The following is a 126,789-nucleotide window of genomic DNA, read 5'->3' as shown; positions in this document are numbered from 1 at the left end:
TGCCATTGGTCCTTATGATATTCCAAAATATCAAAGAAACAGTGATTATTTCTAACAACATATATAATGCTAACACCACACTGATACCCAAAGCAGACAAACATTTCTAAAAAAGAAAACTTGAGACCAGTTTCTTTTATAAATATAGATGAAAATATCCTCAACAAAAATCTTAGCAAACTGAGTCAACAGCATGTAAAATATTTATACATCATTATTAAGTGAAATTTATACGAGGTATGCAATGATGGTTCACAAATATACAGAAATAAATTGAGGCAATAAAATATGACCAGTCAAACAAAAAATAAAAATCATTTGATACTATCAATCAATGCACAGAAAACTTCTGACAAGATGACTCTTTATGATAAAAAGCCTGAAAAAATAGTAGTGGAAGGAACCTTCCTCAAGATAGTAAAAAGCAAGCAGAAGTGCAACATTATTCACAATAGCCAGAATCTGGAAATAACCTGAGTTACCTGAGAATAGATGAATGGTTAAAGAAACTATGGTACATCTATACAATGGAATATTATGCAGCTATTAGGAAAATAAAGTTCTGAAATTTGCTTATATGGGATGGACACAGAGAGAGTATCATACTGAATGAAATGAGTCAGAAGGAGAGGGGTAGACATAGAATGATTAGACTCTTTTGTGGGATATGAAAATACGTACTATGAGACTAATACCCAACGACAGTAGGAAGAGGTTCAAGAGATCGGTCTAAGGTTGGAAGCCTACTTCAAGTGCTGGGAGAGAAGGCAGTTGGGAGAGAGATGGGACCACTATGACAAAGATATTAGGAAATGATCACTCTGGATAAGAATTGTATACTGAAATTAGATAAAGAAACAAACATGATAAACTTTCAGTACCTGTTATTGAAAACCATAATACCCAAAAGGAGAGACAGTGAGAGAAAGAGAGAAGAGAGAAAGGGGAGAGAGAGAGAGAAAGAGAGAGAGAGAGAGAGAGAGAGAGAGAGAGAGAGAGAGAGAGCCTGCTGTAGAGACAGATTGAGGATCGGTGGTGGGAGGGAAGCTAAAAACATTTGTGATTAGAAATGTAGACTGGTGGAGGGATGGGTGTTGGAACACCTTATGACTGAAACTTGAAACTTGACCATTAACAGCTTTTTAACTCTGTATCTCATGGTGATTCAATTGAAAAAAATTGTAAGGGCAATCTATAACAAGTCCACAGCAAATAATATTCTTTCTTAATGGTGAATAACTGAAAGCATTTCCTCTGAGATTTGGTACAAGGCAAGGATGTCCATTGTATCCCGTCTTATTCAACATTGTGTTAGAAGTCCTTGCAATAGAAATCAGGCAAGAAAAAGAAACCAAAGGAGTCAAAATTTAAAGTGGGGATGTCTAAATTACCCTTGTCACCAGAGTATAGGGAAGAGAAGAAAGAAGAGATGAGAAGTAACAGGGGGTAGGGGCCAAGGGGTTTCAAGAGTCAAGTCCTTAAAACACTGGTGGTTTTAAGGAGAGATAAATATTCAAACCACAGACTCAGCAAGACTTAAATTTCGAGACTCACACTTTAATAACCAAATTTAAAAGGCGCCAACCAAGCAAGTTGGGACAGGGTGGGTGGAGGGTAAAAATGGGAATCTCGAAACACTGCTGAAGAAGGTTGACTCTGGTAGGAGATTGGTGATGGGATATTTTTTTCAAAAACCCAACTATAAAGAATTTTGTGGTTCATGGTGCTTTAATAAAATAAAATTTTGGGACAAAAGGAAAAGTTTTATGCTTACATAGATTCATTGAAGTGCTTAATATAATAGCTAGAATATGGAAGCAAATAAAATATCCAATGACAGATGAGTGGTAGTGAAGTTACACACAATGAAATACTCACTGCTATAAGAAGATATGTTCTAATTCACTGCATCTTCAATGAAACTAAAAACATTTTCTGTGACTAAAAGATTATCATTCCCGAGTTTAAGATGTTCCATTTTTATTATCTAACACAGTGTATTTTTTGAGAATGAAAAATATTCCACTGTTTATGATCGTAAAAGCCAAAGTACTTAAAAAATTTAAAAAATATAACTCCAGACTCTAAGAAAAATTAGTGATTAAAAGAAAAGAAGGGGGAAATGAAGCGGGTATGTTTACAAGAAGAGAACAAATGCATGGTGAAGATTGAAATCAGACTATCAGTGGTGAAGTTAGTTAATGTAATAAATACAACTGTTTATTCCTTGTGATATACACCTATATCTTAGATAATTTTAAAATGTAAAGGTAAGGTAAGGTAAAGGCCCTCCCGTTGATCGTCGATTTGCTCGAGCGGGCCCAGTAACGTCTCCATTGGAGACTTTGTTGTTACTGTGTCTGGCATATCAAATACTCTCGGTAGCTTGCCGGGCTCTCCGAGAGGGGCGGAGGAATCGAACTCGGGTTGGCCATGTTGGCCGCTTGTAAGGCGAACGCCCTACCCGCTGTGCTATCGCTCCAGCCCATTTTAAAATGTAGTTACTTTAAAATAATAAAAATAAAATTGTGAGGTTTTTGCTGTCTGTGAATTTCTTTATTGTACTTCAGTCAAATTTTATCATTATTCAAAAATAAAGATATTAGTTTTTCTTCATCTGTGGAAATTATAATTTGGAGAATGTTAAATTATTTTAATTTTTATTAATTCCAAAAGAAATACTGTATATATATACACTTTGTACTACAGATGTGTTTGTATGTGTGTGTATGTCTATAGCCCTGAAATTGACAATTTTTTCTTTCTTTCTTTTTATTTTAGCATATATTTTACCAAAAACATGAAATTAAATTGCTCTGGATATGAGGCACTCTTAATCATTATTTATAAATATAACTAAATATAACTAAATCCAAGCAATACATACTCATTTATTGTGGTAAATACAATGTATTATTTTAATAATTAATTTGATATTAATTATTAAAATAATTACATTTAATTACCATATAAATTTATTATAGCTTTAAATTATTTTATTTAAATAATTTTACAAAGTTATTTGAGTTTTAGACATGCAATCTTCCAGTGCTAATCCCTTCACCAGTGTCCCTTCCCTCCACAGTGTTCCCAGGTTCCCTTGCACCACCACTCCAGTTTGCCACCTTGGTACATTTTTAAGCTTGGTTCTTGATGCTAGAATTTCGTTTTTCATTGTTGTTGACCGTGGTTTGTACATTTATCTATACCACTTCTCTACACCAACAGATGTACCCAAATCCCCTTGACCCTGCCCTTCATTGCTTTCTAGAATTTTTAATCTCCTACCCCTCGATTTTTTTCCTTCTTTGTCCTTTTCTCCACAGTATAGACCCAAGGGTGATCACTTGATCACTTGACTTCCAGTTAATCATCGATTTGCTGGAGTGGGCACCAGTAACGTCTCCATTCATCCCTGTCATGTGCTAGTGTAGCCCAATGGCATCTGTTCATTCTAGGAACACAAGGAGCCTCAAATCGATAGTTCAGGGTCTTGACGAAGTCTGATCATCTTCTACGTGGGCGGCCACGCAGTCTTTTGACATCCCGTGGAATCTAGTCAGTAACGGCTCTAGTCCGGCGGTTTTCGACAAATTTCATTATGTGTTCAGTCCATCTGATTTTCAATGCCTTGGCAAACAAGACAGCATCCCTGATTCTTGAGCCTTGACGGAGGTCAAAACTCCGGATTCTTTCTTTCATTTGAGTGAAACGTGATACTCCAAGCATAGCTCTTTCAATTCCTCTTTGGGAGACCCGAATAGTTCTCATCTTGTTTTCATAGCGCCCAGGTCTCTGAGACATATGTAAATCCAGGAAGAACAGTGGAATCGAAGAGATGTGCCGGAAGCCAGAGGTTCTTTGTCCTCTTAGCTATTTCTTCAATGCTCTTGAAGGCATTCCAAGCAGCTCTCTTCCTCCTGTGCAACTCAGGTGCCAGGTCATTTGTCATGTTGACTTCTTGACTTACATACACATAACTGCTGCATTCGGAGATGGTCGTTCCATTGAGAGTGAATGGAACATCAGAAACAATACTGTTTCTCATAAACATTGTCTTCGTGAGATTCATCTGGAGTCCGACCTTTCCACACTCACGGTCGAAGTCGACCAGCATTTGTGCCGCTTGGCTTATGTTTGGTGTTATTAGAACAATGTCATCAGCAAAACGGAGGTGGTATAGTTGCCAACCGTCTATCTTCACTCTCGTTCCTTCCCATTCCAGTCATTGCATGACATTCTCTATGGTGGCACTGAAGAGTTTTGATGAAATGGTATCACCCTGCCAAACCCCTCTCTTGACATGGATAATCACTTCTTTGTAGAATGGTAAGATCCTGGTAGTGAATTCATAATACAGCTCACAGAGGATCCTGATGTATTGAGTTTTAACTATCTGATCGACTAGGGCTTCACTGACCTCTTCCATCTCAACAGAAGCAAAGGCCTTCTTTAAATCAATGAACATTAGACAGAGGGGCATCTTGAACTCCTGAGAAACCTCAATGAGCTTTGTTATTGGGTGGATATGGTCAATCGTGCTGAATCCTTTTTGAAACCTAACTTGCTCGCATGGTTGTCCTTCATCTAGTATTCTGCCAATTCTATTGAGGATGACTTGAGTGAACACCTTATAGATGACAGACAATAGGCAGATCAGGTGATAGTTGTCAATGTCATGGATGTCTCACCAGTAGTACAGTCCTGCTGGTTTTACATTGGGATGGAACCTTGCATTCAGACAGGTAATGTGTGAAGAGCCAAGTCAGTGAATTGATGAGTACTGACGGCAGGTTCTTCAGGTGTTAGGATCTGACCTTGTCTGGGCCGGGTGCTGTTCATTTCTTTACCGATGAGATGGCGTGTTGGATTTCGGAAGGGAGAATGTTGGGAACAACATATCCATCCTGCATAATTTGGTATGTGGGCAGGTGGATGTGCCTACCAGAGAACTGAGTAGAAGTCATGGATAATAATCTCCATTGCCCTTCCGGAAGATGTGATAGATTCATCAGGACATCAGAAGGCAGTCATCTTGGTCTTGTAGTTGGCTAAGGGCAGGCAGGAGTTATGAATGCTTTTCCAAGCTTCTGCCACATCTACCAGCACTTCTGCTCTTCTCTCTTTGAGGTCTTGCTTTATCACATCTCTGCATTGCTTTGCAAGCTCAGATGTTCACTGTGGTTGCCTGAGGCATGTTCTAAACCACATTGGCAAATAAGCTTGAGTTTTTGAAGACAGGCATTTGTGTGTGTGTGTGTGTGTGTGTGTGTGTGTGTGTGTGTGTGTGTGGCTATCTCTCTCTTGGCGTCCTAGCACAATCATGGAGGTGCTGAACCAGTCAATGTTGTCAGTGACGGCATCTTCCCATGTTGATGCAATAATGCCAAAGAGCTCCCAGTTGGTGGTCGTTCTTGGAGTTCTCTTTTTAAACTTTGCAGCCCTTTCTATCCTCTCTGTGAAGTAGAAGTTTGCATGAAGGAGACGGTGGTCCGATCCCGTTTGGAATTTTGGAACAATAGCGACATGGGTCAGGCAAAACCTTCAATTGAATATGATGTGGTCAATTTTGTTGAGAACCGTCCACCGGGAGACTCCCATGTCCACCGTTTAGATTCTGACTTCTGGAACTGTGAGTTACCATGGATGGTCTTGGTTGACATGATGAACTCAGGCAGTCTGTCACCCTGTTCATTCCATTCTAGGCCTTGGGTCCCAATGTGGAGTTCTTTGGCTGATCTCAGTCCTATCTTGGCATCTACCTACCTCCACTACCCAGCCGCCGCCATACTCCAGGATGCTTTCCAGACCCTTGGACTGAGACTCACCCACGACTGAAGCCCCAGAGAACAAGATAAATGGAACTCTGAGACCTTGGACTTCAGGCTCAATGGACCCGGGGACAGAGATCCTCTGCCTGCTCCCACCAACCACAGGTGATGAAGGGGTTAAAACCAGGAGCCCCACCGTACCCTGCTCTGTCTGCTTCCACCAACTGCCTGCGACCCAGGGATTGGATTAAGCACAGAAGACCCACCCTACCCCTACCAGTACCAGATAAATACCTCACAGGCAGACCTCCACTACCCAGCCCCACCACGCTCCAGGACACTTTCCAGACCACGCAACATATTATACCACACTTAATACCCATCTTCCAGGATTGAAGCACCATATTTGATAGGGTTCAAATATGGTTTGAACTGTGGGAACACCTACAAGGGCGATTAGGGGCCACCCCTAAAGCCTCTATCACTCTTGGAGAGCCTGGCAAGCTACCAAGAGTATCTTGCCTGCACGGCAGAGCCTGGCAAGCTATCCGTTGTGTATTCTATATGCCAAAACCAGTAATTACAATGGGTCTCATTCCCCTGACACTGAAGGAGTCACCAATATGGTAGTGTTGAGAAGGATGAGGAAGGAGAGGCTGAGCCAAACTATGCTGCCAAAACGAAGAAAGACAAAAATTATTGTCTGTACTTTCAATGCACGTACACTGGCATCAGATGCATCCATCGAGGACCTGATAGTACAAGCACAAAAGATCAAGTAAGACATCATTGGTCTGACCAAGACGAGAAGGATCAATCACATCACGCTGTTTTCAACACCGGAGAACTGTTCCTCGGAACATGCGATAAAAGAGGCGTCGGAGGTGTTGATGTCCTTGTCAACGCAAACTTGCCCATGAGCATTGATTCATTCGAATGCCTAACAACCCGAACAGATGGTTACACTTGAATATATGTGGCTCACTGCCAGCAGTTTCTATCTTCGTTGTCTATACACTAACATCCAATTATGATGAAGGAGAAATTGAGAAGTTCTACATGGGGAGAAGTTCTATAAAGAAGACCACACCTTCTACAAGATCATTGTTGGTTTTTTAATGTCAAGACCCAAGGGTGATATAGGTACAATCCCCCAACTCTGCTTTAACACATTGTATTCCATCATCGATTTATTGTGAATACCAAGTTTCCAACATTGACCAATTCTCCTGGCCCCTATTTGACCTGGTTTTGAATATTAATCTTATACTATATATTTTTTATATCCCACAAATGAATGTAGTCATTCTATAGCTGAGTGTTGAAAGTAGGAAAAGGATATACCTGATAACCTTTCAGTTTATCTGTATTGCAAACCATAAGGCCCAAAAGGGGGTGGAGAGAAATAGGGGAAGAGAAAGAGAGAGAGACAGAGACAGACAGACAGAGAGAAACAAAGAGACAGAGACTGAGACAGAGACAGAGAAAATGCTTCCTGTAGTTGTGGGTGGGGTAAGGAATGGGAGAGAAACTGGGGAGCTTGGTGCTGGGTAATGTACACTTGGTGAGGGGTTGGGTGTTGAACATTATATGACTGAAACCCACTGTGATTCAATAAAAAAATCAATAAATTAAAAAATTATAAAAGCAACATCTAACTATATACCCAACTCTGTCTCCTTATCCATACAATTTTTTCAGCCTACATGGCCTCCTTCACATTTTTATAAGATTATGAAGTGTAACTTGGGTCGGCCATGTTGGCTGCGTGTAAGGCAAACACCCTACCGGAGGATAGCACAGTGGTAAGGCGTTTGCCTTGCACGCAGCCAACATGGCTGACCCGAGTTTGATTCCTCCGCCCCTCTCGGAGAGCCTGGCAAGCTACTGAGAGTATTCGATATGCCAGACACAGTAACAACAAAGTCTCCAATGGAGACGTTACTGGGCCCGCTCGAGCAATGAAGTGTAACAGTCACCAATTTATCATCATTTTGATTACACTGAAGCTGCTGATTTTTAATTTCCCTCTCTTGGTAATTGTGAACTTTTATGAAGTGATACAAATATACAGATTCTAATTCTTGAGTAGGATAAAAGTGTATTAAACATTTTCATAAACATTTGAAACAAGCACTAGAATAAATTAGCAAAAATATAAAATATGTTATATGTGTTAACAAAAATATGATTATATATTAAAAAATAAAATTATGGTCATCACCAACCACTGTTAGAATGAAATAAACAAAGTCTTAAAATAAAATAAATAAAATAAGTAAAGTCTTTCTAATTTACTTATAACCTTTCAATGTGTGAGTTCAACATGAATTGGGAGAATTATCTATTTAGCTTTTTGTTAAGTCACCAAAAGCCAGAATTTCCTAAATATCAACTATTCTATACTAGATAAATTTCAACCATTTTGCAGATTTGTTGTTTGATTTTTTTCTTACACTTAAATTCTACATCAATAGAAAAACATATGTTCATGACAAAGATTCAGTTTTTTAAGAAAAACAAAACATTTAATATTTTGTTTTTAGGTCTTTGTGTGCATATGTGCATGAATTTTGATCAGATAAATTACAAGTCTGGTAGTACGTAACCTTAAATTAATTTTTTGTATTTTGCTAAACATGTTGTGAATTTCTTGTTTTCTCTCTTTTTCCCTCACCATAGTAATTCAGCTATTGTACCAGAAAGTAAAATGTGGGTTATATTATTGTCAAGATCGCCACCAGTGATTGGCCATGTATTCAGAAAGAATAACCCTTGTTACCCTGAATGCATTTACAATGTCAAATGTTTGGAAAATAAAGTCCTTGAGAATTGGAAAGTCTACATGTGCCATCAGTATGTCGTGAGTTCTTTGTGGAAATCTCTGCCCTATGTCTCTCTGTCTCTCTCATTCTCATTCTCTCTCTCTCTCTCTCTCTCTCTCTCTCTCTCTCTCTCTTTCCTTCTCTCTGTTTCAAGCTAATTACTATGTTCCATAAAAGGTTTTTCTACCACATTTCACTCAGAAGTAACATGTTCAATCCTATTTGTTACCAAACTCCAGGCCATAATGGAGAGAGAGCCCATGCGGTTTCAAGGCCTGCTTTCCTTCAGTCTTGCTGAAATCGCTGTCTCTCAGACACCTTAAAGCAGGATTGGAAAAATGTGCCAAAGAACAGGCACTTGGTGAAGAGTGTTCTTGGTAGCTCAGTTATGAGCTTACTGAGAGCTCTTCATACTGGTTTCCACAGGGATTGGACAAGATAGTATTCATTTTTTTCACCACATTCCCACCATAAAGTCAACAACTGAGATCATAAGACCTAAACTTTACTCAATGAACTCATAAAGGTGTTTGGCAAGAGGGAGGTTGGCTGGAATGGGGTGGGGGTTGGGTGTGAGGAATATGGGAGGCAACCTGGGAACATTGATGAAAAGAAGTTCACATTGGTGGTGGGATCCATGTTACACTACTGTATGTTTAAAACTCAACAATATAAAAATTGGTAAATCACAAAGTTTTAACACAATTAAAATTATAAGACAAAAATTAAAAAAAATAAATGGTGCATGTTAAAAAAATGTGTCCTTCCTGGCAGAAGGAAAAAGGAGTAGAGAGACAAAAACTTCTTAATCTACTGAGATTTGAGGCTGATTCAACATGTCTTTGGATAGTAGAGCAATGTTGGGCTGGAGCGATAGCAAGTGGGTAGGGCATTTGCCTTGCAAGTGGTCAACATGGCTGACCCGAGTTCGATTTCTCTGCCCCTCTTGGAGAGCCCAGCAAGCTACCGAGAGTATCTCATCCACACGCAAAGCGTGGCAAGCTACCTGTGACATTTTCGATATGCCAAACGCAGTAACAATTGTCACAATGGAGACATTACTGGGCCTGCTCGAACAAATCAATGAACAATGGGAGGACAGTGACAGTGACAGAGCAATGTTACTTACACATCTTGAAATACATATATCCCTGATTTGTATATGTTAACTTATGATGTCTTTTATTACATCATTTAACCAACATTCTGGTATATTTTTGCAATGATTTTCATGTGTGTTCATGAGAGATAAAGGTTTTTCATGTTTGCTCATCAATCTATGGTTTTCTTTTTTTTTTTAATTTTTATTAGTGAGACACCATGAGGTACAGTTGTAGACTTACAAATTTTGTTCTTGGGTTTCAATTATACAATGATCAAATACCCATCCCTCCACCAGTGCCCATTTCCCACCACCACGGATCCCAGTATCCCTCCCACAACCCATCCCCCCAATCCCACCCTGCCTCTGTGGCAGGGCATTCCCTTTTGTTCTCTCTCTCCTTTTGGGTGTTGTGATTTGCATAAGAGGCATTGAGTGGCAATCATGTTTGATCTATAGTCTACTTTCAGCATACTTCTCCCATCCTGGGAGGATCCTCCCAACACCCTTTATTTGGTGCTCCCTTTTCTATCTGAGCTGCCTTTTCCCCTAGCATGTGTGGCTGGCCTCCAAACCAAGGAGCAAAGTTCCTGGTACTAATCTCGGCCATTCTTGGCTGTTAGTCTCCTATTTTGTTACTTTATGTTCCCCAGATGAATGTAATCTTTCCATGTCTATCCCTCTCTTTTGGAGTCATTTCGCTTAACATGATACTTTCCATGTAGTACCACTTGTATGTAAATTTCATGACTTCATGTTTTCTAACAGCTACATAGTACTCCATTGTGTAAATGTATCAAAGTTTCTTTAACCAGTCATCTGTTCTTGGGCACTCAGTTTTTTTCCAGATTCTGGCTATTGTAAAGAGTGCTGCAATGAACAAACAAGTGCAGATGTCACTTCGACTATACTTTTTTCTTCTCTGGGATATATTCCCAGGAGTGGTATTGCTGGGTCAAATGGGAGCTCTATTTCTAATTTTTTGAGAATCGTCAATCTATGATTTTCTTGAATGTGTGTGTACTGCTCTTGTTTTAGAATGAGAATTCTAAAAAATAATGAGAATTCTAAAATAATGAGAATTCTTAGAATGTGTTTAAAGTGTTCTCCATTCTAAATATTATATTTTGGAATATTTTGTAGATAGGTATTAAATTGAAATTCTTTCGCCACTTATTAGTGAATCTATCTGATCCTGACTTTTTAATTATTGTTCTAATTTAATTAGTTTTAGTTTTTTTGACTTTCATATATCTTCATGACTGAATTTTTGAAAGATGCTTGATTCTAAGAGTTTGTAATTTCTTTTCAATTTGTCCAATTTATTTGGTATAAATTGGCTGGAGCGATAGCACAGTGGGTAGGGCATTTGCCTTGGACGCGGCTGACCCCGGTTCGATTCCTCTGTTCCTCTGAGAGCACAGCAAACTACAGAAAGTATCCTGCCCACATGGCAAATCCTGGCAAGCTCCCTGTGGAGTATTCGATATGCCAAAAACGGTAACAACAAGTCTCACAATGGAGATGTTACTGGTGCCTGCTCGAGCAAAATCTACGAACAACGTGAGGACAGTGCTACAGTGCTCCGTTTGGCATAAACATATCTGTAGTAATTCCTCAATGCTTTCTGTTTTTGTGAAAGCTGTTTTAATTTCTTCTTTTTGATTCTGATCTTATTGGAATTTTATAACAGTGATACTCACACAGAGATTACCTATTTTGTAAAAAAAAAAAATAACTGACATTGTGTAGTATTTTTACCTTTCATTGATTTCTAATTAATTTGGGGGCTGGGCGGTAGGGGATTTGGGCCACACCTGACCTTACTCAGAGCTTTTACTCCCGACTCTATGCTCAGGGATCACTCCTGGCAGGGCTTGATTAATGCAGGAGTGCTGGGGATCCAAACCGGCTTCGTCCGCCAATACTATCACTTTGAATTTTTAATTATAAACTTCCTTATGACTTTGGCTTTGTTTGCTTTTTTATTTTTTATTTCAGTAATTGCAATGTTAGATAATTATGTGAGATTATTTTTCTTGTTTCTTGATCTGGGCCTATCTTGTTATAAACTTCTAGCTAAGTACCATGTTTATTAAACAACCTGAGTTCTTTGTTTAGAGCGTGGCATGGACATGAGCTGTCCAGGACTACTTGGCAGAACACAGTATTCCCCAAGGAATGGAAACTGCATAAGCCCTAGCTTCAATGTCCAGATAGCCTTGAGATCTTGCCTGCTGTTTGCAATCCACTGGTTGCTCCCTAGACCCTCTCCTTGAAGCTAGTTTTAAACTAGTATTAGGAATATGCCTTTTTTACATATACTTTATCAATTTGGCATGTACTCGCTTTTTGTTCTTTCTCAATAAAAATTCATCTTTTGGGACAGCAGGGGGCTCATTCAATGTTGCTACCCAACAGGTTTGATGAAATTAATGTAGGCTGTGTCTGATTGATCCATGGTGAATTATGATAGCTAATATATTCATTTCTATTTGTCTCCAGATTTTTTCAATTTTTACTAGGCATACAGATTAATATCATTATTAACAAAAGTGTCTCAGGCATTCTACTCCAATGTCAACATTACTCCACCAATGTCCTAAGGTTACCTGCCATCCCACACTCTGGAGTGCTTATTGGAATTTTTTTCATGATTTAAAATCAACAAATACTTCTTGAATGAGAGAGTGAAGCTATAAGTTTCTGGTCCTTCCATTCACAAAATCAGATCTGTGTTTTTGACCATTGTTTCTGGTAAACACTTCTGCCTTAGGGATAAAGAGGAACTCTGAGTGTAACTAGTAGCAAAACTGCAGACTAAGATCAGGAATTGACTTAGTCTACAACAAAAATGGAATGTTCAACAGTGTGTGTGTGTTGGGGGGGAGGGAGGTACTGAGGGTGGAGGCGAACAAGGAGTAAAGCAGAAGCTCTGAGGCAAAGGAAAATGATGTTTCAGAGGGGATCCTAGTCCAAAGAGGGCCTGGAAGATCCAAGAAGTCTGGCTGGTTACAGTTGGGTAGACCAATAAGTAAGTGGAAGTAGAGCAAACCTGTTGAAGTGGAGGCATGAGTGCCATGGGTGTAACCTGGGAGGAAGTCTGCCAAATAGAGTTTTAAAATTGACTTTTTGTTTCCTATCAAGCCATGAATCATTTGCTAACAAATTATTTAGCTTAAAAATCTTCGATTCTTTTGAAATTTTATTTTTTCAGTCTATATTTAGTTTGATAGCATTGTGCTTGGAAAGGTTGTATAACAAAATTATTGAATCTCAACATAGACTCAGACCTTGAGAATGGTCCATGAGCTCATCACTTATTACAGTTTTCAATTAATGAATCTTTGATAGCGTCTTATTACTTCCATCTCTTTTTTCCAGTTTATTTTATTGCTTAGCTCAGTAAATTGCTTTTCTTAATTTTTTGTGTTCTTTTCAGTCATCCGTGTTATCTGAATTTATCATCTATTTGACCATAAATTTCTATATAGCTAAATTTATAGATAAACTATAAGTTTCTATATAGTTAAGGCATTTGAAGCTTCTTACATAATATAGGAAAACAAAACAAATAGAAAACCTTCAGTGGGAGAAAATCTTTAGATACTGAATAATAAAATTGAGGTTATCTAAGGGTGGAAGGTTGTTGAATGTTGTGGTAACATTACATAAACTTTTAAACATTTGTGCATTTATTTATTGTTACTTCAATAAAAATAATTTAAATATAATGTTAAATATATTACATGTTACATTTATGAACAAAAGTTTTATTTTTACCAGATGTCATTGATCTGTATAAAAAAATCCCAAACCAAACCTCAACAGAATTTAATTTTTGTAAATGATTTCTTAATTAAATTTTATTTTAAAGGGCTAAGAACCCTCCCTCCAAAAAAAAAAACTGAGAACAAGCAAAACTTAATATTTGAATTTTAATGACATTTATTTATTAAGAACTATTATAGAGCTATAACATGATATAATTTATTAACCTTTTTGTGAAGCCACATCTGGTGATGCTCAGGGGGCCATATAGGATGCTGGGGATCAAACCTGGGTCAGTCACATACATATATAATCTTTAATAAGTAGATTCTATGGGATGACTAAGTAAAAGACTGACATTTTAATGGATAAAAATTAGTACAAGCAAAGAAAGAAGTATAAATAAGCTAATTACTAATAAAATTCACTTGATTACTTGACATCCTATTACTCATCAATTTGCTCGAGTGGGCACCAGCAATGTCTGCTTTCGTCCCTGTCTCATGCTAGTGTAGCACAGTGGCATCTGCTCATTCTAGGAACACAAAGAGCCTCAAACCGATCATTAAGGGTCTTGACGAAGAAGTCTGACCATCTCATAGGTGGGCGGCCACACAATCTTTTGACGTCCCGTGGAATCCAGTCAGTAATGGCTCTAGTCCAATGGTTGTCTCCAAATCTCGTTATGTGTCCACCCCATCTGATTTTCGACACCTTCGAAAAAGTGACAGCATCCCTGATTCTTGATCGTTGATGGAGGTCAGAACTCCAGATTCTTTCTCTCACTTGAATGAAGCCTGATACTCCAAGCATAGCTCTTTCGATTCCTCTCTGGGAGACCCAAATAGTGTTCTCATCCTGTTTTCATAGGGCCCAGGTCTCTGAGGTGTATTTAATGCAGGAAGAACAGTGGAATCGAAGAGATGTGCCCAGAGCCGGAGGTTCTTCATCCTCTTAGCTATTTCGCTGATGCCCTTGAAGGTGTTCCAGGCAGCTCTCTTTCTCCTGCGCAACTCAGGTGCCAGGTCATTCGTCATGTTGACTTCTCGACCTAGGTACATATTACTGTTGCATTTGGAGTTGTTCAGTGCGTTGAGAGTGAATGGAAAATCAGCAACGAGACCATTTCTCATAAACATTGTTTTCATGAGATTCAGCTGTAGTCCAACCTTTCCACACTCAAGGTCAAAGTCAGCCAGCATTTGTGCCACTTTGCTAATGTTTGGTGTTATTAGAATGATGTCATCAGCAAAGCGGACATGGTGTAGTTGCCAACCTTCTATCTTCACTCCCATTCCTTCCCATTCCAGTGGTCGCATGACATTCTCGAGGGTGGCACTGAAGAGTTTCGGTGAAATAGTTTCACCCTGCCATACCTCTCTCTTAACGTCAATACTCACTTCCTTGTAGAATGGTGAGATCCTGGTAGTAAATCAGTAATACAGCTTATGGAGGATCCTGATACATTGAGTTTGAATGCGCTGTTTGGTTTGGGCTTTGATGACTGCTTCAGTCTTGACAGAATCAAAGATCTTCTTTAAATCAATGAACATTAGACAGAGTGGCATCTTGAACTCCTGAGAAACCTCAATGAGCTTGGTTATCATGTGTATATGGTCCATCGTGCTGAATCCTTTTGGGAACCCAGCTTGCTTGCATGGTTGTCCTTCATCTAGTATTCTGCCAATCCTATTCAGTGAACAACTTGTGGACAACAGACAACAGGAAGATCAGGCTATAGTTGACAATGTCATGGATATCTCCCTTCTTGTACAGTAGTACAGTCCTGCTCGTTTTTCACTGGGATGGAACCATGCATTCAGACAGGTAACGTGTGAAGAGCCGAGCCAGTGTATTGATGAGTACTGACAGCAGGTTCTTCAGGTGTTCAGACCTTGTCTGGGCCGGTTGCTGTTTGCTTCTTTACCGATGAAATGGCACATCAGATTTCAGAGGGGAGAACGTTGGGAATGACATGTCCATCCTCTGGAATTTTGTATGTGTGAAGGTGGACATGGCTCTCGAAGAGATCCGAGTAAAAGTCATGGATAATCTTCTCCATTGCCCTTCTGGAAGATGTGATAGATCCATCAGGATGTCGGAGGGCAGTTATTTTGGTCTTGCAGTTAGTGAAGAACAACAGGGCATTGCAAATGCTTTTCCCGACTTCTGCCGCCTCTGCCAGCACTGCTGCTCTTCTGTCTTTGAGGTCTTCTTTTATCACTTCTCTGCACTGCTTTGCGAGCTCAGATGTTTGCTTGCGGTTGCCTGAGGCTTGTGCCAAGCCACGTTGGCGAATGAGCTCAAGAGTTTTCAAAGAAAGTCGTCTTTCTCTCTCTCTCTCTCTCTCTCTCTCTCTCTCTCTCTCTCTCTCTCTCTCTCAGTGTTCCTCCTGATGTGGAGTTCTTCTGCTTATCTTCTTGGTTCTATCTTGGCATTAAAATCACTGACAATAATCTTGTAGAAGCTGTGGTCTTCTTCATATAACTTCTCCAGCACCATGTAGAACTTATCAATTTCTTCTTCATCATAATTGGATGTTGGTGTGTAGACAATGAAGATAGAAACTGCCAGCAGCCTCATCTATTCAAGTGTAATCATCTAATTCAGGTTATTAGGCATTTGAATGAATCAATGTTCATGACCACGTTTGTGTTGACAAGGACACTGACACCATCGATGCCTCTTTTGTTGCATGTTCTGAGAAACAGTTCTTCTCCAGTGCCGAAAACTGCATGATGTGATTGATGCCTTCTCGGCTCAGTCAGACCAATGATGTCACACTTGATTTTCATGCATTAGGTCCTCGATGGATGCATCTGATGTCAGCATATGTGCATTGAAAGTACAGACAGTCATTTTTGTCCTTCGTTGCTGCATCCAGCGCTGCGGGGCCAAGCCAGGGGAGGGCCGTCAGGGTGAAATCAGCACTCAAGTCACACAGGGTTCCGTCATTCAGGAGATGGCATGAATGTGTGCGTGCGTTTATTCAGAGCATAGGTACAGACTTAAGTATGTTTCCACAGCCCACCCAAAAGAAAGGAAAGTGGATGGGACGTGGGAAAGTGGATGGGACAATGAACAGAGCCATGCACCGTTGGTCAGCCACCTGGTGACCCTTTTGACCCAGTGCTACCGGTCGGAGCGGCCTGCTTTGTCACAGTTTTGACATATCCATAGAGACTGTGTTGTTCCTCATACATCATTTACAAATCATTTACGAGGGTGCATTTTCCCCAAACTGAAACCTCCTGTACTGTGAAGTTGCCCAGCTTTGAGCAGGACAAAGGGGGAATGAAAAATCAAGCATTCTTTTACTTGGTCAGTAGGCAACATTTCGTTTTGGCAGCCTTGTTCAGCTTTGAGATTTTTTAGCTTTTCCTTCCTCATCCTACTTAACGCTGCTCTTTCAGGGTCAGGGGAATGAGACCCATTGTATTTTCTGGTTTTGGCATGTCGGATATTCCACGGATAGCTTGCCAGGCTCTGCCGTGCAGATGGGATATTCTTGGTAGCTTGTGAGGTTCTCCGAGAGGGATAGAGGATTTTAGGGTGGCCTCTAATCACCCTTGCAGGTGTCCCATGGTTCAAACCATATTTGAACCCTATTAAATATGGTGTGGTAATCTTAAAAGATGGGTATTAAGTGTCTTATGATGTGTCCAGAAAGCGTCCTGAAGCCTGGTGGTGGCTGGGTAATGGAAGTAGTGGAGGTAGTGGAGTTCTGCTGATGAGGTATTTATATAGTACCAGTAGGGTGGGTCTTCTGTGTGTAATTCCTGGGACAATGGAGGAGGTCAGAGGTCGGTGGAATCAGACAGGACAGGGTAGGGTGGGGCTTCTGGGTTTAATCCCTGGGTCGCGGAAGATTGGTGGGAGCAGGCAGAGGCTCTCTGTTCCCGGGTCCCATTGAGCTTGAAGTCCAAGGTCACAGAGTTCCACTTACCTGGTTCTGTGGGGCTTCACTTGTGTGTGAGTCTCGGCCCAAGCATCTGGTAAGCGTCCTGGAGCATGGTGGTGGCTGAGTAGTGGAGGTAGTGGAGCTTACTAACTAATAAAATTAAATTAAAGTAAAGTAAAGTAAAGGCCCTCCCGTTGATCGTCGATTTGCTCAAGCGGGCCCAGTAACGTCTCCATTGGAGATTTTGTTGTTACTGTGTCTGGCATATCGAATACTCTCCGTAGCTTGCCGGGCTCTCCGAGAGGGGCGGAGGTCTAATAAAATTAATATAACTAATAAAATTAAAATAATAAAATCATGGTCACAAAATCTGGAAGTCTAGACAGAACTCATAGGAAAACATCAATAGAGGACTTCCCAGGTACCTGAATATGTCTTTTCATCATTTTAAGTGCAGACTACACCTAGCATTACTGGGGTAATGGTTGGAACCTCTTTTAGTGACACCCACCAAGTGAGTGCAAGACTATTTGTTGCACAAGTACATCAGTGTTCAAAGCTAGAGGAGCTCTGGGGCCTTCAATGAAGCAGCAAGAGGGTTCTAGATAACCTGCAGCATTTGGGAGCCCATGCTGAGGACTGAAATAAAGGGCTTCCACATACTAGGTATGTGTCCAATACTTCAATAATATATCCAGCTCTAATTTTTCACTGGACAAGCATTGCCTTATTAGAATGTAATATGTATATATATATATATATTCTGAGTTAAATTTTACCATACCATACTCACTACCAAAATACTAATGTTCCTCCACTATAAGTCTACTAAACCCGCTTTCTTCCCCATTATAGATTAGGTAATATGCATTTTATTTATTTATTTAAAAATTTTATTGAATCTTCGTGAGCTACACTTACAAAGCTTTCATGTTTGAGTTTTAGTCATACAATAGGTCACACATATACCCATTTTTCCTCCAGTGCACATTTTCCAGCACCAGTGTCTTCAATATTCCTTCCCTTCCTGTCTTACTCCTCACTTTGCCTCTATGGCAGACAGTTTCCCTCTTATATACCCTCTTTCTTCTTATGGGCATTATTTACTTATGTATTTTTATGCATTTTTAAAGTGCTTTTATCTATATCTTTATTTTCCAAGAAGTGGAAATATAATATAATTAAATATTTATAATTATAAATATAATTAATAAAATACTTTTAACTAGGAAAAGGTGAGACAAAGGTAATATATTGACAAGATGAGAGAAGAGTCATCCATATTCATGTACCCAACAAGGGGCCACCCAGATATAGAAAAATATTATTGACACTCCTAAAGGGATACATTGTCAGAAGCACAATAATCATAGGAAATGTCAAGACATTATTTGCTTTGGGGCTGGAGTACAGGGGTTGGGGTTTGCAAATGGCCAACCCAGATTTGATCCCTAACATTCCATATGGTCTCTGGTGCCTTCCAGGTATAATTTCTGAGTTCAGAGTCAGGAGTAACCCCAGAGCACCACAAGTTGCGACCAAAAGATCTGAAAAACAAAAGTATATGTGTTTGAAAAATTTGAAATGTGCCCTTCTCAAAATAAAATAACATGGAATCAATTTTGTATCCAATTATATTCATTCAAATAATTAATCTATATTTAAATAACCCCTGTGCATATCTGGGTGTGACCCAAAAAGCAAAAAAAAAGGGGGGGGGGAAGAACCCAGATGTCTTACCTGTTGCCATACACCAAAAGGCATTATTCTGATATTAGTCAACTGGACATCACTTTGTTTGAGATTCCGAAATACAGGTCTTTCAGTATTTCCAACAAAAATGGGAATATCTGGTCTTACCTCAGCAAGCTTCTTCAGTGTGGGGTAACTAGGATTAGAAAGATGAAAAGGTTGAAAGGTAAAAAAAAAACACAAGAGGGGCTTGAGCAATAGCACAGCAGGTAGGGTGTTTGCCTTGCACACGTCCAACCTGGGTTCGATTCCCAGCATCTCATATGGTCCCCTGAGCACCACCAGGGGAAATTCCTGAGTGCAGAGCCAGGAGTAACCCCTGAGCATTGCTAGGTGTGACACCAAAAGAAAAAAAAAACATAAGAGACTGTTCTATGTTGACCAAGATGCAAGGAACTGAAAAACCTGACTAATCAGAGTTCAAAAGAAGCTTTATGCTGACTGTAAAGATGAAGGGCATTTCTTACAAGTTTCCCCCATTTTTAGGACAAAGAAAATCCTGGGTTTTGAATTAATTCTGTGCAAATTCTACTTTCTGTATTGACGCTGCTTTGAGTAAGTTTCTGATAGATAAAGATATCCAAGATCTTCAATTTTTTTCTCCCATTTCATATGTAGTAGCTCCCTCTAAGAAAAGCTGAGCCATAAGTAAGGGTTCTGCACCATTGGAAGCAGTTTTTCAACCTTTTGTAAGTGACAGCCACACTTTGATATTTACCAGTCAAGCAAGATATTGGAATTTAATGTAGAGGGAAACTACATTCAACACCTGTAGTAATCCTGATTCAGTGTGCAATGACTCAGGTATTTTTGAATACTTCCATTCATTAAGTCAACTTTCATTTATTGAACTTTCACCACACAGAAAAATTGTATAGCACTGTGGATTGTATTAGAAGAGGAATATATTAGATTTTAAACATGATAGGTAGTCTGAAAAACATGATGCTTTTACTATATTAAATTATTATTATTATCACCCTCCCCTTTCTGAGTACTTTTTAAATGAGGAAATATATTTAGAAATACACAACTAATACATAATAAATTAATATTCAGATTCAGGTTTTATTCCAGAGCTTCAAATATTAGAAAATAATACCAACTTTGATGAATGTACTATCTAATACAAAAAAAAAAAACTTGTAGGCCAGCAATGTAGCTCACTGATAGAGCACTTGCCTTGCATATGTGAGGCCTTGGGTTCAATCCCTGGCACTGCAAAAAGAAAAAAAGAAAGGAAAGAAGAAAAGTAATCAGATTTCTGCAGAGTATAACATTAGTGAAACAAACTATTGAATCATAAGAAAATTATAAAAACAAAATCTGCATATAACGGTTATTAACAATGCATTAAAAGTTGTCCAAATAAGTATGTTTTAGAGATATAAATTATTAAATGTTCTTTTCTATATGACTTCATCATCTGGGTCCAGCACATTTCAACTTTAAAGGACTTCAGGAGTTACAATGAATGGCTATTTGTGATTTTAAATTTTTTGTTTTGGGGTCACATCCAGTGGTGTTCAGGATTTATTCCTGACTCTCTGCTCAGGGATCACTTCTGGTGAGGCTTGGGGGACCATATGGTACCCTGGATGGAACCCAGCTCAGTCATATTCAAGGCAAGCACATTGACTGCTGTAAATTTAGTCTCTGTGATTTTTTTGAATGACTGACGATACTTACTGACCTCCATTAATAAAATATCTTAGACTATAGTTTCAGGGATCATTTTTATAGTTTGTTACTAGAGACATTTCTCTGGTTATGCAGAACACCCAGAACCATGAGGAGGGCCAGAGCATCCTCTCCTGAGCATGAAGCTGGTTCTAGATGTTGCTTTTGCAACTGTCTTCCCATTGGTAGTTGTTCTCTCTTTCCTTGGAAGAGTGAAAGGGAGATGATACTGTCTAAGTCCTTCCAGGGATAAAAATTCTTAGACTCACTATGTATAACTTCTCGGACTAAAAACTCTTTACAGTACACCGGCCCATCCCCCTCATGAATTAAGAAGGTTTTATTTGGTAAATAAAGGCCTGTCACAAGAGGAGTGGGGGGCAATGGAATTATATACAATAGCTGACTAAGTGACAGTCAATAAATAAGGACTTAACCTTTTAAAATTAAAAAAGAAGGGTTTGTTGAGGAAATATATCCCAAAAGCTATACACTATAGAAACTTTTAGTAATAAGCTTCACTATATACCACATGACCAATGTGGTAGGAAAACCATAATTAAGAAATAGGTATTTTAACACCTGACAACTTTATCCACACAACATGAAGCTCATTTTCCATATAGTGGTTGGAAACCAGATTAAGTGACAATGTGCATAATGCTAATTTTAGTTATCCCAGTAAGACTTGTAACTATATCTTTATAAATCACAATTGTGTGGCACTCCTCTCTTTTTACAACTAAAGATAACTACTACACATGTTACTGTTGTTTCACAATGTATGATTACAGGCTATCCTAATTCTAAAGCCATGCAAATTAGTTCCAGGACCTTGTGTTGGAAAAGAAATCTTGTGATTTGCGGAATGCATGGCCACAAAACAACACATTATATGACATTTTCCATAATTACCACACCATGTTTGGTGGGGTTCAGATAGTAGGCAACAAATCTAGTGAGAGCCCAGCAGGCTACTGAGAGTGTCCCGCCTGCACAGACAGAGCCTGGCAAGCTCCCCATGGCATGTTTAATGTGCCAAAAGCAATAACTCTAACAGGTCTCATTCCCCTAACCCTGAAAGAGCCTCCAATCGTTGGGAAAGATGAGTAAGGAGAGGCTGCTAAAATCTTAGGGCTGGGATGAATAGAGATGTTACTGGCCCCTGCTCAAGTAAATCGAGAAACAACGGGATTTCAGTGATACAGTGATCACTCTCAGGCAGAGCCTCCTGCCCCCGTGCCTGGCTGCCCTCACCAGGGCTCCTTGTATGGGGGCGGGTTGAGTTTCCTTCCCTGCCCCGAGCAGAGCCCTGGCAGCTGAAGACCTCTGGTAACCAGCCACAGCCATGCTTAAGATCACTATCCACACGCTCGGATGAGCCTCATGCATGTAGGAATTGGCAGAGGAACCCAGGTGTTCGGGACTTGGGTCTGAGATCACCAAGCCTGCTTGGATCGGGACTGGGTCTCCTCCACTCAGATCCCCCATCCCCATCTTTCATTAGGCAGACAGTTACACCCACGAACTATCCCCAGCCGCCATGTAATCCCATCAATTGCCAAGATCCTGAGACTATAACACCAAGCTCCTGGAAGCTTGTCTAATTCAAGCTTTTGTCTAGTTCTCACTCTCAGAGAACCCGGCAGGCTACTGCAAATATCCTGCCCACATGGCAGTCTGGCAAGTTCCTCATGGTGTATTCGATATGCTAAAACCCAGTAACAATGATGGTTCTCCACTGTGGCACTTGCTAAAATCTCAGGGCTAAAACAAATGGAGACGTTACTGGTGCCTGCCCGAGAAAATCGATGAACAGTGATATAGTGATTTAAATAATTATATTTGGAGCGATAGCACAGAGGTAGGGCGTTCGCCTTACAAGCGGCCAACATGGCCGACCCGAGTTCGATTCCTCCACCCCTCTCGGAGAGCCCGGCAAGCTACCGAGAGTATTCAATATGCCAGACACAGTAACAACAAAGTCTCCAATGGAGACGTTACTGGGCCCGCTCGAGCAAATCGACGATCAACGGGAGGGCCTTTAACTTTACCTTTACCTATACTATATACTTATCCCTGAAAATAAGTACAAAATTCAAGAGACCAGGAGTTTATCTAATTTCACATCTTCCAACACAGAATTTTTGATTGGAAAATGAGTGTTTTATAATTTGCTATAAATCTCTCCACAAATTTATCTCTTCTTTGTCATACGTATATATCTTTTGTTATACATATATATGTTTATATGGTATAGGCATATACACATACCTTTGTTTTATATATATATGTATACATGGTATGTGCATATGTGTGTATGTAGCTAATTTTTGCAATATTCCTATATTTAGGTGAGAATTTTGGCAGTTTACTATCTTTTGGTAAATACTTCTCATCAACATTATTCTGGGTTTCTTCAACTGAGGTTTTTTTTTTTTCGGTGGGGGGCGGGGGAAGAGGCACATCTGGCAATTCTCAGGAGTTACTTCTGGCTCTGCACTCCGAAATTATACCTGGTGGTGCTGGGAATCAAACCCAGGTGCGGTGCATAAAAGGCAATTGTGCTACCCTCTGTACTGTCTCTGCAGTCCCTACTTATTAGTTTCTATTCCAAGATCATTCAGTCCATCTTCCTCGGCACTTGAACTTCCGCTGGAACTCCTGAGTTTCATATTTTTAAACTGTAACTATTTACACCACTGAATGTTTATGACATTTACACTCACACTAAATTATATGTTGGCTTTCTTGGTTCTTCAATTTAGAATCTGCAAATCAGGTTCTTTTCCCACAAAACCATGTGAGTCAATTTCTATAATAAATCTCATTTTTTTCCTGTCATCTATCTGATTATATGTCCTCTATGTCCTCTATACCCACTATTGGTTTTGTTTGTTGAATAACATCAATAATGTTATTCATGATAGTTTTATACATATAATATTCCAACACCACACTTGCCCCCAGAGTGTCTCCCAACCAATGCCTAGGTCCACCCACATCTACCCCAATCACCTTCACTTGGTAAACTAAGTTCTGTTGTATCACCCCCAGGCAAATCATTATTTTGTATAAAAATTTTGTAGCAAGTAAATTATTTTGTACAAAAACTTTGTAGCAAGAATTTAACCATAATTAACCATAATTATGTCTTTTGTAAGCAGGACATAGTTTTATTTTATCTAAATACTAGGATTGCTGTCATCTGATTAATCTTAAAATATTTATTATCATTTTGAATAAATATAATGATTTTTCTATCCTGTATTTTGAATCTTAATATAAACTGTTCCTTTTGTGAGCTGAGTAAAGTTGAAATTTTTTCCCCTATAATCCTTGTAATCATGGTCTCCTGATAAAATATAGACCTAAATAACAAGATACTACTGCAATAGTGTCAGTGGAGAGGAGCAGGCAAGACAGTGCAGGGATAAGGGTGCATGCTTTCAGGTTCCTGGGCTGGTGTGGACTCAGAATCACATAGAACTGAGCTTATTTGTACCTCAAAAGAAATAGTGACCAAGAAACAAAGACAGGCCAGGGAATTGCAAGAACTATTTACCCAGTATCCATCTGATAAGGGGTTTATGTCAAAGATATAAAAGGCACTGGTAGAACTATACAAGAAAAAAACACCTAATCCCATAAAAAAAAATGGGGAGAAGAAGTGAACAGAAACTTCCTCAAAAAAAAAATTCGAATGACCAAAAGGTGCATGAAAAAATGCTCTTCATCACTAATCATTAGGGAGATGCAAATCAAAACAGCAATGAGATATCATCTCACACCACAGAGACTGGCACACATACAAATGAACAAGAGCAACCAGCACTAGTGCTGATACAGAGAGAAAGAGACCCTCATTCATTGTCGATGGGAATGCCAACTAGAACAACCTTTTTGGAAAACAACATGAAAAAACTAGAAAGTGAGCTGGTCAATGAAATTTGACCCAGCAATACCACTTCTGCGAATATACCCTGGGAGGTCCAAAGACACAACAGAAATACCCTCTGCACTTCTATGAAAGAGTGCCCAAGAACAGATAAATGGATAAAGACACTATGGTACATCTACACAACAGAATGCTACACAGCTGTTAGGAAAAATGAAATCATGAAATTTTCCTATAAATTGATAGACTTGAAGTGTATCATGCTGAGTGAAATGAGTCAGCAGGAGAGGGACAGATATAGAATGACTGGATTTATTTGTGGGATATTAAAAAAGAAACAGTGTGACACTAATACCCAATGTCGGGGAAAACAGAACAAGAGGATTTGGTCAATGGTTGGTCAGTGGTGTGGGATATGAATGGTAGTTAAGGTAGAGGAGGATCACTATGACAATACTAGTTGGAAATGATTTGATCTCCCATTTGACCCAGCAATACCACTCCTGGGAATATATCCCAGAGAGGCAAAAAAGTATAGTCAAAGTGACATCTGCACTTGTTTGTTCATTGCAGCACTCTTTACAATAGCCAGAAACTGGAAAAAACCTGAGTGCCCGAGAACAGATGACTGGTTAAAGAAACTTTGGTACATCTACACAATGGAGTACTACGTAGCTGTTAGAAAAGATGAAGTCATGAAATTTACATACAAGTGGTACTACATGGAAAGTATCATGCTAAGCGAAATGACTCAGAAAGAAAGGGATAGACATAGAAAGATTGCATTCATCTGGGGAACATAAAGTAACCGAATAGGAGACTAACACCCAAGAGTGACCGAGATTAGTACCAGGAATTTTGCTCCATGACTTGGAGGCCAGCCACACATGCTAGGGGAAAAGGAAGCTCAGACAGAAAAGAGAGCACCAAATAAAGGGTGTTGTGAGGATCCTCCCAGGGTGGGAGAAGCATGCTGAAAGTAGACTATAGACTGAACATGATTGCCACTCGATGCCTCTCTTGCAAACCACAGGACCCAAAAGGAGAGAGAGAGAGAGAACAGAGGAAAATGCCCTGCCAGAGGCAGGGTGGGATGGGTGGGATGGGGGGTGGGAGGTATGCTGGGACCCGTGGTGGTGGAGGATGGGCGCTGGTGGAGGGATGGGTACTTGATCATTGTATAACTGAAACCCAAGCACAAAAATTTATAAGTCTATAACTGTACCTCACGGTGTTTCACTAATAAAAAAAATAAAAATTAAAAAATTAAAAAAAGAACTAAGTCTTGAAAGCAGGTAACAAAATATATATGATAAACTTTCAACATCTGTATTGCGAACCATAATACCTAAAATGAGAGAAAGAAAGGGAAAAAGAGGAGAGAGGTGCCTGCCAGAGAGTGGTGCCTGCCAAATATTGAAGGGGTAGGAAGGAACCTGGGGTCACTGGTGCTGGGAATTTACACTGGTGGAGGGATGGGTACTGGAACATTGACTGAAACGTAATCATGAGCAGTTTTGCAATGCTCCATCTCATGGTAATTCAATATAAAATTAAAAAGAACTGAGAATAGTGAGATATGTCCTTGAAAACTCCCAAAGTGTGGCATTGGAAGTTCCACAATATCACCTGGGCTTCCCTTTGGTACTGCAAATCCCCAGTGGTAGCATAGGCCTGAGCAGACACAGCATCCCTGCCACCTAGAATTCACCATCTGCCATAGTTGTCCAAGAATCCTCACTAATGGCTTCCAGATATCATGAACATCACTTGGGAGGCATAAATAAAATCTACAATATAACAATGTTTTGAAATTATAACATTTATTGTATAATACATTTTTCACCAAGTATGCCGATTTACTAACTAGAATTATAGCCTGCTAACAGAAGTATTTGAGGTGGCTTTAAAAATAAATGTTTAATACAAAACTCCAACATATACTCTTTACAATCTGTGAGATTTCATGTTATTTTATATAAATTATGTTAGATTGTGCCTTGTAATATGATTGACAAAGACTTCTTTCTTTCATTGTTAGATCAAAAAATCATTAAATGTAAGTTTTGAATCCAAGGCTGTCAGCAATGCATGTACTTTTTATTTTGCATTTTTCCAGTCCACTGGGTACAGCACATCTAAAAGAAGAAAAGGTGAAAAATTCAACTTTATAACAAATCAAGTATAAAATGATGTTATTCAACAAATAACATCATGGTATCCTTACTATGAAGATATCGACATGCATTGTCTATCTAACATATTTAATATACAAATGATTAACTAAAAGAAAACAAATTTGTAAGACTAAAATAAGTTAACTGCAAATTTATTGTCATTTATAGTTAATCATGACAATGTGTTTTTATCAAAACAATATTTAAGTTAATACTTATTAATTAAAATTGTATATGTATATTGTAATTTTTTGTCTTTCTCAGTGTCAAAATACGTCATTACTTACTCTTGCAATTCAAAAAATCTTGAATTTTTGGGCTATTCTTTGGATTCATTCTCACTTTCTACTTCCCTATATATTTAAAAATAAGAATATCAATTCATTATATGTGCTTCAACATTGTTCTACAAAACTCTGTAATATCTTGTCATTATTGTACAAACTTTGAATCGCTATTTGAGATGTGGGAGAAGTTATATTTGAGAACATCTGACAATGTGACACCACTCAAATGGGAAGCCAAACTAGCGTGAGAAAAGTATAGGACTATAAGAGACCTGAAAATAATCTCAGAACATGATTGTATTCATGCATTTTTAATTAAATAGCTAAATAGACCACAAATGGTCCCATGAACCCTGGCAGGAGTGATTCCTGAGCACAGAGTAAGGAATAAGCCCTGGGCACTACTTTTAAAAATTTAGGTTTCTGGGGCATGGCAGGCAGAGCTGAAGGCTTAGTTCAGACTCTGGGCTCAATGATTATTCCTGAAGTGCAGGGTGTTATTCCAAGACAAAAGAAATGAAACACAAAATAAAACTGTAGGAGTTAGGACAGTGAGTAAGACTCTTGTTTTGTACACAGCCAACCAGGTGAGGTCCTTAGAATAGAATCCTGAGCACCATGATTCCTGAGTGTAGAGTCAGAAGTAACTAACCTCTGAGCATCATCAGGTGTGGCCCTAAAATAAAACGAAATGTCCGCTTTTGAGACTGGAGAGAGTAAAGCATTTGGGCACTTGTTCTGCATGTAGCCTACATGGGTTCAATCTCTGGCATTCTATGTGGGCCCCCAAACACTGATAGGTGCAAGTCCTGAGCAGTGTCAGGAGTAGCCCTTGAGCATCACCAGGCATGACCCAAAGACAAAAAAAACTGTAGAAAATTAAAATTGTAAAAAATAAAAGACATGGAACATGACAGCTATTGAGTCAATATATAAATGAATGACAATTATTTAATGCCTTTGCTCAAACAACTGGAAGCAAAGATAAACTGGGTTACATCAAATTTAGAAGCTTATGTACCACAAAATTAAGGAGGATTGGAATAGAAAGAGCTTTGAAAGCTAGGAGTAAACATTTGCCCATCACTCATCTAACAAAGGGTTAACACCCAAGATATATAAAACTCTTTTAAATATTAGGTAAAAAGAAATAAGCCCCATCCAAAAAAATTCAGGATAACAATGAAACAGAAGCCTCAAAGAGACACACAGATAAGCCAATAGAAAGGTGACAAATGTTTTGCATGCCTGATCATCAAGGGAATGCAAATAAAAACAACCATGAGATGTTCCCTCCCACCCTGCTGAGACATGCACACATCAAAAAACAGTCAGTGTTTGCAGGGACATAGGAAGAAAAGGAAGCCTCGTTCATTCCTGGTGGGATGCTCACTGGTTCGACTTTTTGGAAAAACAACATAGATGCTTCCATATGACCTAATAATTCTAATTCTTAGCATACACTCAAGGGCCCCAATTCTCTATTTCATTAGAGTACTCATATGTTCACTACTTATGATAGCTAAAATCTGGGAACCCAGTGTTCAAGAAAAGAAGACTGAATAAAGAATCTATGGCATATACACACTATTAACTACTACTCAGCTATAAGAAATGGGAAAAAAAAAAGTCAAGACAAAAAAAAACCTGATGAAACCAATAGCTTGTTATTCAAAAATGCAAAGAATATTGACAATAAAAAAGATAAAACTTGTCAAATAGGATTATAAAAAGTTAAAATAGACAAAAATCAGATGATGACACTTACATGTGGGATATAACAAAACAAAAAAGGGAATGAGAAAATTCATTTCTATTAAAGTTAAGAAACTGCTGGACATGGCAATTATTAGATTCATCTAGCCTCATGCAAAGAGAGAATCAACTGGAAACTCTTTACCTAAACTAACCAATTATAAGAAAGAAAGTTTAAATGTATAATCAAATATCAAGACAAATATAAAAGCTTGGGAAAATATCTTCACTGGTGAGTTATACCAAATCTTCAAAGATAACCTTGTATTTTTTTCCTCTCAAGTTCTCCCAAATACACTATATAACATCAGAGTTACTCTGATACCAAAGTATTCAGAGACACTACCAAAAACACACATACAAAACAAAATAAAAAGCAAGACAAAAATCACACACAATTTACCATAATATTGAAGCTGTCATACTTGATTATGAAGTGGTATTTATTCCAAGTATGGTTCAACATACACAAATATGTTAAAGTAATGCAAAATACATCAGCAAAACTGTCACTGTCACTGTCCTCCCATTGTTCATCCATTTGCTCAAGTGGGCCCAGTGATGTCTCCATCGTGACAACTGTTACTGTGTTTGGCATATTGAATACGTCATGGGTAGCTTGCCAGGCTTTGTGTGCTAGCGAGACACTCTCAGTAGCTTGCCAGGCTCTACAAGAGGGGCAGAGGAATCGAACTTGGGTCGGCCATATTGGCCGCTTGCAAGGCAAACGCCCTACCCACTGTGCTATCACTTCAGCCCATCAGCAAAACAGAATATTAAAATGACTTTAAAAATTAAGTACAGTCATAATCATTGGAATACAATTTCAATATTTCATATATGGATACACTTCAAGTATCTAGTAACAGATTGGTAAAAAAGAAAAGGGGACATGTACATACGTTATTTTTTTTTCAGCAACATTGGTTACTGATGATAAGGCTCATCCAGACAATATAAATGAAAATAGACAAAAATCAGATGTGGGATATAACAAAACAAAAAAGGGAATGAGAAAATTCAAAGAAAAACTCTTTGATACTAGAACTTAGTATATATATATTTGGAGATAAATATCATCTTTACTGCAGACATGGTAAGGTAAATAAATTTTAAATAGATATGCCTTTGCACTACTTAATTCGTCTTAATTTAAAATGAAGTAGATATACAATGCCTGGAAGTATTTTCTACTCAACATAGCCAACTTAAAGCATTAACTTATCAAAATTATTGAATTATGATTATTTTCAACAGGATTTGGGCCACGCCTACCACTACTCAGGACTTACACCTGCATCTGTGCTCAGAGTTCATTAATGACAGTGCTCAAGAACAGTTTCGTTTTAGAAACAAACTGAACTTGGTTACATTTGAGGAAAACATCTCAGCCCTTGTACTAGCTCTCCAGCTAAATATTATCAAATATTTTTTTTGGGTTCATTTTGTTTTGTTTTGCTTTGGGGCCACACCCAGAGGTACTCAAGGACTTATTCCTGGCTTTGCAGTTGGGGATCACTTCTGGCAGGCTCAACAGACCATACGGGGTACCAGGGCAGGGATTGAATCCTCTTTGACTGTGTGCAAGGCAAATGCAATCCCTCTGTACTATCTCTGCACCCCTGTAATTATTTATTAGCAATTAGTTTACTAAATGCTGAATTAACACGTGGGAAAAGTTGAGTATGAATCACATGAGCAATGATTAAATGTTATTTAATAAGTTACTGTGTATTCTAAACATTTAACGATAATGAATATTCAAATCAAAATCAACATACTCAGTGCTTGTATATTCCTCAATTTTCCGTTTCTTTCTTTGGTCATGAACTTTTACCACACTAGCAATTAACACAATGAGAAGAATAAGAAAAGGAATGAGTAAGAATAAAGGCCATTTTAAAACCTTTTGTGTGGAATGATAAATATTTTTCATCGTGCCTTCTCCTAGAAAAGAAAGACATGACAATGCGTTGAAAGCAACTAAAATCATAAAGCAAAAAATTCAATATATTATAATACTTATACCGACATATAAATATTTAATAAATTAACAATAAGCATGTTTTATAAATTAGAAAAGTTTGCCACATGTGTGCAAGTCTATTTTTTTTTTTTGCTTTTTGGGTCACACCTGGTAATTCACAGGGGTTACTCCTGGCTCTGCACTCAGGAGTTACTCCTGGCGGTGCTCAGGGGACCATATAGGATGCTGGGAATCGAACCCGGGTCAGCCGTGTGCAAGGCAATCACCCTACCCACTGTGATATCTCTCCAGCCTCTGTGCAAGTCTTTTTTTAAAGTAAACTTTTTATTATTTAGGCAAAGTAATTTACAATTGTGTTCATTAGAGATTTTAGGCACAGTGTGTTCCAAAATCAATCCCATAATTATTGTCAACTTAAGCTCCATCATGTCCCTCGATTTCCTCCCACCCTATGGTCTACTTTCTTACATTCTTTTTCCCCCCCAAAAATTATTGTAGTTTGCACCTGTGCTCCAGTTTTGATGTCCCTGTGATTTACATATATACATATATCTATCACACCAGTGTTTGTACCACCAATATTTCCAAGAACCCTGAGCTTTGCCCTACTACAACCCTTCTGACTCTTCTTTCTTCCCCTATCCACTTCTCTCCTTTCCTGGATTTTTCATTTCTATAAGATAGGACCAAAGGTTCCCACAAGGGGTTTTCATGTTATTCTACGTATTCTATGTACCACACATAAGTATAATTATCTAATATTTGACCTTCTACTGACATTTCACTTATGAGATCCTCCAGTTCCATCCAAGTTGCAACAAATTGAATGATTTCATCATTATTTGCAGCCTAAAGTATTCTAGTGTGTCTCGATTACCGTGTTTCATTCTACACTCATCTATCTTTGGATGTTTAGTTGATTCCATCTTCTCTCACTTGTACTAAGTCTGCAAAGAGCAACAGTTGTGCAAATGTTCTTTCAGATGAATGATTTTGTATCTTGGGTATAGATAAAGAGAAGAGGAATTGCTAGATCATATAGCATACCAATTCTTGATTTTCTGAAGGCTCTCCATATGTTTTCCATCGGACTCTAACAAGAGAGTGCTCCCATCAGCAGTGGATGAAAATTCCTTTTCATCCACACACCCAACAACAGGTTTTAGGTCTTTTTGTTTTGTGCCTTTCTCACCAGTGTTAGATGATATCATCTTAATTTGGAATTTCATGATAATAAGTTATGAACAATTTTTCATATACTTATAGACAAGTTCGTCTTTTTCAGTCAAGTGTCTGTTAATTTCCTCAACCAATTTTAAAAAATTTAAATTCTACTTTCATAAAGTTGTACACAATAATTGACTGTCACTGTCACTGTCACTGTCCTCCCATTGTTCATCCATTTGCTTGAGTGGGCCCAGTAACGTCTCCATTGGAGACTTTGTTGTTACTGTGTTTGGCATATCGAATACATCACGGGTAGCTTGCCAGGCTCTGCTGTGCGGGCAAGATACTCTCAGTAGCTTGCAGGGCTCTCCGAGAGGGGCGGAGGAATCGAACTCGGGTCGGCCATGTTGACTGTGTGCAAGGCAAACACCCTACCGCTGTGCTATCTCTCCAGCCCACAATAATTGACTACAGTCAATAAATATTTCAACTCCAGTCCCCGCACTATTACACCTTCCCACCACCATCATTTCAAATTTTTCCACCGCCACCCAAGCCTTATCCACAAACAGATGCTAAATAATTTATTTTGTATTGCTTTTTATGAATAATTGACTAAAAAAGATCCAAAAAGATTTCCTTAGAGAAAAGTATGTGAACGTTGTTTTATATCATCTTGCAGTCATTAAGTCCCTGTATAAGAGTTCATTGAGATACTTTTAAAGTTTGAGCTTTGTGTGCTAATATAAATATATATTATGTTATATATTACATAAAGTATATATATTTTTTGATCAAGATATATATATATATATATATAGATAGATAGATAGTTAGATAGATAGGCTGGAGCGATAGCACAGCGGTAGGGCATTTGCCTTGCACGCAGCCAACATGGCTGACCCGAGTTCGATTCCTCTGCCCCTCTCGGAGAGCCCGGCAAGCTACCGAGAGTATCTCGCCCGCACGGCAGAGCCTGGCAAGCTCCCCGTGATGTATTCGATATGCCAAACACAGTAACAACAAAGTCTCCAATGGAGACGTTACTGGGCCCGCTCGAGCAAATCGATGATCAACGGGAGGGCCTTTACTTTACATATATATATATATATATATATATATATATATATATATATATACCTTGATCAAAATCAGTTGTGTTCTACCTTATACCCCATCAAATGTAGTGTGCTACTCAGTGGCATACAGTATGAGATGTTGTTTCTGGAATTCTAAAATTTTAAATAGGATGCTAGAGCTGGAGTTAAATTTTTTAACTGGATGGTGATTTGGGGATTTGGAGACATCTCTGTGGCATGTTGCTCTTTTCTGATATTCATTTGTGAGTCTCTGGATCGTGGCCATTAATGCACTTAAAGGGTGCCCAGAGGCAGTTCATGGGCATGACTGCCAGGAAACTGGAAACAAAGGGAGATGGGAGGAGGGGCCCAATCCTGAATCAGTGAAAGCCTGGAGATTTCAGTCACAATACTGCATAACTGGGTTCTTCAGTGGATTCATTCTCATGGGGGCAGTGGGGGTGGGAATCCGGAGGATTCTGAGAAGATCAGCCATGAGCATGGTGGAGATTGGGTCCTGGACTTTGTGGCTGCTGGGGTTCTTTTGGCACAGGTGTAAGGGACAAACCTTTCCCCCTCCAAGGTTCCCGGGTGAAATCAGCCTGGCTTAGAGCCTCAACCCATTTTTGTACAGGATTTTGGGTTTTTTGTTGTTGATATTTGCTTGTTGGGTGTTTGTCTTACACGTGGCCCAGGTTCGATTTCTCCGCCCCTCTTGGAGAGCCTCACAAGCTATCGAGAGTATCTTGCCTTCATGGTAAAGCCTGGGAAGCTACCCGTGATGTATTCGATATGCCAAAAACAGTAACAACAATTTGTTGTGAGACGTTACTGGTGCCCACTCAATGAACAACGGGAGGACAGTGCTACACTGCAGATATTTGTGAGTGCTTTGTATATTTTGGTTACTAATCCTGTATTTGAAGTGTTAAGTACAAATATTTCTCCTCATTTATCAATGTGCCTCTTAGCTTTTACCATGTTCTTTTACTTCTTTTTAAAATTTGATATAGTACCACTTGTTTGTTTTTATTTCTGATCTTTTCTAATGGGATTACTGCATTATTGGGAGAATATTATTGGGATTCAAGTCTTGGAAAATTCTGCGCATATTTTCCTTGATGTGCTTTTAGGATTCTGCTTTAATCTGTGGAGATTTCATTAACCTACTTTGAATTGTCTTCTGTGCAAAGTGAGAGACAAGGATCCATTGTTATGGAATTTTTTTGCATGTGGTCGACCATTTTTCCCGACACTAGCTCTTATGTAATATATTTTTCCTTTTTTTGTTTGTTTTGTTGTTGTTCTGTGTTTTTTTTTTCTTTTTTGGGCCACAACTGATGGTGCTCAGTGGCTTCATGTTCAGGGATCACTTCTTGTGGTTCCAAAGATTGAATCAGGGTCAGTCTAATGCAAAGTCAAGTATCCTAATTCCTATACTATCAATATGTAATGAAAACCTTTTATTCTTCTCCATATACATTCATAATTATTATGATAATATAAATGAAAAGAATTAGCATGATATCTGTAAAAATTCTTTTTTTTTTCATTTTTTGTAAGATGTATTGTATTGGGGTTGTGAATATGATTCAAGTATTGAGCTCATGTGTGTGTAAGGCCCTGTTTTCAATTCTTGGCATAACAGAACTACTTGGTGTATTCCTGTGGTGTCCAAAGCACCAATGGATGTAATATTTCTATATAGAAATAATATCTTATCTATAATAGAATATTAATAAATTTCAAGTTATATTTTTCACATTGACATGAATTTTCATTTCTTGTGTAGGAACTTATTGCTTATATTACAGTTATGTAGAAATTTTCATACATGAATATATATACATATATATACCCTTCAGTAATGTTTGTAGCTTTTAGCTTCTACAGTTTGATTAATGACCTATTTCTAGCTGCAATTATTAAGAAAATTTAGATATGGGGGTATATTTAATCAGAAATGAATATCCAGCTGTTAATATATGTGTAATTTCTGTACTTAATTTGTATTTTTATTGAAAAATATTTACCATTTAGCAATGGATATGCGTCAAAACTCCCAAATCTATTCTATTCATTTGAATAAATGTAGTTCTAATAGGTATGTAAATGTATAAACAGATGCGCTACGCATATAAACAGGCACATTGTATATATTCTTTGTGGAACACTTTTGATCAGTGTAGGTACATACTAAATCTGCATCATACTAAATCCAATATGTCATAGTAAAAGTTGCCCTACTTTTCTAATTTTGTTTCGCTTATTTGTATATTATAAACATTAACTTTTGATTTTAGAATAACAATAATGTTTTCTAAACATTATCTGTGTTTATGTTTGGTTCACAAGTGGTAGTACGCAGGGATTATTCCTGGGTTTTTATGGGAGTGACTATGTTGGTGTGGGGTGAACCACATATGGTTGTGCAGTGTAGAGAATTCGAAACCAAACCAGCCATGGGCCATGCAAATGCCTTACCTCCTGTACTATCTATTTGGACCCCAAAGTTAATTTTTTATACTTATGATTTTGATGTATAGATTAAATTTTATGAGAATGGACATTTCTAACATTAAATTGAATAGTATATATAGTATATTAAAGTCATTACAGAAATCAACAAATCCAAGAGTTGGCTGTTCTAAATGATAAACAAGTTTGAGAAATCTTAAACTCTGATTACTAAAAAAAACTAAAAAAAAGAGAGAGAGAGAAAAAGCCTTAAAAATCAGTGAGAACTGTAGGTGAAAAATTTCGAGGAAAGCCTTAGGAAAACAAAACTATCACAACATACTGTGAATAAATTTATGTAGGAGAACCTGGAAGAAATAAGCAAATTCTTTCATCTAAAAACTGAATCGTGAAGAAATGGTAAAGCTGTCCACGTCAATTATGAGCAACGAAATGTGCAAATGCGCAAAGAAAATATCACGAATCACGACCATCCTGTTATTTGTCGATTGCCTCGAGCAGGTCCCAGTAAGGTCTCCTTCAGCCTAGCCCTGAGATTTTTAAGAAAGTGCCATATTCAAGGCTCTTTAGGAGAGTGAGACCCATCATTGTTACTAGTATTTGGCATATTTGGTACGCCACGGGGAGTTTGCCAGACTCTGCCCTGTGGGCAGGCTACATTCGGTAGCCTGCCAGTTTGTCCAAAGGAGGAATGAGATAATAAGATGTCATAATAAGATATTGGGCGGCCGCAAATTTGGTTGGCCGCAAATGCGGCCGCGCGGTTCAGGGAGCTGGGTTTTTTTAGTCTCTGAGTCTTGAGAAAGAAAATATAGTTTCATGAAAATCCAAAGAACAGGACCAGATAATCTTGTATGAAGATTCTATGAGATCTTTAATTTAATTTAAATTAATTTTGGGTTTTGGGTCACAGCAAGGCTGTTCAGAAGATATTTCTGACACTGTGCTTAGGAGAGAGACTTGATGGTGCCTAGAGCACCATCTGCAGTAATAGGGATTTGAACCAGGGTTGGAGTATCTCTCTAGACCCTCTACCAAACCTTTAATGATGATTTATTTTTTATCACTCAAAATTTCCTCCCAAAAATTAAAAGAAAGAACTTTTGTCCACATAAAATTATGGGGAAATTGCCCTGATACATAAGAGGAGGAATTCTTTTAAATAACAAACACTGTAGCACTATCCTCCTGTTGCTCATCGATTTGTTCAAGCAGGCACCACTGTGAGACTTGTTACTGTTTTGGGCATATCGAATACATCACGGGTAGCTTGCCAGCCTTTGCTGTGCAGGTGAGACACTCTCGGTAGCTTGCCAGGCTCTCCGAGAGGGGCGGAGGAATCAAACCCAGGTCCCCTGCTAACACCCTACATGCTGTGCTATCACTCCAGCCCTTTAAATAAAAAAAAAGAAAAAATGGCATAAACTATAAACCAATTGTCTCCTGGGAATTAGCAGGAGTAACCCTTAATGAAGAGGTGGAGCATACACTGCTTCTGCCAGATATGGCCCAAATAACAATAAACAAATAAAAAAATCACTACAAGTCAATATTTCTGAAGAGCAAAAATATCAATATTCTGAAGAGTAACTTAACAAATTGAATCCAGTAGTTCATTATGCAGCTATTGATTTACCAGAGTAATGTAAATATGGTTCAACACACAAAAATCAATTAATATAATATACCACATGACTATATTTTTGCAATGCCTGGGAAAGCCCCTAGTTCAGAGAAGGACCCCAGGCATCCCGAGAAAACCACTTTGAGTAAATATAAAACCCTGGATGCTCCTTATAGTTTTATTCAGGCTGGCGCTCTGGACCTGGGAGTTGGGGAGTATTTATTGTGCACCGAACCACGTGAAGTCAAAGCTGAAAACCCCAATTCCCCACCAAGTGCAGAAACACACAGCCAGAGTGGCTTTTGTATGAAAACAAGCCTTGCTGTGTTACGGAGTGGAAGCCAAAATTGGTATTCAAGTGTTGGATTCAAACAAAAATAGAAACATGCTTCAAGTTCGCCCTCCCTGGTATGGATACTCAGATGGAAAAAGTAATGCCCAGGGGTGCAACATTGATTTCAGTGATGTTAACATTTAACCCAGAATTTTTGCTAAGGGCAGAAATCCAGATTTCTGAGATGTTGGAGCAAAAGGAGATCTGGCACTACCAGGACCCATCCTCGTGGCGATCAGGCAGCAGGTGGCAGGGTCCCTGGGCACTGTAGGCAGACATATGTTTGCCACAGTTCACTACTTCTATTGCATCACACGAGATATCACTCCTGGTTTCTCACCAGTCTGAGAGTTACTTGAGTTTTCAGCCCCAGTTTTCCCAGTAGTGTTTATGTTACACGGTCTTGCACACAGATGTAAATCAGCTTTGAGTTTACTTAAGGAAGAACAGGCTGCATTATTTCTTTCTTTCTTTTTTTTTTTATTAGTGAAACACCATGAGGTACAGTTATAGACTTACAAATATTTGTGTTTGGGTTTCAGTTATACAATGATCAAGTACCCATCCCTCCACCAGGGCCCATCCTCCACCACCACAGGTCCCAGCATCCCTCCCATCCCCTATCCCCCCATCCCACCCTGCCTCTGTGGCAGGGCATTCCCTTTTGTTCTCTCTCTCTTCTTTTCGGTCCTGTGGTTTGCAAGAGAGGCATTGTAGGCTGCATATTTCTTGACCTCTTGAGATACAAGGGAGCATTTTTCACTGGGGACTGGTGAGAGGACACTGCAAAACTGCTGGGAGGCATACATTTCAAGAAAGGCGCAGGAATCTGGAACACGTTTTTAGTATTGTAGAAGATACTATATGTGGGGGCTGGAGTGATAGCACAGCGGGTAGAACGTTTGCCTTCGGGTTTGATTCCTCCGTCCCTCTCAGAGAGCCCAGCAAGCTACCAAGTGTATCCCGCTCACATGGCAGAGCCTGGCAAGCTCCCCGTGGTGTATTCGATATGCCCCAAACAGTAACAATAATAGATCTCATCCCCATGACCCTGAAAGAGCCTCCAATACAGCAGCATTGGGAAAGACAAGTAAGGAGAGGCTGCTAAAATCTCAGGGCGAATGGAGATGTTACTGGCGCCTGCTCAAGTAAACCGAGCCAGTAACAGGAAAACAGTGCTACAGTGCTACTCATATTACTAGTTCCTTGGTACTGAACTTCTTTTGTATGAAGAAATAAGCAGCATCTATCTTCCTGACTGAATTCTTACTGACACACCTTATTTATAATACAGTAAATCCCCACGTAATAGCATCAATAGGTTCTTGAAAATTTTGCCCCTTAAATAGCAACTAAAGAAACAACACACTTGAGGAATATAATTTGTTCAGCTTTAGATGGAATATAGATTTTATTATCACTACAACAAAATGATGAATAAAATGACATTGCCTGAGGGCCTCTGTACATGGTATATTTATATATATACATATATATGTACATATCACTTCTGGGAGTAAAATAAAAATTAAATGAGCATATATGACTAATTACCTGACATTAAAACTGTATATATGTTTGCAGAAATATTTTATAAAATATATTTTAATATATTTACTGAATTAAAGCCCGGCAAGCTACAGAGAGTATCTCGCCCGCATGGCAGAGCCTGCGATGTATTCAATATGCCAAACACAGTAACAACAAGTCTCACGATGGAGACGTTACTGGGCCCGCTCGAGCAAATTGATGAACAACGGGAGGACCATGACCGTGACTGAATTAAAATGCTGGTTTGATTGTGTTTTCATTATGTTACTAACACTTACCAGAGGGAGACATTATTTCAAATAAAACTGGTTCACTTGATTCATTTTGAACTTGCATACATTGTTTATAGTTATTGCATATCTGAAATTAGGACAAATATTAGAGTATAAGCATATAAGATTATCAATATTAAATAATTCTAAAATCTAAAATTCCTTTAAATGTTTAGATCAGATTAGACCAATTTTTAGATGTAGTTTATGATTGCATGTGTTTTACTTACGTTTTGCTTTACTTAAATACTGTGGTTTAATAAGTTGTTCACAGTACAATTATTACAGGCACTAATGTTCGATCACCAATCCTACCACCAGTGTGACCTTCTCTCAATTCTTCCCCCCAGTTTCCCACCACCCTCCAATCCTGCCACTGCAACTGGAACTATCAAAAAATATTTCAGTAAAAAAATTTGTGAAAATTGTTATGTCTCACTATGGCAACATTGTCTTTGCTTGGGGGTTTATTAAACTGTTTGCTACTACTTGAACCTTTCTTATTGTTTTTGCTTATTGAGCTTAGTTGGCTTCTATGTTACTTTCCCATTTAATTTGATGTGCTCCTACGAGATGTCAGCATTGTGGAATTTGCAGTCATAGACTCCAGAAACTCTAGAATCCATAGAACAGGGTTAATGTGTTTACTTGGGCAGAGCTGTGAGATGTGGGTGTGGCTGCTGGGGCTTTGGGAAGGTGACAGTCATGGACTATGAATTTTTGTCACTTAGCATGCATCTCTTCTGAGATTAGTTGTGAATCTGTGAAGCTGGATCATTACCTATCATAGTTATGGCATGTGGGCTTGACTTTGAGATTTTGTTTTAAATTATTATCAAAGTTTTTTATTCTAGCTTCAGAAACTTACCGTATTATTACTTGTGCAATTTTCCTGACATCCAGTGTAACCCAAATTTTCATTGCCTTTGCATTCCTTGTTAGAGCAATGCTAAAAAGAAAATAAATCAAAGTAAACTGGTTAAACATACACCTACACTTTGTACTTAGTTAAAATTATTCCATATTATGTTGACTTTAGAGAAAGTCATTAGACAATTTTTGCTACCAATACATACTTTTTATATTCACTACAATATTTTTAGCATTGGATGAGTGTCTGACTATCTAAGAGTAAACCAAACAAAACTGCAAGCATCTTCCCTGTTCTGGAAGATAAGATACTGACATAAATTACATTTTCAAAAGGTTAATATTTGATGTTAATACTACAATGAGATAATAGTTTTAGGAACATTGGACTTAAAGATACATGGCAAGGTAGCAACAAAGGCCTTAATCACTTAATCACTTAACTTCCCGTTAGTCGTCGATTTGCTCGAGCGGGCGCCAGTAACGTCTCCATTTGTCCCTGTCGCGTGCTAGTGTAGCCCAATGGCATCTCTTCGCTCCGGGAACATGGAGGGCCTCAAACCGATCGTTCATGACCTTGACAAAGAAGTCTGACCATCTGGTAGGTGGGCGGCCACGCGGTCTCTTGACATCCCGTGGAATCCAATCAGTAACAGCTCTAGTCCAACGGTCGTCTTTAAATCTCATTACGTGACCAGCCCATCTGATTTTCGACACCTTGGCAAATGAGACAGCGTCCCTGATCCTTGATCGTCGACGGATGTCAGAACTCCGGATTCGTTCTCTCATTTGAGTGAAACGTGATATTCCAAGCATAGCTCTTTCTATTCTTCTTTGGGAGACCTGAATGGCGTTCTCATCTTGTTTGCGTAGGGCCCAGGTCTCTGAGGCATATGTTAATGCAGGAAGAACAGTGGAATCAAAGAGATGTGCCCGGAGCCGGAGGTTCTTCGTCCTCTTAGCTATTTCTTGGACGTTCTTGAAGGCGTTCCAAGCCGCTCTCTTCCTCCTGCGCAGCTCGGGTGCCAGGTCATTTGTCATGTTGACCTCTCGACCTAGGTACACATAGCTGTTGCATTCGGAGATGGTCGTTCCATTGAGAGCGAATGGGGCGTCAGGAACAAGGCTGTTTCTCATAAACATTGTCTTCGCAAGATTCAGCTGTAGTCCTACCTTTCCACACTCACGGTCAAAGTCGGCCAGCATTTGTGCCGCTTGGCTGATGTTTGGTGTTATTAAAACAATGTCATCGGCAAAGCGGAGGTGGTGTAGTTGCCGACCATCTATCTTCACTCCCATTCCTTCCCATTCCAGTCGTCGCATGATGTTCTCGAGGGTGGCACTGAAGAGTTTTGGTGAAATGGTATCACCCTGCCGCACCCCTCTCTTGACATCAACGATCACTTCTTTGTAGAATGGTGAGATCCTGGTAGTGAATCCGCAATACAGCTCACGGAGGATCCTGATGTATTGGGCTTGAATGCCCTGATTGGCTAGGGCTTCAATGACCGCTTCCGTCTCAACAGAATCAAAGGCCTTCTTTAAATCAATGAACGTTAAGCAGAGCGGCATCTTGAACTCCCGAGAAACCTCAATGAGTTTGGTTATCGTGTGGATATGGTCGATGGTGCTGAATCCTTTGCGGAACCCTGCTTGCTCACATGGTTGTCCTTCATCTAGTGTTCTGCCAATCCTATTCAGGATGACTCGAGTGAACAACTTGTAGATGACAGACAATAGGCAGATCGGGCGATAGTTGCCAATGTCATGGATGTCTCCCTTCTTGAACAGTAGTACGGTCCTGCTGGTTTTCCATTGAGATGGAACCTTGCATTCAGACAGGTAGCGAGTGAAGAGCCGAGCCAGTGTATTGATGAGTACTGACGGCAGGTTCTTCAGGTGTTCAGGTCTGACCTTGTCTGGGCCGGGTGCTGTTTGCTTCTTTACTGACGAAATGGCGTGTCGGATTTCGGAAGGGAGAACGTTGGGAATGACATACCCATCCTGTGGAATTTGGTATGTCGGCAAGTGGACATGGCTATCGAAGAGATTTGAGTAGAAGTCAGTAGGAAAACTGATCCACGTAATTGACTTGTGTGTGTTTGGGGGGTGTGGAGAGGGAGGAGTGTTGGGGATCTTGGGAAAAGGAGCATATACAATGGTGGGATTTTCAACTCATATTCATATGAACCCGTTACTAATAGCATTGCAAGCCACACAATTTCTTTTTTTAAGTTTTAAAAAAAATTGCAGGAAGTTTGCCTACGATTTTATAAAATTTTAGCTCTTTATTGAGCACTGTTGCTGAATATGACTCCGTTGAGAATAAAAGACAAAGTACAAATAAAGTACTTTATTTAAGTACAAATAAAGTACTTTACAATTTTTGATGTGTAATATGTTTTTATTGTTTATTTTTAAATAAATCTTCTAATTTAAGAACCGTGATTTACAAAGTTATTCATAGGTGAGTTATTCATAGGCTTAAATCTCATACCAATCTCAGCACCTGTGTCAACTTCCCTGCACCAGAGTTCCTATATTCCATCCCAACCCCTGAAACCCTTGTCCAATCTCCTACCTGTCAACTTGACAAGCATTATATAAAGTTCCAGTGGTTGTAGCTTTCAAATCATGTTTTCAGTGTTGTTGAGTTTGTGTCTGGGATATATGACTGTACCAGTCATTAATATCACCATCTTATAATTTTTATAGGGGTAGAACTAAGCATTAAGTATAAAATATAAGAGGTCTACTTTAGAACTATCTTTTAGTTTTTACAAAGGTAACATTGCACAAGACTGGAGAGACAGTTAAGGTTTAAGGAGCTTGTCTTCCCAAGTAGTTAAGTCCAGTTCAATCACCAAAGTGAGAATAATTTTAGGTAACCCATGCCCATACTGAGAACTCTGGTTCCTTAAAGCTGGGGTGGGCAGCTTCCCCTCACCCCTTGGACTTTTGGAGACCAGCAGCAATGCCCACCTCCCACAGTTGCTGCCATGTTGATTCACCCTCCAGGCCCTTATTCTCCACTAAACTTCTCAGAAGACGCATGCCAAGCAGCTAAAATTCACGAAAACTCTGGTTCATTTAGCTGAAAACTCTTAAAATATTTTTTTCCCCTTTATTTTATTTTATTTTTTTTAAAGTTGTAGATTTACAATTTTTTGTGCTTTGGTTTCAATTATACAATGATCAGATACCCATCCCTCCACCAGTGCCCATTTTCCACCACCATGGATAATATCCCTCCCACCCCCATCCCCCCATCCCCCCTGTCTCTGTGGCAGGGCAATCCCCTGTGTTCTCTTTCTCCTTTTGGGTGTTGTGGTCTGCAAAAGAGGCATTGAGTGGCAAACATGTTCAGTCCATAGTCTACTTTCGACATGCATCTCCCCTCCTGGGAGGATCCTCCAAACATCCTTTATTTGGTGCTCCCTTCTCTATCTGAACAGCCCTTTCCTCTAGGATACCCGGCTGGCCATAACTTAGAGGCTCCACTAAACTTCTCAGAAGACGCATGCCAGCTCTGGGCACATCTCTTCGACTCCACCATTCTTCCTGCACTAACATACACCTCAGAGACCTGGACCCTATGAAAACAGGATGAGAATGCTATCTGGGTTGCCCTAAGAGGAATCAAAAGATCTATGCTTGGAGTATCATGCTTCTATCTATTGAGAGAAAGAATCCGGAGTTCTGACCTCCATCAATGATCGAGAATCAGGGACACTGCCTCATTTGCCAAGTTGTCAAAAATCAGATGGGCCAGACACATAATGCGATTTGGAGACGACTGCTGGACTAGAGCTGTTACTGACTTGATTCCACGGGACATCAAAAGAACTCCTGGCCACCCACCTACGAGATGGTCAGACTTCTTTGTCAAGAACCTGAATGAATAGTTTGAGGCTCTTTGTGTTCCTGGAGCGAGCAGACGGCACTGGGCTACACTAACGTGCGACAGGGACAAATGGAGATGTTACTGGTGCCCACTCAAGCAAATCAATGAATGATGGCAGGCATGACAAGTGATAAGTGATAGAAATGGGGTTCTTTGGGCCTTTCTTTCTGGAATTCTAAATTTTTGTGACTTATATTAATTTCCTTTCTTAGATTAGTAAAGACTTGCCATTATTTTGTCAAATATGTTTTTCTCTCTTTTTATCTTTCTTGTGCTCTTATAATGTGAATGTTTTTCTTGATGATGCTCCTTAGTACATTTTTTTTCTGGGGCTCAAAATATAGTACAACAGGTAGGGTGTTTTCCTTGCAAGTGCTGAATCTAGTTAGATCAACAAAACTTCATATGGTCCCTGGACCCCTCCAGAAGTAATCTCTGAGTGCAGAGCCAGAACTAATCCCTGAGCACTGCTGAGTTAGCCCCCAACATATATATTACAGTTTTTTAATTATTTCTATTTGCCACATCATCTAGCAGTTGAAAAACACTATTGTATTTTAAATTCTTTAGCACTGTGACTTTCACTTAATATTTTTCTCCTATTGTATCTGTATTTTGAATTCTCAACTTTGATCATTTTCTTTGGGGACCATCTTTATGTCCATAATTTTGATTTTTTCTTTTTAGATAAATTATTTGGGTGGAGTATTTCTTCTGTTATTTTGTTTAAAGTTATAGTTTTCTGTCTCCTTATTATGACTCTATTTCTTCTTGTTTGGCCAAACAACTTTATTACCTCATAGCTAAGTGTTACCCTTGTGTTAATATTTCAGCTTTTCCTAGTTCTTAGATATCTCTAATCAACTTGTGTTTTTCTTAATAGGTCTCAGGTTTTTAGATTATCCAGACCAATTTGTATAGTCATGCTATACTAGTGGAGTCCAAAAATATGGGTTTCCTGATGACCAGAATCAACGGCAACTATGGTATCCCTGTTTACCTACCTTTAAAGTCTAACTTCTAGCACCATAAGGGTCAGTAGAACGTAAGCAACAAATATGTCTACATGAATTGACTATACAGATGTGTTCAGGGAGGTATTCCAGAGTTCTCCTTCAGAAGAAGCTGAAGCTATGGCATTTGAAGTTGTTAGTATAATTGATTATGAGGTGATGATAGCTCAGTATATCTTGATAGGCTTTTTGGGGCACAGGAAACTGGTTTGGGGCTGATTATGTCTATGGAGACAGTACATTTTGCCCTCTAAAAAGGTAAAGGTAAAGGCCCTCCCGTTGATCGTCGATTTGCTCGAGCGGGCCCAGTAACGTCTCCATTGGAGATTTTGTTGTTACTGTGCCTGGCATATCGAATACTCTCGGTAGCTTGCCGGGCTCTCCGAGAGGGGCGGAGGAATCGAACTCGGGTCGGCCATGTTGGCCGCTTGTAAGGCGAACGCCCTACCTGCTGTGCTATCGCTCCAGCCCTTTGCCCTCTAGTTATCTTAAAGACATTTTAAAGTTCTGGCATAGGAATTATCAGCCATATCTACACCAAGAAAGAAATTCAAATTTGGGAACCAGCTGCACATTTTTCTTCGAGTGTTTTCCCTGTTTCCTGATCCACTGGTAGTGTTTTAAATTTGTCAAATGGAGGGGGCTAATGGTGACAGCACAGTGGATAGGAGAGAGTGATTGCCTTACACGTGGATGACAAGGTTCAATCTCCACAACCCTCTGTGTTCCCTGAGCCTCGCCAGCAGCCATCCCTGAGTGCAGAGTCAGGAGTTTGACCAGAACACAGTTTGGTGTGCCACCCTCTCCCACAAAGATAGCTGGTTCTTAAAGTTTCTACTTTCCCTCTGTGTACTGTGCGCAAACAGGCATGCATTCAGAATCTCCAAAGGAATTTTCACAGTTCAATTCCTTTCATTTGTTTAAACCCCGTTCTCCACAGTTTGGATGATCCTGTGATCCAGCAGGAGCCTTAGTGTGGACGAGCCGGTCAAATAAATTAACCCCGTGGAATTAGTAACCAGTAGGAATGGAGAATGGGATGTCTGCAGATGGGATTTGGTAGCATGGAACCCAGTCTTCGGCTGAGCTCCTGCCCTCTGCACTGTCTCCTCACACCCCTGACCTCCAGGGTCAGACGGCAGGGGCAGAACAGAGGCCAGGCTTAGATGTCCAAGAAAGCTCAGATTCAGGCAGAGCTTGGATGCCCAGTTAATGGTAAAGGGCTGAGTCTAGGAGTCTTGGCTACGTGCCCATGTCCACTGCTGGAGACTAGTAAAGCTGGGACAGGATGCCAGGAACTGCTGGGGTGAAGATGGGTGCTGAGTGACAGAGACTGAAAGAAGTACGCCTGGAAGAGAGAGTGATGCAGGGCCAGGATCCACTGCAAGGTCATGCACAGGTTGGAGCAGCATCAAGGACAGGACCAGTAACATTACTCATGGGTAAAAGAGAGGCCTGGACATCCAGGGAGGGACCCAGAAACATCTACTCTATCTGTACAATAAACCCTAGTCTTTAATCTGCTGAGTTTTGTATGCAAATCTTGCATAGTATTCTCAAGAACCCACCAGCGCTAACATCTAGGATGGATAACGGATGTTGAGGCTCCAGTTGTTAGGCACAAGCCCTTTGATCCGCAGAAGTAACGATATTTTTGATATATTTTCTCATTCTGGATCACCATATTGGGGGCGGTTTTCCCACAAAACTATTTCTCTACTTTCCTGTTTTTCTCTTTACTATAGACATTTTCTGTTAGCTTTAGTTTCTCTTCCGAAGGGAATTGTTCCATGTTATACTTGTAAATTTGCTATGTTTCTGATTAGAAGCAAATTCAAGATACCCCACTCCAGCGTCCTTGGTTTTATTTGCTTCCTTTACAATTCTTTTAAAATATGTTTTCTTCCTCAATAATAGTATATAAATAACAACAGCTGTTTTTAGGTAACTTTAAATATCTTAATAAAATTCAGTGAAAGAACAGTATGATTCTTAATTCAGTAGATGTGCAAACCTATACTACTTTTTAAAAATGAATGTGCAATATTATTATGAGTACTGTATGAACTCTACATTTAAAACCAGAATATAGAGCCAGAGAGATAGCACAGGGTTAAGAGATATATAGCACAGGGTTTAAGATTTGTGCTCATCTAGGCTTGAACCCTAGTACAACACGGTGCCTTGAGCATTGTTAGGCAAAGTTTTTGAAGGCTCTTGGTATTGCAGTATTGCAGGGCTCAAACAATACCACATCCTCAGACACTTGCTTTGAACCTCATGCTCAATTGCTCCAGTATTTCCAGAAAGGACTCTAGACCTCATGAGCACCATTTGGGAAGCCCTGTAAAAAACTCAGACTATAAAATATTAAGGCACTGAAAGCAAACAAAAAATACATACCATATTGTCACCACAAACAGTTCCATCTCTTATCCACGAATTACTTTCATCCACTTCTTTTCCCTCATATTCCATTGAAAGACAAATATTTCCACTTACGTTGGTATAAAAAACAGAGGCATGAGGAATGTGAAATATTTTACTTGTTGTAGCTGAACAAATTAATCTTCCACACTTTGTGTTTCTATAATTTAACAATAAATTAAAATCTGTTTTCAATAATATAAATATAAAAATATTTCTTTTTCAATTTTTAATTCAGGAAGCATGATTTACAAACATGGTAATAATAGAATTTCAAATTCAGGGAGATAGTATAGAGGGTAGGTCACTTGCTTTACATGTGGTTAACACAGTTTTATGTTCAGTACCACATATAATTCCCTGAGTCTTGCCAGGAGTGATCCCTCAGAACAATGTTACAATACACAAAATTCAATTTATAGTATATTAACTTGCATACACGATTTGAAACCATAAGATACATGAAAGTAAACAATACACATGCCATATGGATCATATTTTCTCAGTGTTTACTACCTTGTCATATTGTTGGGAAAATTGATATTGGAGAAACGGCTTTATAAATGTTAAATATTTTAATATAAAGTACTATCATTATTATTTCTAGTGATAAAAGCACCTCATACTTATTTTTAAAAAAGACTGTAGATGTCAGCATTAGATATTATTTCAGGTTAAGTTACAGCAGCAAAAGAGCAAAAATAAGAAATAGATTTATATCATGAGAAAAAAATACTATGTACAGAACAGAAAAAAAATAAGAAATCTTCTATCAAAATGAAGACTCAGGAATAAATGGGAAAAGATACTTTTATGCCATATATATAAAAGGAGTTCCAAAATATACACAGAGCTCATAAAATTCAACAATGAAAAACAACAAATTTGGGAAATGGGCACAGTATCTAAATAGATACTTCTCCAAAGAACAAATAAAGATGGTCAATAGAACAACTTCATCTCTTATTATTAGAGAAATACAAATAAAATGACAATGAAATATTACCTCATATCTGAAAATGCGTATTATCCAAAAGACAAGAGACAGCAATCATTGGAGAGTATACACACACACACACACACACACACACACACACACACACACACACACATATATATATATATGGAAAGAGAGGAAATCTCTTTCAACCATTATGAAAAGCACAAGTGGAGATTCCCCATGAATCAAAAGTTAAACTGTATATAGTGAACTATCTCACCACTTTGTATTTATCTGAATCATCATAGGAACATAAAAAGACAAGTTAAAGAATATATACACTTCAATGTTTATTGAATTATTGTTTATAATAGCCCTAAAGTATAAATATCTTAAGTGCCTCTCAACTGATTGATGTTATATGTATAAAATATGATATATATAATGATGGGTTGGAGCGATAGCACAGCGGGTAGGGCATCTGCCTTGCATGCAGCCAACATGGCCGACCCGAGTTCGATTCCTCCGCCCCTCTCAGAGAGCCCGGCAAGCTACCGAGAGTATTCGATATGCCAGACACAGTAACAACAAAGTCTCCAATGGAGACGTTACTGGGCCCACTCGAGCAAATCGATGATCAACGGGAGGGCCTTTACCATGTATAATGATAGGTTTCGATATACATATATTAGCATGGATAAACCTAGGTGGTATTATGCTTAGTAAAACACCAAATAGTGATGAAGATGGACTTGCAGATACATTATGAAAATTAGAATTGAACTTCCAGTGGTAAGAATGTCTAAATAAAAAGTTCTAAACAAAAGTATTATAAAGCCATTTCTCCTCTCATTACAGCATAAATATGGACAAAGTCAATTTTATTTATTTTTTGATTAATCAAAAAATGAAGTAAAGTAATCCAATCTACGTATTATGGGAAACTAAATACATGCTAAAATAATAAGTACAGTATATTCAATGAACTTTGCATAGAGAAAAAAACACTAATTTTGATAAAATTAGACAGGTACTAAGTTTTATGGTTTTTGGACACTCATTATGACATAACATGAGAATGAGTAGAGATTATGTTCACAACTCACTATAACACCATATCTTTGATTGTTTTTCCACCAGGAACCCCATTAGTTTCTTTTGTGGAGTATCTGAGAAAAACTTCATCTAAATTGTAACTGGAGGAGAAAAATAACCAGTAGGGTACTGTGTCAGATACTTCACTCTAATAAAATATTATCATATGGAAGGAATTTATTATATGTAATTATCTCTGGGCGGAGCGATAGCACAATAGCAAGGTGATTGCCTTGCACACAGCCGACCCGGGTGGACCCCGGTTGACTCCTCCGCCCCTCTCAGAGAGTCCCGCAAGCTACCTATCGTGCCCGCTAGGCAAAAACTAAAAGTTAACTGTGACATATTCGTTATGCCAAAAGCAGTAACAAGTCTCACAATGAAGACTTACTTGCCTGCTCAAGCAAATCGATGAACAACTGGAGGATAGTGCTATACAGTGCTATAATTATCCCTAGGTTTTTCAGGTAACCACAGGCTTTCTTTCACACCTAAGGAAATTTTTGGGGTAAACTTAAAGTAATTTGGGAATGTTTCAGTTATGATTGTAACTGGAGAATAAGGACATAGAAGGGGCAGCTCTAAGCCTGTGAAAAGTGACAAGTATTTTTCAAAGATACAGTATCCCTGAGATACAGGCAAATTATAAAAGCCTGAAGATTGTTTGAAGAATAGAGATGTTTCCCTACACCTTACCACAATAGCGTTGTGTACAATGGCAATAAAAGTGAGTTACAATTGAAAGAGCTTTAAGACACACACAATATTTTAAGAGACAAATAAAACCTTAATGCAAAACAAGAGAAACTCAAACAGTACATATAGCAAATAGGAGACATAGCTCAATTTCTAAACAATATTGTAATAAACCTCATACTACTTTCCAGTTTTCTTCTATGCCTTTGACCCTATACAACTTGAGGTTTTCAATAAAAAGAATATGTGAAATACAAAAAAAATAAGCACAATCTAAACGTGACAAAAGCCTAAGAACTAAAGTTAAATATGGGAGAGTTGTAGGGATTATACGATATGGCATTTCAAATAGTTCTACTTGTATGTTAAAGATTCAATAGACAACAAATACATTAATAAAAACTATAATTGAAAGTCTCATAACAAAAGGGTGGGAAGAGATGTGTCCTAAGTGAAATCTTACAAGATGTTTAAAGAAGATATATATCTGTATTTCAAAAATAGTTAAGGAGCTCTCCTAAATACATTTTATAAGGTTAAAATTACCCTGAAATTAAAAGATAAAAGGAAAGATAAAAATTTTTCAAAAAATAATACTGACGGGCCAGAGAGAGAGTACAGAGGGGAGGGTGCTAGCCTCAGACTTAACCCACCAAGCTGGGTTCTGTCCCCAGAATTCCATGAGGTCCCGTGAGCCCACAGAAAGTGATCTCTAAGCAAAGAGCAGAAGTCAGATCAGGTAACATTGGGTGTTGTCTCCAAACAAAAACAACATGACAAAATAAGTACTTAGCATATTTATGATTGTTTCCAGTATATATAGTTTTCAATAAATATAACTGTTTCAAGAAAATCATTTTGAATAGAGCTGTTGGAAAACCAGAATAAATCAAATTAGTTAAATACAAATAGCTGTTAAATCTTTATGTTTCAATTACTCATGCAAGCTAGACATACTTTACATAATTTTTGCATTATAAATCATATGCTGAATACCACCAAAGTATTTCAATGAACTAACATTCTACTTTTATTTTTTTTTGCTTTTTGGGTCACACTCGGCAATGCACAGGGGTTACTTCTGGTTCTGCACTCAGGAACTACTCCTGGTGGTGCTCAGGGGACCATATGGGATGCTGGGAATCGAACCCGAGTCGATTGCGTGCAAGGCAAACGCCCTACCCGCTGTGCTATCTCTCCAGCCCCCACATTCTACTTTTAATAAACAAAATATAGTCACTTATGAAACACCCTTCCCTTCCCTTCCCTCATGTCCACTGCCAAACCCTCCCTTCCTCTCCCCCTCCATTGCTTTCCTTTCTTCCTTCCTTCCAATCTTTTTTTTTTTTTTTTAATAACACCTGGCAATGCTCAGGGCTTATTCCTAGCTTGTGCTTAGAGATCACTCCTGGCGATGCTTGGGGGAACCAGCCATGCCAAGGATCGAATCAGAACCTGCTTTCAAGGCAACTAGCTTAATACTGTGTTATTTTCCCAACCCTAGTTTATTACATATTTCATTAACATTCACATAGTGCCTCAGTTCTCTGTGAATGTGTCTCAGTTACATTAAAAATATAGCACACTGACATCAGTGTAGTGTTTTGTAAACTAAAAATACTGAAATTTTATACATTGCAATCATGAAGCACATTTTTCAAGGTCACCAAGAAGATACAATAAGAAAATATGACTGGATATACAATACCTGTAGATTTTTTGTTTATTTTGTTTTGATTTTTATGTTGCACCCAGCAAAGCAAGTGTTTTAATTCCTGAACTATATCTCTGGCCTCTCAAAGTACCCACCTGTTTTTTAACACAGTGCTTTAATTCCTGAATAGTGAAAAATGCATTTTAACACTTGTATAACAATTGTTTGAAAAAATCAGTACATTGCATTAAATTAATAGTCTATTTTGTAACTTATGTATAGCAGACATTAACATATACAAATCGAACACTAAGAAAAATAGTACAAAAGGTAATCTAAATTATGTAAATGAGAACAATCTGCATTAAGACAGTAAAGTTAAAAGAAACAGTTTAAGTATAGCCTCAGTATTCAGGTAATGTAGTTCATTGATTTTTTTAAACAGAAGATAAAATAATATCTTATATTGATTTACTAAAGCATACCTAGATGAGCACTTTATGTACTCTGTACCTTTCAAACCACAGCTCCCAGCTATATCACCCACAGCATTGAGGTGATCAAAACACTCATCAGAACCAAACTGTGAACCTGTAAAAATTAATGTATATTTAGTCATATTAAATGTACAATAAATTTAAAATTATTAAATACATTAAAAAATTGGAGCTATTTAAATTGTATATGCAGATTCAGATTATTCAGATTATTAATTTCAGTATTACATTTTTATTATTAGGTAATGATGATTTAAAAATTAAATGTTTTAAAAACTAAATTTAAAATTAAAATTTTCACAGACCTTTTAATTATGTTGGCATACTTACTTGAAAATAAGAGTTGTATTCATAATCCCACAAAACTCATTTCAGTCATATATTTGAAATTTAAAATAAATCTTGTAAGGGGCTGGAGTGATTAGCGGGTAGGGCGTTTGCCTTGAACCCGACCCGGGTTCTATTCCCAGCATCCCATATGGTCCCCTGAGCACCTCCAGGAGTAATTCCTGAGTGTAGCGCCAGGAGTAACCGCTGTGTATAGCCGGGTGTGACCCAAAAAGCAAAAAAAATAAAAAAATAAAAAATAAAGTAAATCCTGTCTATTAGCCATTAAATTGACTTAGATTTAAAGAACACCATATGCAATTATCCTAAAATTTTAATGAGTATATACTACTTAAATGCATAAGAATCTTTTTTAAAAAATAGTCTTTCATGAATGTACTTTCTTAATTTTTTTTCAATTGAATCACAGTGAATTAGTGTTAGCATGTTATAACTGAGTTTCCAACATTAGTCCTTTTACCAGTGTCCACTTCCCTCCACCAATGTTCCCAGTTACCCTCCTATTCCCCCCGTCTGCCTCTATGGTGGGGAACTTTATACCTCCTTTCAGTACTCCTTTCTCCTCCATAGTGAACATTTCCCTCCACCAACGTCACACTGTATACTTCCCTGACCTAACCCCACCAACCCCATCAAAGACCAACTTCCCATAGTAAACCAGTTCTCCTGCTCTTTGCTTCTGTTGCCTTTGGGTATTTGTTATTCCTATGCTAGGTATCTTTATATCAAGCATCTGAGAAAGATCATTCTGTGTCTGTCCTTATCCTTTTGACTATGCTTGTTGTGGTACTTTCCAGATTCATCCAGGTGGCAGGAAAGTGTCCGACTTCATCTTTGCTTATGGCTGAGTAGTATTCCATTGTGTCTCATGGGCTTACATGAGGACATGATGCTTCCAGGCCTACAGCTGTGAGAAAGCTCCAGCCTTGAAGGCTGAGGCTGAATGTTCTCAGGATTCCCACATGCCTCCCAGACAGATTGTGTTGACCTTGGCCCCCATCTAAAGCATGTAGACTCATGATGGTTCAAACCAGCAGCTGTACTGAATACACCTCGCACATACAGATAACACTATTAATGAATAACTGAAACTAGGGTGCCAGGAAAGGAAAAAGCGAGGGCTAGGAAGGATAGCAGCTAAGAAATAAACTTTGCCTTGGAGCTCTCCTTAGTCTCTTGCTCTTTCTTTCAGGACCACTGCACCCCTTCTAATGGATCAACAGCAGTGTACCATAGTTTCTTTATCTAGTCAGCTCTTCTTGGACACTTGGGTTGCTTCCAATTTTGGCTATTTTAAATAAGTGTGGAAATGAACATAGGGGTGCAGATATTTTTATACATTGTGGTTTGGGCCTTTGGGGTATATTCTTTTTTTTTTCCCTTTATTTTATTTTATTTTCTTTAAAGTTGTAGATTTACAATTTTTTGTGCTTTGGTTTCAATTATACAATGATCAGATACCCATCCCTCCACCAGTGCCCATTTTCCACCACCATGGATAATATCCCTCCCACCCCCATCCCCCCATCCCCCCGTCTCTGTGGCAGGGCAATCCCCTGTGTTCTCTCTCTCCTTTTGGGTGTTGTGGTCTGCAAAAGAGGCATTGAGTGGCAAACATGTTCAGTCCATAGTCTACTTTCGACATGCATCTCCCCTCCTGGGAGGATCCTCCAAACATCCTTTATTTGGTGCTCCCTTCTCTATCTGAACAGCCCTTTCCTCTAGGATACCCGGCTGGCCTCTAAGTTATGGAGTAATCCTCCTGGTGCTGATCTCAGCTATTCTTGGGTATTAATCTCATACTTTGTTACTTTATATCCCCCAGATGAATGCAATCTTTCTATGTCTATCCCTCTCTTTCTGACTCATTTCGCTTAGCATGATACTTTCCATATTGTACCACTTGTATGTAAATTTCATGACTTCATCTTTTCTAAGAGCTACATAGTACTCCATTGTGTAGATGTACCACAGTTTCTTTAACCAGTCATCTGTTCTTGGGCATTCAGGTTTCTTCCAGTTTCTGGCTATTGTAAAGAGTGCTGCAATGAACAAACAAGTGCAGATGTCACTTCGACTACACATTTTTGCCTCTCTGGGATATATTCCCAGGAGTGGTATTGCTGGGTCAAATGGGAGCTCAATTTCTAATTTTTTGAGAATCGTCCATACTGTTTTCCAGAAGGGCTGAACCAGTGGACATTCCCACCAACAGTGAAGGAGTGTCCCTTTCTCGCCACATCCACGCCAGCATCGGTTGCTTTTGTTCTTTTGAATGTGGGCCAGTCTCTGAGGTGTGAGATGGTATCTCATTGTGGTTTTGATCTGCATCTCCCTGATGATTAATGATGTAGAGCATTTTCTCATGTGCTTTTTTGCCATTCGGATTTCTTCTTTGAGAAAGTTTCTGTTCATTTCATTGCCCCATTTTTGGATGGGGTTGGATGTTTTCTTCTTGTGGAGTTTAACCAGTATTTTGTATATCCTGGATATCAACCCCTTGTCAGATGTGTATTCGGTGAATATCCTTTCCCATTCTGTAGATTGTCTTTGTATTTTGGTCACTGTTTCTTTGGAGGTGCAGAAGCTTCTTAGTTTAAGATAGTCTTTGGGGTATATTCTAAGGAACAAAATTGCTAGTTCATATGGTAACTAAATTTCTGTTTGTTTTTTTTTTTGTGAGGAGTTTCCACATGTTTTTTTGAAAAGGCAGGATCAGTAGACATTCCCATTAGGAGTGACTGAGGACACTTTCTGGCCCCTGCTTCACACCAATAGTGGTGGCCTTTGTTCTGTTTTGTGTGGCAGTCTCTCTGGATGAGGTAATTATTTCTTTGCTATTTTATTTTCAATTCCCTATTTAGTGATGCAGAGAAGCTGCCCAGTCCCTCTACATTGCCAACCACACCTACTGAGTACCTGTGTAGACCACTGCCCTTGGCCTTGCCACCTGAACCCAATTTTGCCTTGTAGATATAGGCCAAGGCCAAGATAGTCACAGCAAAGATGCTTGCATCCAGCCCTGGATCGATCTGCTTTTCTCCTTCTTCCTCTTCCATTGCTGTACCTGGGACCCTTGATCAGAGGACAGGGAATCTCACATGAGTAAGGGCAGGAGAATTTTCTAGAAATCAGAGAAGGGTGCCTGGGTCTTCCGTGTGCCTCTGCTAGCCCCCACAGTTTCTCATGATGAGATAGCTTCTCCTGGGGTCACACACCAGACCCAACTCATGCCTGGACTACATAGCACATAGCAAATAAATATAGCAAAACATGCTATTTTGTCTCTGTGTTGTACACATCAACCTGCAACCTTTCAGTTTCCCATTTCGATTGTCTGTCTCAGGACCTTCTACTATAGATGTGGAGGGGAAGGGGTGTTTGTTTTTCTGTTTTGGTTTGTTTATGGGCCACACCCAGCTATGCTTAGGGCTTATTCCTGTCTCTGTGCTCAAGGATCATTCCTTGAGGAGCTCAGGGAACCATATGGGGTGTTGGGGATCAAACCCAGACTGGCCATGTGTAAGGCCCTATCTGCTATGCTGTCACTCCAACCCAAGAGGAAGAGTTTTTCCCTTTACTATGCTTTAAGTTTATGGGGGAAGAGTACACTCGTGGCCATTCCCACTTTAGTCTCTGACCTATTGACGCTCGAGGCTGGAGTGTGGCCCCGTGGAAGGTTGCCAATTTCACGGAGATAGTTGCATCAGAGAGATGCTGAGCTGCAGGCACAGGCAGGTGTGGGACAGGGGGAACCACTCCTGGGGGAGCAGTGGGTGGAGCTCTCCCACCAAGAAAAGTCCCTCAAGGCTTAAGGACTCCATGTTGAGTGGGGTACCCTGGAAGTTGCCTAGCATTTGAAGCAGATGGGGGATGAGAGAGGCCTGAATGAAAGCCGGTGTATAGGCAGACCTGGGAGGCTCCTGCTGAACTTTAACCACAAGAGGTAATGAGAAGAGATAGATAGATAGATAGATAGATAGATAGATAGATAGATAGATAGATTAGAGAGAGAGAGAGACAGAGAGAGAGACAGAGAGAGAGAGAAAGAGATGAGAGCAAATGTTTTGTATGTGAGATGCCTTGCAAGAAAGAGGCGGTAGGGGGCAATAGAGATAGCTCAGTGGAATGGGGCACAGTTTTTACATGTGAGAGGCCAGGGCTTGATCCCCTGCCCACATGCTTCCCAAGCACATGAGGAGGGACTGAGTAGGAGTAGACACTGAGCACCAGTGTGTATCACCTGCTCTTTCCCCACATTATCAACCTGCTGGGGGTATGTGATGTGAACTGAGGAGATTGTGCTTTTTGTAGAGTGAGTTTTCAATGCTCCACGCAGCTAATTGGGCTGGAATGATAGCACACCGTGTAGGGCGTTTGCCTTGCACGTGACTGACCTGGGATTGATTCTTCCTCTCCTCTTGGAGAGCCTGACAAGCTACCGAGAGTATTCTGCCCGCACAACAGAGCCTGGCAAGCTCCCCATCATGTATTCTATGTGTCAAACACAGTAACAACAAATCTCACTATTGGAGACGTTACTGGTGCCCGCTCAAGCAAACTACAACGGGAGGACAGTGCTACAGTGATTCAAAGCAGTTTTTCTTGTGCCTTTCAGTCACTTGTATTTTTTCTTTGAGGAAGTGTTTGTTCATCTTTTCTCCCCATTTTTTTTTTGATGGGGTTGAGTGTCTTTTCTTCTTGTAAATTTCTACCAATGTTCCATATAGCTTGGATTTAACCCTTTATCAAATGCATGGTGAGAAAAAGTTTTCCCCAGTCTTAGCATGTCTTAGAATTTTAGCTATTGTTTCTTTTTCAGTGTAGAAACTTCTTAGTTTGATAAAGTTCTACTTGTTTATCTTTGTTTCCACGTACTTGGCCAATGGTGTTGTCTTCTTAAAGATGCCTGTATCTCTAATGTCATGGAAAGTGCTGTCTATGTTTTCTTCTATGTATATCTATGGACTCAGGTCTAATATTGAAGTCTTTAATCCATTTTGATTTTAACTTTTTGGATGGCATTAGAAAGGGTCTCAGTTCTTCTTCTTTTTTTTTTTTTTTTCCGCATGTGACCGGACAGTTTTTCCAACACCACTTGTTGAAGATGTTTACCTCGCTTTACTTCATATTTTTTCTTATAAAAAATTAACCGCTCATATATCTGAGGACGTGTGTCTAGATTTTCAATTTTATTCCATTGATCTCAGTGTCTGTACCTATTTTAGTACCACATTGTGTTAATTATTATAATCCTGTAGTATAATTTGAGGTTGGGGAGCACGAATGTGCTTTTAAGAAAAAATTCTACCTATTTTCTTTGGTTTGGGGGCCATACTCAACAGTATTCTGGGTTGGTTCCTGGTTCTATACTCAGGGATCACTCCTGGTGGTACTTGGGGGAAATGTTGTGATGGTATTGTTTAAACAGCCTGCAAGGCAAGTGCCCTGCCTGCTGTACTATCTCTCTGGCCCTCTAAGCTCACTTTTTCATAAAATTTTTATCTCAGAGCAAATTTTTTGAAATACCATTGAAAATTTTACAATTGCTGTCTAGTAATCTGTTTTATTCTCATAATATCTAGTCTACTACTTAAAGAGATTATTTCTTACAGCCAACTTCAGTACTACTTTTAAGGAATAAACTGAAAACTTTTGCTTGATAGATTTAGCCCCTGTATCTTGATTCTAGAGAAAAATAAAACAAAACAAAACACTATAAGGAGAAGTTCAGTGAGTATCATCTAAACTTTTGGAGACAGAACTAAACTAAAAAAGTAAGTACTGATTTCCATCCACTACTGATTTGTAAAAACTGGTTAATATGAGAAGTGATAATTCTAAACTTAGCTTGTGGACAAAGAAATAAAACCACAAAGTTGGAGAAGGTTTTATATCAGTAGTGATACAAGAGTCTCCAAAGGTCTCACACTGTCCTCCTGTCGTTCATCGATTTGCTCGAGTGGGCCCAGTAACGTCTCCATTTTTTTGAGACTTGCTGTTACTGTGTTTGGCATATTGAATACGTCACGGGTAGCTTGCCAGACTTTGCCATGTGGGCGATACTCTCGGTAGCTTGCTGGGCTCTCTGAGAGGGGTGGAGGAATCGAACCCGGCTCGGCCGGGCTGACTGCGTGCAAGGCAAATGCCCTACCACTGTGCTATCGCTCCAGCTCTCCAAAGATCTCAATACATAAAATTTTTTCCCTTTCAGACTTTTTAATGCTTCATTTCTATATGTAGATTTTCTGAAGTTCCTGCTTGTGACCCACCTTCGGAAGGACTCTCTTTAAATATACTATTTTTAGTTAAAAACCTTATGGGTTTAAGCACCTAGAAGCATGAGAAAATACTGTTTTTTTGCCTGAGGCTTATCCAAGATCTGAGCAAACTTAATCAGTTTCAGATAATAAGGTGTCTCTTATTTTATATATTAAACAGAATAACATGATGGAGTCTGCAATACCTACATGTAAGAAGCATTTACACTGACAGTAAGACTTCTTAAAAGGCAACAATTGAAAATGGAAGATTAAAATAATTTTAAGGTAAAGGTAAAGGTAAAGGCCCTCCCGTTGATCGTCGATTTGCTCGAGCGGGCCCAGTAACGTCTCCATTGGAGACTTTGTTGTTACTGTGTCTGGCATATCGAATACTCTCGGTAGCTTGCCGGGCTCTCTGAGAGGGGCGGAGGAATCGAACTCGGGTCGGCTATGTTGGCCGCTTGTAAGGCGAAAGCCCTACCCGCTGTGCTATCGCTCCAGCTATCGCAACATTTAAAATTATTACAATAATTTTAAATATTTTTAAATAGCATTCAAGCAAAAGTATGAAGATTGATACCTTTATCATAATAACTGGATAAGAGAAACATGGTACATATATAAAAATTATTTATATATCATATAAACTTGCATGTAGGAAATATAGAAATAAGCTAAATAATATAAGGAGATAGTGAAATATAAACATAAACCTTGTTGTAAAAAATCAGTATGCTTGTATAATATTTAATATTAAAATCCCAAGAAACTCAGAGAAGATAAAGTTAAATTCATATACAAATCCACACACATTAAAATATGTAAATATGAAGACTACTAAATGTTAATGACAAGGGTTATCTATATAGCTCAAAATGTATAGCACATGTCCAGCATAATCAAAGCCTTAAAATTGATTCCCAGAAATTCATGATTTTCAAAAACCATGTGTGGCACTAGGGCACACATTCGGGACTACTGTGTGTGTTTGTGATCATTGTGCATACCCTGTTCTTAATCCACAGCCTAAGCACAGGTGACCTGTAGGATAACATTGCCAAGGGAGCTTAGATTTATTGGGTTACACCTATCATAGTGCTCCCTAGTCACTCCCATTCCTCTGTTTATCTGTAAACTCTTCTCTGTGCTCTCCTTCCCAGACAGTTAATTACCTTTTCTCCCTAATCAGATTCTGTTAGCTTGTAAGATCAGATCCTTCTAAGGACACTGAACTTGTATTGTACGTTATGTCCTTTGCATAGTTTACCTTAAAGCAATGTCCTTTCTGTATGAACAAAGGAAGACAGTTAATATTATGCTTTGTAACTTGGGAGTTGATTGACTCCGAATAATATTTACTCCTGGGCATCTGCTTTCTTGACTCTGTTGCCCTTATTTCCTAGCACCCCAAAAGCAGGGTCCCAATGAGGGACTGAATGGACCCAGGGAAAGCTGTGAGCTACCCTGGCATCGAAATGGGCCAGACCAAAGAGACACGATACTCAACTATAAGTTGAGGGCATGATCATAGACAAATGCTGTCATGATCCAAAAGTAAGTAATGACAAGACTAGGACCCTGCTGGGGCTAGGAAGATTTACCTGGCCTGAGAACTGCAGAATATATGGTGGGATGTCTTCAGGAAGAACCAAATTGTAAGTTTATATCTCTTACTGTGTTCATACAGAATGACATTGCTAAAAATATTGGAAGTAGACTTACTACAACTATTTAAGTAGATTACTAGCTGAGGAAAGAACACATCCTACACAATTGCTATATAAACAAAGACTGTAAGCTCAAAGGGGGCTTGGGCTCCAGAGAGCAGAGAGAAGTCTCAGGTGGAGGAGGAGGCTGAGGCTCAGACTCAGGCTCAAGCTCGGGCTTGGGCTTGGGCTTGAGAGAGCAGAGGCATAGGCTCAGGCAGAGGCTCAGGCAGAGGCTCAGGCTGAGGCGTGGGCATAGGCTTGGGAGCTCGGGCTCCAGAGGGCAGATCAGAGGTGAGAGTGAAGATTGGAATAAACTACAATTGATACCGACCAGCCTGGCACTCGTTTGTTCCTTCGCCTACGCGTCACTGTCTACCTCCCCAGGGTGGGAGAAACGGCTCGAGACTACTGAACATGTGCGGCTGGAGAGACAGAGCGCCGCTGGACTCCTGAAAACACACAGTGACCTGCACTAGGTTTCTGAATTCTAAGTTTGGTTTCTATTAACTCAAAAAGGAAAAAGACTCAACATAACAGATTTTCTTCAGAAAATATAGAAGGCATACTACACTGGAATAATGTCTGAAATGTTGATAGTGAAAGATGTTACAATGAAAATGGTAGTATAGAAAGTTACTTGACTATAGCTTCCTATCATCGAACTATATTTAAAGTTATATAAGGACCAATTTACTTTGAAAGAAACCTAGAAGCTAGCTAAATGGCTCACAATAATTGAGCAAACTAGAAGAAAAGTCAGTGGAAGCATGTCACCCAAACTCTAATAATATTTTTTAAAGTTTGCTAAGATATTTAAATTTTAAATGTTCATTTTATGAAATTAAATAGTAGTTATAACTATAAAAAGTGATGTTTACAAAATCTACTGTGTTGCTGCTCACTTAACATATCTGACATATCTGTCCATAACAAATCTATCAGATCCTTATGTTGGATATCTTAAAGTTGCATGAAGGTTATGTTACCACGGATAAATGAAACTGAAAAAATTAACTAACAAATATCCTAAATTTATACTTCAAGGTTCTAGATAAAAAAGCAAACAAATCCCAAGATTAGTATAAGAAAAAATTATATTCATCTAAAAGCACATTAATAGATGGCAGAATAAAAAACTATAGTACTAGGTAGGCTCTTACTCTGCCACCTACAGACATGAAATTTTACATTTTAGGACTAACTGGATATATCTTGAGCTGATATTATATATGACATGAAAATTATCAAATGGCTTCATCCATCTTAATATTGATAAGTAATGCAAACAAAATGGCAGAAAATAATAAAACTTAATGTATATTTGGTGAAAACTATTGAGCTTACCAGAGGGATAGGGTCAGAAAGTGAAAAGAATTATTAGAGGTATTTTTTTATAGTAAGATGACATGAAACTTTGGTGGTGGAAAAATTCAGTGTGCCTAATTTTGTATGCATTTTCCCTTTTCATCAGTCACTTCCCACTAAATTACTTATATCTAATTTAATTGTGTGAGATTTAAATACAAATAGATTTCCTAAATTGTTTTCCTTTTTCTTTTTTTATTTCACTTTATTTTACTTTCCTTGTCTTCCTTTCAGTTTCCACAGTTTTAATGGTTTTCTTCAACCTTTTTCTTGTAGTTTCAAAATTTCCTCACTATGCTTTAAAATTACTTCCTCAACTGGTGATGGGTGTGATGTTGAAAATAGGTGCTGAGAAAACATTAAAGGCCCTCCCGTTGATCATCGATTTGCTCGAGCGGGCCCAGTAACGTCTCCATTGGAGACTTTGTTGTTACTGTGTTTGGCATATTGAATACGTCACGGGGAGCTTGCCAGGCTCTGCCGTGTGGGCGAGATACTCTCGGTAGCTTGCCGAGCTCTCCAAGAGGGGCAGAGGAATCGAACTCGGGTCAGCCATATTGGCTGCGTGCAAGGCAAACGCCCTACCACTGTGCTATTGCTCCAGCCCTGAGAAAACATTATTAACATATAAACATTTATAGAATTATAAAACACAGAATCACTTAATCACTTAATCACTTAACTTCCCGTTAGTCGTCGATTTGCTCGAGTGGGCGCCAGTAACGTCTCCCTTTGTCCCTGTCGCGTGCTAGTGTAGCCCAATGGCATCTGTTTGCTCTGGGATCATGAAGAGCCTCAAACCGATTTTTCATGATCTTCACGAAGAAGTCTGACCATTTGGTAGGTGGGCAGCCACGTGGTCTTTTGACATCCCGTGGAATCCAGTCAGTAACAGCTCTAGTCCAGCGGTCGTCTTTAAATCTCATTACGTGACCAGCCCATCTGATTGTTGACACCTTGGCAAATGAGACAGCGACCCTGATTATTGATCATCCACGGATGTTGGAACTCTGGATTTTTTCTCTCATTTGAGTGAAACGTGATATTCCAAGCATAGCTCTTTCTATTCTTCTTTGGGAGACCTGAATAGCATTCTCATCCTGTTTGCGTAGGGCCCAGGTCTCTGAGGCATATATGTTAATGCAGGAAGAACAGTGGAATCAAAGAGATGTGCCCAGAGGCCAGAGGTTTTCGATGTTCTTGAAGGCGTTCCAAGCCGCTCTCTTCCTCCTGCGCAGCTCGGGTGCCAGGTCATTTGTCATGTTGACTTCTCGACCTAGGTACACATAGCTGTTGCACTTGGAGATGGTCGTTCCGTTGAGAGCGAATGGGGCATCAGGAACGAGCCTGTTTCTCATAAACATTGTCTTCGTAAGATTCAGCTGTAGTCCTACCTTTCCGCACTCATGGTCAAAGTCGGCCAGCATTTGTGCCGCTTGGCTGATGTTTGGTGTTATTAAAACTATGTCATCAGCAAAGTGGACGTGGTGCAATTGCCAACCATCTATCTTCACTCCCATTCCTTCCCATTCCAGTCGTTGCATGATGTTCTCGAGGGTGGCACTGAAGAGTTTCGGTGAAATGGTATCACCCTACCGAACCCCTCTCCTGACATCAACGATCACTTCTTTGTAGAATGGTGAGATCCTGGTAATGAATCCGCAATACAGCTCACGGAGGATCTTGATGTATTGGGCTTGAATGCCCTGATTGGCTAGGGCTTCAATGACCGCTTCTGTCTCAACAGAATCAAAGGCCTTCTTTAAATCAATGAACGTTAAACAGAGTGGCATCTTGAACTCCCAAGAAACCTCAATGAGCTTGGTTATTGTGTGGATATGGTCCATGGTGCTGAATCCTTTGTGTAAGCCTGCTTGCTCGCATGGTTGTCCTTCATCTAGTGTTCTGCCAATCCTATTTTGGATGACTCGAGTGAACAACTTGTAGACGACAGACAATAGGCAGATTGGGCGATAGTTGCCAATGTCATGGATGTCTCCCTTCTTGAACAGTAGTACGGTCCTGCTGGTTTTCCACTGGGACGGAACCTTGCATTTAGACAGGTAGCGAGTGAAGAGCCAAGCCAGTGTATTGATTGATGAGTACTGATGGCACGTTCTTCAGGTGTTCAGGTCTCACCTTGTCTGGGTCGGGTGCTGTTTGTTTCTTTACCGACGAAATGGCGTGTCGGATTTCGGAAGGGAGAACGTTGGGAACGACATATGCATCCTGTGAAATTTGGTATGTCGGCAAGTTGATATGGCTATCGAAGAGATTTGAGTAGAAGTCATGGATAATCTTCTCCATTGTAGTTCTGGAGGATGTGATGGATCCATCAGGACGTCGGAGGGCAGTCATCTTGGTCTTGTAGTTGGCGAAGGACAGGCAGGCGTAACAAATACTTTTCCCAGCTTCTGCCGCATCTACCAGTACTTCTGCTCTTCTCTCTTTGAGGTCTTCCTTGATCGCATCTCTGCACTGCTTTGCGAGCTCGGACGTTAGCTTGCGGTTGCCTGAGGCATGTGCCAAACCACGCTGGTGAATTAGCTCAAGAGTTTTCTAAGACGGGCATTTTTCTGTGGCTATCTCTCTCTTGGCGTTCCTCGCACATTCATGGAGTTGCTGAACCAGTCGATCATATTCCTCGTCAATGTTGTCAACAATGGCATCTTCCCATGTTGCCACAATAGTGCCAAAGAGTTCCCAGTTGGTGGTCATTCTGGGAGTTCTCTTTTTGAACTTTGCAGCCCTTTCTCCCCGCTCTGTGAAGTAGAATTTTGCTCGACACTACCTCCACTACCCAGCTGTCACCACACTTCAGGATGTTGTCTGGACCCGCGCGGCCGCAAAGCGGTCGCGCGACACATGATAAGGCACTAAATACCCATCTTCAGGAATTGTCGTACCACATTTGATAGTGTTCAAATATGGTAACACCTACAAGGGTGATTAGAGGTCGCCCCAAAAGCCTCTATCCCTCTCGGAAAAACTGGCAAGCTACCGAGAGTATTCCGCCTGCACGGAAGAGCCTGGCAAGCTATCCGTTGTATATTCGATATGCCAAAATCCGTAACTACAACTGGTCTCATTCACCTGACCCTGAAGGCTTCACCGACATGGCAGCACTGAGAAGGATGAGAAAGGAGAGGCCGACAAAATCTCAAGGCCAACGTAGGCTGCCACAACGAAGGAAGACAAAAATGATCGTCTGTACTTTCTTTTTATTTATTTATTTATTTTTTTACAGTTGTAGATTTACAATTTTTTTTGTGTTTGGGTTTCAATTATACAATGATCAGATACCCATCTCGTCTGTACTTTCAATGCACGTACGCTAGCACCAGATGCATCCATCGAGGACCTGATGGTATAAGCGTGAATGATCAAGTACGACATCATTGGTCTGACCGAGACAAGAAGGCACGAATCTCACCATGCCGTTTTCGACACTGGAGAAGAATTGTTCCTCGGAACATGCGATAAAAGAGGTGTCGGAGGCGTCAGTGTCCTTGTCAACACAGACTTGGCCAAGAGCATTGATTCATTCGAATGCCTAACAACCTGAATCGGACGTTTACATTTGAATAGATGTGGCTCACTGCCTACAGTTTCTATCTTCGTTGTCTACTCACCAACATCTCATTATGATGAAAGAGAAATTGAGAAGTTCTACATGGAGCTGGAGAAGTTCTATAAAGAAGACCACACCTTCTACAAGATCATTGTGGGTGATTTTAATGCCAAGATAGGACCGAGAAGATCATCTGAAGAACTTTACATCGGGACCTATGGCCTAGAATGGAACGAACAGGGTGAGAGACTGTCTGGGTTCATCATGTCGACCAAGACCATCCATGGTAACTCACAGTTCCCGAAGGCAGAATCTAAACTTTGGACATAAGAGTCTCCCGGTGGTTGATTCCACAACAAAATAGACCACATCATATTCAATCGACGGTTTTGCCTGACTGATGTCGCTGTTGTCCCAAAATTTCGAACGGGATCAGACCACCGTATCCTTCGTGCAAAACACAGAATATCAATATTTTTTTAAAAGAATTACTTGGAAACTATTTTTTACAGATAAATTAAAGTAGGAATTGCTACTTGTTCTGTTTAAAAGAGGGTTTAACCACCTGGTGTTTCCTATGACTGTCTTAATTTTCCTCTACTATTCTTGGTTCCGATAGACATGAAATATTGTTAATGTTACTGGTGTTTCATTGTCTTCTGAAAATAATTGCATGTATATTTTGCTAAGTTAACAATAAATTGCAAGAAAATACATGTTTATATTTCAGGCAGAAATGTTACTACACCAATCGCCACATAAAGTTCCAATATCCCACCACTACTGTCAATGTGTATTTTATGATTGCTTTCCTTCTTCCTTTCATCTTAAGTGCACATCATATTTCAATGATTAGATTATTCCTGAATTTCTGTTAATTTTTGTTGGGATTTCTTGAGTCAACCCTTTATTTTCCAAGTATGAATGTAGACATCTGTGTGTTGTTTAAATTACATTTTCATGTCAGTTTATATTTATGATCCTTTGTAGTGCCTTAAACAAATGCATTTATTATGTATATTCTATTTCTATAGAGAAACATTGAACATGAAGTGAGAAAGAAAATTAAAGCTTGTCTTCAGTCTATTTATTTTCTTCTTAAAAGCAAAACCATAGACTAAATCACTGTCACTGTCCTCCCGTTGTTCATCTATATTCTCGAGCAGGCCTAGTAACGTCTCCATTGGAGACTTTGTTGTTACTGTGTTTGGCATATTGAATACATCACGGGTAGCTTGCCAAGCTCTGCCGTGCGGGTGAGATACTCTCGGTAGCTTGCCAGGCTCTCCAAGAGGGGCAGAGGAATCGAACTCGGGCCGGCCATGTTGGCTGCATGCAAGGCAAACATCCTACCCGCTGTGCTATCGCTCCAGCCCTATAGACTAAATAAGCCCCTTTATTATTTTGTGGGAAAAATATATAATTTTAATTTAAACTTGTATTTATTTTCTTAAAATATTTTCTTTCTGCTTCTATGATATTTCAGAGTATTCATAAAATCACATATTTAAATAACAATTCTATATGGATATGTTTCTTTTCAATGAAAAATGTGCAGTTATATAAGAATTATGATAAATACCTTGGAATATACTCTCACATTGTGCATCCCCACTTACACACTGTCCGTGGTAACATATCCACTTATTAGCACTTCCACACGGTCGTCCATCATAATAATATATGTCTTCTGGGCAGTCAGGATGTGAACCATTACATACCTCCTTTACGTCACAGCTGGTATCAGCCGGCCTACATGTTTCTGTAGAAAACTGATGGATAGAGGTAAATTATATTGAATAAAGCAAAATTTTAACATAATACATGTAAATAATTGTCATGTTAATCACTAGGTAATATAAAACATTTTAAAGACCCTTACCTGACAATTTGAACAGCACAACCCAGAATCACAATCAGTACCTTCTTTCAGTTCACATTTGGTACCTTCACAGCAATTTTCAACTATCTGACTACATTCCTGGAAGGTAATTCATATGTTCTGAATTAGCATCAACTTCTATTTACATTGCATGAATACCTTCATGATAACAGCATACTATATAATAGACAAGTGCTTAACTTGTATGTTGGCAAACAGAAAAGATAAAGCTGCTCATTGATTTAACAGACAATTATTGATTGCATGCTATGTTCAGTCCATAAATTCTTAGATACTTAAAGCAATTTTGACAATAGTAGTAGTAGTATTTTCTAGAAAATCCCTTGAGCTTACTAAAGCCAAGATATCAAAAAGATATCTTTTTCTTACAGGCAAAAATAATATTAAATATAATAAATAACCAGAAGTTATAATTTAAGAATTTTGTAAACGTTTTTTGTTCTTAATAAATGTTTGTGAGTCAGTATTTTAATAAGTTTGTGCTTTCATTGAATATTCATTTGTAATTCTTTAAAGATGAGATATAAGCTGGCATTTCTGAAAATAACTGACGTTTACTAACATTTCATTATATTTTATTTTATAATCCAACTATGTTTGTGGCTTTGCTTTTTATATGTTGTTATTAAGCTCAATAAGATAAGGGAAAAGTTGAAAAGGTAGTACATTTTTTTCTCTCTCTCAAACCAAAATACATACTAACACATAAAATTCATCTACATATGTTTTTTTTTAATTCTAAAAGATTTTAAATTGGGGATAATGAGACAAAAATCTTTCTAAAAATTTCAGAGACATAACATCAGCAGTATTAATGTTAGTTGCATCATGATGTTAAGTAAAACATAGTACCTTTGTATTGTTCTCCAATAATAATTTTTTTTTGCTGAATCCTCATTATTATTACTATTGCTATCACCATCTTATAGTATTTTAGAGGGTAAAATTGTAACAGAAAATTTCTGGTAGTTATAAATTTAAATTGGTACCAAATTATACATTATTTTACACCCTCATTTAAACTCTAAGTTATATAAATATATTTTTCATAACAATCATTGCATCCAGTGGGAGCCATGGAATAATTCCTTAAAGGTACTTCACCCTTACCCATCACTTATAAGGAGTTAATATCCAAGAACATTAGTTATTGAGTTACTGAAGGAGTGCGTTGCTACACTTCAGTGCCTGCCCCGCCTCTCTCATTGCAGTCCTTTTTCTTTCTACATTTCTACCTTTCTTCACTACAGCAATTTTTTTATTGGCACGTAGGCCTCCAAGATAGTACTTAGTAAGTCTGAGGGCCCACAATCACCTATCAGTAGTTTAATAGCAAGCTCCTGAGAATGTGGTGTTGTTCAGATACCCACCCTCGCAGAAATGTTGGGACCATGTGATGCTGTGAATTGAACCTAGTCTGACTCATGCTAGGCATGTGCTTCAACTGCTGTGCTATCTCTCAGACTCTAGATTTATCTAAGACTTATACACGTTGAGGAAACTGACTTTGTGTATGGTTCAAATCCAAATAAAGGTGTGTATTTTAAATGGCAAAAGAACATAGGTTAAGACTACATCAATTAAAAAATAATAAAAAACATACTTGATGGGACGTATAGCCTAGGTCAGATAAATTGTAGGATTAGTGATCTTGAAAAACCTCCTAAATGGATAATCCACACACACACACACAGTTTGATAAAGTAGTGACGATGGCAAGGAGGTAATATAAAATAACTATTTGTGTTAAAATTTGGGCAAATACTTTTCAAGTTAGCACCAACCTCTGAAGACCCACAGTCACACTGTTCACCCTCTTCTTTTATTCCATTTCCACAAACCGGCGCATTTTCCACATATAATGGACTCAAACGTGGCTGATTTCGAAGACAGTTTGACTTTGGCATTGAAATAAAATGTGCAAAATCTTCCATGCTGCAGTTACTAAAGATCTTCACACCACTAGAATGACTAAAAACACATTGAACTTCAAATTTTAATATGCTTATTCCATAATCTGACTAGCCTTTGAAATATTTGGAAAAAATACTTTGAAAAACAGGATTTTATTTCATAACAGGATTTCATAATGAACAACATATTCTATTTTAGTAGTGTCATATTTTCACTTTCTGTGTATGGAAACTCAAACTATGTAAAATATTATAGACAATAAAATATTCATATGCAATAGGCTAGTAGGAATAAATAGTAATTGGTTTCACTTACAATGCTTGTACAACTCACTGCTATCTTTTGTAGATCTATGCAACAAAATATTACATATTTAATTTTTTGTTTTCCTTTTATAAACTTGTGTTTATGTTATAATACCTGTGTATTAAGCAAAGTTATTGAGTTCTCTTTATTAATAATTATTGTTTGATAATATGGTTTTATATTTTACAAAACATATATATAATATACATAACTAGTGTTTCTTTTACTCAAAATTTTCACCTGAATTCCAAAATACACTATTAATTTTTTTGTGTGTTACCAATGAGATAACATTTTTAAGCATGCAACTAGAACACCTCCTTATACTTTTTAAATAATAGAGGATAATTTTAAAATGTGACCATAATTTGATAATATGAATTTGAATTCAATAATATTATACTATGATGCAGAAGAGCAAAGCAACTGCACGGTGCCATGAAAGTGTCTGTGACCCTTGGCACCTGTTCTTGTTAACTTTGGTCCAGCTTTCCTTCCTTCCCATTCATCCCCTTGACATGTGCTGATTGACATTTTTGTTTTGTTTGTTTACTGTTACCTCCCTTAGTATCAGCATGTGCTTTACTTATATTCCCCTGTTACCTCCAGTCAACTTACTTATTCCCCACCCTCTCTTCCCCCAATCCAGCAGTCTCAGGTCTCCATCCAAGGTTTATTCTTTTGCTGTTGTCATCTTTGTTTTTTTAAGCCACAACTGGTGATGTTTAGAGATCACTTAGTGCTTAGGGCTGGAGCGATAGCACAGCGGGTAGGGCGTTCGCCTTACACGCGGCCAACATGGCCGACCCGAGTTCGATTCCTCCGCCCCTCTCGGATAGCCCGGCAAGCTACCGAGAGTATTCGATATGCCAGACACAGTAACAACAAAGTCTCCAATGGAGACGTTACTGGGCCCGCTCGAGCAAATCGATGATCAACGGGAGGGCCTTTACCTTTACCTTTACCTTTGGTGCTCAGGGACCAAGTATGGTATCATGAGTCAAACCAGGGTTGGCTCTTTGCATAATTCTTTTTTGTATGTATTTATTATGGGCTGGAGTGATAGCACAGCAGTAGGGCATTTGCCTTGCATGCAGCCAACATGGCCGACCCAAGTTCGATTCCTCCGTCCCTCTTGGAGAGCCCGGCAAGCTACCGAAAGTATCTCGCCCGCACGGCAGAGCTTGGCAAGCTACCCGTGAAGTATTCAATATGCCAAACACAGTAACAACAAGTATCACGATGGAGATGTTACTGGATCCGCTCGAGCAAAATCGATGAACAACGGGAGGACAATGGACAGTGATATGTATGTATTATAATTTTATAAGTTTCTATGTAATTACTTGCAAGAGAAGTACCTCTGAATAGATTTCTCAAAAATTAGAACCTGAGATTAAAACTTGATTACAAATATTTTAATTAAATGGTTTTGAACTTAGTGAAAGGAAAGTACTCATGTTTTATTGCTGTAGATATTAGAGGTTAATATTGACAATGAACTTTTTTTTTGAAGTTCTGTGGAAAGCAGAAATGTCTCTAATAGTCTATTAGAAAGAAAATTTACTGACTCTAGTATTAAGTAATCAACAGTTTCCATCAACACCTTAATTTTTTGGTCCTAATAAATTAAAAATCTCATAATGTATTCTAACAATAATGATAACAGGGACTGGAAGAGAGTACAATGATTAGGATGCATGCCTGGCATAAACTTGACCTGGGTTCAATTCCTGCCACCATATGGTCCTTCTAGCATCTCTAGGTGCTCAAAAATCTCCAAAAACTCTGGAAGCCCTCAGCACTATGAGGTGACCCAGGTTTTCCTAGCACAGTGGGACTGAGCAAGGAAGGACGGAAGGAAGGACGGAAGGAAGGAAGGAAGGAAGGAAGGAAGGAAGGAAGGAAGGAAGGAAGGAAGGAAGGAAGGAGGAGAGAGAGAGAGAAAGAAAGAGAGGAGGGGAAGAAAGAGAAAGAAAGAGAAAGAAAGAGAGAAAGAAAGAAATCAAAATAATGATAAAAACAAACTCATAACATCATTGAGGCATTATTAGGATACTCAAAAATTCCCATTCCACTGACAAAAGAAAAACTCAATAATATCCCTGAAACCTGGCATTAGAATCAGCATCTGATATCAAGACTTTAGAATAAGCCAGAAAAAAACATACAGCATTCATACAAACAAAAACATTATACATTCTTATAACCATCGTTATACAGTGAATAGAAAATTGTGTTTGGCATATCTAATTTTGTATTAAATTATAAATGCATGCATTTAGCAGTGGTACATGCAGATGCACGTGGTGGAATTAGAATAAATACTTTGATCTATGGGCCACAATCACAACCTTCTAAGTAGACTATTATGATTTTCTTAACATCTTAAACACCAGAAATAAAATTAATGTTTATATGAATATTTATGGGATAAATACAAAAATAAGGCTCTTACATTGCATCTGGATTCATTATGCAGACAGACTGTGAGCAGTGGCATTTCTTAATGTCATCATAAGCTATCCCCATGTTAAGGCTCAGTAATTGAGCTAGAATAACTGCTAGTGATTCTAGACTTAGGGATTTGGGGTGCTGGAAAGAAAGCAGACATTTTCATACATTTGAGGAGAGAATCAATTTATGCATAAAATTGTATTAATATTACACATTGTCACATGTTAAGATATAACAAAGACATCTGCTAGCTACATTAATGCCATTTGTGTTGACCAAAAATTTTATAGTTACAGGTATCAATATAAGAAAATATAAAGATCAGAACCATAGAGATAGTAAAATGGGTAAAGTCCTTGCCTTGCATGCAACTGACCTGGTTTTGAGCCCTAGTACCACAGAGGGTGTCTCAAGCCCTTAAGAGTGATTCCTGGACACAGAGCCAGGAGTAAGACCTGAGCACTGCTGGGGATTGCATAAAAATTAAAAAACAAAATAAAATAGAAAAAGTTAAATCTTAAATTTGTTTTCTGGCATCAGGTCAAGACAAAAATATGCTCTAGTAACTTAGCAATAAATAGTAATAATGATAGTTGTATGATAAATGATATGTATCCATACATTGTGGCATTAACAAGTTACATTTGCTTATAATTTAATGTTTAGTGATATTTCTTATGCTTTAAAAATGTTAGCTTTAATTTATATTATTGTATCACTATCATAAATCCCAAACAAGGTCTTCAGGCTGGTTTAGTTCTCCCTTCCCCCTGGGAGTACTGTCTCTTAAGTCATAATGGCTTGCATCATGATCATGCTTTTAGGCTTTCTGGACTGTCCCATTTGGATGCTGGGGTAGCTTTGCAGTTTACCCCGCGGGCATCCAAGTATCATGATTGTACCCCCCTCCCTTTTTTTTTGAGGTGTTAAGAACTATGGCAACCGATCTTTCTGACTCATTTCGCTTAGCATGATACTTTACATGTAGTACCACTTGTATGTAAATATCATGACTTATCTTTTCTAACAGCTGCATAGTACTCCATTGTGTAGATGTACCATTGTGTAGATGTACTCTTTAACCACACCGCAGAGTCTGGCAAACTCCCCATCGTGTACCCAATATGTCAAATACCAGTAACAATGATGGATCTCATTCTCCTAACCCTGAAAGAGCCTTTAATATGGCACTTTTTAAAAAATCTCAGGGCTAGGACGAAGGAGACATTATTGGGGCCTGCTCAAGGCAATCGACGAACAACAGGATGGTCGTGATCGTGATTGTGATTGTATCACTGTATCACTGTCATTCTCTTGTTCATCTATTTCCTCGAGCAGGCACCAGTAATGTCTCCTTCATCCTAGACCTGAGATTTCAGAAAGTGCCACATTCAAGGCTCTTTCAGGGTCAGGGGAATGAGACCCATCATTGTTACTGGGTTTTGGCATATCAAATACGCCACGGGGAGTTTGCCAGACTCTGCAGTGCAGGCAGGATACTCTTGGTAGCCAGCTGGGTTCTCCAAGAGTAAGAACTAGATAGTAAGATGTCGCACGGCCGCAAATTGATAATAAAAGGTGACTTTCCACAGTTATTAAAACTTGACTAATATAATTCAAATGCCCTCTCATTTTTATTTTCTAAATTATTTTTACTATAGCACATTTTGACTATGATAAAACATGTGAAGTTTAAGATTTAAACTTTATTTTAAACATATTTAATTCATCCATTCGTGTGTGTATATGTGCTTGTGTTTGTGTGTGACTATATTTTGTCTGTGAACAAATTAATCTCCACTTTTCTCAAATATGTTTTGCTATCAACTTGTCAGTTTTACCAAAAGTACAGCTAGCTAAGAGTTTGATTATGACTTCATTAACATATCTACATACCATGTAACAAATTTTAGCTTAAATGAAAGTGTTAACAAGTTTGCAATAGAAAAATATATATGTATAACAGTCATTAAATGTGCTAATAAGCAACTGTACCTCATGGTGCCTCACTATTAAAAAAAATTAAAAAAAATAAATAAAAGATTTGGAAAAAAAAAGCAAAAACAATCAGTGATAAGGAAAAAAATGTGCTAATAAGGATATTTAGACAGAGACTTTAAAAATTTGTCACTGTCACTGTCCTCCTGTTGTTTATTGATTTTCTCTAGTGGGCCCAGTAACGTCTCCATCGTGAGACTTGTTCTTACTGTGTTTGGCATATTGAATACATCACGGGTATTGCCAGGCTTTGCCATGCGGGTGAGATATTCTTCGTAGCTTGCCGGGCTCTCTGAGAGGGGTGGAGGTATCAAACTCGGGTCGACCGTGTAGGCCACGTGCAAGGCAAACGCCCTACCAATGTGCTATCTATCGCTCAAGTCCTTTAAAAGTTTATTGAGGTTAATTTTCTTTGAAATTCATAAAGGCAGGATTAAAAACATGGGCCTAGAGAGATATTACAGTGGGTAAGGTGCTTGCCTTGCATGCAGCTGATCCAGTTTGATTCCTGGTCTCCTGAGCACTGCTAGGAATCATTCCTGAGTGGAGAGCCAGAAGTAACTCTGAGCATTGGTGGGTATGGCTCCAAACCCACCAAATTATATATAGTATGCTTGAAAAATATGAAATTAGCATTGAATCAAGTTTCTTTACCTTAAACAGAGAATATCACAACCTGGAATAAACATAATAGTGTTAAATATTTCCTGCAATGAAGACTAACAATTAAGTTAAACAGTGTTCAGCTGTTTCATCTGAATGTTGTTCCCGAATTCCCAACCAATAAGGGAAAAAAATGCAAATATTTTATGGTCACCTGATCCTACCAGAAGTGATCTCTTAAATGCAAAGCCAGGAATAATCTCTGAGTACTGCCATGTGTGGCCCCAAAACAAACAATCACGGTCACGGTCCTCCCATTGTTCATCGATTTCCTCTAGCAGGTCCAGTAATGTCTCCATCATGAGACTTGTTGTTACTGTGTTTGGCATATCGAATACGCCATGGGGAGCTTGCCAGGTTTTGCCATGTGGGTGAGATACTCTCGGTAGCTTGCCGGGGCGGAGGAATCGAACTCGGGTTGCCATGTTGGCTGCATGCAAGGCAAACACCCTACTGCTGTGCTATCGCTCCAGCCCCCAATAAAACAATAAATAATAATAATAATAATAATAATAATAATAATAATGGGCTGGAGCTATAGCACAGCGGGTATGGCGTTTGCCTTACAAGCGGCCAACATGGCCGACCCGAGTTCGATTCCTCCGCCCCTCTCGGAGAGCCCCGCAAGCTACCGAGAATATCTCGCCCGCACGGCAGAGCCTGGCAAGCTCCCCGTGACGTATTCGATATGCCAGACACAGTAACAACAAAGTCTCCAATGGAGACGTTACTGGGCCCGCTCGAGCAAATCGACAATCAACGGGAGGGCCTTTACCTTTACCTTTTAATAATAATAATAATAATAATAATAATAATAATAATACAAGTGTTGGGGAAAAGGGGCCCTCATTCGCTGCTGTTCAGAATGGTGGCTGGTCCAACATTTTTGGAAAACACTATGACTACTTCTAGGAACTGTGAGTTTCTATATGAAACAGACATTCTACTTCTGGTATCTACCTCAGTGGTTCAAACACTTTTTAGAAAAAACACTTGCACTGATATGTTCATTTCAGTACTGTTCACAGTAGCCCGCTAGAGTAAATCGATGAACAACAGGATGACAGTGATACAGTGATACAGTGATGAATCTCCATGTTTTTTCCATCTAGACTGAACCAGATGATTTTCTACTAACAGTAGTTGTTTCCAGCTATTCTGATATACTCCATTCTCACTGGTATGAAATAATATATAATTGTCATTTTGATTTATATTCTTCTGATAACAAGTAACGATGAATGTTTTTATATGCCTACTAGCCATTAAATGCCATCTTAATGGAAGAGCCTATTTATGTATTCTCTAATTTTAATGAGATTACTGTGTTGTTATTGGTGAACTTTGTAAATGCTGTATATGTTTTGACTATTAGCTGTTTCTCTGACAATAATGCACAGTTTATTCCATTAATAAATGTTGCTTTTATTTGAGTCAAATATTCTTTTATCATGCAAAAATAGTGAATTTGACATTGTCCCAATAGCTTATTTTTGTTATCTTTGCCAGTGAAATCAAATCACAGAAGACATTTCTGAGATGAATGTCCTGGAAAGTTCTGCTTATGTTTGCCTCAATATGTTTTATGTATTCTTATCTAACCTCAAGATCTTTGAATTAACTTTTGTGAATTTTACAAAGTAAGCTTCTATTTTTTTTATATTTTCATGAGACTATCTTGTTTTTCCAACTGCATTTTTTGAAGAGTCTTGTCTTTCTCCACATATGAACCCAGAACTTTTGTCACAGGCTAATTGTATATCAATATGTGGTTTATTTCTGGGCTTCGATTCTACCACATTGGTTTATCTTTTGTCCAGCACCACATAATTTTTATTACTATAACTTTATAGTGTGACAGAAAAATATAAAGTATGTCAAATTTAATTTCAAAAGAGATTAAAAAATTCTTTAGAATTGATCTCTGGAACCTCATATGGTCTTCTGAAGCTTTGCCAGAAGTGATCCCTGAGCACAGAGCTAGAGCAAGCCTTTACCACCACCGCCTTGACCCCAAACAAACAAAAATTCTTCAGAAAAAACACTATCCAGATACAAATGATCAGGACCTATAGGACACAGCAAAAATATTAATAAAAGGCAAGTTCACTGAAATAAAGTATTATGTCAGGAAAAAAAAAATCAGTGACCTAGTCATACTGTTGTTACTGTGTCTGGCATATCGAATACTCTCGGTAGCTTGCCGGGCTCTCCAAGAGGGGCGGAGGAATCGAACTCTGGTCGGCCATGTTGGCCGCTTGTAAGGCGAACGCCCTACCCACTGTGCTATCGCTCCAGCCCAGTCATACAGTCTTGTAAACTAGAACAAATCAATCCCAAAGTAAGCAGAAGGAAATGAATAAAATTATAGTAGGCGTCTATTTCTACATAGAAATCAAAAAATATTTCACAGGGTAAATTAAATAAGGATATTGCTTTTCAAAAGACTAAACAAGATGGACAAGCTAGGCCCATGAGAAAAAAAAAAGAAGAAACTACCCAAATAGATTAGATATGAAAGGGGAAACTACAACATGAACTTCAGAACTATAAAAATTCGGAAGGGGTGACAAACAATTTTATGCCACAAAACTTGAGGAAGTAGGAGAATTGATGCATTTTTTGAACCATACAAACTTCTGACATTAAACCAGAACAGACCAATCATGAGTTTTTAAATTTAAACAAAAATTATAAGCCAGTATAAAATTAAACAACAAAATTTGGAAAGCTTTTTCTGAGATCAAATTTAGAAAAGAAAAACTTGCCCCACTATTGTTCAATATATTATTAAGTATAGCTTTGGAAGTCTTCAGCATAGAAATCACTCAGGAAAAATAAAGAAATTAAAACTGGAAAAGAAGTTAAACTTCAATTATTAGCAAATGACATGATTATATATATAGAAAACTAATAAATGTGAAGTATTTTGACTTAACAAAGCATGATAAAATTATGTATTCAAAACTACCAGTTCTTATTCAAATAAAAAGAGAATATCAGTATATTGAGAATACCAGTAACATATTCTATGCCGATAGATTTCAAGAATTTAAATGTTGTTAGAATGACCATTCTATCCAAAGCACTATACACATTAAACATGAACTTCATCAAATTCCTATGAAACTAAGTCTACTAAATTATAGAACTTCCTGAATAGCCAAAACAATTCCAAGAAAAAAAGTATTGTCTTTTCTGCCTTTAAGTTGTTTGAAATTCTTGCGTTATAACAGTCTAAATATTTTGTTCTCTGAAGTCTGTATTGTATAGAAATTGTATAGTGTCCTTTCTTTTTTAAAAATTTGATAATTCAGCATGAAATTAGATGAACTGGCAATGTAGCTGGTAATACTCCACATATAAAAACCATGAATAGAAAACTTGTGTAGTCCTTGTGTTTGAGTGGACTAGAGGCAGGACTGGTAAGTTCTAGAGGCAGGACTGGTAAGTGGGTAAGTTCCTACACTTGCAAAGAACCAAAACTTTATCGTTAGATCTTTCCTTGCTTCTACTCATCCTGAAGATATCTAGATTATCAATTAGAGGATTGTATTCTATAATTTTTACACTATAAACTATAAAAAAGTGTAGTAGTGAAAACAAATAATTTTATTTTTATATTTATAGATTTTATTTCAGAGTGCTGTTAGAGAAGATTATGAGCTTAAAAATCAAATGGGAAAGCAAGACTTGTTTTCTTTTGAATTTCCCACCGATTTGCATAGGTTACTGCTGATTTCTACCACAAATGGTCAGGAAGTGATTTTTTTTCCCTATTAAGTGCTGATAATAATAAGAATAGTATACAGAAAATAGTTACTGATTTTTACTCTCACTGCAGAAACCATTGTTCTTTGTTCATTGGCATACACTTTTAAGTAAGCAGTAGTTTCATTTTCTTCTCTGTAGTAGGCTATCTTTAGAAAGAGTGAACACTTCTCTACTTTTTTTTCCCTAAATGATGATTTTTCTACCTGTGAAAATCTCATGAATTTTAGTGTTGCAGTGGTAAATAAATCTCAAAAGAGAACAACAAAAAAATCTCAAAAGAGAGCAATGAAATGAACACCTCATGCTGCAGATATGTCTCCAGGTCCCCAAATCACCATCCAGTTAAAAAATTTAACTCTGGTTCTAGCACCCTATGCAAAAGTTTACAATTCCTGGAGCAACGTCTCATATGTTTTGCCACTGATACACCAGGATAGAACAATGCATTTGATGAGTGTAAGGTAGAAGACAACCAATCTTGATAAAAAAAGAAATATATCTATATATATTTCTTTTTTGCACATATATATGTGTATATCTATCAAACAAGATGTTAGTGATCTCCAATACAGAGGCTTAATGGTTCCAAGATAAGATATAACAATTTTCACACATTGTCCTGTAAGAAAATGTTTTTGAATCATTTTTAGTCAATTATTCATAACAAGTAATACAAGATAAATTATTTAGTATCTGCCTTTGGGGCAGGCTTGAGTGGTGGTAGGAAAATTTGAAATAATGGTGGTAGAAGGGTGTAATGGTTGTGGGATTGGTGTTGAAATATTGAATGTAATCAATTACTGTGAACAACTTTATGAAAATAAAATTTTAAAAATTTATGCTGTGAATATTTTGAAAGGGTAATAATAGTAATAATAAACATTATATCCAGCTAGATTATCACTCAGATTTGAAGAAGGAACTATTCAGAACTTCATGGACAGGCAATAGTTTAGGGAATTCATAGCCTTGAAACCAGTTTGTAAGATGCATTAAAAGGATTACTTTGAAGGACAGGAGAAACATCCTATCATGATGCATTGCGTATGACACTCACTCGTGATGCATATGTTAGTTCTCTGCTAGATTAAGAAACATAGTAAAAAAAAATCACAGTGTCTCAATATATGTTCCTGAAAAACATATAAAAATGAAATGTAATATTTTATAAGAGTAATATATGTAATATATGTAAACATGCACTGCACTGTCATTGTCCTCCCATCGTTTATCGATTTGCTCGAGCGGGTCCAGTAATATCTCCATTGTGAGACTTGTTGTTACTGTGTCTGGCATATCGAATACGTCACGGGGAGCTTGCCAGGCTTTGCTGTGCAGGCAAAGATTCTCTCAGTAGCTTGCCAGGCTCTCCGAGAGGGGCAGAGGAATTGAACCCGGGTTGGCCAGGTTGGCCGCATGCAAGGCAAACACCCTACCACTGTGCTATCGCTCCACATATATGCAATAAATTCACTGAAAAACGTGTAATTCTGACATTTCTACCAGTTGCAGGAACTAACAAAAATCCATGCAGTTATTACACATATTTTAACTCACTTATGAATAATATATAAACACATTTAATCTTATAACCTGTAATAACACTCTAAATAGCTAAAAGTAAGGCCCTAAAAGTAAAGGCCCTCCCGTTGATCGTCGATTTGCTCGAGCGGGCCCAGTAACGTCTCCCTTGGAGACTTTGTTGTTACTGTGTCTGGCATATCGAATACTCTCAGTAGCTTGCCAGGCTCTCCAAGAGGGGCGGAGGAATCGAACTCGGGTTGGCCATGCTGGCCGCTTGTAAGGCGAATGCCCTACCCGCGTAGGGCCTTTACCTAAATAGCTAAAGAAATTAAATTGTACCATACCAGTGCAACACCGCCTCCATATTGTCCATCACATATCTTTCCTTCAAAGGTTGCACCAACATAATCTGGCTTTTCTCTGTAACTTAAGTTTAAAGATAAACAATATAATGATAGATTTAATTAAAAATAATAAAATTAAGGAGCTGGAGAGATAGTATAGTGAGTAGGGCATTATTCTTGCATGCAGCAAACTTGGGTTCTATTCCCAGAATCCCAAATGGCCCCTTAGCATTGCCAGAACTGATGCTTTTTCAAAAGCAAGGAATAAGGCCTGAGTAGTACAGGGTGTGGCCAAAAATGAAATATATATGTATGTATGTATACATACATATATATATACTAAAATTTAAAATAGTTATGCATAACCAATATTTTCCTGAGAAAAGTTTTGTTTTGCAATATTACACTCCAAAGTCAAATTCATAAATGTTTTAATTTAATTGATATAACAAAGTAAAATTATTAACAATGATTTCTTGGGAGAGGGTCACACCCATCTGCTCAGGGGTTACTCGTGCCACTGCACTTAAGGATCATGACTGTAGGTACTTGGATGGCCATATGTGGTTCCCAAGTTCAAACTAGTTTTGGATGCACCTTACTATTTTCCCTAATCTGTTGGTCCTAAATAAATCTGGCTACTTTTAAAAATATTAAAGTAGCCAGGGGCATATATGATAATATTTAAATACTTTTATTGCAATCTATAATTCCCAGAGAGTGGTGGAGGAGAGAGAGAGAAAGACAGGGAGAGAGAGGTGGAGGTGGAGGTGGGTGGTAGTGGAGGGAAACTGGGGATATTGGTGGTAGAAAATCTATATATATATATATACATTTATATACATATATATGTGACGGGATGGGTGTTGGAACACTGTATGACTGAAACTCAATCATGAATAACGTAACTGTGTATCTCATGGTGATTCAATAAAAAATATGAAAAATATGATTGACTAAAATAGCTGTACTATGAAATAATATTTGCATTAATGTCATATATGTCATACATGCAAAATGTTTACTAGATAATTTTTCTAATGTTTTAAAATTATCTAAAATTGAGTCACTTTAATAGCTTAGGAAGTAAGCTTAATAATGGCAAGATATGCTTACACAAGTAAAAAGGCCACATCATGTGGACGCAGAACAAGGTAAGATTTTTTCCATTTTAAAAATCTGTGCATTAACTCATTAGCATCTCCACCTACTGGAATTTTGTTTTCATCTATCCAAAGCTCCACTGAAGATAGCAGTATTGTGAGATTAAATGAAGTAAATATCTAAAATAGAATAAATACAAAAATATATTCGAATATCATGTTTAGATATGGTTAGGAATTTATCAATTAATACAAAAGCATACTGTTTATAAAATTAAACATCTGAAGCTAATTTTGGACTGAATCTCACAAAACAAGTTAGTAATTTAAAAACATTACATATAAAACAGGTAATAATATTTTGAAAATCTTACAGTTAATCAGCCTTATGTCAAGTGCTTTAATTTCATTCCAACAATTAAATTAAGATATAAAAATTATTATCAAGAGGTATAACTGATGCAATGATTTACTTATGGTTTATTTCTTTATGTTCTAAAAAGGCATATCCAGAGGTTCAGGTCATTGAGAGTTCCATAGCTCTAGATGAGACCTAGCCAATGATTATACATCAATAACCAACACAAACTACAGTATAGGGCCCACTTGAGGTGTTTCCTGACTGAGCACATTAAACAGAAAGGGGAGAGAAGTGCTTGAGAGCTTCATCTAAGGTGAGAATGACTGATGAAAGTCAGTATTGGGGACGAGTGTTGGGAAAGAATTGTGTATTATAGAATATTTTCTGTTTTTCTTCTTGCTAGGACTCCAGTCTATGTGGAACATACCAATAAATTTATGGGTACACTGGCATTGAAGTCATGTTCTTCCAAATCATTTCTGTTCAGGACCTATGTTTGGTTCAACAGTCCTTTCATTTGTCATTTCAACAAATGGTACCAGAAAACTGTATAGACTTCCACATGCAAAGTATCAAGACTAGACCACTATCTAACACCAAAAATTGTTAAGACAACGTTGAAAGAAATCAAGACCAAAAAATAGAGGAACTTATCGCATGTTGTTATAAACAAGATAAATAAACCACTAGCAAGATTCACAAAAGAGAGAGAGAGAACCCCAAAAAAAACCGAATCAGAAATGAGAAGGGGGATATCACAACAGAAACCAAAGAAGTTCAAAAGATCTTCAGAGACTACTTTGAAAGTCTGTATGCCATGAAACAAGAAATCTAGAAGAAATGGATAAATTCCTGGATTCCTATAATCTCCCAAGGCTGAATCAAGAAGATCTAGAATACCTGAGTAGTCCTATTACTATCAAGAAAATTGAAACTGTAATCAAAAGTCTTCCCAAAAACAAAAGCCCAGGTCTAGATGAACTCACTACCAAATTTTTCCAAACATTTAAAGAGAACATATTGCCAGTTCTTCTCAAACTTTTCCTGGAAATTGAAGAAACAGAAAATCTCCCAGTTTCTATGAAGCTCATATCTCCCTAATACCGAAAGGAAACAAAGACACCATAAGAAAAGAAAACTACAGGCCGATATCCCTGATGAACATGGATGCAAAGATTCTCAACAAAATAATAGCAAATAGAATTCAACAACTCATCAAAAAGATCATACACCATGACCAATTGGGATTCATCACGGGGATGCAACAATGGTTTAACATTCGGAAATCAATTAAACATAATTCATCATATCAACAAAAGAAAAGATAAAAACCGTATGATCATATCATTAGGTGCAGAGAAAACATTTTACAAGTTCCAGCACCCATTTATGATGAAAACCCTCACCAAAATGGGTATAGGAGGGACTTTCCTCAAAATAGTTAAAGCCATCTACCACAAGCCTACAGCAAGCATCATCCTCAATGGGGAAAATCTAAGAACCTTCCCTCTAAGATCAGGGAGAAGACAAGGATGCCCACTCTCTCCACTGCTGTTCAATATAGTACTGGAAGTACTTGCAATAGTGGATAGGCAAGAAAAAGATATTAAGGGCTTTCAGGTAGGAAACAAAGAAATCAAGCTCCCGCTATTTGCAGATGATATGATACTACAGAACTCTAAAACCTCCACAAAGAAACTCCTAGAAACAGTAGACTTGTATAGTAAAGTTACAGGCTTTAAAATCAATACGCAAAACTCCATGGCTTTCCTATACTCAAATAATGAGAGAGAAGAAATTGACATGAAAAAAAAAAAACAATCCTTTCACAATTGTACTCCAGAAAATCAAATACCTAGGAATCAGCGTAACTAATGACATAAAAGACCTGAACAAAGAAAACTACAAAACGCTACTTCAGGAAATGAAAGAGGACATGAGGAAACGGAAAGGTATCCCCTACTCAAGGATCGGGAGAATTAACATAGCACAGCGGTAGGGTGTTCGCCTTACAAGCGGCCAACATGGCCGACCCAAGTTCGATTCCTCCGCCCCTCTCGGAGAGCCCGGCAAGCTACCGAGAGTATTCGATATGCCAAACACAGTAACAACAAAGTCTCCAATGGAGACGTTACTGGGCCTGCTCGAGCAAATCGACGATCAACGGGAGGGCCTTTATCTTTACCTTACCTTTTAAAATTGCAATACTCCCCAAAGAATTGTACAAAATCAATGTGATCCCTATAATGACCCATGACATTCTTCAAGGAAATGGAACAAACACTTCTGAAATTCACATGGAACAATAAGCACCACCAAATTGCTAAAGCAATTCTTGGGGAAAAGAAAATGGGAGGAATCAACCTCCCCAACCTCAAACTCTACTACAAAGCAATAATAATTAAAACAGCATGGTACTGGAACAAAGACAGCGCTGCTGACCAGTGGAACATGGTTGAATATACTGACATCTCCCCCAAACATATGATTATCTAATATTTGATAAGGGAGCAAGCAATGTGAAGTGGTCAAGGAAAGCCTCTTTAACAAATTGTGCTGGCAAAACTGGAGAACTATAAGCAAAAAAATGGGCTCAGATCTCTACCTAACACCATGTACAAAAGTAAGATCAAAATGGATTAAAGAACTCAACATCAGACAGGAATCCCTAAGGTACACTGAAGACAAGGTTGGCAAAACCCTCCACAACATTGAAGTTAATGGTATCTTCAAAGATGACACAACACTGGCCAAGCAAGTGAAAACAGAGATAAACAGAAGCTTCTGCACCGCAAAAGATACAGTGACCAGAATACAAAGACAATGTACAGAATGGGAAAGGATAATCACTCAATACCCATCAGCTAAGGGGTTTATATCAAGGATATATAAGGCACTGGTTGAACTCTACAAGAAGAAAACATCCAACCCCATCAAAAAATGGGGCGATGAAATGAACAGAAACTGTCTCATTGAAGAAATCTGAATGGCACATAAAATGCTCTACAGCCCTAATCATAAGTGAGATACAGATCAAAACAACTATGAGATATCATCTCACACCAAAGAGACTGACCCACATCCAAAAGAACAAAAGGAATGGGTGTTGGCGCAGATGTGGCGAGAAAGGGACCCTCCTTCACTGCTGGTGGGAATGCCAATTGATTCATCCCTTTTGGAAAACGGTATGGACAATTCTCAAAAAATTAGAAATTGAGCTCCCATTTGACCCAGCAATACCACTCCTGGGAATATCCCGGAGAGGCAAAAAAGTGCAGTCACAATAACATCTGCACTTGTATGTTCATTGCTGCACTGTTCACAATAGCCAAAATTTGGAAAAAACCTTAGTTCCCGAGAGCAGATGACTGGTTAAAGAAACTCTGGTACATCTACGCAATGGAATACTATGCAGCTGTTAAAAAGAATGAAGTCATGAAATTTACATACAATTGGTTCTATATGGAAAGTATCATGTTAAGTGAAATGACCCTGAACGAGAGGGACAGGCATAGAAAAACTGCAGACATCTGGAGAATATAAAGTAACAGAATGGGAATCCAACAACAAGAATAATTGAGAGAAATACCAGGAGGTCAATTCCAGGGCTTGGAAGCCAGCAACACAGGCTTGGGGAAAAGGCAGCTCAGATAGAGAAGGGAACACCAAGTAAAGGATGTTTGGAGGACTTGCTCGGGATTTTAAATGCATGCTAAAAGTTGACTATAGATCAAACACGATGGCCACTCAATACCTCTTTTGCAAACTACAACACCCTAAAGTAAAGAGTGAGCAAAATGGAATGTCCTGCTATAGAGGTTGGGGTGGGGTGGGGGTGATGGGGTGGGGGTTTGGAGGGCTACTAGGATCACTGATGGTGGAGAATGGGCACTGGTGGAGGGATGGGTACTCAGTCATTGTGTAACTGAAAACCAAGCACAAAATTTTTAAATCTACAACTGAACCTCATGGTGTTTCACTAATAATAAAAAAGAAAGAGCTTATAAATAAACACAGAGGAATGGAAGTACTATGGGAATAACCCAATAAACCTAAGCTTCCTGTGGCAAGGCTGAAAGGACGAACCAATATCCTGCAGTGATTCAAGTAATTGTATATGCATAATGACTGTACAAAAAGTAAGCCACAAGTATAAAACATAGCATGAAGCATCTCTTTAGTAGCATCAGAAAAAAATTGTACATATAAGTGTAAAGAATACTAAATTATTATCTAACACCATGTGAAAATGAATTGAAAATATGTAAAGGTAAAGGCCCTCCCGTTGATCATCGATTTGCTCGAGTGGGCCCAGTAACGTCTCCATTGGAGACTTTGTTGTTACTGTGTCTGGCATATCCAATACTCTCGGTAGCTTGCCGGGCTCTCCGAGAGGGGCGGAGGAATCGAACTCGGGTTGGCCATGTTGGCTGCGTGCAAGGCAAACGCCCTACCGCTGTGCTATAGCTCCAGCCCTATGTGTAATGAATTAATTTTAAAACTAAAAATATCTCTTGCCATTAGGGAAATAGAAATTGAAACAAAAATACAATATCATCTCACATACGAGAATAACTATTATCCAAAAGACAAGAAATACTGTTGAGCAGGAACTTAAGAGAAATAAACCTTATCCATTACTGGTGGACAAGCATATTGGTGCATCTACTGTAGAATACAATATAGAAAATTATCCAAAAATATCAATAGAAAATGCACGCAATTCTGTTATCCCACTTATTATCTACCTGAACAAATGCAAAACTATATAAAAAAGATATATCCGTTCCCATTTTTTTGCAGCATTTGCAATAGTCAATAACTTAAAATTACTGAAGTACGCATAGGTTGACAAATGGATAAAAAAATGTTAGCACACACACTCATGTGTGCATGCATGCACATACACACACACACACACACACACACACACACACACACTGTTCTTTGATTAAAAGCTTCTTCCATTTAAAACAACACTGATGACCCGGAGGATATTATTCTTAAGATAATAAGCAAAGCACAGAGCCAAAGAGATAGTATGCTTAAGATGAAAGACTGCATGCGATGAAAGTCAGTTCCTACAAAGTCCCCTGAGCAGTGCCCAGAGTTAACCTCAAGCACAGATCTCAGGAGTAATCCCTGAATGTAGACCTTAGAGTCAAGAAAAAATAAAGAAACCTGGTATGGATAAAGACTGTAATAAGGCTTAACACCTTTACTAAAGATAGAGAAACAAACCAAAAACAAGCATTTGAAACATAAGACCAGTTAGTGATTACAAGAAAGAGAGCAGAGGGGGTTGAGTGAAATGGAAGAGAGGACAAATAATATGGCAAAGAATAGAACTGGACTTTTAGTGGAGAATTTACTGGAGTATACATACATTTCCAGGATGTTTACTTGCAAAAATTAATTCAATAATATATTTAAAAAATAATAAATTACAAAAAACATTGGATTAGTGGATAAATGTTAAGCTTTAGAGATTCATCTTATTTAACTTTTGTAAAGTTACTATTTTCAAGTTTGAAACTGTTATAACAATGTTATTCAATTATATCTTTCAAAAAGTATACAAGAAAATAAAGCAAATGCTTTCTAAAACTAAAATTATCAGTTAGATTTTATAAAATTCAAAAGGGCCACAAAATGTGTCTGGTTACACATAACATATTTATCCACATGGTGTTGTAAGAAAATATAAAAGCAAATGCAAACTTTCTTAAAAAAAAAAAACGAACACTTACAGCATTCATTATTCCAACTAGCTGGAAAATTTTTTCAGTGACAACAGCAACATCAGAACCCATATGACTATACTGAAAAACAAATTATCTATTAGATATAAATGAACAGTACTCAGAAACTGTTTAAACATTTTAAACACTATTAATTATAACATTAATATTTCGATATATATTCATACAAAAGTTTAAAACTATAAAGTAATACAAAAGATACAAAGAGTCTCAAGACCTGAAAGAACAGAGACCATTATCAAATTTATTTCACTAGGCTGACATTCACCTGATATCAAAACCAGAGACAAGAGGGGCTGGAGAGATAGTACAGTGGGTGGGGTGCTTGCCTTGCACTCAGCTGACCTGGGTTTGTTCCTAGTCATATGGTCCCCCCCAAACACTGCCAGGGGTAATTCCTGGGTGTAGAGCCAGGAGTAACTACAAGCATCATCTAGTGTAGCCCAAAATCGAACCAAAACAAAGAACAAGCAAACAAACAAAATCAGATACAAGAAAAAGAAAATACAGTTTAACATTTCTGATATATACAAATTCAAACATCCTAAAACCATATTAACAAACTGAATTCAAAAGTAGTATCATATACCATAATCAAGTAGGACTTATCCAACCAAGCAAGAATGGTTTTATGTACTTTAAAAAGTTTACTTGCAATACTCATTATTTAAAATAGGCTGTAATTCCTTGCCATACTTACCAAATTCCTTATTAAAATATTTAATAGTATAATAAGGGATGAGGAGGAGAAGTATCACTATTTTTAGTAATATCTTAACATATAGAAAATCTTAACAATACAAAAAACTTAAAAATATTAGAAATAGCAAATTTATATTGTTATGAGAATAATACAACTCTGAATGCAAAATGTTTATTTAGAAATACAAATAGCAAAGAAATAAAAAGAGATATCAAGGAAAATCCAATTAAAATCACACCAAAGAGAATGAAAAAAAAATTTTGTTCACACCCAACAATGCTCAGGGTCTACTTCTGGCTGTGTGCTAGGGGGATCACTCCTGGCAGACTTGGGGCACCATATGTGGTGCCAGGGATCAAACCCATGCTATGTGCATGTACTCCCTACTTATTTATTATTGCTTCAGCCTTTTTTTATAAAATAGGAATGAATTTGACCAAACAAAGTTAAAATATTTTTGCATTATAAACCATAATATAAGATTGGCAAATTAAAACAACAACATGCTGCTTTAAACTGAAAATTCTGAATCAAAAATTTCTATAATCACTGAATGATGGCAGGGTGCAAAGTAAAGAAAACTTTTTAAACCATTGAAAGGAGAGATTTAACCTCTATGGAAAATAGACTGGGTATTACTAAATATAATTTTTATTAGAATGCATCTTTTATATGATCCAGGGGCCTTTAATATGATCCAGGAGTTTTATACCATAAGTACCTATCCAAAGGACTTGAAAACACCAATTTGCAAAAGCTATATGCATTCTGTTTATTGTGACACAGTTTGCAATAGCAAATATATGTAAACAAATCAAATATAAAATGACACATAAAGAAGATATGATATATAGAAACAGTAGAATATGACTAAACAATCAAAAAAGATAAACATCTGAACTTTTGCTACGACATGGATAGAAGGTGAGAAAAAATTCTAAACAAAATAAGTCAGAAGGAAATACAAATACTACATAATGTATCACACATATGTAAGATATAGAAAAGCAGAACAAGAGAACATACAAAATCAAACAAAATCAAATATGGGAAAGATGGTCTTAGAAAATGTTGAAGTAGATACTGGAGTGAGAGAACTTCCCACCATCAAACCTTGCCACAGGGAAAAATTAAGAAAAGCTACAAGAAGACACATTATCTAGAGAAGACCCTACTGAGAGGAAAATGCTAAGAATCCACTGATCTTCTCTAACCACTTGACCTTAACCAAAGGCCACCAAGATCATGGTGTATATATAATCCCAGGGGAAGAGAGAAGGAACATCAGATATTTTTCCAGGACCTCCTCCTTGCACAAGACAAATCATAAAGCTGACTAGAGAACTTAAATGAGCAAAGGACTAGCTACAGACATTTTTACACATGGACACCACTAATAAGCAGTGAGCCTAAAAGCAGAATCCTCAACTGTGGATGAAGTAGCAGTAGGCAGATCCTAGCATCACTCACCAGGTGATGCTCAGGGCTTACCTGACTCTGCTCAGGTATCATGCCTGGAAGGGACCAGTATATGGTACTGGAGATTGAACCTCTGTTGACTTCATAGAGTGCAAATGCCCTATCTACTGTACTATTTTTCTGGCCCCCTCTTCTATTTTTATTAATAATGATTTATATTTTGATGTAGAAGTCCTGCCCATTTTCCTCAAATAACCACCATGGTTTCTTTATTTTTTTTCTTTTAGTTTTCTTTTAGTCATTTAGTTTGCTTTGGTTGTTTATGAGTTAATCATCCAGTATACTTGTCTATGCTTTGTTTTTTCATTTATCCTAATCATCTCAGTGTTTGCCTCAAAATGCATGATATTTTTAAGCTACTAAGTCCATTGAGCATAGCTTATACATACATTCTTAATCATGTCCCTTGTTGAGGGACATGTAGATTCTGCATTTTGACTATTGAAAATATTTACCCCCTGCTTTAAATATAAGGGGAAGATTCTTTTAATGTTTTGTTTCATATAAATATCCAGCAGTAGTATTATTGTAAAATATTGTATTCAAATTATTTTTAAAAGTAGCTCCATATTTGTTTCTAAACATAATTTACACACACACCCACGGTATACCATGGATTTTCTTCAATTTCTCATCAATAGTTGCTTCCTATACATTTTTCTTCAAAAGTAACATTTACTAGTTTATTTTAAAATTATTATAATATTTTCGGTAACATAGTGTTCATTAATTAGTGTTAATGTTTATCATTTTGATCTGCAATGACCTCATCTTCACCACAACCAAAGTGCCCCAGATTCTCTTGGCATTGTCCCTATGTCACCTCTAATTCAACTTTTCATTCCCCCAGAGTATCCAACAAAACATTTTTATTGTAGTGATTTTTGATTTTGTATTTATGATGTATATTTTTGTTAACATTTTATCATTTTCAGATTTTTTTCTAAACATCAGGATCTAAACACAAGCTCCATATTGGTATTAAATTTCCTTAATTTACTATCATTTTTCTAATTATGATATTTATTTTATAGCCAGTGACTTTACTGCACAAGTGTATTGTCTCTAGGAGTTTCTTGGTAGAGGCATTAGGATTCTCTAGATATAGTATCATATCATGCAAATAATGAGAGCTTGATTTCTTCCCTTCCTATCTGGATGCTCTTAATATCTTTTTCTTGCCTAACTGCTACTGCAAGCACTTCCAGTACTATATTGAACAGAAGTGCTGAGAATGGGCATCCTTGTCTTGTCCCTGATCTTAGAGGGAAGGCCCTTAGTTTTTCCCCATTGAGGATAATGCTTGCCATAGGTTTGTTGTAGATGGCTTTGACTATCTTGAGGAAAGTTCCTTCTGAGCTCATTTAAGTGAGAGTTTTCATCATGAACAGGTGTTGGATCTTGTCAAATGCTTTCCCTGCATCTATTGATGGGATCATATGGTTTTTATCTTGACTTTTGTTAATATGATAGATTACGTTGACTGATTTCTGAATGTTAAATCATACTTGCATCCCCAGTATGAATCCCACTTGGTCGTGGTGTATGATTTTTTGATGAGTTGTTGGATTCTATTTGCTAATATTTTGTTGAGGATCTTTGCATCTGTGTTCATCAGAGATATTGGCCTGTGGTTTTCTTTGTTAGTGGTGTCTTTGTTTGCTTTTGTTATTAGGGAGATATGGGCTTCATAGAAACTGTTTGGGAGAGTTCCTGTTATTCACTTTCCTGGAAAAGCTTGAGGAGAACTGGCAACAGGTATTCTTTAAATGTTTGGCAGAATTCCCTAGTGAATCCATCTGGGCCTGGGCTTCTATTTTGGGGAAGACTTTGATTACAGTTTTGATTTCCTTGATATGAATGGGTCTATTCAAGTATTCCAAGTCTTCTTGGCTCAGCCTTGGGAGATTAAAGGCGATGTTGAAGTCTCTGACTATCAATGTAGTGCTGGCAATGTCCTCCTTAAAATCTGTTGGCAGTTGTTTCAAGTGTTTAGCTGGTCCCTCATTATGTACATATACATTTCAGAATGTGATTTCTCCCTGTTTACATATCTATTGATAAATAGGAAAAGGCCTTTTCTGTACCTTCTAATATTTTTCAACCTAAATCTATGTTGTGGGATACTAATATGGCCAACCCAGCTTTTTTGAGAGACTTTTTTGCTTGCAGGTTTGTTTTCTATCCTTTAACTTTGAGTCTGTGTTTGCTCTGACTATTCAGATAAGTTTCTTGTAGGCAGCAGAATGTTGGTTTCAGTTTCTGGATCTATTATGCCATTCTTTGTCTAGTGATTAGTGCATTTAGACCATTGAGAGAGATTATTGTCATGAGGTGTTGTGCTATATTTCTGTAAGGGTTTGTTGTGCTTATGGGTGTTTTCCTTTTTAAATTATTCCATGAAATGAAAGTGTATATGAGGAAATAAAAACGTATCCCCTGCCTTGGATAGGAAGAATTAACATTGTCAAAATGGCAATACTCCCTAAGGCACTACACAGATTCAATGCGATCCCTAAAAGAATACCCATGAATTTCTTCTAAGAAATGGATCAAGCACTCCTAAAATTCATTTGGAACAACAAATGCTCACAAATAGCTAAAGCAATTCTTGGGGAAAAGATGATGGGAGGCATTACCCTCCTCAACCTCAAACTAATACAAAGCAGTAACAATAAAACAGAATGGTACTGGAACAAAGGCAGAGCTACAGACCAATGGAATAGGGTGAATATCCTTACACACAACCCCAAATGTATGAACATTTAATCTTTGATAAGAGAGCAGAAAATTTGGAGCAAGAAAAACCTCTTTAAATGGTGCTGGCATAACCGGACAACTACATGCAAAAAATGGGCTTAGACCTCGACTTAACACCATGCACAAAAGTCAGATGCAAATGAATTAATGACCTCAACATCAGACCAGAATCCATAAGGTAAACTGAAGACAAGTTCGGCAAAACCCTCCACAATATTGAGGTTAATGATTTCTTCAAAGATGACATGCCACTGACTAACCAAGTGGAAACAGAGATAAACAAATGAGACAATATTAAACTAAGAAGCTTCTGCACCAAAAAATATACAGTGTCCAAAATACAAAAAAATCTGCAGAATTGGGAAAGATATTCACCCGATATCCATCCAATAAGGGGTTGATATCAAGGATATACATAATACTGGTTGAACTCCACAAGAAGAAAACATCAAACCCCATCAAAAACAAAGGCATACCTGTAGACCAATGGAACAGGGTTGAATATACTGACATCTCCCCCCAAGCATACGAGCATCTAATCTTCGATAAGGGGGCAAGAAAAGTGAAGTAGAGCAGGGAAAGCCTCTTTAACAAATTATGCTGGCAAAACTGGACGGCTACATGCAAAAAAAATGGGCTCAGATCTCTGCCTAACCCCATGTACAAAAGTAAGATCTAAGTAGATTAAAGACCTCAACATCAGACCGGAATCTATAAGGTACATTGAGGAAAAAGTTGGCAAAACCCTTCATGATATAGAAGCTAATGGTATCTTCAAAGATGTCACACTGCTGGCCAAGCAAGTGAAAACAGAGATAGACAAATGGGACTATCTTAAACTAAGAAGCTTCTGCACCTCAAAAGAAACAGTGACCAAAATACAAAGACAGTCTACAGAATGGGAAAGGATATTCGCCAACTACACATCTGATAAGGGGTTAATTTCAAGGATATACAAAATACTGGTTCAACTCCACAAAAAGAAAACATTCAACCCCATCAAAAAATGGGGAGATGAAATGAATAGAAACTTTGACAAAGAAGAAATCCGAATGGCTAAAAGACACAAGAGAAAATGTTCCACATCATTAATCATCAGGGAGATGCAGATCAAAACCACAATGAGATATCACTTCACACCACAGAGACTGGCCCATATCCATAAGAACAAAAGCAACTGGTGCTGGTGAGGATGTGGCGAGAAAGGGACACTCCTTCACTGTTGGTGGGAATGCCGACTGGTTCAGCCCTTTTGGAAAACAGTATGGTTGACTCTCAAAAAATTAGAAATTGAGCTCCCATTTGATCCAGCAATACCACTCCTGGGAATATATCCCAGAGAGGCAAAAAAGTATAGTCGAAGTGACATCTGCAATTGCCTGTTTATTACAGCACTCTTTAAAATAGCCAGAATCTGGAAAAAACCTGAGTGCCCGAGAACAGATGACTGGTTAAAGAAACTTTGGTACATTTAAACAATGAAGTACTATGCAGCTATTAGAAAAGACGAAGTCACGAAATTCACATACAAGTGGTACTACATGGAAAGTATCATGTTAAGCGAAATGACTCAGAAAGAAAGGGATAGACACAGAAAGATTGCATTCATCTGGTGAACATAAAGTAACAAACACCCAAGAATGGCCGAGATTAGTACCAGGAATTCTACTCCATGACTTGGAGGACAACCACACATACTAGGGAAAAGGGAGTTCAGATAAAGAGGGGAACACCAAATAAAGGTGTTGGGAGAACCCTCCCAGGAAGGGAGAAGCATGCTGAAAGTAGACTATAGACCAAACATGATTGCCACTCAATGTTTCTTTTGCAAACCACAACACCCAAAAGGAGAGAGAGAACAGAGGGGAATGCCCTGCCACAGAGTCAGGGTGGGATGGGGGTACGGGGGATGGGAGGGATACTGGGATGTGTGGTGGTAGGAAGTGGGCACTGGTGGAGGGATGGTATTTGATTATTGTATAATTGAAACCCAAGCACAGAAATGTGTGGGTCTGCAACTGTACCTCATGATGTCTCACTATTAAAAAAATTTTAATAAAAAAACAAAAAAAAATAAAAATACATAAAAAATGGGTTGACTAAACGAAAAGAAACTTTCTCAAAGAAGAAATCTAAATGACTAAAAGGAAAATGAGAAAATGCTCTACATCACTAATCATCAGGGAGATACAGATCAAAACAACAATGAGATATCATCTCACACCACTGAGACTGGCCCACATCCAAAAGAACAAAAGCAACGGATGTTGGCGCAGATGAGGTAAGAAAGGGACCCTACTTCACTGCTGGTGGGAATGCGGACTGGTTCAGTCCTTTTAGAAAACAGTATGGACAATTCTCAAAAAAATTAGAAATTTAGCTCCCATTTGACCCAGCAATACCACTCCTGGGAATATATCCTGGAGAGGCAAAAAAAGTATAGTCAAAATGACATTTGCACTTGTATGTTCATTGCTGCACTGTTCACAATAGCCAAAATCTGGAAAAAACCCCAATGCCCGAGAACAGATAACTGGTTAAAGAAACTTGGTACATCTATACAATAGAATATTATGCTGCAGTTAGAAAGGATTTAGTCATGAAATTTGCAAACAAGTGGTTCTACATGAAAATTATCATGCTCAGTGAAATGAGCCAGAAAGAGAGGGATAGATATAGAAAGACTGCACTCATCTGGGGAATATAAAGTAACAGAATAGGAAATGAACACCCAAGAATAGTTGAGAATAGTACCTGGAGGTCTGCTCCATGTCTTGGAAGCTGGCAAACCACAGGCTGGGGGGAAATGCAGCTCAGATAGAGAAGGGAATGCCAAGTAAAGGATGTTTGGAGGACTCGGCTTGGGATGCAAGACACATGCTGAAAGTAGACCATAGACCGAACACAAATGGCCACTCAATACCTCTATTGCAAACTATAAAACCCTAAAGGAAAGAGAGAGCAAATGGGAATGTCCTGCTCTAGAGGTTGAGGTGGGGTTGGGGGGAATGGGGGTGGGTGGGAGGGCTACTGGCTTCATTGATGTTGGAGAATGGACACTGGCGGAGTAATGGGTACTTGATCATTGTATAACTGAAACCCAAACACAAATATATGTAAGTCTACAACTATACCTCATAGTGTTTCACTAATAAAAGATAAAATAAAATTTATAGGGCTGGAGCGATAGCACAGTGGGTAGGGCGTCTGCCTTGCACGCAGCCAACATGGCCGACCCGAGTTCGATTCCTCCGCCCCTCTCGGAGAGCCCGGCAAGCTACCCAGAGTATTCGATATGCCAGACACAGTAACAACAAAGTCTCCAATGGAGACGCTACTGGGCCCACTCGAGCAAATCGATGATCAATGGTAGGGCCTTTACCTTTACCTTTACCTTATGGAAACTAAAAAATATCCATAACCAAAATAAATCCTCACCAAATGTAAGCTTTGATGAATCACGTAATAAACATTCAAAGCTAAAATCAGAGAATGCTGAAGGTACTTAAAAGAAAGTTGTTAGCTATACACAATAAATTATATTAAAATTATCATCCACCTTTTCAGTAAAAACTTCAGCAACCAGAAAACAACATGTTAGTATATTAGGATAGGATAGGATAGTGTCCTCCCATTGTTCATCGATTTGCTCAAGTGGGCCCAGTAACGTCTCCATTTTTTGAGACTTGTTGTTACTGTGTTTGGAATATTGAATACATCATGGGTAGCTTTCCAGGCTCTGCTGTGCAGGTGAGATACTCTCGGTAGCTTGCCAGACTCTCCGAGAGGGGCGAAGGAATCGAACCCGGCTTGGCCGGGCTGGCTGCACGCAAGGCAAATACCTTACCTCTGTGCTATCGCTCCAGCCCCATGATAGTATGTTAAAATTACTAAATGCAAAGTGGAAAATAACTTTGAAAGACACTTCAGGAGCTTACAATATTTAACATATTATCATACAATTCATAGACTATACTCCTTTACATTAAACCTAAAGGAGTATAAATGTTTGGCAAGATAAAACTTATGCAATTATATTTATAGAAATATTTCTGTACTCATAGAAATATTTATATACATAAAATTTATATACAACTACATAATTTTCAAAAAATTGGAAGCAGGGGGTATGGTGCCACCAGCAGGTCAGTCTGTACCTGTGAGATGAGAGCATCAGCAGCTTGATGGCACCGTCAGACATTCAGATACCCCAAAATTGCTGCTGTGCCTTTGGACAGACCCCAAAAACTTGGGGGGAAGATTACCAAGAAAGTAAATGGCCAAAAGTTAGGTATGTGGGAGACACACCCACAAACCACCTCTGGCTTAGCTATATAATTGGAGGCATGGCCTCTCTGGTTCCTGATCGAAGTTCTTAACGGTCATGATCCCAGAGACTCAGAAATGAATCTCGGAACCCAAAAGGCTTTTGGCAGAAATGTGCCCTGTTCCTGCAGTAGGTTACTGGCAGTGGGCCAATCCAGGTGGGAATAGGTTTCAGGCCTTAGCCTGTTCCCCCTGGCGGCCTGGTGACCACCATCCTCCAGAGGCCACAGAATAGTTAGGTTTGAGTCTGCAGTGAGGAGACACATGGGGCCTCATGGGATGGGGGTGGAACCGGTCCTTTCCTCCCCATCCCAACAAGACCCTGAGTCGCCACCTACAAACGGCCTCTCTGACTCCTGATCAAGCAGATTAACAGCCATGATTCCAGAGACTCAGAAACAAATCTCGAAACCCAATGGCTTTTGGCAGAAATGCATCTAGACCGCATACAAGGTGGCCACCGCCTCAGAGCTTATTAGAAAGCCAGGTGTGAGTCGGTGGTGACAGGGCAACTGCAGTCTCATGGGAAGGGGGGTGGTACCGGCTCGTCCTTCATACCCTACAGAGGTCACGAGTTGCCCCCCACAAGCGGCTGATGGCATGTTGTATTGGGGGGCTCTTTCAGGATCAGGGGAATGAGGAACGTCATTGTTACTGTTTTTGGCATATCATATATATAATAAGAATATACTTACCAAATATTTTTCAACTACAATATGCATTTCTATGTACTGAAATAACTGTTTAATTGCCTGAAAAATACACAGAAGACGTGTCAAAACTGAAAAATTATTCAAATACTTCAGTATTTATCACTATACTGTAAACTAAATGTTGAAAAATTATATTCCTTATTGAGGACATAGGAGAAGGTAAAACTAAATATAGCACAATTATTTACAAATACTGACTTTCTCAATTATTTTGCACCTGATTTGTCATGTAATAAAATAAGAAAGTGACCATACATTCTATCATATGTTCTCCTTATTCTCATTGTTACTGAGAAACTAGTGTTGCTCTCTTTCCTGCAGAAAACCTCCAATTAACAGCCACAACAATGAACTTTATATTTATAATACAACTATACATTGTAATACTGTATGGTATTATCTATAATCTGAGAAAATATGAGTACACCATCTAACAGATAAGTTAGTCCTTATATAAAATCACCATATAGGTAAAAATTAGAAACAGAAAATAATTTGCTTTTCTTAATTGAATCATAGATATCCTAAAATGTGGGTGTTCTGAGTATTATGCCAGCAACTTAAATTTTAATACTTAAATTAGACACAAAGCTTGACCTTACAGAGTTTTAACTGTAACAAGTTTATAGCATTTAGATTCTGAAAAAAGTGGGGGAAAGCAACCACTATTATAATTACTAATATAAAACAGTATCTACTTTCATCAGTATTGCCATGTAAGATAATCTAGGAGAAAAAATGTACAATTAACTTGTAAGACAGGCCTCATAAGCATTTTATGGTGTACCTATCTTAAAAGTAAAATGTTACTAAAAGGTTATACCTTCCACAAGCACAGTATAAATATCAAGAATAGAAGATCAAAATTCATAAACAGAAGGTAAATTTATTGTGGATATTTTAATATCTACATATTTTACACTGACATATAATCCCTGAAAGTTCAATAAACAACTTTAAGTTAAACTATTCTACTTAGCATAAAAAGATTAAAGAGAAAACAACAAATGTAAAATTTGAGATCAGTAAAGTGATAACTATAATCATTCAAAGGAAACAAAGTAAAACTTAATGTGAAATTTTTTATATTATTGTTTTTTATCATTTGTATCAAAATTAAATTATACACAAAACATTTTAGAGTTTTGCTTTTAGGATCCAATTTTTTCACTGAACAATTACACAAGGAGTTTACTGAAGGATAAAGAATTAAAATTTGTGTTCGTTGTGAGAAAGTATATTATTAGATCTATGGAACCAAAATTATTATTTTAAGCATCAGTGTACTAGATGCCTAATGTCTTCAAATAAATTCCTCTTCATTCCCACAGTAAATCGTTTTTATATTTATAGCTGGAGCGATAGCACAACGGGTAGGGCGTTCGCCTTACAAGCGGCCAACATGGCCGACCCGAGATCGATTCCTCCGCCCCTCTCGAGAGCCCGGCAAGCTACCGAGAGTATTGGATATGCCAGACACAGTAACAACAAAGTCTCCAATGGAGACGTTACTGGGCTCGCTCGAGCAAATCGACGATCAACGGGAGGGCCTTTACCTTACCTTTACTGATTTTATACTGGGTCTTTAATGTTTATCATTCATTTACTGAAAATACATTAGAAAAATATTTTTATCCACTTAACTTTCTTAAAAATTATTGTTATAATTAGGATAGCATAGCTAAATAAAAATATTTTTATTATAACTTGGATAGTATTGTTAATGTCTATAGTATTGATATATAAAGTTACTTCATCCTACAACCACTATTGTTACAATACCCTTTCATGTCCTTTGTTTATTCTATTTTACCTCTTCATTCCCACAGTAAATTAATTTAAATGTATAAAAGAATGCTAGAAAGATGTATTGCTGTTAGATTTTGAAAATGTGGAAAAGTGGGTCTGGAGGTTTATTACAGCAGGTAAGGCACTTGCCTGGCATGTGGCCAACCCATATTCTGTCTCTAATGACGCATATGGTCCTCTGAGAACACTAGGACTGATCCCTGAGCGAGCGCAGACCTAGGAACAAGCCCTGAGCAATACTAGATGTGGCCCCCAAAACAAAAATAAAGAAAATTTAAATGTGGAAAAGCATTCTATTTAATAAAAAAAAAGTAGTCACATAAGGATTAAATATGTATTATGTAAATGTAGTTTTTTTATTGATTTTATTGAATCACCATGAGATAGTTATAAGCTTTCATGTTTGGGTTACAATCACACAATGATCAAACACCCATCCTTCCACCAGTGCACATTCCCCACCACCAATAAAGGTAAAGGTAAAGGCCCTCCCGTTGATCGTCGATTTGCTCGAGCGGGCCCAGTAACGTCTCCATTGGAGACTTTGTTGTTACTGTGTTTGGCATATCAAATACTCTCGGTAGCTTGCCGGGCTCTCCCCACCACCAATATCCCTGGTATAACCCCCCTTTCTCACCCTCCCTCTGCCTCCATGGCAGATATGATTCCCCATAATCTCTCTCTACTTTTGGGCATTATGGTTTGCAATACAGACCCTGAGAGGTTATCATGTTTGGTCCTTTATCTACTTTCTGCACACATCTCCCATCCCGACTGATTCCTCCAGCCATCTTTTTCTTAGTGATCCCTTCTCTATTCCAGCTGCCTTCTCCCCTTTGCTCATGAGGCAGGCTTCTAGCTATGGAGCAATCTAAATGTCCCATGTATCTACTGTTCTTAGGTGTCAGCCTCATGTTTTGTTATTTTATACTTCACAAATGAGTGCAGTCCTTCTATGTCTGTCCCTCTCTTTCTGACTCATTTCACTTAGCATGATACTCTTCATGTCTATCCATTTATAAGCAAAGTTCATGACTTCATCACTCCTGACAGTTGCATAGTAAGGTAAAGGTAAAGGCCCTCCCGTTGATCGTCGATTCGCTCGAGCGGGCCCAGTAACGTCTCCATTGGAGACTTTGTTGTTACTGTGTCTGGCATATCGAATACTCTCGAGAGTATCCCATTGTAAATGTAATTGTTTTGATTAAAATGCCAATTAGATTTATCTAACAACAAAGTTAGATAAAACTATTGCGTGATCTAATCACAATATTAGCAATCATATAGCTTGGTAAATTTATCACCCACCTTTATACGTTTTGTTTTGTAGGGAAATTTTGTTGATTCAATATCTTCCTCAGCGTATAAAGAAAGACCAACATTCTTATGTTTGATTTGGTAAATAACATGTTCAAAACCAATGGAAGGCTCCAAGGGCTCAATTCCATAACTGACATTTTCAAACTGCAATAAGCCCCTAGGAATTAAAATAACAAGTAACTAAATAAAGTAATGCTTTTTTAAAAAAAGCCAGTAAAATAAGATGACACATAAGTTTTAATAGTATGCTGATTATTAAAATTGTAAATGTTGATATAGGTAGAAATCATGGGGTATACACTGACTTAAATGATACAAAACAATAATTTCTATTCACATAAGCAACCAAATTTCATGTTTTGTACATAATCAAGGATCTTAATTAAGGAAAAATTTTGCCATACTATGAACTATGTTTTTCCAAGAGAAGTTATGCAGCAATATTCTCACAGTATGCTTTATCTAAAACAGTTTTCAACAAAAGATATTTTATTTTAGAACTCATAAAAATATTTAAAACTATTTCCAAAAATGTTCAATATTTGTAAAAAAAATTTATATATAATAACCTGAGTCCAGCACATGTGCTGAGGATGACCATAGATTTTGGGTGATCTTCAATATTGCCTTGGTAGTAGCAAAAATTCTGAAAAATTGAAAATTAAACAAATGCATATCTCTATACTATCTTCAAATATTCATACCATATGATTATTAATATGCACATACCAATTATTGATGTTTTACATAATATGCTTACAAGAAACATGTTTTTAAATTATTTTGCTGTAAACTAAACATGGCATTTTGGGTCATAAGAATGTATATTTTATATATTTCTCTTTTAATTTACATGTTTCTCTTTATATATTTCTTTTTTGCAACATAGAAACAAGGAAATCTAACCCAATGAGAACATTTACTTTTAAAAATATGTAAATTCAATGAAAATAAAGTATACTAATAATCTTATAGTTAGGAGATATGAACTTTAGAAAAGTAAACCCCTACTACAAAATAATGCATAAAGAGAAGAGAGAATGGAATAAATAATAGCTAACTTTTCCCAATAAATAATAGAAAGAAAATTATGCTTACTTAAGTAATTGGGAAAAATTTATCCTTTCACCAAAGTTACTGCCCATAATGTTGGGCAGGGCAAAACAGGTGATAATATTCTAATAGAAAATATAAGCCTACTGACCATAGATTCAAAATATCTACAAATGGAGAAAGTATATATTGGATACTCCAAATGTATGATTTTTGGGGAATAATATGTTAGCTTACATATGAACTGAAAACAAAGAGAAAAATCTCAAGTAACCAAGTATTATAGGAAGAATTGAAAAGGGGCCTTTGTCTATATCCAAACACAGGAAAGTAAAGTTTATAAACTGGTTCTTGTCCAGTCAAATTTATAAAATAAAGGATAATTTTCTTTAATAATAAGAATAACAGTTTGGGAAGAAATGATTAATATTATCTACATAGTATATTTGAAATTGTTAATGTAGATTACTCAATATACTAATAGGAACTATAGTTTTCATGCAGTGGATTATTTCACAAGGAATTATTTATTTTTTGAATTATTTCTTATTTCTCCTTTTGAGCAAAATAGCAACCCAGAGCAGCAGAATTCTGAATGTGGAGAACAGTATTAGTGATCTTGAAGACAAAATACAACTCATCAAAAATGAGAAGAAAAAGACAGAAGAGAACATCCACAAACTAATAGTCAGCAGCAAGAGAAATAACCTCCAATTATAGAAAGATCAAAAAAGAAGGGAAAAGAAGGGGAAGAACAATTCCATAAGGGATCATAGCTCAGAATATTCCTAGTTTCTGTAGAGAGAGATTTCTGCACAGATTCAAGAGACCCAAAGAGGGCCCAATAAAAATAAAATATACATAAAAAATTACAAAATAAGCCACATCTAGACAATTGAAATAAAAAATTACAAGAACCCAAGACAGAGACATACTACCTAAAAGTGTTGAGAGAAGAAAAACCTCAAATATAAAGGAAATAACAAAAATTACAACATATATCCCAACTGAAACTTTAAACCAAGAAGAGTGAAATGACATATTCAAAGTACAGAATTAAAAAAAAATAATACTTTCAATCCAGAGTACACTATCCTGCAAAAATGTCATTGATATTTAAGGCACCAAAAAGAGTTAGTGACATTTGCTTGTACAGCTAAACTGAAACTGCATAATTACTGAAAGTTGGCCTATAAAATGCAAATGACTGTCAAAAACAGCTAAACCCTCCACTCAGAAAAGTGGCAACACAGCCCATTTATATCAATAATTTCCCAATGTCAATGGACTAAATTCTCCATTAGAATCACATTGTCTTGACAGATCAGGAAATAAAATCCACTATTTAGAGTTTACAGAAAACACATACAAATTTATAGAACAAACATAGACTCAGAGTGAAAGATAGGAAAAAAGTCATAAAACTAACAGTAAACCAAAAAAAAAAAAGATGGTCCAGGGCAGCCATACTTATAGTACTTATATTAGAACAAATAGCATATAAACTAAGAAAATAGCTAGACATAAAGATGTACAGAATAGATTGGCAAGCACCAACTCAATAACTTATATGGAACAGAATGAAGGGTCAGCAAAGTAATAAAAATAAGTCTGCTCATAGCACAGTGGTAGGGCGTTTGCCTTGCACACAGCCAACATGGCCCACCCGAGTTCTATTCCTCGGCCCCTCTCGGAGAGCCCGGCAAGCTACTGAGAGTATTCGATATGCCAAACACAGTAACAACAAAGTCTCCAATGGAGACGTTACTGGGCCCGCTCAGAGCAAATCAATGATCAACGAGAGGGCCTCTACTATTTACTATTTTTACTATAGACCTAAAAAAAAGAAACAGTGATGGAAATGCAGTAACAGTGGGAGATTTCAACATTCCACTTTCATTTGCCATTGGACAGATCAACCAGATAGAATATCGATAAAGATATTAGAGCCCCAAATTAAGAGTTAGTGTAACTGGGATTAATTAACACATACTGGGATATCCACCCTCAAAAGCTGAATACACATTCTTCTCTTGTGCAGCTAGGTCATTTTCCCGGTTAGATGACATATGAGGGTTTAACTAGAACATACATAAAATTACAAATATAAGCCAATTATCTTCTCCAATTACAATGCCATAATGGCAGAAACAAACCATGAAAACAATATGGGAAAAACTCCAAGTAGAGGCTGAAATAAACACTGGTAAACAATTAAATCAACCAGGAAATCAAGGAGTAAATAAAAAGATACCTGGAAACTAACAAGAATGGAGAAATAAGTTATAATCTGTGGGACACAGTAAAAGCTATACTAGGGGGGAGAATTCAGCAATACAGACCTAGCCTAGGAAAAGAGGAAAAGCTCAAATTAATAAGCTAAGCACACATTTTTAATGGAGAAACAAAAAGCAGTTAAAAAGCATTAAAAAAAAAGAAGTAAAAACGAAAGTAAAAATGCAGTTTTAAAAAAGCAGTTAAAAAATCAGTTAAAAAAGGAAAATGGGCACTAGTGGAGGGATAGGCATTTGTAAGTCTGTAACTGTACCTCATGATGTCTCACTATTAAAAATTAAAAAAAAAAACTAAAGTAGAAATCAGTGGTGTGGAAACCAAGAGAGCGGTACAGAGTCAGTGAAATCAGGAGCTGGTTCTTAGAATAAACAAACCTTTATTTAGACTCATGAGGAAAGAAATAAAATGCCTAAATAAATTTGATCAGAGAGCAGAGGAGAAATCATAACAGACCCTTCCAAACATTAAAGATATCACAAGAGTAACTATAAACAACTCTACTAGATTAAGTTGTTGTCTCCAATTTTCTTTTTCTGCCTGTCTATTTGTCTGTTTGTCTGTCTGCCTGATTGCCTCTTCTCTTTCTCTCTCTCTCTCGCTCTCTCTCTCTCTCACACACACACACACACACCTACACAAATACCACATTGCATATTCATATATTTATAACTGTCATAAAGTTGTCTGAGAGTATTGTATTATTTATATTTTTGTACAAAATAGTTTATAGATGATAATATATTATTTGCTTAGTTTGTTGGGCAAAATTAAAGCAACCAACATATGTATGATTTTTCTCTACTAAAAGCTTAACCTTATAAAATGCTTTAATTTCAAAGTACCAGCAGATTCACTGCATAGAATTTAAGAATACAAACTACAAACAAAATTTAAAAACCCAGCTGCTGGTAGGGCAAAGAAAAGTTAAGGAAAAGAACATTTTAAGAATGGATAACTCCAAAATTTATACTCCTTCATTATTTCATAAAATTAAACATAATTAAATGAAACTCCAAATATTCCAAATGTGAGAAAAATACAACATACTTCAGAATGTGCATTAAATTCCACTGCAGTTTTTTTTTGTACAATTGTTAACTGTGGACATATTGCAGACAAGAATAAATTCTTATTTTCCTAAATTTGATAACCCTCATTCAAGAAAAGTTTTTTCATTTTGAGATTTTCATATTATCAACCCTATTGCCAGAGATGAAAAATTACATAACCCTACATCATGTAATATACAGCTCAAAAATCATGGTCATTTTGATTATTTATAAGAGGAGTAATTCAAGAGAAATCTTGAGTTTGGTTAATTTAAGATATATATTTATAACATGTATAAATTATATATAAATATATATGTATCACTTATAATATTATATTGTATCATAATCATATATAATATTACTGTAATCATTTGTGCACTCTAGCAATATGTATATACAAAAAGTTGCTCACAGAAACTCACAAGACAAAGGTAACAGATAAGATGAAAATCATACCTGAAAGTTTTGTTCAAGAGGTGTCATACTTTGTGTACCATTATAACTGTAAACTCTAAAATTATGAGGCAAAAATGTTCTGTAAAAATAAATTTAAAATAATTATTGACTCATTTCCAAATATGTTGAAATCTTTTATTACTGATAAGTTGGAAAGTAGAGATGGAATCTGAAGACATGATATTGTTCTACTTTGACTCAAAAACCCTAGTTTTTGAGATTTTTAAAAATACTTCTAGTCCTTTAAAGTTTTTAAAACTGGTGGAGTTTATGGGCCACACCGGGAGTTCTCAAGACTTGCTTCTGGCTCTGTATCAAGTGGAGCTCCAGGGACCTTATGGAATTCTATGGATCTAATCTGGACCTGTGAAAGGCTAGCACCCTACCAGCTCCAGTGTGTATCTAGCTTACTCAAGGTTTTGTTGCTTTTGATCTCATCCAGTAGTGCTCAGGGCTTACTCCAGGATCCGTGGTCCAGAGATCATTTGGGGTGCGAAGATCAACTGGGGTTGGCCCCATGCAAGGCAAGCATCCTACCCATATTTCTCTAGCTCTGTCTCTCTCAGTAAAATCCTAATGAATCAAATTCAGCAATACGCCCTAAAGTTCAGAAGGACCATTTGATGGTGGAATTATAGTTGAAATTTGGAGGTGAGAAGAATATTATTATACACAAAGGAAATATTTATCTTAACTTTTGAAATTCTATAATTTTGTTATCATGAGATTCCCAAATCCATTTTGTCTACTGCTCCACTTTTGAAGTATTTCTTCCCTCAGCAGTCCACTGCAGTTCTGCCTTCATTAAACAAACAAAAAGTGCCTCCCAATCACACCAAAGGCTATCACAACTCTCCAAATGGACTGCTCTAGTAATCCCAAAGGCTATGCCAACCATCTGAAAGACTTTTGTAAACAAAGATAAATAAATATCAAGGGCAAAAGATAGAACATGTGAAATAATTATTAGAGCCATCTTTCTTTTTGCCAACATAAAACTATTACCTCCTCCAAAAATCAATACAGGGTCAATGTGAAAAATCTGCAAGACAATCATATAAGGAATGGGAAAAATATATGAATATTTACATACACACACACATATATATATATATGTTTATATATATATATATAAACCTTATACCAGATAAAATATTTTATGTGGTGAAAAAGGATCCTTCACTGTTGATAGAACATTTCCATTTAACATCTATGGGAAGTAGTATGGATAGTCCTCTAAAAAGTAACAACAGAACATAGAACTTTAATATTATCCAGCAAGTCTACTTCGTGGAATAGAAAACCAAAATATAAAAAAAGTAATTAAAAAGGCTGGGGACTGGGTAATAGTACCGTTAGTAGTGCACTTGTCTTGCATTGTGGCCCATCTGAGTTTGGTCCCTGGCATTCCATATGTAGCCAGGAGTGATCTTTGAGCACAGATCAATAAGTTGGCACAGCTGGGCATTGTCCCCAAAACAAAATAAAACAAAGATATTGTTTATTGAAGCTCTTAGTTCAATCCCAAGGTATGGAAACAATCTGATTGGAAAATGACTACTTTGTTTTGGATAAATAAGTGTGGTATTATAGATGCACAAATAATTAGCAGTTCTAAGAAAAATATGAATCATGCATTTAGTTGCAGTGTTGCAACTGGTGGGTACAATACAAAGAGGATGAGTAACAGGTGATCTCTGCTCTCTGTGGAAAATAGGCACAAAACAAGGGAGTAGAGCCATTACACAATAATAAGCCTTTGGCTTTGGATTACACAATCTATTAACTAGCTATTGGGAGGGGTGGAGGAACAAAGATCAGACTAGAGCTGACATAGGCATGGGCTGGGGAAGGGAAATGCCCTCACCTGGCCACTGAGCAGCTGCTGGAGATACTGGAGCTGGTGACTGCATATACCATCACCTTCCCAGGCTGGCTGGAGCCTCAGGAAAGGTTTTCCATGGTATTATAAACAAGTAGTTGTAGATAAAAGACACCATGGGAGGTGATAGATGTAAATCACAAGGGCTTTCCACCTCAGGCTGACCCAGGAAGAGTCAAAACACACTTACTGAGAGTAGTCCTGGGACCCAGTGTCTAAAACACCAAAGCATTAGGAATAATGTAAAAATAAAGGAACTCAGCCTTTTCAACAAAGGACGACAAAAATCCAGGTTGATTTCCAACTACTTCAGATTTTTTTAACCTGCATGAGGAAGATTTTAGAACAGTCCTATAATGTTTTGAAAAGGCATTTTAATAGCAAATCAACAAACTCGAAGAGATCCTGATGGTAAACACAAGAAAATGCAAAAAGAAAGAAAGAAACTAAAAAATGCAAGAGAAAGAATACAGAACACTTAGAAGATCAGATGGGACTTAAAATTGAATCAGTGATATACTATATGTTGGCTGCTTGCAAGGCAAACACCCTATCCACTGTGCTATCGCTCCCAGTAAGTTACCGAGAGTATCTCGCCCGCACAGCAGAGCCTGGCAAGCTACCCGTGACGTATTCAATATGCCAAACACAGTAACAACAAGTCTCATGATGGAGATGTTACTGGGCCTGATCGAGCAAATTGATGAACAATGGGAGGACTGTGACCGTGACCATGATATACTATATAGCTCAAAGATGGTATATATAGCTACTTTAATAAAGAAGAGGTAAAAAAAATGACTGAGAAAAAACTGCTATATACTGTGACCATACTAGGCTGAAAAAAATCTCAAGGTAATAAAAGAAATACCTCAAGATAACAGGAACCTCAGAAGGAGAAGAAGGAAGGAGAGTGGCTGAGAAGAATGACTGGGAAGAAATTATAGCTGAAATGTGAATGTGGTGAAAATGTAGTACCTGTTGGTGGAAATGACATCTGTTTCAACCTCTAGAAAGCAGTATGGATAGTCCCCCCAAAAATGAGACTTGAAGTTCTGTATTATCCAGAAGTCTCACTTCTTGGACTCTAACACCAAAACATGAAATCAAGGAAATATATACTATAATCAATGTATACTATAATAAATATATACTATAATCACACCCACCAACTGGCCCCCTGGCGCCGTGTAATCCCATCAGCGGCCAAGACTCTGAGACTATAAAAACCAGCTCCCGGAGGAGAAGAGCGCAGTCTCCTGCCCCCACGCCTGGCTATTCCTCGCCGGGGCCCCTTGGAGGGGAGCGGGTTGAGCTTTCCTCCCCGCCCTGGCCAAGGCCCCAGCAGCCGAAGACCTCCAGGACCAGCCACCACCATGCTGAGACCACTCTCCACACACCTGAAGGTACCGGCAGAAGGACAAAGCCACATGGGTTCTGGGGCCGAGATCTCCAAGCCTACTCAGATTGGAGTCGAGCATCCTCCATCCAGATCCTCCAAATTCCAGTAGACGGGGGTCACACCCACCAACTGGCCCCCTGGCGCCGTGTAATCCCATCAGCAGCCAAGACTCTAAGACCATAAAAACCAGCTCCCAGAACCGACATCTTATTATGACATCTCATTCCTACTTTGACAAACTGGCAGGCTACCGAATATAGCCTGCCCACATGGCAGAGTCTGGCAAACTCCCCGTGGCGTACCCAATATGCCAAATACCAGTAACAATGATAAGTCTCATTCTCCAAAAGAGCCTTGAATATAACCTCAGGGCCAGGATGAAGGAGACGTTACTGGGGCCTGCTCGAGGTAATCGACGAACAACAGGATGATTTGTGATTTTGTGATTTGTGATCAATGAAAAAGACCCTTGGCCTTGGATCACAAAGTTTATGAACAAGCTATGAGGGAGGGTGGAGGACGATCGGACTGGAGCCGACAGTCAGGGTCAGTGGTGGAAGGTCATGGACACTTTGGTGGTGGTAGGGTGCAGAAAATTTGAACATTACCATAAATTTTAACACTATTGCAACTGTTTTATTCAAACTAAAATAGAATAAACTGCATTGTAAATATAAGTAAATTGAAATCTACACGTCTGACTTGTAAATTCTACTTATGAATATTTTATTTTTTACAATATTTAAAATTTTAGAATTTACATTATTGCATTTAGTATAGAACTGTTAATATTGACAAAGTATACTTTACATATTTCAAATACATATTAAGAATTCTCTCTATTCTATCTTATATGCTAAAAGTTATTTAGCCTTAATCATTGGCTCACTTTCAGACCTGTCAATTGACAAGTCAAAATAACTGTGATTCTATCTGAATATCCCTTAATTATTTATTACAAAAATTATTTTACTTCAGAAGGAAGCAATTTTGAGTCATATTTGGATTACTTCATTTAAGCTTCAAAAACTTCCACTCATTCATTTATACATATATATATATATATATATATATATATATATATATATATATATATGGGCTGGAGCGATAGCACAGCGGGTAGGGCGTTTGCCTTGCACACAGCCAATATGGCCAACCCAAGTTTGATTCCTCCGCCCCTCTCGGAGAGCCTGGCAAGCTACCGAGAGTATCTCGCCCACACAGCAAAGCCTGGCAAGCTCCCTGTGACGTATTCGATATGCCAAGCACAGTAACAAGTCTCACAATGTTACTGAGCCCGGTCAAGCAAATCGATGAATAATGGGAAGACAGTGATACAGTGATATATATATATATATATATATATAGTGATGTATATATATATATACATGTGTGTATACACACTATATATATACACATTATGTAGTTTATATATAATGCACCATTTGCAAACAGTATTGCAACTTTGAATTCTGTAGCACTGTAGCACTATACTCCCTTGTTCATCGATTTGCCCAAGTGGGCAGCAGTAACATCTCCATTGTGAGACTTGTTTTTACTGTTTTTGGCATATCGAATATGCCATGGGGAGCTTGCCAGGCCCTGCCCTGTGAACGGAATACTCTCGGTATCTTGCTGGGCAATCCAAGAGGGATGAAGGAATTGAACCCAGGTCGGCTGCTTGCAAGGCGAACGCTCTACCCACTGTGCTATTGTTCTGTCCAACTTTGAATTCTATAAATGATAAAAGTAATTTTGGTGAGAGCAGGAAATCTCCCAAGTGGTTTTCAGGGGACCCAGAGGTTATTCCTAGTGTTTTCAAGTGAAAGAATTTAGAGGCTATGATGCTGCCTCGATGCTGGAGCAATGGCACAGAGGGACATTTGCCTTGCATGAGGATGAACAGCAGACCTGGCCGACCCAGGTTCGATTCCTCCGCCCCTCTCGGAGAGTCCGGCAAACTACCGAGAGTGTCTCGCCCATCTGACAAAGCCTGACAAGCTACCCATGATGTATTCAATATGCCAAACACAGTAACAAGAGTCACAATGGAGACGCTACTGGACCTGCTAGAGAAAATCGATGAACAACGGGAGGACAGAGCTACTGTGACAGTGATGCTGCCTCAGTTCTGCACTGCTAAGGTCCATAAAGATTATCTTGCCAGTGCTTAGGGGACTCTAGGGCTACATTCATCAGTACATTGAGGCAAAGTTCACCAGGGATCAAATTTGGATAATTGTAACTACTTAGTAAATAATTCGGATAAAAAATAGATGTAGTTTTATTTTGTGAATTTATTGATTTTATAGCTAAATATATCATTTTTAAAATGCTATTATTACCATTTAATAAAGGATAATAACCACTCTGGCTTTTTCATTATCCTTAATATTATCTACTTGTTTTTTTCCAAAATCCTTTAGCTGTCAGTGATATTCAATATAAGTAATTACAATTACATTGTGTCCTTATTATATTCTGGCATAATATACAAATTATTTAAAAATTATCAGTACTCAATTAACATTAAAATCAGCATACTTTCAGATATAATTATACATGAAGTAACTTTAAACTGCATTCATATTTGATTAATATAAATTTATTATCTAAGTACATTCCTTATGAAATCATGATTATTAAGTAGAAATCTAGTTCTAAAGGAAAAGAGGAAAATGAATTCTCAGATTATGAATTCAAGCAATTCAAGTCACTTGCTTTGCAAGTAGCCAGCCTAAATTTATTCTCAACTTGACATAAAAAGTCTTGAACACAGCTGGATATGATCCATATCTTAGCCCCAACACCCTGCCCCTCCAAAATAAAACAGTAACTATATTTAAAGTAACAATATTATGAATAAAGTTATGACTAGAATAAAATTAATAAAACAAATCACCTACCTTTGCACTAGATTGATTGTATATTCTTTTCCATCAATTGTAATTCTGTAGGACAGCTTAAAGTAGATTTAAGGACAAAATATAAGAAAAATATTACAAGACAAAAAATATTGTTTATCAATGGCAGCTATGTTCTAAGGAACACATGATTTAGTAATGACTTTAACATAACATATTGTCTTTGTATAGTTACTGAGATCAGGAGGTGATATGAACAAATGATCAATTTAGCATTTATAAGTTACCAGGGCAACATTAGATCTTTAACTATTGGATCTTGCAATTCATGAGTATGGAATACATTTGATTTATTTAGGAATTTTGTTTCCTTTGGTCTTGTTGTCTTCAGTAAAAAAGGTTTGTGTATCTTTATTAGATTTATTTATATGTTTACCTAATATACTACAAATGTTATCTTTCAAATATATAATTTTATATTTTCAAAATTGAAATAAGCCAGCTTTGTATTTTGATCTGTCTTCCAGAGAACTGACTATATTCTAATTTTTATATTCTGTAGTTTCGGAAATCCCAGCAAGCTACCGACAGTATTCCGCCCTCACGGCAAAGCCTGGAAAGCTCCTTGGGGCATATTCGAAAGTTACTTATACATGAAGTAACTTTAAACTACATTCATATTTTATTAATGCAAAAACAGTAACAAGTCTCACAATAGAGATGTTACTGGTACCCGCTCGAGCAAATCGATGAACAATGGGAGGACAGTGCTACAGTGCTATTTTGAATTATATCTTAAATTCAATTGTTTCATCTACAATTATTATCCTATGCATCACAAAAATAATGTACTATGAATTCCTTCCATTTATTATGATCATTCTTTATTTCTTAACTATCATGAGTAGTATTCTTATTAAATAAAAATAGTATTAGTGGGAATTCTTCTTTTTCTTGATCTCAGGAGGAAATTTTTCAGTATTTCAACTTTATACATGATATACTTATAGATGATGTATACAACAACATTTGAATTTCTATACATATCATGATAGCCTTTCTTTACAGGGGGTGTGAGGAAAGTGTTTGGGCCTCCCCTGGCAGCTCACTTGGTTCCTGCTCTGTGTTCAGGATTACCTGGTGAGGCTACCAGGACCTTCTCAGATGCAAAGATTGAACCCGAGCCATTTGCAGGGCAGCTCCTGACCCGCTGGAGTTCTCTCCAGCCCCGTCATGGTAGTGTTTATTAGTGTATGTTATCTTTTATATATTAGGATAAATAATAGCACTGTAGCACTGTCCTCCCATTGTTCATTGATTTGCTCGAGTGGGCACCAGTAACGTCTCTGTTGTGAGACTTGTTACTGTTTTTGGTATATCTAACACGCCATGGGGAGCTTGCCAGGCTCTGCTGTTTGGGTGGGGTACTCTCGGTAGCTTGCCAGGCTCTCCAAGAGGAAAGGATAAATAGACATTAAATAAAATTACATAAAATACCTCCAATGTTTATTTTGTAATGTAAAATATTACAAGAATCTACTCATCATTCTTACAAATACGTTTATATTTGCAGTAACGTATTTCAGTGTGATTTTATTTTGCAGAGCTTTTAACTATATTTCTTGTTGTTTGTTTTTTGGACACTACCCGGAACGCACAGGGGCTCTTTGTGGCCCTGCAGTCACCCCTGCTGGTGCTCAGGGGACCATATAGGATGCCAACAAGCAAAGTCAGGTTCCACATCTTCCCCTCTCCCCCACTTAATCCACCTTCTTCCCACCACTTGGCAACCTCAGTTCTATTTCCCAAATTTAAAGACTTGCCATCAGATGCTCTACATTTCAGATTTTTAAAATTATTCAGATATATTATTCATTGCTAACATAATTTATAGCTTTATTTTTAATCATACCTGTGTAGTATTTTTGACAAAACAAAATTATCCTAAATAGATTTTTATCTTCTAAATAATATTTGCTTGCAACATATTGGAGAAAGGTACATATATTTTTATGCTTACGGTCTTTTATATCAGTATACATATATTCATACTATCATGTATATAAACATATATATTTATGTGTATATATAAGTCTGTATGTTTCTTATTTTTGTTCATTTAGTCTCATATTTTTGTTCTCTTCTTTTATTCCTTTCCCTTATCTTTTTCCAAAAGTATAATATCCATTATAACACTGGAGAAAACAATACCATAATAGTCATTAATCTTTCACTAGTAATATTCAAAGAAATTTTTATATATCCTATTACTTTTATTATTAGATATGAAATGTGGCATAGATTTAAAAGTCATTAGATTACTCTGCTTTTTAAAATATTGAACTTTGATATATCTAGTTCCAATGTTCTGTGTATATTCATTTCTTCATTTAATTTCATAAAATAGCTATGTCATTAATAAATCAAAATTCAATTATTTTAATATGAATGTAAATTTTGTTTTTTCATTAGTTATTTTTACAAATTTATTTTTGATCATATTTTTAATTTATGAAATATATTAAGTAAACTTTGCTCGAGCGGGCCCAGTAACGTCTCCACTGGAGACTTTGTTGTTACTGGGCTGGAGCGATAGCTCAACGGGTAGGGCGTTCGCCTTACACGCGGCCAACATGGCCGACCCGAGTTCGATTCCTCCACCCCTCTCGGAGAGCCCGGCAAGCTACCGAGAGTATTTGATATGCCAGACACAGTAACAACAAAGTCTCCAATGGAGACGTTACTGGGCCCGCTCGAGCAAATCGACGATCAACGGGAGGGCCTTTACCTTTACCTTTATTAAGTAAACTTAGGGTTCAAGTTTTCTTTTAAAACCTTAAATTATTTTTGGTATCATTATTTTATCGATTTCATAATATCTCTTATATATGTCTCTTCACTGAAATAGGTTTCCCAAGTCATAATTATAATATTATATTCTTTATACGTGAATTCATTTATTTATAAAATCATTAGGCTATGTTTTTTAATTTTAGTTATATTTGCCCTTATTAAAGAGAGGGAATTTTTTTTTCTTTTTGGGTCACACATAGCAATGCTCAGGGATTACTCCTGGCTCTGCACTCAGGAATTAATCCTGGTGGTGCTCAGGGGATCATACGGGATGCTGGGAATCGAACCTGGGTCAGCGGCATGCAAGGCAAACGCCCTAACCACTGTGCTATTGCTCCAGGCCCAAAGAGAGGAAAAATTTTAAGTAAAAGTTCAAATTATTTAAAATCTTATACAGTTTCTTATTCCCTTGTTGTTCATAAGTTTTAAAAATTACTTTTATAAAATAATTTTATTGAAGTAATAATGCCTTATAACATGTTTTGGGTATACATCCTTATACACATCCTTTAAATTGCTTATCTTCACATTTTAAAAACTTTTTGGCAACACATTTTTTCACTGGAGTATTCATTTTACAGTTTTGTATCATTGTCCATGTTATTCAAATAATAATTTTGTTTTTACTTTTTATCATTTTCTTAAAGACCATTTTTGCTAATGGCTACAAAATCTAACTGCTGCTTACTTACATGTGATTTTTTCCCGTATTTTTGTGCCCAACCTTATTTTCCTTGTGATTTAGCTGTTTCTCATATAGTTTTATTTTATTTAATTATTTTGGTTGGGGGACACACACTGCTCTGCTCAGGGATTAATCCTGCCTCTGTACTCAAGGATCACTCCTGATGGGCTCTGGGAACCATATGGAGAATAGGGGATTGAACTGGGCTCAGCTACATGCAGGTCAAATACCTTGCCTGCTGGATTGTCTCTCTGGCCCTCATATAGCTATATTTTTAAATCCACCTGAAAATTATTAATTATTGATAGCTTGTATTAAAATTTTACTTGTTGATTCTGTTTTATTTTGATTCCCTAGTGGACATAAACTTACATCTCATTCTAATATTTTATTAGTCACGGTCACGGTCCTCCCATTGTTCATCGATTTGCTCGAGCGGGCCCAGTAACGTATCCTTCATGAGACTTATTGTTACTCTGTTTGGCAAATCATATAAGTCACGGGTAGCTTGCCAGGCTCTGCCGTGCGGGCAAGATACTCTCGGTAGCTTGCCGGGCTCTCCGAGAGGGGTGGAGAAATCGAACTCAGTTTTTATTTTATTAGTAATATATTATTTTATTAGTAATATAATTATATATTTGATTTGTGTTATGTTCACTATGTTTTTATCCAGATCCTGCTTTTGCAGGAATAATTTCTATAAAAATTAAGACAATATATTTTAGAAAACATATCTTATTTAGAACTAACAAGACATTATATTTTAAAAAAACCAACCAAAGTAACATGAACTGAGATGAAATAAGAACACAACAAATGAACAAAATAATAAAGTATTTTCAACTGAAATGCAAAAGTTGTTCCTATAACAGCTCATAATAACATAATCATGTCTTAAAGGAGGCCATCGATTAACAGCAGCACCGCCCAAAAAGTAGTTTGAGCTGTGAAAGAGAGAAATTTTTCTCCGTATATTAGCTCAATTATTTAAAGCCGCTCAAGAGAAAAACAGCCAGTTTTACAAAGATGGGGTTCGAGATTTTGAAAATGAACATCACTACATCATAGTTCTCTGAAACACTGCTTGTCTCCTTTAATCTTCAAAGGTGCTCCCACTTAAGAGAAACTAGATAATAAATGCCCAGCAAACATGCTTATATAATAACGCCAGCTTATGCCTAGGGACAACATGTTCACATGATTTTATTGTGACAAATGTTGGTACTTAATTACTTGTGATTCAACTCCCCCAACTATCGTGGACTGAATTCTCTTTGGTACTGTAATTTGCACACGTAGTCTTTCAGAACCTAGAGGACACAGGACATTTTTTTTTTAGAGTGGTCATTATTACTTCATAGCTTTCTTCATTACTTGCACATCTAAATCCCTCCATCACTCTCCTCTTCCCGTTCCCTTCTTCTCTTTCCCTTCTGCCCTTTCCCTTTCCTTTCCCTCCCTTCCCTCTCCCCCCCCCCCCATTTCCTTCCCCTTCCTTTTCTTCTTCCTTCTCTCCCTCCCTTCCTTCCTTCCTTTGCTCAGGGCTTACTAGGGCTCTGGCAGGACTTTCCCTGCTGGCACTCAGGGGGCTATGGGGAACTGGGGTGGAACCTGAGTTTGCCCTGTGCCTGGCAGATTCCCTACCCTTCCAAACACCGCCACCCCCCTTTCTTTAAGTTGCAAGGCTTTTCAGAGAAATACATGGACCACGTCATGTTGGTACAGTGTCAGACGGTCACCCTGATTCAGGAGGCTCCAGCCATCTCAGCTGCTTTGTGCGGGCCCCACCCCGCGGTGCCCCGAGTCCGGGGTTCTGTCCTGGGTAACCACCGCAGACACTGCCCAGGGACTACGGGGTACCGCGGGGTTGGTGCCAGGCCGGCCTCTGTCTGCCCCCAAAAGCTCAAGAACTTGAAAACAAACACACAGAAACCCCCTAAGTTCAAGCAAGAGACTAGAAGGTTAAACACGCAGTGGGAGGGACAGCAGCTTTACTCCACCTGACTACGGCCCCTTCTTTCACGGGGTCCCCAAGAAGCGGGAACTCCTGCCTAGGAAGTGTGGGTCTCACGAACCGAATCCAAGAGGATGCCTCTCAGGAATATTCTGGGCCCCATTGGAGGATGCCTCTCAAGAATATTCTGGGACCCCAGGAGGATGCCTCTCAGGAATATTCTGGGCCCCCCAGGAAGACACCTCTCAGGAATATTCTGGGACCCCAGGAGGACGCCTCTCAGGAATATTCCAGGACCCCCAGGAAGACACCTCTCAGGAATATTCCGGGCCCCCCAGGAAGAAACCTCTTAGGAATGTTCTGGGACCCCAGGAGGATGCCTCCTGGGAAAATTCTGGGGCCCCCAGGAAGACACCTCTCAGGAATATTCAGGGAACCCAGAAGGACAACTCTCAGGAATATTCTGGGACCCCAGGAGGACGCCTCTCAGGAATATTCCGGGACCCCCAGGAAGACACCTCTCAGGAATATTCTAGGACCCCAGGAGGATGCCTCTCAGGAATATTCTGGGACCCAGAAGGACGCCTCTCAGGAATATTCTGGGACGCCCAGGAGGACGCCTCTCAGGAATATTCTGGGACCCCAGGAGGACGCCTCTCAGGAATATTCTGGGACCCCAGAAGGACGCCTCTCAGGAATATTCTGGGACCCCAGGAGGACGCCTCTCAGGAATATTCCGGGACCCCCAGGAAGACACCTCTCAGGAATATTCTGGGCCCCCTTGGAAGACACCTCTTAGGAATATTCCGGGCCCCCCAGGAAGACACCTCTCTGGAATATCAAAACAAGCTGAGAATTGGCATCTGGGACAAGTGAGAGTAGGATTTTCTTTACGCACTGTAGCCCATATGGAGACAGTCGAAGCCAGTGACCAGAAAGAGAAAAAACAACATTGTGGATGGCTGCCCGCCGCAATAACTGGCAGTTGGCTTGGCTGGAGGACAGTTGGAAGCGCGTGGAGACCGAGTCCCAGGAACCCTCGGGAGAAAGGAACTACCAGGGCACAGAAGGGTCAAAAGGGTCTGTGGGGTCCTGCCGCACGGGACCGCTCATGCCACAGCCACACGGAGTCGCACATGGTCTGCAGGCACTGCAATAAGGGGTCGCGCATGGTCTGCAGGGTACTGCCAGACAGGGCCGCGCATGATCTGCAGGGGACTGTCGCACGGGGCTGGGCATGGTCTGCAGGGCACTGCTGCTCTGAGCCACGCTAGACCCTAATTAATTCCGTGGAGGAGAGCTGGACTCTGTCTGATGATGCTGTTGTGCTTTCAAAGGAGATGTCGCTTATGAAGGGCAGTGCGGAGGAAATACGAACAGGTTCACGCGTATTTCTTACACTTTTAATTGCATTTATACACATACAGACTTCAGATTGTGGGATCACAGGTCAACTATTAGCCAAAGGAGCAAACCAGCATAGTCAGTAGCAAGGTCATGTCAAGAAATAAAGTATAACAATAACGGAAGCTGGAGTAGAGAGAGCCGGGGAGTTGGGGAGCCACTCAGGCGGGCCACAGCATATGGCAGGACAACACTGATTCCTGAGCAAAGAGCTCGGACTACTCCCTGAGCACTTCCAGGAGTGCCCTGTCACTTGATCACTTGGTCACTTGACATTCTGTTACTCATGGATTTGCTCGAGTGAATGCCAGTAACAGTTCCTGTCACAGTGCTAGTGTAGCCCAACGGTGTCTGCTCGCTCCAGGAACAGGAAGAGCCTCAAACATCTTCAGGGTCTTGAAGAAGTCTGGCCATCTCATAGGTGGGCGGCCAGGGGATCTTTTGATATCACATGGAATCCAGTCAACTAGATTCCACGAGTGCTCTGTAAATAAATAAAATACAGAATGACTGAAGCCCCCACAAAGCCTACTGACAAACCTTCCTTCATTGAATGGATTATTTATTTTTAAATAATTTTATTTTTTATTTTATTTTATTTTGCTTTTTGGGTCATACCCAGCGATCCTCAGGGGTTCCTCCTGGCTCTGCACTCAGGAATTACTCCTGGCAGTGCTTGGGGAACTATATGGGAAAGCTGGGGATCGAACCTGGGTTGGCCATGTGCAAGGCAAAAGCCCTACCCACTGTGCTATCACTTCAGCCCCACTCATCTCAAAGGAGTGCTCTTTTGTGGGGGGAGTTCATTTTTGAGAGAACGTTATATTTCATTTTATTTTTACATATTGTCACTATGTACTCTTTATTTTTAAAGTATTTTACTGTGATAATTACAATATACTTTCACGTTGAATAGTAATAGTTTTGGTATTGTCCTTGTTTATTTTAACTAATTTTAACAGTATCTGCTTTTTTCTTTTGCTGTTGAGCAACGTTCATTTAATTTATCCTTGCAGCTATTAAAATCACATTCAGATATTTTATTTCTTATACAGATTATTTAATGTGCAGATGTAGTGATCTCTATTTGGTATACTCCTACAGTGAAGTTACTGCACTTCCAGAGTTTTCCAATACTTGTATCCATACCAGAAAAACAAGAAACTTCTCCATATCTATCTTATACTTATTTTTGTTTTATGTTTATTTTCTTGGTTGATGATCTTCAAGCAATTCTCAGGAGTCCTGGCAGGCACAGCGCAAAGACAGGGTTGGGAGATGTACTGCTCCTTTTTGCACTTAGTACTCATAGATCAGGGCTTTCTCTGGAAATAGCAGGGTAAGCTAAGCATTGCCAGGGTTCAGCTGGTTCTTACTGCATGCAAGGTAGAGCCCTTGATACCTGAGCTATCTCCTCATCCCTGCTGTTATTCTTATGCTATTATTATTATTTGTTGCACACTTGGATGTGTTCAGGGCTTGCTTTTGGGTTTGTGCTGAGATATCACTCATGCTGGACCCAGGGGAACATATTTGGTTCCAGGGATTAAACTTGAATGCGGTCTCTGTAGAAAAGCACCTTGCCCACCCTACTACCTCTCCAGACCAAATTCTGTTCCTCTTTAAAATTTTTTTTTTAAAATGAATTCCCGTGAAATACACAGTTACAAAGGTGTTTAGTTTCTGTCTTACAATGTCTCAACACTCATCTCTTCACCAGTGTACATTTTCTGCCACCAATACCAGCATAGCGGGTAGGGCGTCTGCCTTGCACGCAGCCAACATGGCCGACCGGAGTTTGATTCCTCCGCCCCTCTCGGAGAGCCCGGCAAGCTACCGAGAGTATTCGATATGCCAGACACAGTAACACCAATACCAATGTCCAGAATATTCCTCCCGCTCCTAGTCTGTCATTTGGCAGATACTCTCTCTCTCTCTCTCTCTCTCTCTCTCTCTCTCTCTCTCTCTCCCTTTCTCTCTCTCATTAGGTACTATGACTTGCAATACTGTTACTGAAAGGGTATCATGCATTATCATGCATATCACTTTACCTCATTTCAGCACTCAGTTCTTGTCCAGAAAGATCATTTCCAATTATCATTGTCACGAGTGATTCCTTCTCTGCCCTAACTGCTCCCCTGAACCCCTTCCCCACCATGTTTAGGCAAACTTTCAACTATGGATAAGTCTTTCTGGCCCTCTTTTGGGGGATATTATTCTCATAAGATATATATCACTAATAAGATAAATATTATAAGATATTTATATATATATCTTATAAGATATATCCATATTCTGAAAATGAGTGTCATCATTCTATATCTGTCCCTCTCCTTCTGACTCATTGCACTTAGCATAATATCCTATATTTTTACTTTGTTTTTGAGCCACATCAAGTTGTGCTCATGGGCTATTACTGCCTATGTGATCCAGAAGGACTTCTGACTCTCCTTGAGTCAGTATTGAGTCACACCAATAAATGTGGTGCTGGATATTTAAACTGGAGGTTTAAATTCTTGCATACAAGAACACCTTACCTATTGTACTATCTCTTCATCTCCTCAGCCCTCCTCAATGCAGTTTATAATTTTTATTTCATTTTTATAATTTTTTAAAAAAATTTTATTAGTGAAACACCATAAAGTACAGTTGTAGACTTACAAATTTTTGTGCTTGAGTTTCAGTTATACAGTGATCAAGTACCCATCCCTCCACCAGTGCCTATTCTCCACCACCTTGCATTCTAGTTTTAATTTGTATTTTCATGTTTTTGGATTCACAAAAATAGTTTGATGGTTGGTCTGGAGCAATAAATAGCACAGCGGATAGGGCATTTGCCTTGCAGGTGGACGACCTGGGTTCGATTCCTCCATTCCTCTCAGAGATCCTGGCAAGCTACTGAGAATATCCTGCCCACATGCCAGAGCCTGGCAAGCTCCCTGTGGCATATTCAATGTGCCAAAAACAGTAACAACAGGTCTCACAATGGAGACATTACTGGTGCCCGGTTGAGCATATAGATGAACAATGAGAGAACAGTGCTATAGTGCTACAGTTTGATGGTTTACTTATTCATTCATTTATTTATTTATTTATTTATTTAATTTTTAATTTTTATTTATTGTTAATTGAATCACAGTGAGATTCAGTTACAAAGTTGTTCATGATTAGATTTAAGTCATATAATATTCCAACACACGTCCCTTCACCAGTATGCATTTCCCGCCACTAATGTTCCCAGTTCCCCTCCCCAGCCTTGACAGGCATTTTCCTTCTTCCTCCCTCCCTTTCTCCCTCTCTCTCCCTCTCTTTCTCTCTCTCTCTCTCTCTCTCTCTCTCTCTCTCTCTCTCTCTCTCTCTCTCTTTCTGTCTCTTGCTCTGGCTCTGGCTCAGTTCTGTCTCTGTCTCTCTGTCTCTGTTTCTGTTTCTCTCTCCTTTTGGGCATTGTGGTTTGCAATACAGATACTGAAAGGTTACCATGTATATTCCTTTACCTACTTTCAACATCCAGTTCTTGTCTAAAGTGATAATTTTCAGCTACTCTTGTCATACAGATCCCTTCTCTATCTTAACTGCCCTCCACCTCACACACACTTGTGGCAAGCTTCCAACCTTTTATTATTCGTATTTTCATCTTTTAAAATACACTTTTTATAAATATTTACTTTACCTTTACAGAAATTCTTTGGTAAATGCTTGCATCTTTGGTCTGTTTTTCAGTTGAGTAGATTCATTTCTTATTTATGTATAATCTTGTAATCTGTTCTAGATATGATTACTTTGATGGACTTAGGTTTGAAAATACCTTCTACTCTAATGTTTCCACTAAATGGATTTTAACAAATGTTCATTTAAATTCAGAAATTTAAATTTTTCCAAGTTTCCTTGGATTATTTGGATGTGTTTATTAAAATGTTAAATTTTATCAAATTGCTTTTTTACTCTACAAATTGAGGTTATCATATAAATTTCTTCATTTTTTGTTGATGTGAATTAAAATAGTTTTTTTAAAATTTTTTTTTAACTATTGAGACAAATTTCTATTTCTAGAACCTATTTTTTTTTTCATTTTATTGGTTTTGTTTTGAGGGCCACACCAGGTGGTTCTCTAAGGAATCAAACCCAGGTCTTTCTCAAAAATCGCAGAATTCATTATGCCATGTTAGGGTTACCTAATTCTCAGTGAAGCTTAAGAGCTATTGGAAATATGAGTCATAGGTCTTTCTTTGCCTGGAGATACAGATAATCAAATTAGAATATAGATTATCAAATACTATGTTATTGAATATTTTATTACCTGCTTGTTCTTTTAATAATTTTCACCAACACTATGTATTTCTCTATATAATGTTACTGCTTTATGTTCTATTAATTTGGAATTTATTTGGAACTATAGCACAGTGGATAGGGTGTTTGCCTTGCATGCGGCTGACCTGGGTTTGATTCCTCCATCCCTCTCAGAGAGCCTGGCAAGTTGCCAAGAGTATCCCGCCCACACGACAGAGCCTAGAAAGCTTCCTGTGGCATATTCGATATGCCAAAAAAAGTAACAACAAGTCTCACAATGGAGATGTTACTGGTGCCTGCTTGAGCAAATTGATGAATAACAGGAGGACAGGACAGTTGACAGTGCTATTTATTTTGAAGATCTATTATTTTGTATATACCTGTAAAGTCTCTTGCAACAATGTTTCTACTCTTCTCTTACTGCCCTCCCGTAAAATTAAAAAGGACTCTTGGTTTAGAAAAGTTAAAGCAGCAGACGGAGCTATAAATGATGATTTTTTCCATAATCTTACGGTGACCTTTGGTTCTACTTGTAATTTCTCCTTTTCTAAGGGCGTCTACCCTTCCCTGAGTGGTTTCTTTATACCTTTGTGCTGTTTCATGTCTAGTCACTTAGTAACTTTTTAAAATCTCTTCTTAGCATTTATTACTGAAAAAAAACTATTATTACAGGTTCCTGCCTGCAATATATCCAACCTTGGGACTTCAAACATTTAAATCTTAAAGGTGCATGTGGAGTAGAGAAATGAATGTCCTTTTATAGCAAATCTCACTGGCAAAGAACACATATACTTACATATCTAAGGGAGTAAAATCTCATTTACTGAGTGTTAATGGAGCACAGACAATAGTTTATTTGGGTTGTAAAATGGTCAACTTATAAAGAATAGATTAGATAGTAGACAGAGAAATATGTTTTTTAAAGCTGTTGATTAATTCTTGGTGGAAAAGAAAAGACTCAGGGAAAAGAGGAAAACAAAAACCACAGTATAAAGTTTGCTTCTTTCCTTTGCATGCTGTTGTATTTATTATTAAACAAAATGTTACACCCTATTTATTCTGCCATTCTGTAAGAATCATGTTAGCTTTTAAATATTTTAGAACAAAAGAATAATATCTAGGTTTTTAAAATTTTTTTATTGAATCACCATGATGTATAGTTATAAAGTTGTTAATGATTGAGTTTCAATTATACAATGGTCCAACACCCATTCTTTCAACAGTGCGCAATTTTAGCCACCAATGTCCCAGCTGCCCTCCAGCCTACCTCCCCTGCTCTGCCCCCTGAAGCCTGCCTCTATGACAGACAATTTTCTCCTCTCTTTATCTTTCTTATTTTCCTTTTTGACACAGTGGTTTGCAATACTGTTACTGAAGGAAAGCATGCATTACTTTTCTTCCTTTCAGCATTTAATTTTTGTCCAGAGCAATCATATCTATATATCATTGTCACAGTGGTCATTACTCTGTCATAAGTGCCCTCTCCCTCCCGACTTGTGGAAAGCTTCTTACCATAGACAAGACCTCCTGGTTCTTGATTTTATGTCTTTGGGTATCATTTGCATATGTTGCTGGTCTTTTTTCTATGCCACAAATGAATACAATCATTCCATGTTTGTCCCTCTACCTCTGACTGATTTCATTTAGCATGATACTCTCTATATCCATCCACATATAAGCAAACTACATGACATCATTTTTCCTAACAGATATGTAGTGATCCGTTGTGTAAATGTATCATAACTTCTTTATCCAGTCATCTGTTCTTGGCACGTGGGTTGTTTCCATGTTCTGGATATTGTAAATAGTTCACAATGAACATAGGAGTGCAGATGCCTTTTCTACTGTGTTTTGGGAGCACTAAGGTATAGTTCCAGGTATTGCCCGGTCATATAGGAGCTCAATTTTTAGATTTTCTGAGAAATGTTCAGATTTTTTTTCCAAAAAGACTGAACCAATAAGCATTCCATCAGCAGTGAATGAGAGTCTCTTTCTCTTTGCATCTACACCAGTGCTAGTTGTTCATTTTGATATGTGCCGTTCTCTGTGGCTTGAGATGATATCTCATTGTTGTTTGTATTTTCATGTCCTTAACGATTAGTGTTGTAGAACACTTTTTCATGTGACCCTTGTCCATTTCTTCTTCTTCTTTGAGAAAATTTCTATTCATCTATAATTTGCATTTTTGATGGGGGTTGAATGTTCTTTATATATATATATATATAAAGTTCCACCAATGCCATACATATATAAATATGTAGTGCCTTATATATGTTGGATACTAACACCTTCTCAGACGAGTTTTGGGTGAATAACTTTTCCCATACTGTGAGCAGTTTTGTATCCTCATCATCATCATCTTTGATGTGCAGGAGTTTCTGAGTTTGATGCAGCCCCATTTGTTTATCGTTGCTTCCAATTTATTGATCAGTGGTATTTCATCCTGAAGATGCTTTTAGGTTCAATATCATAGAGGGGTCTGCCTAAGTTTTCCTTTAAGTAACTTATGGATTCAGGTCTGATATCAAGGTCTTTAATCCATTTTTATTTGACTTTTGTGCATGACATTAGAAAAAGTCTATTAATTAATTAATTAATTTATTTTGCATGTAGCTGACCAGTTTTCCCAACACCACTTGTTGAAGAGGCTTTCCTTGCTCCACTTCATTATTTTTGCTACTTTACTGATGATTAGCTGATCATCTGAGACTATGTCTCATGATATTCAATTCTATTCCCTTGATCTGAGGGAGGGTCTGTCTTAATTCCAATACCATGCTGTTTTAGTTGTTACTGGCTTGTACTACAATTTGAAGTTGATTACGTGATGCCTTCAATCTTCTTTTCCCTGAGGACTGCTTTAGTTTTTACTTGGGAAGTGGGGTGTTATCGTTACAGATGAATAGGAGAATAATTTTATTCATTTATTTTTTAAGTGACATGAGTATCCTTAGAGGGACTCGTTTGAATCTGTACAATGCTTTGGAGAGTACTTCCATTTTTATGGTACTAATTATCCAATCCATGAGCAGAGAATGTGTTTCCATTTCCTTGTGTTCTCTTTTATTACTGAAGTAGTGGTTTTAAAAATTATCTTTATATAGATCCTTCCCTCTTTAGTTAAACTGATTTCAAAGTACTTGATTTTCTGAGGAAAAATTGTAAGTGGGATTTTTTAAAATATCTATTTTTTCTATTTCATTATTTATCTGTAGGAAAGCCATAGGTATATATTTTTTATTTGTAGCCTGCTGCTTTATTATACAAATCTATTGTTTGTAGGAGCTTTTTTGTAAAGTCTTTAGGATTTTCTAAGTATAATATTGTTAGTATGAAAGTGGATTTTCCTGGAATGGTGGGTTCTTGATAATTGGGAGATTTGCATACAAAACTCAGTAGATAAAAAGTTAGAGTTTATTATATAGATAAAGATATAGAAGGGTCTGGGTCCCTCCCCAGATGTCCAGGCATCTCTTACATATAAACAACATCACCAGTTCTGTCCCTGACCCTGCCCAGGTTCCATGAATGAATTCCCTGTTCTGTACCCTGCCTTCTTCTTGTCTACCATTAATGAAGTCACTGGTCCTGTCCCACACTGCCCTGTCCTGTGAACCACT

The 126,789-nt window shown here is 38.0% G+C and overlaps 1 protein-coding gene and 1 non-coding gene across 2 annotated transcripts; one reads left to right on the top strand and one right to left on the bottom strand.

Moving 5' to 3' along the window:
- The first annotated feature begins 20,834 nt into the window (after nucleotides 1-20,834).
- On the top strand, nucleotides 20,835-21,041 carry LOC130026229 (small nucleolar RNA U3). Its single transcript, XR_008792842.1, has one exon. It is a non-coding gene; the product is annotated as a small nucleolar RNA U3 (small nucleolar RNA).
- Nucleotides 21,042-27,196: 6,155 nt separating this feature from the next.
- Nucleotides 27,197-116,920, bottom strand: ADAM2 (ADAM metallopeptidase domain 2). The gene is made up of 20 exons (XM_056116659.1): nucleotides 116,879-116,920; nucleotides 112,029-112,084; nucleotides 105,839-105,917; nucleotides 101,552-101,628; nucleotides 100,971-101,139; nucleotides 97,836-97,892; nucleotides 87,861-87,932; nucleotides 81,763-81,929; nucleotides 80,647-80,728; nucleotides 72,345-72,481; nucleotides 69,451-69,637; nucleotides 67,646-67,744; nucleotides 67,346-67,535; nucleotides 52,496-52,601; nucleotides 47,602-47,785; nucleotides 43,264-43,344; nucleotides 40,280-40,360; nucleotides 39,418-39,499; nucleotides 30,701-30,866; nucleotides 27,197-27,230 (listed from the first exon to the last, which is right to left on the bottom strand). The coding sequence occupies exons 1-20, from the start codon at nucleotides 116,918-116,920 to the stop codon at nucleotides 27,197-27,199; spliced, it is 2,148 nt and encodes a 715-aa protein (XP_055972634.1).
- Between the last annotated feature and the right edge of the window lie 9,869 nt (nucleotides 116,921-126,789).

This window comes from Sorex fumeus, unplaced genomic scaffold (genome assembly GCF_029834395.1).
Source record: "Sorex fumeus unplaced genomic scaffold, SorFum_2.1 ptg000033l, whole genome shotgun sequence".
Lineage (NCBI taxonomy): Eukaryota > Metazoa > Chordata > Mammalia > Eulipotyphla > Soricidae > Sorex > Sorex fumeus.
The sequence above is the reverse complement of the archived record's forward strand: the minus strand, read 5'-3'. Positions and strand labels throughout refer to the sequence as shown.

Excerpts from the sequence above, each read along its gene's own strand:
- ADAM2 (XM_056116659.1), bottom strand. The coding sequence starts at position 116,920 with ATGGAGGGATTTAGATGTGCAAGTAATGAAGAAAGCTATGAA. Across the intron at positions 112,085-116,878 it reads GTAATGAAGAAAGCTATGAA|CTGTCCTACAGAATTACAAT; the intron begins GTAATAATGACC and ends ATCTACTTTAAG. Across the intron at positions 39,500-40,279 it reads ATTGCACAAGTAATAATACG|ATATGCAATAACTATAAACA; the intron begins GTAAGTTTCTGA and ends TCCTAATTTCAG.